Source organism: Nuphar pumila, chromosome 17 (genome assembly GCF_984573655.1).
Source record: "Nuphar pumila chromosome 17, dmNupPumi1.hap1.1, whole genome shotgun sequence".
Lineage (NCBI taxonomy): Eukaryota > Viridiplantae > Streptophyta > Magnoliopsida > Nymphaeales > Nymphaeaceae > Nuphar > Nuphar pumila.
The window spans coordinates 10,591,738-10,735,916 of record NC_143265.1 but is presented as its reverse complement, the minus strand read 5'-3'; the positions used below and the strand labels follow the sequence as shown (position 1 = coordinate 10,735,916).

The window sequence follows — 144,179 nt, the reverse complement described above, 5'->3', positions numbered from 1 at the left end:
GGAGGCGGGGACGAAGGTTAAAATCCATCCCCGTCCAAGGGGTGGAGGCGGGGATGGACGTGCACTTTTTACTGCCCTGCCCCGTCCCCGCCACGATCCCCGCCCCGACCACTTTTCCCTGCAATATCCCTGCCCCGCCTCATCCCCGTTTGAACCGGGGATGGAGGACATGAAACGGGGATGAAGGCGGGGATGGAGGATAAAATTCATTCCCCATCAGGGATGGAGGCGGGGTTGGAGGATAAAATCTTGAGGCGGGGTGGGGGTGGAGACCTTGTCCCCGGCCCCGCTGCCATCCTAGGAACAACCTAGATGTTTTGTGGACATCAACCTACGTTACAATGGAGGCTCTGCTTGTTTGGCAGGAGCACTTAGTGTAAGTCACCTTGTGTTGGGACGTTGCAAGTTCGAATCCCAATGGTATAGTTGTATAACTGAAAAGAGTCTGCCTAACCTCAGCTTTTTCTGTCGAAAAAAAAATATTATGAGTCGTTTGAATTTACCACAACTCCGTTATAAATGTAAAATCTTCGAGGGTCTTATTTTTGTCGCAACATTTTTCAACGTAATTTAGATATACCGATATTTTCGACATCTACTCATTTTTTAAAATTTATTCATGCGATTTTTCTTTGCCAACAAAATCCTGATAATGAAATTTGAGACCATGGTATCAACGGGGTGAATTCATACAAGTGTTAGACCCGTTTAGCCCACTTTTCTACAAATGGGTCTGACATAATTGCAAGATCCAAAATCCAGGTTGGACCTGGTTCCAGCTAGTAGGATATCGAGACCGAACCATTTCGGACCAGACCCAGGATCTATTGTGCAACCTTGACCCTGGGTTAGTTTGATTGCATGGCTGGAATGGACTACGGATCTCAACAGATATCGGATTAGTAGGATATGTGGCTGAATCTGAACCTGATTAGTCTGATTCGAATTTTGATCACGGTTGACGCACTTAAGGCTGGGTGGTCGTGTCCTCGAGCCAGAGTGCTCATTAAGTGGCCTGGTTCTCTGTGAGAAAATAAAAAGAGTCTGATTCCAAACCAATGGATTGTCCGACTCAATTATTTGATTCAGATTCAGTATTGCCTTTTCCCCATCAGACTACAAATCTGAATCCGAATCTGATTATGCCAGAACCGGTAAGGTCTGATTAGGTAATATCTAGATCGGATCTGAGTCCAAATTATTTACATCCCTGCAGTGTAGGGCTTTACGGAGATGGATCTGGGTTTCAAGGATATCATATCTGATCCATGACCAGGTATAAAAGGTACATGCATAGCAATAACAGTGGACCGGTAGGGACGGGGGACAATGTTTCCACCCTCACCCGGTCTCAAAATTCGGTCCCTCCATCCTCGCACGGATTTTGATTTTTAACCTCCATCCCCATTTCATGTCCATCATCCCCAATCCAAACAGGAGGAGGCAGGGCGGGCCTCATTTTTCCTCGGTCCACTACCATCTTTAAACACGGAGGCGAAGGTTTACTAACCAATAGGGGTGAGCAAAAAAACCATGATCCAACCAACACGGACCGGACCGTACCCAACCGGCTAATTTTGGATTGTAACCGGTGGGTATGGTTCGGTTCTTGGTTCTAATTTTTCAAAACCAGCAGGTACCAGTTCGGTTTCCGGTAACCACCCAACCGTCCTATATATAATATCAACTTATATTTTTTAAAATGAAATCATTTGCCTGAAGGCCCATCTCTTCGGTCCAAAAGAAAAGCAGCCCAAACCAAAATGAAAAAACCCTACCCTCAACTCCTCAACCTTCGCTGCAGCCTCCTTCTCTCAGTCCTCCTCTAGCCTTGAGTCTCAGCTAATTCTTCCCGGACTTCGTTTATATGTCATGGTTTATATGTCAAACAGGCTCAAGGCCTTTGTGTACCTATGGCCTGATCTTTGTGAAGTTTTAAGATATTATGGTTTATATGTTATGATTTTAAGACGTTCCATTTCAAGATATTTCGGGATGTTATGGTTATAGTCTCATTTACAAAAAAGGTAAAACATAACTTCTTTGCAGAAAATTGAGTAAGCATTGAGATTGTAACCGAGATCCAATTGGAACCAAACTGGACCGGTGGTTCGATTCTTGGTTGGATCCATGAAACAAGCGGGTGGTTCACGGTTCACAATTTGTAAAACCGGCCCCTAGCGGATGGTTTTCGGTTCTAGGATAGGAACCATCCATCCTGGAACCGATCACCCCTACTAATGGAGATAAAAAAAAAGGAGAGGGGCGGGCCGGGAGAAAGGGTAAGCCCATCCCTGCAAGGGTTTTGACCTCCATGTCTGTTTGATATCCTTCATAGCTGGTCCAAACAGGATGAGGCAGGGCCCAGCCCCGTTTTCCTCCGATCCAATGCCATCTCTATACATGCGGTGGGCCTGGGTCAGTTCGGGTCGGGTCGCTTTGCGGCAACTGAAGCGCTAACAGGCCTAAGACGGATCCGTCCGTACAGTGGGTCCCAGCTCAAACGCTTCTCTAATAACCACCGCAACGGAGAGAGACGGACAAGATCGTCATAAATTCAAAATCTAAGGACAGGAAGGACCTCTGAAGGTTTAACCGCAGCGAATTAACTGTGGTTTAGAATTTAACCCAGCACTCGGTGAACCAACACCCCGCGAGTTGCGCCTTCCGGATAGAGTTAAAAATCCACACAAGATAAAAAAAGGTGAAAAGAGATCGGAGAGAACTGAAAAGTTGCAGAAAAGAGGGAAAAAGAATAGCAGAGGAAGAAAGAAAGAGAAGAGAGAAAGAGACGACGAGAAAAACGGAAAGACAAAAGAGAGGGAAAAAAAAAAGAGGGAGAAAGATTTGGAAACGGTGAAGAAAGAGTCTCAGAGAGAGAGAGAGAGAGAGATGTTGGCGTGGTGAAGTCAAACCTCAAAAAGGCGGAAAGGCTGGTCCGGTCAAAGCCTCGGGCTCGCCATAAATCTCTTCTTCGAATAAGAGAGGAGAGGTGGGAATTTTCTCTGCCTTGATCGTTCCCTTTCTCTTCGTTTTCGAATGATTCCGATTCTGGTTAGCTGTTTTCTTCTTTTTTCACTTCTTCCAAGATAAGATTCCCGCGGGAAACGGATCTATAGAATCGAAGATTACCTGAGAAGGAACGGGAAGTTTTTCTCCTCTTCGCTTCAAACGAGGGAAATTCGTGAAGAATCTTTTTGGAAAAACTTGGTGGCTTTTTTTCTGTTTTTCCGGTGTTGCATGCGGAAAATCAGGTTAGCGTTTGGTTAACTTTGGAGGAAAGTGGATGGAAAATCGAAAATCAGAAAAAGAAAAGCTCATTTTTTTTGTTCTTGGCTTTGTCTTTGTTTAAAGACTCGTAATTTTACGGGTTTTATGAGAATTTTCAGCTGTTTTCCCTTCTTTTTTTAAAGACGTGCTCCGAAGATAAAACACCGTAATAGATCAAAGAAAAAAGTGATTTAAAATCTTATTTCCTTAATTTTCTTTATCTGAATCTCTGCGATCCCGTCTTGTAATTTCTAAAGCTTAAAAAAAATCATCGTCGTTTTCTCTTTCCTTCCGAAGTTTCGTTCGGATCCACTATTTGTTGAATAACTTCATTGTTTTCTTTGCTTAATTTTCTGTCTTTTTTTTAATGGATAAGAGGTCATTTTTTCTTCGGCGCCTTGTTTTATATTTTTTGTCAAATATTTAAATTTACAAATTTTCTTCCTTTTCTGCACTCAGATCTGTAACTTCTTGGTTTTTACTGAAAATTCTTTTGAGACTTTTTTCCTTTTTGCTTTTCACATGTTTTTGGCTTCGAGATTTTTTTTTTCCTCTCTTATTATCTTGACAGCATTTGATAGTTTTTAATGAATTACCATTTTTTTACATGTTGGATATGGTGTTTTTTTTTTAAAGGTTGGATTTTTTCTGCTTATTAGTTTCTCTTGTCTGTTTGATGCACTCGTATTTTATTCCGTGCCTTTTCAAAAGCTTTCGGCCATCCGCTTTGGATTTTCTTTTCCTCCCTTCCTGGTTGATTTTTCTGAGTGTTTCCTTCCTGGCATTCTTTTGCCTTTCATACCACAACCTAGTTTAATGTAACCTTCGCCATCATCCCTTTCCTATCCTTTGGATTTCCCTTCAGACATTTACAACTTGTTTGAATCAAATGGAATCGGATAAATTCTTGAACTTTATCTGTTGCCTGATTAGTGACTTCTGAGTGTGCTAATTTCTAATTGCTTTCCAAGTTCTATTTTACCAAAACTATGTATCTACTCTTCGAGATCTCTTTTTCTGCCTTTTTTTTAAATTCCGTTTTTTCTTATTAATTTGCGTTTTTGCAGACAATGAATATTTAGTTTTGTTGGTTTTTATGATCCTGGTTTCAAATTTTATTAAGAATTCAAATTGGTTCCTCTCCTCGTGTTGATTAAATGATTAGTAAAATGAGTTTAAGGTTGGTAAGTTCAATGAAGGTCATACATTGGAAGTCTCGAGCAGGTATGTCTGACTAATCCTTTTCTTGTGTCAGAGGGAAGGTGAAGATTGAGATCGGAGGACACGAATCTGGATGTCTGCTTTGTGAACGTCATCTCGATTTTTGATAAGAAGAGTTGGAGCTCGATTTGAAAGGGTTTCAGAGGTGGGCTGTTTTACTTGGTCGTTAGGAAAAACGTCTGCAAATAAATCGGAGGCTTTTGATGCACTAAAGTGGGCTAAAGATAGAAGATACTGAGCAAAGACTTTTCTTTGTTTTTTCTTTTGGGGTCTTGAGTCAGTTTTTGAGGTCTTAATCGTGGCAAGGTGTGTAAGGAACTTATGAGGTAGCTTTTATGTTATTCTTGAAGAATCTGGCTATCCTTTTTGGAGAAAGAAGGCTCTCTTTGTTACTTTATGTTGCAGCTTCTTTACCAAATAAAAGGAAAACTTAAGAAATTAAGGGCTGAATCTCTTTGAGCAAATATAATAGAGTTGAGCAAAAGATCGTAGTGAAGGAAGAAGTTGGGGTTATTGTAACTTGGTTCCAACGGATTCATCTTCTGCAAACAGGGGTTTTAACTGTATTGTTGGTCTGGATTGCATACTTGATATCATCAGGGCCCTAAGGATGGGGTCCTGTTTGTCAACAGATGGGAGCAGTCCTTGCTCCCCATATTCTTCCACTTCATCGAGTTCAAGTTATAAAAGGAAGAAGAAAAATGGGACAAGAGGCGCTGACTTTGATTCCAAGAGGGAGGAGCAGCTGCGGAAGATACCAGGGCGGATGTGTCTGAATGGAGCAAGCAAGGTTGCTTGTTTGTTCACTCAGCAAGGCAAGAAGGGGATGAATCAGGATGCGATGATTGTTTGGGAGGTTAGTTTCTTTTGCACCATTTGCAGAATTTGATTTCTTTCTTTTTGGTTTGAACGGACACTCAGCTTGGTATTTCATCCACTAATAAATGGATCTAGGAAAACCTGTATGCACATCAGTTTTCCTAGTCTTTTGAAATAGAATGGCTTTGCTGGATGTAATTACTCACCTACAGCTTTATTTGGTAAAATTTAGATTTTCTGGATTACAAGTACTACTGATTGTTTGCATGTAGGTGAGGTGGCAAATTTGTGTAGTTTCACTCGAGAGTTGATTCCGAACATATCTTATAGCTGATGATTCTCTTGGTGATCCTTTTGTGGTCCTCCTAGTCATTATCCTATTGTGATAATTATTAGCACCCATTTTTGTTTTGCAACAAGAGGACTAGAGATGATCTGGTCTAGTAGGTTTCCACATGGTTCTAGAAACAGGTACTCACTGAATTTGTGTTAGTATAAGCGAGACATAGAAAAGATGTTGCTGTCATCTGGTTGGTTGGTAGATCAACTGATAGAATTGCCTAATAGTTTAGTTATCCCCAGGTTGTGCATGCATTTTTTGAAAAAAGAATGAAAATATGTTCTGGACTTCTAGTTTGCTAGGTAGATCAATAGGTACATTTTCTGTTATTCAGAAAATTGAATCATATCTGTCATTCTAAGTAATTAGCATGCTATGTCACACAGACTCTTCTAACAGGGCACCACACCTGCACCCATGTGGGTGCGACACTTGGACATGGCTTCCTTTGTGTCAGGTGAAGTCAACCACACTGAGGTCCATTTTTGTCCAAAAGTAGATAAGTAGATTCGGTTAACCCTAACCAAGTCCAATTATATCTATTTTATGTATATAAATACATAAATGCACACACATACAGGTAGTGTTAACTTAAAACTGTTCAAAATTATATATATACCCTCCCCGCATCCAAGATTTTTTAAAGTGCCGAATCACCCGCACCTATGTGACATAGTTAGCCTGTGACATTCCAGTATAATGTCTTCTTGCCGTGATGTTTTGAATGTTTGAGCAGTGAATAACTTGTGAAATGGATTAACCAACATCATACTGCACTGTTATTGTTGACAACTTTGTTAGATTTGTACCATTGCTTTCTCTTAAATGGTTCTCTAGATTGATTTTCTTTTATATTTTTCTCACTGTTTACTGCTTTGAGTTCTTCATGTAATAAAGGCTTTATTTGTTTCATGAAAATGCACATAATTGGTTGATTTTGGATGTCCTAATCTGATGATTATGAATTACTCTCACTAAATAATTCAGACGATAAAATATTGAATCTTGGTTTGTCTGAGTGAGAATCAGGAGTAAAATTACTGATTGACGAAATCCTCACAAGTAATGTGGAATCTGCTCTCTGAGCTCAGAAACTACAATTATTATCTTCTTATTATTGCCAAACTATAAAGTTGTAACATACAGTTCCCAGTCCAATAACATCTTAGGTCGTTATGGCTCCAGTTTTTGGTTTATATGTAATACAAGCTTATTTACCTTACTATCATCCAATTTACATCTTTACTTGCAGTACGAGTTTTATGTTTTTCTCTTTTGGGTGCAGTATAAGGGTGCTGGTCTTATTTCGTCATTTTACATCCAAAATCTAGTGACCATTTGATTTCCTGTTACAAATATTCATATATTATTTTGCATCTTGTTCTGAGAGTGTGGTTGTCTTTCAGAATTTTGGTTCAAGAACAGATACTGTCTTCTGTGGAGTTTTTGACGGTCATGGTCCTTTTGGTGATGTGGTTGCCAAAAGAGTGAGAGATTCCCTTCCACTTAAGCTGAGTGCACATTGGGAGGTTAATATTGGCAATGATGATAGCTTGCGCGACAACATCAGTGTAGCAGGTAGCTTGACTTCTGAGGAGGCCTCACCCATGTGTATGGATGATGAACCGAAGTCACCCATGGAGCTTGATGAGAAGGATAAACTTCCAGAGTTCTTTTCAACGCTTCGGGAGTCATTTCTCAAAGCCTTCAAGGTGATGGATAAGGAGTTGAAACTGCACCCAAATATTGACTGTTTCTGCAGTGGAACAACAGCGGTCACTTTGGTCAAGCAGGTACTTTTTATATGATAGAATTAGTCTGGATTGCCATATAGACGCAAAGCCCAATCCTGGTTTGCTTGGACCAAGATTTTGATACATTTAAGACGAGCGATGATCTGCTCATCGAATTATGAACTTGTTACTCGAAAGGGCCTAAACACCTCGTTGCTTCTTGTCAGCTCTTTTGAGTAGCATAAAGTTAGAACCCAGTTTATAACCACTTTCCTAACATGTTGGCTCAATCTCCGAGTCATGAGTCATGCAATATGCAATGACTTAAAAAGGCTATCTTGAGTATTTACATTCTGATATTGAGCAAGTTTTTTTAAATCTTGGTCGGGATTCTTTCTGTTGTCGCCTTTGATCCTCTGCATGTGTGTGTACTGGCTCTTTTTGAGATAAATTATTGTGCAAGTTTGCTGATTTGATTTTCTATAGGGGCAAGATCTTGTAATTGGCAACATTGGTGATTCTAGGGCCATCTTGGGCACAAGGGACCAAGATGACAAACTGATTGCTGTTCAGTTGACGGTGGACCTCAAACCCAATCTTCCAAGTGGCTCTCTCTCTCTCTCTCTCTCTCTCTCTCTCTCTCTCTCTCTCTCTCTCTCTCTCTCTCTCTCTATGCCGCACAAGGTTTCTATAAAATTGACTGTACCATTTTGCAGGAGAAGCAGAGAGGATCCACCGATGCAGAGGGCGGGTCTTCGCCCTGCATGATGAGCCAGAAGTAGCACGTGTGTGGCTTCCCCACTATGATTCCCCTGGTTTAGCGATGGCAAGAGCGTTTGGTGACTTCTGTTTAAAGGATTTTGGACTGATCTCAGTCCCTGAAGTGTCCTACCGCCGCCTCACTGAACAAGATGAGTTTATTGTGCTAGCTACGGATGGGGTGCGTTTTGTATGCTTTGACAAGAAAAATTAAAAGCATGCACTTAAGAAATTTTCTAATCTTTTAGTGCATTTTGAATTGGCCAACTAACAGAAAAATCATGTTCCATGGCTGCATCAGTATCGTTAGGCAAGTGAACATGGAAAATTTTGCCTTTTCCATGTGCTTTGAAATTGTTATGGCTTTTATATCTGTGCATGAAACTCACCTCTAAACATGCTCAACTTTGAAGTTCTTGTTGTTGTCCTGGTGCTAGAAGTGTTCTATTTTCCTTATAATTTCTGACATCTCAGGTGTGGGATGTCCTCTCCAACAAAGAAGTAGTGGACATAGTGGCTTCGGCACCGGCTCGCTCATCAGCTTCAAGATCCCTGGTTGAGTCAGCAGTCAGAGCGTGGAGGCTTAAATATCCAACATCCAAGATAGATGATTGTGCTGTTATCTGTCTGTTCCTAAACACAAACTCAAAAGTTGAAGATGACACAAAACCAAAAGAACCTTCGTCGGAATCAGCAGAGATGGCCTCAAATATAGGCAAGACTGATGAGGGTGATCTGCCATCAAGCCCAGTGTTTGGAAGATCTGGCACTGTTTGCACCGGCTGCGAGAATGCGCTAGAATCTGGCAAACCTGGTTCCCCGGCTCACCGGGGTAAGGGAAATAAGGTGTCTCAGGCACACAAGAACCAGGGGAATCTTGCTAGAAGTCTGTCACGGAAAGGCGGTAATCGCAAGGAGGTTCCAGCGTCAAGTGATGAGTGGTCTGCATTGGAGGGCGTCACCCGGGTGAACACTCTCTTGACACTCCCTAGATTTGTTCCGGGAGAAGACAAAGGACGAGCTAGCTGATCATTGAAGTTGACTGTGATCGGAAACGGTAAGTTTTGGCCAGAGAAATTAAATTCTATTCGTAATTCTTTCTTTTGTTCTTCTTTTTCTTTGTTTATATATAGATCGGTACCCGCTTTACAGGTCTGTATTAGTTCTTTGAGGTTTGTGATGCGACCCTCCTTGCACTGTTTTATTTTGGTGGGGAGAAGGCGGGGTGTCTCAATTGAAAAATGGATGTAAAGAAAAGACCTAATAATTGTTTTTAGATCATATATGTTTATTTTTTCTTTGAAAATGAATCCAGGTTGCTATTTATATGTCAATGGTTGTATAGTGTAAGGGTTGGTAGGTTGTGTTGGTGACTAGCAAAGACTTTTGAGTGGACCCATCTTTCTCTCATTTAAATTTTATTTCTTTTTATTTTTTTAAGTTTGTGATTTTTCTCACAGTCAAGCTGGGTGTAGCCACACAACGGATCCTAGGTTAAAGATAGCGCAGCTATGCTAATCCAGCAATTGTATTTGACCATTACATGGGAAGCTTCACCTCGGTTTTGGGCAACTGGCCCCTGTTTATTGACTCTAAAAATAGTATCCAATTTGGTGGCTTATATCTTTCCAGTTGTATTGCCTACCAAGATTGCCCATGTGAACCAACACCTTAAAAAAGTTTAAGGCAGTAGGCCAGCTTCTGATTTGATGCCAATGCAATGTGACAAAAATTTACTCGTTGTCCACAAGCGCTCCGCTCATCTGGTAGGGGTGACTTGTGAATGTCACCAAGTTGACTAAAGACGTCACAAGTTTGAAATCCACAGGTGGCACCCCTTGCTGGGTGTACTCACCGGTGGGCAGGAGGAATCTCAAGGGTTTTAGCAACCGTAGGCCAGTCAATGTTCAGTCGGTGATTGGATTATCTATACAAAAGTTGGTGAACCTTAAAGGTTTTGATATTGATAAGGACTTTTCATGGGTGCTTCTGCATTATTTAATTTTTAGCTTTTGGATTGATGCTAGAGTCGGCCACCTTTCCACTCGGTGTGAAATTTGATAGTTTGTTTTTTTTTTAGGACGAGAAACCCTTGCTGAAGCGAGCCCCACGACCACCTCTGAAAGTGCACCAATGAGGTTTGATACGGTGCCTTCATCTCAGCACCTTCACAACCACCCCCACTAGCCACGTGGGTGGGAAGCATGATAGTTGATTCCACCCGATGCAGACAAAAACATGGATATCCATGTTTTGTTTTTCGATGTAAAACCTGACAAAGTTCATGAATTTGGCTGCTTTGCTCAGCGGACTAGTTTTTTCGATATTGCCTACTTTGGGAAGAACGGGATTTCATGAGCTTGGTCATCTTTGGATTTTCCAGGTTGGGAGATGGGCCCCACTTTTCCCAAGTCCATTATCAACCAGATTTTTGAGCTATTGAGAATGTGTGAACAGAATAGTTTGGAGATGTTCCTTTCTTATAAAGGTTCGGTGGGCCAGTTGAGTAATTCGACTGAGCGGCATGTCTTCTTCAGCCCTTAGAATCTAGGGACCATTTTTCGTGTGAAGATCCTTCTGGATGACACGTGGCAACACATTAGCCGTTGGTCCATGGGGACTACTGAGCTTTATTTTGTCCTGTGGATGTCACCTTATGAGATATTTTTCTTTCGCAAAATAATTGTATTGTCTTTGTAAAATGGTAAGATTTTGAAAATGCCTTACAATTTATGAAAATCTTTTTCATGCCTAAAATTTGGATTCCTGACTTTTTAGGACATTTTATTCCATCCACAAGTGAACCTACTGATGGGCCGCAACATCTCAATAAAAAAGAGATTTGTAATAATATTTTGTGGACATGATAAAATTCACATAAAGTATTTGCAAACATCACTAACTTGAAATCCAACAGTCTATTTACATTAGAAATGTGTTGATCTTTTGAATTTAGCATGCCCAATGTGAGCCTTTTAGAATTTAAAAGTTTGAGCTCGGTAGGATCGCTTCATACATTTGTAGCAGTCTTGACATTTGCGTAGACGTTATGTGAAGTTTCTTTAACTAAAAACTTTGTTAAAGTTAGGATGTATGTTCATAAATATATTATCAACGTTCGCAAATGTTTGTTGCGAATATCCCTTACTCCGTATGTTTTCTTATTCTCACTCATCAAATTCACATCACAAATTTGCAAACATCAAGATTTTTTGCGCATATATTATATGAACCTCCTTTAACTAAAAATTTTCTTAAAGAAAAGACGTACATCTGCAAATGTATGTCTGGCCTTCACAAATGTTTGTTGTGAATGCCCTTACCTTCACATATTTTTTTATTGCACGTTCTCATCTTACATTTGCGAACGTCACGACTTTCGTGCAGATACCATGCAAACTTTCTTTAACTAAAAACTCTCTTAACGTCAAGACGTATGTCCAACCTTTGCAAATGCTTGTTGCAAATGTCCTTACATTCACATGTTTTTTAATTTGAGCTCAGCAAGTTTGCAATCACATATTTGCGGACGTCACGACCTTCACAAAGATACCATGCAAACTTTCTTTGACTAAAAACCTGCATAAAATCTGAATATACATTTGCAAATGTATGTCTAACCTTCATAAATATATGTTGTGAATGTCCTTTGCATGCTTTTTTATTCAAGCTTTGCACGTTCGTGTCATATATTTATGGATGTTGTGACCTTCACGCATAAATATATGATGCAAAGTTGCCGAGCTTGAATCAGAAAACATGTGAAGGTACGAATATTCACAACATATGTCTATAAATGTCAAAATATATTTGTGAACATACGTCCAAACTTTATATGAGTTTTTAGTTAAGAGATTTGCATGGTATTTGTATTGTGATATGAACTTGTCGAGCTTGAATTAAAAAATATGTGAAGGTAAAGACATTCACAACAAACATTTAGGAAAGTCAGACATACATGTGCTAACATATATCTTTACTTTAATCATTTTTTTAGTTAAAAAGAGGTTTGCATGGTATATGCACGAAGGTCATGACGTTCACAAATATGTGACGTGAATTTGCAATTAGAAAACATGTGAAGGTAAGGACATTCACAACATAGATTTGCAAAGGTCGGACATACATTTGCGAATGTACATTCTAACTTTAAGCAAGCTTTTAGTTAAAGGATGTTCGCAAGGTATTTGTGCAAAGGTCGTGACATTCACAAATTTTTGACGAAAACCTATCGAGCTCGGATTAAAAAATATGCAAAGCTAAGGACATTCACAATAGACATTTACGAAGGTTGATCACACATTTGCAGACGTACGTCCTAACTTTAAGCAAGTTTTTAGTTAAAGGAGATTTGCATGACGTCTGCGAAAATATTAGGACTACAGCATATGTATGGAGCGAACCTATCGAGCTAAAACTTTTAAATTCTAGAAAGTTAATCTCAGAAGATTTGTGCATTTCAGATGTGAATCTCCTATATTGGGATTTAAGTTAGTCATGTTTGCAAATACTTTAAGTGAATTTCACCAAGTTCGTAAAATATTTTATATGAATCTTTTTATTGAGATGTTGCAACCTTCGAATGACGTGCGTATCTATCGCATAAACATCAGCAAGTTTGCTTGTGCAAAGGGTAAAAATATCTTTAAAAAGTCAAGAATTAGAATTTTGGGCATGGAGAAGATTTCGACAAATTATGAGGCATTTTTGAAATTGCACCATTTCACAAGAACAATACGATCATCTTCTGTTTTTCTTTTTAGAAATATTTTCTCATACATTTTTATTGTAGAGGGTTGTCAATGGGTCGGGTTTGTATCAAGTACCCTACCCAAACTGAACCTAAATTTTTGGGCTTAGGCATAAAAAGTGTTGACCCAAGCAATATGGATTATAATTTTTACTGGGTATCTGACATCACTCGAGTGTTTTTATATGTATTTTTAGTAAAAGTAAACTTCTGAAATTATATGTATAAGGGCTTAGGATTTCATTTTCGTGAACCTCAAAAACTCGAACCCAAACCTAAATCCGATAATTTTTTATTTGGGTGGGTTTGGGTATACTCCGCTTTGTGGGGTACCCAACCCATTGACAGTCATAGGCCATGGAGCTCTCTCTCCTCTCCCCCGTTAGGATGATACACTCCATGTAATTTAGGTGGCAACAATTAGTTGGCAAATCCACGTTGGCATCACTTATCCAGTGGGGACACGTGTCTAATTAAAAAAAACTGCCCTTCTTTTGGAAGTTTGATGAAATGTCCTATGATTTTTTTCTCCTCCTTTCTCGGGCCTTTATTTTTGTGGGTTGGATGGAAGGCTCATTTAAGGGAGCTACGAACATTTTTTTTTTAAATAACAAGACTAAAAAAAAGTGGCACATATTTTTTTTAAAGGAAAATCTTATTCACTCATCCAAGCTCTCTTGTGATTTTTTTTTTTTGTTATGAATGGGTACCATGACAGCCCACAAGGGTTTCACTAATATGATCTTGAACGGTATACAACAATATTCAATGTTCAACAACAACAACAACAACAACAACAACAACTACGCCTTCATCCCAAAACAATTGGGGTCGGCGATATGAACCAACAAAGAAAATCATTCTGGGTCTTCCACATGCAACCTTCTCCTCCATTCATTTTTATCCAATGCCATGTCCTCGGTGAGGTTCAACGCATTCATATCCTTTCCTATCACCTCCATCCATGTCTTCCTAGGCCTACCCCGACCTCTTTTAACTAATATATTTTTCCATTTCTCCATCTTTTTAACTGAAGCATCATTAGACCTTCGTCGAATATGTCCAAACCACAGTAAACGATTCTCTTTCATCTTATTTTCAATGAGTGCAACGCCTACCTTCTTATGTATCTCCTCGAATCTTATCTTTTATTGTATTTTCACACATCCATCTCAGCATAAGCATTTATTGAATGTTCAAGATGCTGAAAAATTATGGCTAACAATTCATGAAGATGAGGGTGGTTTAAAAATGACCTAAAGCAGTATGATATCTCATTACTCACCATGAATATAAACTGTTATACACTATTTATGCTTTAACGATATTTATTCTGTTCACTAAAAAATGACCCCAAAGCATAACAAAGAAAATAGTAAAAACATAAGACCTTTTTTTTTTCTGAAAGGCAAGCTGGGCTACCAGTTATACAACTGTATCATTGGGTTTCGAACCTGCAATGTCCCAACACAAGGTGACCCGTTGGTAGTAAAAACATAAGACATGATGCAAATGCTACTCTTTACTTTTCTATGTAAATCGAGTGTATCACCATAAATTATTATGCATGCACATGAGAGCGCACATACGCCTACCAACGCACACATAAAACAAGCTGAACCGAGCAACCCTTGTTTAATAGCATACCTCATATAGCCTAACCAACTCTGGGGCGGGGGACAAGGTCTTCACCCCCGCCCCACCTCAAGATTAGAACCTCCATCCCCGGCGGGGATGGATTTTAACCTCCACCCCCGCCTTCATCCCCGTTTCATGTCCTCCATCCCCGGTTCAAACGGGGATGAGGTGGGGAAAAGGGTAAGTCCATCCCCGCCTCCATCCCCGAACCGGGATGGATTTTAGCCTTCGTCCCCGCCTCCATCCCCGTTTCATACCCTTCATCCCCAGTCCAAACGGGGCGAGGTGGGGCAGGGGCCCGCTTTCCCCAGGTCCACTGCCATCCCTATGTGGGGCTCAACAGAAGATGGAGATCAGATCAGCGACACACTAAAAATATGCAATGTGATTGCACCCGATCTATCTGTCGTCGAATAATTGAGGATCTCATTATCTATAATACTTTGTCGTCAGGTTCCAAGAAAGATTGAGTTATGCTTTCCTGACATGCCAACCACATTCATCCAATAATTAGCGCCCTGGCAAGCTTGATCACTCGACTAATGGTACTAAGGGGGAGGGTCCAGAGTCCGGAGGCCCAGGACATCTCGAGATCGAACCACCAGAGAGTGAGCCCTGACTTTACCAGGAGTGCGATTGTGAGGCCCATTTCACACACTCGGGGTTTACCATTGGGCCCCAATGTGGGTCCATTTTTGGTGGGGCCCAGTATAGAAAAGGTCATGGTAAATGTCAATTTCGTCTGTACTATGGAAAGGATCATTAAGTTGTACATACCTAACTTTGCTAATAACTCATCAAACAGTGACCAGCTTGGAACGCCAGATGCTCCCTTTGTCTTGGCCATGAATAAAGCTGCATCTGTTGGGCCATGTGATGCTTTTTGGTACATTTCAATACAAGTTTTTGTAAAAATTGGCAGTTGGGGTTAATAATGCATGACTTGAGTTAATGAATTAGTGCTGCCACATTGTTCGCAGTGGAAGGATAAGAAAAGCTACAGAAACTCTTGTTTCTCAATCAAATTACTTCTGACTGATCTAGACATTGTCATTAACATTGGTTTGGAACTTACATCAGAAAGGCTATCTTTTTTTCTTTTAAAGGCAAGCTGGGGTTAGGCAGACCCTAAAAGTTATACAACAATACCATTGGGATTTAAACTTGCAACGTCTCAACACAAGGTGACGCGCACTAGCTGCACCTGTAGGGGAGCCCCCATTGGTCAGAAAGGCTCTCTGTTGCTATGTATGTGTTGGTGGAGTTGGCAGTGATTAGGGATGGCAGCGAATCAGGTTGGTGGGAACTAAGATCCATCCCAACCGGAACCCGCCTCATTTGGGATAAGGATAGAGGACATGAAATGTGAAATAGGCTAAGGATGGAAGTGAAAATAAAAAAAAAACTCATGCCGTAACGAAGGCGGGAGTGGACCTACTCTTTTCCCCCACCTGACCCTGACCGCCATTATTAAAATTGCTAAAATACATTTAATATTTTATAAAATAACATTTAGGTTCCCTTATATATATTCATTTTCTAACCTTAAGTTCTTAACCGAGTCACCGTGACCATATCCCTCTTTAACGACTCCTTTCTCTCATCTCTCCTTCCTCTAAAGAGTCTAACCCAGTCGCAGCAGTGGCAAAAGTCAATGAGAAGCGGGGGCACAAGGCGGCAAGATCACTTAGCCCTGATGACAACGAGAACCTTGGTCGAGTTGTAATGCCTCAATTTTTTAAACCAAAAATTTAGAAAAAAAAAATTAAACCTCTTTACATGATTTTCAAGAAACACAATGAAAACTCTTTTTAAATACGGTTCAAGGCTTTGGTGAGCTATAGATACAACACACTGGTGTGAGTTTTGGAAAACGATTTTTAAAACAAAATTTTATGTAAAAGCAATGTGAAAGCTAGACATCAACTAAATAAAAATCGGCTTGCACGAGTGATGGAGTCTGAGTCGATCTCAGGAAACGAGAAAATACTTTGTATCAAGCAAACAGTTAACTACTCTTTATTGCCAAAAATAAAAAAAATTAATTGAATAAATAACTAAGAGAGTGTGACCCTCTGCGGAGGGCTGAAACAAATAAAATAATAGTGCCTCATTACAAACCCAAATTAATTGAAATAAAATAAAACATAATCTAAAAAGAAGAGAAAAGTCTTTAATGCTTCGAGTCTCTGATCCCCTTGTTGTTTTGCTTTCCTTTTGTTCTCCCCTCAAGTGATAAGGGTTATATACTAAAATGATTCGCCTTCGGACGGGCTCTAAGAGGCATGAAGGGTCTTTTGAGGGAACCTTTTAGGAACCTCATAAGGCTTTTCGGAGGTAGATTTGAGGGTTCACCGCAAGTCTAAACGCTCCTTTGCAAGAATCAAAAGACAAAACACGAAAATGAAAAAGAAAACTACATAAAAATTGAAGGTCAGTAAGAACAAAAATCACAAAAGCATGAAGTAAACTAACATAAAATAACAAGCCACTACAAGACAAAATAGTAAAACTAACTATCTAACTAACAAGAACTAAGTTATGAGACAAATTAACTAGAAGACAAATTAGCATAACTACTTAACTAAATAACTAAAAAGCAAGAAAACTAAAACTAAAAGAAACTAATAAATTAAGTGTTGTACTGATTTTCAAAAGTAACAAATAAAAATTTAGCCTAAACTATTCAATGACTAAATGAAATAGAAAAGCAAAAATCGACTATCTATCCAATAAATAACTATGCACGATAAATAATAAACAAAATCCAAATTAAATAAAGTGAGTTGCAACTGATATAAACTAACTAACGTTAATTAAGATTATGCTAAGCAAACTAAAACAAACTAATGATTAATTAACTACACTAACTAGATTAACGACTTAAGTTGATCGAAACTCCTTAATGCAAGAATCGACTACTATTTATCAACTAAATTAAATTAACTAATTAACTTCTAACTATTCTAATAACATAAAGCTGAACATATACTAATCTAATTTCTGAAAGAAAAACCAGATTCAACGTTAAACTAAGATTACTAATTAAAAGAAAGAATTAACATTACTACTACCTAAACCGGCTAAAGCGATTTCTACCTAAAACAATAACTAATCCACTAAATTATAATCTAAATACCAAAATTAAAATTCTGAAATAAATTTAATTAACTAACAAAACACTAAATAATTTTAAATTACTCGACTGAATATTAAAATAACAAAACAAAAAAAACTAATTACTTAATTATACTACCTATCGATTTCTACTACAATGAAATAATTGATTAAAATTAATTAACCTAAACTAACTAATCTAACATGCTGAAAATAATGAAAGACGTGATTAAGTAAATAAATAAACTAAAACCATGCAGAAATGATTAAATCTAAATATCGAAAATCACAAACTAAAAAACAAAACCCTAATCAGCTACTAAAGAAAACCAAATTAATTGACTTAATAAAAACCGAGTATTAAGAAAATTGTTCTAAACTAAATCTTACCTAGATCTAAACATAAACTGAAGTAAAACTCATGAAAAACATAAAACTACTCTATGTTGGGTCAACCGATTTGAATAAAATAATCTTATTATACTTGCAAACCAAGAAAAATAGCTAAACTAGATTAAGCTATATATTTTTTCTCTTTTTATATTTTCAGATGTTGAATCTAAACTAATCTAATCTAAATATGATAAATACGCAATGACATGATTTATGATATGCAAAAACTAAAACTACGGTGAAACAAGGAAGAAGAAGCAAATTGTGCGGTCCGCTTTCGACGGATGGGTTGAGAAGAAGAAGATGGTTTTTCCTTGAGCTGCACGTACCTTTATTGACTAAGACAAGAAAAACCGGTAACAAAAAAATATTAGAAGCAAGATAAAACAAATGGAGAAAGGAAGAGATCGAGGGAGAACCGGTTGGGAACGAAGAGGAGGAAAAGAAGAGAAGAGGGAGAAGAGGCCTGCATTTTTTTAGAAAAAAAAAATGTGTGTGCATGCTGAAAAAGGACTATTTATATTAAAAAAATTAGGTTTACATGATTTCTATGGAAGTCTGGATAGTTTTCAAAAAATCCAAAAGAGGTCTCCTCTAGAAAATGTGTTTTTCAAAAAGTAAAACTTCTAAACTAACTAAAATTAATTAATTAATTCCTAATCTAATTAAACTACAAATTAGAAAAATCTTAAACAAAATAAAACACTTAAAACATAGGGTTAGCTCTAGAATGTGTGATTTTCTCAACCTTTCTATTTCAATACGATTTCTCAAAACTAACGATAAAAAGGGTTTTTAATATGATTTTTATATGGATCATGCATGAAATAGTATGAATAAAATATAAAAATATATACATGATCAAATTCTCTCATGTTTATCATTTGCTAGTCCTCGAGCAAACTGAAGTAAGAAGCAAAAATAATAAACTAACTAAAACAAAACCTAACTTACTTTCGTAGGAATCATGGTTGCATTTAGCATATGCAACAAACCCTTTAAACTCCTGAGTTACCCCAATGGACGAGTAAGGTCTCGTGAGGGTTTGCAGTGATGCTATCCACAAACATCTCTTTCATGAATGCATAAAAATTCAACTTCAAAAAGTATTAGGCAATTGAGAAGTTTGTTTTCACAAATATTTCATGCCATTACATTATCAAAACGTTATTAGAGTCTTTTACATGCCACTACAGAATAAAATATTTTTTTTTACCTTTCTAAGAAAAACCATAATCATTTATGTTTTATTCTTAGAAAATCAAATATATACATGTCATTATTTACTTACCCTCACTCATATGTTTTATGTACAGGTTTTTCCAATACTTATTCCTAAGCAGTGAACTTTTTTTCTTTTTCTTTTTCTTTTTCTTTTTCTTTTTCTTTTTCTTTTTCTTTTTTCATATTTTCAATTTTTCCACACTTTTTTTGCTTTTTGTTGAACACTATATCAAATTTTCAGTTTTCGTGACTCGTGTAACGAGCTTTGGGTTAGTGACTCTTAGGCCAGACGACCTTAGGGCATCAAATACAAAGTATCCCTCAGACTTAATTGCTTGAGTTACTAGACCTTTCATTTTGATAGTTTACGTATAGCTTGCTTCTTGTCATATGCAATGTCAACATCTATTAGGCTCTCTATGAAGTCCATGTAACGGGATTTCAGGCCGGTGGCTCCCAAACCATATGGCTTTAGGGCACCAGGTGTAAACACCCCTCAAGCTCTACTTGCTCAAACAAAATAGGCCACAGATATTAACTTGGACACAGAAATGACTTCCTTCGTTATCCTTTTCGACATGGAACTCAAACACTTTAACTTGTGTCTGAGTCCAGCTACTAGAGAATACGAAGACATCAAACAACTAAACGTAAACTCTTTTTTACTTTTTGAGCTCTTATTTTTAATGTTGTTCATTTGCTTAGTTTTTCAAAAATAAAATTATGCATATTCATACTCATGATTCAAAATAAACTCAAACATGCATATATCACCATTTCTTTGAAATCCACATAAATAACCATATTTTTCTAGATCAGTGTCGAAAAAAAAAATTAAGGCTTAAAAATTCTCTAAAAACAGTAGATTATGTAAAGCATTCATATAAGATCAAACTCATTACTTAAAAGTCCAATTTTTATGAGTTGTCATAAATGTGCAAGTATAAAGACAGAAAAAGATTGGGTGTACAAACTATACCCTCCTTCATGCTTGAATGACACTATCCTCAGTGGTACTCCCCCATGCTTGCATGAAACTATATGAATGCACATGAGAAACATAAGAAATAGGAGGAAAGTGGTAGAAGTCACTTGATCCGCACTGTGGAACCTTACCTGATATGGCATGTGAATGGCTCTACATAGGTTCCACCGGTCAATCTGTTATGCAACTCATAAAAATATATCAAAAATACAATGCATACATGATCTAACCTCTAAAGTCATAACAAAAAGCAAACAAGTTCTAAGAAAGCAACAAAATAACCAAAAATCTAATCCTAAAAAGTATAACATACAAAGATGTGTGTTGCCTCACTCATCAATGAGGTCAATGTCCTCGATGTCCTGACTAACCACAACATCAGAACGAAAGAGGTTCAGTCATTGCCCATTGACCTTGAAGGTCCCATTCATACGAGGATCAAAAATAACAATTGCTCCATGTGTAAACACCTCTTGTACTATGAACGGGCCATCCCATCTAGACCTCATCTTCCTTGGAAAAAGATGGAGACGTGAATTATAAAGTCAGACCTTCTAACCAAACTTGAACTGCTTCTCAAAATATGTTGATCATGAAAATGCTTGGTTCGAGCCTTGTAGATCTTGGCACTCTCGTATGCCTCATTTTGCAACTCCTCTAGCTCACTCATCTGCAATTTGCGCTCAGCGCCAGCTTGGGCCATATCAAAATTAAACTTTCTAATCGTCCAAAAGGCCCTATGCTCTAACTCAACAAGGGGATGACATGGCTTCCCAAAAATCAGTCTGTAAGGGGACATGTCAATCGAAGTCTTGAAAGCAGTTCTATATGCCCAGAGGGCATCATCAAGGTGCTGGGACCAGTCCTTATGGTCTAGCCGGACTGTCTTCTCAAGAATCCGCTTGATCTCCTTGTTGAAGACCTTGACCTGGTCACTCGTCTGTGGATGGTATGGTGTAGCAATCCGGTGATGTACTGAATACTTCCTGAGTAAGGAAGCAACATGCACATTTTGGAAGTACTTACCCTTATCACTAATAATCGCTCTCGGGACACCGAACCAATTAAAGATATTGTGCTTGATAAATCAAAGTACCTCTTTATGATCATTGGTTTGGGTGGCCATGCCCTCGACCCACTTAGACACATAATCGACCGCCACTAAAATGTAAACAAAACTGAACGACGGCGAGAAGGGGCCCATAAATTCGATACCCCACATATCAAAAATCTCAACGACAAGAATAGAAAGAAGGGGCATCATATCGCGCTTGGGAATGCTTCCTGTCTGCTGACAACGTAAGCACCTCTGACAAAAATCATGAGCATCTCTATGAAGTGTCGGCCACCAAAATCTAGATTTGAGGACATTTGCAGCGATCTTCCAACTAGAAAAGTGCCTGCCACAGGCCAGGGAATGACAAAACTCTAGAATGGAATTGAACTCCTCCTCAGAGATGCACCTCTGAATCATCTGATCCGGGCATAATCGAAACAACTCAGGATTCTCCCAAAAATAATGTTTTACCTGCGACAAGAAGGGATCTCTCTCATTCATATTTCAATGCACAGAGCACTCTCCGATCACCAAGAAGTTGATGATATACTCGAACCAGGGCAGATGCTTGACATGAAGAAGTTGCTCATCTGGGAAAGAATCATCAATATGTCCCTGATCAGTGGATGCCTCCATGATCAGTTTAGACAGATGATCTGCTACAAGGTTCTCACATCCACTCTTATCTTGAATCTCGAGATCAAATTCTTGTAGTAGCAGAATCCATCGAATGAGACACAGTTTGGCATCATTTTTACTTATCAGTGTAGGGTGGCATGATCAGAGTAAACAATCACCTTAAATCCCAATAAATATGAATGAAACTTCTCAAAGGCAAGAACTACAACTATAAGTTCCTTCGCAGTGGTCGTATAATTCATTTGAACATCGACGAGGGTCCTACTAGCGTAATAAATGACGTGAGACTTTTGTTCTATTTTCTAGCCCAGAATGGCTCTTACCGCATAATCTGAAGCAACACATATAATTTTGAAAGGTACTGACTAATCAGAAGATCTAAGAATAGGTGCAGTGCTTAGGGTCTCCTTTAGAGACAAAAATGCCTTCAGACAGGCATCATAAAAAATGAACAACTGGTCTTTCGATAGCAGGTTGCATAACGGTCTAGAAATCCTACTAAAATCCTTGATGGATCATTGATAGAAACCCGCATGCCCTAAGAATGAACGAATCTGTCATACAGAGGTCGGTGGAGATAATCTGGCAATCGACTCTACTTTGGCCTTATCGACCTCAGTCCCTTTCTCGAACATAATATATTCAAGAATAATCTCCTGTTATACCATAAAATGACTCTTCTTCCAGCTAAGCACGAGATTTGTCTCCATACAATGCTTCAACACTCTCGATAATTTTTGGAGACAATCATCAAATGAAGAGCCATAAACTGAAAAGTCATCCATAAAAATCTTAAGAACGTCATCTACCATATGAGAAAAGATCGCCATTATGCATCGTTAAAATGTTGTCGGGGCACTACAGAGCCCAAACGATATTTTCCTAAATGCAAAAGTGTCATATGGGTTGGTGAACGTCGTCTTCTCCTACTCTCCGGGGTGAACGGTCACCTGATTGTATCCTGACTAACCATCTAGGAAGCAGAAATAATATTGGCCTGCAAGTCTCTCCAAAATCTGGTTGATGAACAACAATGAAAAATTATCTTTCCGCATTGCACTATTCAACTTTCTATAATCAATGCATACTCGTCACCCCGTGGTAGTCCTCATGGGAACACTATCTCCATTCTCATTCAACGCAACGATAAGCCCCAACTTCTTGGGGATAACCTGGGTGAGGCTCATCCACTGACTATCGAAGATGGGATAAATGATCTCTATGTTCAATCATTTGATTACCTCCTTCACCACCTCCTTCATGTGAAGATTCAACATTCTTTTTATCTCTCTAGAGGATTTGGCACCCTCATCCATGATAATCTGATGCATGCAAAAGGAGGGTCTATCCCCTTCAGATCCGCTACCGACCATCCAATCGCCTCCTTATACTCATGCAAGATTTGCAGAAGCTGACACTCCTGAGTGTCAGTCAGGTCTGCAAAAATAATGATGGAAAGAGTCTGATCCTTGCTTAAAAAGACATACTTAAGTGACGCTGGTAAGGGCTTTAACTAAAGTTTGGGCGGACTCTCAATGGAAGGTCGGATAGGCTTCTCTGCCAACTCAGGAAGTGGTTCAAAGTACCAGGCGCAATTCAGCTCACCTGACCAACTATCAATCAATCCAAGTCAATCTCCCTCGAGTGATTCATTCTCCTTCTCCTGAGGTGGATCACTCAATGTCCAAATATGCTCCACTTCTACGAGGTCCTGAATGTGATCGACCTCAAAAGTAGTCTCATCACCTGCAGAGCCCATCGCGATGTGAAAAATATTTAGCCTCATCTTTCTGTTGCCAAATAAAATATTCATTGCGCCAATACAATAATTGATGCATGCATTAGCGGTGACCAGGAAGGAGTTAACTACTTGTATCTTTACTTTTAGTTGCTAATCTGTGTTTGCATCACTACTAATAGTTCTCTGCATCGGGTGTCTTATTGTTTTGCTTGCATTTGCCATCATTTTCTTGTTAAGTTTATTTTCAATCTCAGAAATTTTATTTTTTGTATTTAGATTAGAATTTAGTTGTTAATTTATTAATTATCATTTTTAGATACATTAATACTTGTGAGACTAGTTAAAAAAAACCGCAATACATTAATACTTATGTTGAAGATTTAGTTTAATACAATATGCTGATTTTTTTATTTCTTTAAAAATCTGACTAAACATGACAAGTTTTGAATGTGGTATACATTTTTTGCATTTGTTTTCATGTAATGTGGTCAGCAGAATGCTTGATGTTAATATATATTTTGTTATATGTATTTTTGCAGTTGAACAATGAGAAAAGATGTAGGATGAGATCATGGAGTTAAAGTTTCAAATCTCACTAAAGATCTCAAACTCGTAGGACATATAATTTGCAATTACTGTCATAAAGTGACTACAGGAGGCATCTATAGGCTAAAACGTCACTTAGCTGCCACAAAACATGGTGTAAGCATGTGCGAAGCGGTTTCACCTGATGTGAAAAGATTTTTTCAGAATCATCTAAAGGATCAGAAGCAAAAGAAAGAAGAGTTAGAACAAAACAAGTTGGATATCGAAAAAAGTGTTTATTTTGGATCATCAACAGGCGATAATGTGAATAAAGAAACTAGTGGATCATGTAGTGATGCAAAAACAAGTACAGATGGTCCTATAGACTTTTTTGTGAACAAAGAAGCACGACAAACCACAATAAACACTGCTTTCAAAAAGGATAAAAGAAAAAATGTATGTCGTGCCATTGGTAGATTTTTGTATGCAAATGCCTTATCATTTAATCTTTGCAACAGTCCATATTTTGATGCAATGGTAGAAGCTATTGCAAATTATGGGTGAGGGTTCAAACCGCCTTCTTATCACGAGATCAGAACGTAGATTTTGAAAGACAAAGTAGATTGTACTCATGAAATTTTAAAAGAGTTCAAAAAAGAATGGCCAAACGTTGGTTGTAGCATTATGGCAGATGGTTGGACAGATGGAAAATGAAGAAATTTAATTAATTTTCTTGTGAATAGCTCATCTGGGACAGTATTTTTGAAGTTCGTTGACATCAGTGACATGAAAAAAACTGGTACAAATTTGTGTAAGTTGTATGAAGAAGTTGTTAAAAAAGTTGATGAAAGTAATGTGGTGCAATTCATTACAGATAATGCACCAAATTATGTTGCAGTTGGGAATATGTTAACAGCAGGAAAAATATATTTTTTGACACCATGTGCAGCGTACTGCTTGGATCTTATGTTAAAAGATATTGAAAAGATATCAATTTTTAAAGATACAGTGGAAAAGGCAAAAAAAATTACAAGATACATTTATAGCCATGCATGGGTATTAAATTTAATGAGAAAATTCACAAAGAAGAAAGAACTTTTGCGTCCAGCCGTCACTCGTTTTGCCATAACATATCTTATACTGCATAGTATTGGATGTTATAAGAAAGAGTTAAAGTCGATGTTCTTATCTTCAAATTTTAGATCATTTAATTACTATAAGAAATCTGATGCTAAGAACATTTCTTATATTGTTCTTAATGATCATAAGTTTTGGGCTGTCATATCATATGCAATTAAAGCTACACTACATCTCGTGAAAGTGTTGCGACTAGTTGATACAGATGAACCTGCTATGGGATTTTTGTATGAGGCAATGGATAGAGCGAAGGAGAAAATTGCTTCAAACCTTGACAATGTCGAAAGAAAATATAAACCTATTTGGGATATCATTGATAGACGATGGGACTTGCAACTTCATAAGCCTTTGCATGCAGTTGCCTATTATTTAAATTCACATTTTCATTATGTTGACAACTTCAACCCTGATGGAGAAGTTATGAGTGGCTTTTATGATTGTGTTGAAAAATTAGTTTCTGATGTAAATATTCGATTGAAAATTACAACACAAATCGATGCATTTAAAAAGGCAAAGGGGTTGTTTGGCAGAAAGGCAGTTGTTACAACAAGAAAATTAAAAAGACCTGGTAAGTTTGCAATTATGTTGTTATTTGTCAATATTTTTTTATGTTTTTGTTAATTATGACATTCTTAATATTTTTATCATTTTTTATTATTTTATTTGAATACAGCTGATTGGTGGAGTTCATTTGGGCACGAAAATTCTAAGTTGATGAATTTTTTAATTTGAATTCTAAGTTTGACATGCAGTGCGTCGGGTTGTGAGAGAAATTGGAGTACTTTCTCATTGGTTTGTGACTTTGTATGTTATTTTTGAAATATATTTTTATAAGTTTAATTATCTTATAATTGATTATCAATGATTTGAAATTATAGGTGCATACAAAATGAATGAATAGACTTGAACAAGAGAAGATGAATGCATTGGTTTTTGTAATGTACAATATGAAATTAAGAGAGAGAAATATGAGGAGGAGGGCTACCAAAGACCCTATATGTCTAGATCATATAGACTCAGACGATGAGTGGATTGTGGAGAAGGAAGATCCAGTGTTGCCAAGTGATCCCAATTGGTTGGAGGATTCATGGTTGGATCCAAACTTCGACATAAATGCCATTGAGCATGTGCCTATTGAAAAAGTCATTTCACCTCATGTTTCACAAAGTGGTTCTAGGCAAGACATGTCTTCAAGAGATCGAGGTAAAGTTATATTCCTTTTACCTAGCTATGAATATAAATGTATTTTTTTAATTACATAACATAAATATTTAATACATGATTTTTTATTGAAGAAAAAAGAAAAGCAAAAGAAGTAACTGAGGACGTAGATGAAGAAAGTGTAGATGATGAAGAGTCAGAGAATGAAGATGAAGGAGAACATATTTATATGGATTCTTCAGATGATGATATTGAAGACTTAGATATTGATGATGACGAGACACAACAAGAGTCTAGGCCCTAATTCATATCATAGAGGTATTGGCCATTTATATATTTTTTGGGTCTTTCAGTTATAAATGTGAATGTTAACACTCTCATTTTGAAGAGTTCTGAACAAATACATTAACATTTGGTTGTTAATGTTAACATGCATTTTCTAATTATGACCTGATGTTGTTAGTGCTAATATGCATTTTGTTGTTAATATTTGTTTTTTATTGAATGAATGCTCATATTTAATTTCTTAGATACTTACATAGATCAAGTCGTTGCATTAATGTTACTTTTACATGTTAATCTCATATTTTTCTGTATTTATTTGAGATTTTTTATTTCGTGTTGGTTGGTGCTTCATCAATAAAGCATTTCTTATTTATTTATAATTTTAGATAATTTTTATAGTTTTTTTTAAGTTTAAAAAAAAATTGAGGCTTACGCCTCGCCTCAGATTTTGGTGGAGCGCCTCGCTACGCCTCAACGCTTTTAACAACATTGGATGTGACTAATATCATATTCGACTAATCGGATGTTGGCTAAACGGATTCAAATCATGATGGTTAAAAGGTCATTTCATATCCACTTTTCTACATGTAAATGATTCCATCAATTTTGGATAATTGTCGGATTCAGTAGAAAAAAATCAAAACCATATCCTCATTTGATTATTATCGGATATGGTTTTGGCTTACCACATGCAACTAAATGGAATCAAATTTGGTCAGATATTGGATAAAATTCATTTCACTGACATCCCTAGTTAGATTGGAAAAGCTAACATTAAATGCTTAAAATCAAACTATCTTGAAAAGCCGACCTGTTTACATCCCTAACATGAGATTCTCAAATCATATTCAGATATGATGCACTACTATGAGATTACAATTGGATCCAGACTTGGAACCGGTCCCACTCTTTGAAATTTTTATACTGATTTTTTCTAATATATATATATATATATTTGCAGCATGTCAGACCTGACCGACTGAACCCAATGTCTTCTTTTATATTATCTAACAAAAATATATATTCTAAAATTCCATCTAAGTTATGTAGATCGAGTTTGGGGTCCTATTTTCTAAATTCCATCTATATTTTGTTTTCTTGAAATAATTTTCCCAAACTTTCCTTTCTAATTTTTCTAAAATTTCTAGAATTTTTTTATTGTTCAATACTTTAAATCTTTTTTAAATAAACCAATTCAAAATTATTCGGTTCAGACCGGTTTGGGCTTTTTTGTAGAAGAAACTGATTCTGACAACATTAGCTTCATCTAGGGTTTGTTCCTGCTAGGTGGTGCACGTGGTTGAACCTTAGTAGGTTCAGGGGAACGAATGAAAGATAAACATAAAAAGAGAAACAACTACACATGATCCTCAGACTAACAAAATCTTGGTTCTCCAAGAATTTCACCGTTTCCAAAGCTGCCTTCTTTTTTTTATAGTCAATCTGGGGTTAGGCAGACCCCTACCTGTTCATTGATCCAAAACTAGATGTGATTTGTACATAAAATCATTGTAGATCAGACTGAATCACTGATTCAAAAATCTGTTTACCAAGGGTACATTTGATACACGGGACACACTCGGGCACAAAGATTGTTTGGGGAGGAAGTTTTGCCTTTGCCAATGGTTCATAACCAGAACCAAGCCAACGTAGTTGTGATGGCAAAGATCACCTGGCTGACTTCAGATTTCACTTGGCTGGGGACCTGAGGATTGAAAGTAACCATGTGGAGTTGGAAAAATTGATGGCTGTGTGCGTGTTTGATGTTATTTGTAAGCACATTTAATCTTCTTCTACCTCTCTTTTTATCTGATTGTGCTCTGTGACATTTGGTCACTGTGTAATCTATTCAAATCGTGTTGTTCAACACTTAAACGAATGAATTTTTCTTCAAAACAAGAAAAACTCACAAACAAAGTTGTCTATTACATAGGGTCAAGTAAATCACAATCAACCAAATACAGAATTATATTATGTGGGGCTCCGACATAAGTTTAGGTAATCCTCTGTTTGGGTGCAGCAACGAGGATTCATGGAATTCCCATTGGTCTCTGCCCTTTTGGTGTCCTGGTTCTGAGATAGGGAGGGCGATCAGAGGGGCAACAACATAAAATCTGGATTTCAACTCCATCCCTGTGATGTGAGATCAGCTTCCAGGGTGACAACCCTTCTTATCGCCCCTCTGATATCCCTCCCAACACCGACTCCCAAACAGAGGCTACAAGCTCTTAGTCCATGATCTCGAGTTGGTGACGGTCTTTCCCAAGTCGCAGGCAGAACCAGCCTCTGATCATGTAGCTCAAATGACAATTTAAAACTACATACATTCATGTTCTGCAAAGATTACTCGAGAAACTCTTGATGGTGCAGCAAACCTTGCACCAAATTACACCAGTCTCAATAAATTCAAATGCAAAACATCTATGTTGAACATCATTGGTGCACCACAAAAAAACCCAACCATGGGAAATATTAGCAAAAATAAACAAAACATATTATATGAAACAACAAAAAGAGAAAAACAAGAATATGTTTCTTACTTTCACCACTCAGTGCATTTTGATTTTTCATTTTCATTCTATTAGCCGATACCTACTTTATTAGAAGAAGCTGTGCATGTCATCATTCTTCGAATGGTAAACCTCTGGTTCCTGGCATGCACAATAAGGAGTTGCAAAGCAGGTTGTCATAGATATCCAACTCCCTTCTTTAGCTCTGAACTGCCAATCTCTGAAGATGCTCAAAGAATACTTGCAAGCTCACGTCGTCTGTAAAGATAAAATCAGAACCAGGAGCAACTTCATGGGCAGAGTTGTATGTTGCCGAAGGGTTCAGTTTAGCCAGTAGGAAACGTGCCTGTAAGAAGGAAAGCCCCCATCAATGCTATTCAAGCCTATAACATTAATTAACAGGGTAAATTGGGGAAAGAGAACAGACCTGTGAACCATGCTGATCACAAATAACCAGCCTTGGAACTGGAAACCGATCCTTGGTGATCAAATGAGCATCATCTTGTGGAGCCTGCAACAGCTGCGCAAATGCCTGCAGAAAATATGATTTACTGTTTAGTGAGAAGCTTAGCATCACCTTCAACCTGTGAACTGGAGTTCCACGTCAAACTGGTTACCACGTAAAAAAAGAGCACGTCCTAGATTATAGTAAAGAAAAAAGTTCTACAAACAAGGAGCATATATGATGGGCATGCATCAAAATGCAAGGACAGGGGAACACCTTGCTAGGGTAACAGTTATATGCAAGTACATGTTGATAATGCATTCTAATAGAGCGTGGTAAATGGGTCACAAAACAACATCAACTCATCCCATGTTGCATCAACTTGCCCATTATATTCAAGTCAGAGAAGGGCCAAGCAGGTCGGGGCCAGATCCTGAAATGACTGATCCTTCCACATCAGTTACACGATCAAAAGAACAGCCATAGAAATAACTCGCTCAATGCTTTCAAAGTAATTACAAGATGCATTACAAATTTATCCAAATTGTTCACAGTATGGAACAATAATACATAGAAGCATTCACTACTGTAGGAGCCATCAGGAAATCTCCAAAACTAGACAAGGGATTCTACTTAAAAAGGAGATGTAGTTCACAACGGAAAGAGGAAAATGGATAGCGAGAGTTGGATTCTGAAAGACAGATTCGGCCACTAGTTTAACTGACTTACTGAACTCAAAAAAGGAAGGTTTCTTCTCTGGCCCAACACAATAAGATTCAACATATGAGATTAAGGGAGCGGGAGCAGATGTGTGCTGCAGACACGCATGAAACAAAGTTGCTGCTTCTGCAGGCTGCACCATGCTACACACATACACTGGATTCACTTTCCACGCAGAAAGCAGTCACCCTTAGTCACTCAATAGACACTGCAGAATCACATGGCTAAACTTAAAAAAGAGGGGTAAGAGGGGTGGTATGGGGAAAGTTCACACCAAATTCTTCCACAAGACATCAAAAAGACTAGAGATCAATTTCACCTCCCAAAGACAAGGGATTCTACTTCAAAAGGAGATGCAGTTCACAAGGAATACAACACTAAGACTCAAGATACGAGGTTGAGGGAGCAGATGTGGGATACAGACATGCATGAAAGAAAGTGGCTACCTCTGCACGCTGCATCATACTATACACATACATTGGATTCACTTTACATGTGGAAAGTAATCACCCTTAGGGGCGCGTTTGTGTAACACAGGAGAGCACTCCACGCCGCAATCCGCACAGAGTGTCCTTCCGTGGTAAAGAAATCTGACCGCCACCCCACCACGGGAATGGTTTCCGTGGAAATAGAGGGGTGACCATTGATTTGGGGGTCACTTTTCTGCGAGGGAACACTTGGCAGCATTTGTGTAGCCACGGTGGGGCCTGCGGAAATGCTTTGTGCTTTGTGTGTTTCCACGGAAACCCCAGAGTTTCCGTGGCATGCAAATGGGCCCTTAGTCACTCAATAGACACTGCAGAATCATATGGGTAAACTTACAAAAGAGGGGGGGTGGATGGGGAAAGTTCACATCAAATTCTTCAGCAAGCAATCAAAAAGACATGAGATCAATTTCACCTCCCATAGTGAAAGAGAAGTGCCTAAATATCACAACACTGTTAATGCTGAAAGTTAGAAGGAATTGAAAGAAGCTTTAAAAATAACCTGATGCTCAGGCTGATTATGATAACCCATGTTTCGCCACTGAGCAATCGTCATTCCATGGAAGACAACTATGCTGAAATATGCATCTAGAAGAAGTATGCAGTCTGCTGCAATAGAAGCTACATCCAGTAATGCTGGTGCAGGTGGTGAGTTAAAGGAATATGCAATTAAAGAAGGTTGGATCATAACCACAGAGTTGGTAACATTTTCTCGATTTAGTAGCATACGGAAGTATGCAGTCTCATCTGGACTATTATTAAAAACCTGCAAATGTATGCATAGGTTAGATAAACAGTGTGCATGGTGAAATAAACACGATATATAAGCTGTAAATGATACAAAAAGTCACCTGAACAAATTGAGATCGCCTGAGATTAAACATGAATTGTGGAAGTATAGAGAAGCGTGGATTTAAATTGAATGAAGCAGGATCATCTTTCCGATAATCACCAAATCTAGAACATAAGCGAATAAGGGAACGATCCAACCACCTGGTTGCGTCAAACTCTTCCTGATCATAAAAGGATAATTAATAGAGAGAGAGAGAGGCAAATGACATAACATCCAACAACTTCACAGAAAATGACCAAGAAAATTTTCCAACTCACGCCAATAAACATAATTAAAACATGATACAGATAATAGGGTTTTTATCAACATAATACACACGAAAAATGTCAGTATCAATACAAAATACTAAATTAAGGTGCACAACTAGAAATCAAAATTCATTTGTACCATTATATGAATCATCTAACCAACCATCATTGTGCAAAGTACAACAATCTTCTAATCGAGCATCATTGACACTTGCTCTGAAGGTACTCTAATTGCAAAATACAAATTGCTCTAACCACTTCTTTCAATATCTTTAGTACTCTGAATCTAGTTCATGGAAAGATGCAGTTTTTATACACCCTTGGCAAATCCTGCTTGCATGATATGAAAACTCTATTGTTCACATTTTTAAGAAGAGAAGAGAACAATCTTGCCTCTATTGACTATTCCATTTGTAGAACCACTTCTGAATGTTCCCGAGAAGCTTTCATAGTTCTCTTCCCTCAATTCTCAAGAAGTTGCCAAATCCCACTGCATGTATCTCTTACTGTCTCAGTGTAAGTGTATGTGCACAGGACATGACGAGAGTCCATGAACGACAGCTAGGCCTCCTATCAGATGACACAAATATCATCTAAAGGTGGTTTTCATTTATAAGCATGGACATTGGATTTTATGACTGAACTGTTCTGGCCCCAGTCAACATCTTGTCTTCATGTACTTTGACAAGAGGAAGGTGGCTACTTTGGCCATTCCTTGCTCAGCTCCGATAACACTTCCAGGAAGAGTCGAGATAAGTGCACTGGATCCTTTCAGGTACCAGACTCGAGTAACTCCATTCAAAAGTAACTCAAATTTCATTCTTTCTGGGTATATATATATATATATATATATATATATATATAATCAGCAATTTTCTCTCTTTTCTCGCTGTGATAGAGCTGACAGCCTAGAAGGCCAATCGAGCCTAAGCATGTGTCAGCCTCCTTCGTGTCGGTAGTCATTGAACACTATATGCAGTTGGCCCATTATTGCTGCAGTCAAGGTCACCTTTCCTCCCACAGCCTAATCAGGAACATATAGCCCGTTTTAAAGTTGGTACTGCCCCCCCATAAGAAATTCAAAGGGCTGAAGATCATCCAAGAAATCAGTTTCCCAAAGCTTCACATTGTGAAGCCATCTGTTCAATGTCCAGATTTTCATTGCCTTTTTGCAAATTGCAATAGTTTTTTCCCTTGAACATTATTTGCAATTTCAACACATGAGACCTACATGATACTGATATCAAGATGCTGCTTTGCTGCTTGCTTTGCAGCAGGCAGAGTCACTAATATATATAACAAATTAACAAGCAACATCTCAACAACACAAATCCCTCCTACTGAAACACTGAGGACTTCCGCCATCCTCATCCATGCTCAACATGAATTGAATCAAATCGACTTTCCACAGACTGACAAATGAAGGAAAGAATTTGCTACCACACCATCAATAAAAACAGCACATCAAAATCCAATTAACGATGTACACTTAATTGGCTCCCCATGCATCATTGCATTGACAGAGTCTATGGAGAAAATTAAGAAATGCTTGCTGGCAAAACACAATTTTCATGTGTTATTTATGACAAACCTTCAATTTACTGAGTACAATGGAACAATTGGAATTACATACATATATTACGTAGTCTCATCATAGGCCAATCATGACAGTTTGATATGTTATGTGCATGACTGCATAGATGAACAGGTCAAGGATTATGAACTTTTCTACAAAGAGAGTGCACACGACTTGCTAAAGCATGAGGCAACATCGTTAGAGAAACTTTAGGACAAGTACACATGGAGAAAGAATATGGCCAATACGGACACTGTACCAAGTTAACACTGCATCTGACATATGAACAGCTCATGGAACCGGCAAACTTGTCGCTTGGCTCTACCTGGAAACTTCCATGACTCATGACTCTGACAAGCCAACTTATCAACTTACAACTCATGTAATGTCATCTGTCCACATAGAGTTTAAATGAACAAAAGAAAAAAAAACTAAGATGAGCTTTTCTGGTGCGAGTGTATAGAGAAGAGGAATTTCACATCATGTTGATATCTATGTCACATGGGTGCGGGTGCGGATGCGGGTACGACACGGGTGCGGCGCAATTTCAAAAATTTTGGACACGGGGACTCGGCTATATATATATATATATATATATATATATATATATATATATATATATATATATATATATATATATATATATATATATATATATATATATAACAATAATAAAACTCGGTCAAAGTTGTGCCCATTAGGGGACACGGCTATATATATAACAATAATAAGACTCGGCTATATATATATATATATATTAAAAAATATAAAAAAATGATTTCCTTTTAGTTTTTTTGCCCTAAAATGGACAAAAATAGACTCGGTCAAAGTTGACCGAGTCCAAAATGTGGGCAGACTAGGCCCCGGTGCGTTGACCGAGTCCGACACTTGCTTGACCGTGTCGAGGCGTGTCGACGCGGGTGCGTCGACCCCCTAGCCGAGTTCGTGTGACATAGGTTGATATGTTATGTGTGATAGAGATGAAGAATCAACAACGCATCTCTTTCAGCCATCGTCTCAATAAAGCCTGGGCATATCGAGACTTTGGCAGATGATGGATATCTTCCGTTAGAGACATTCTTTAGCACCATGGATTAAAAAGAATAGAAAAAACTGGTGCATGATATGGTGTTACTGGCCATTTCTAGATTGCAGGCACATGTAGAAAAAACGTAATAACAGGTTATTCAGAAGCCAACAAGAACACCTGATGGTTATACATGGTCATCTTAAGTCCCAAACAGCACTTGCAAGAAAAAAATGGAAAGGAATGGAGTTACAATGGATTGGGAAGGAAAGGATTGGAATCTCACCCAACTCTAATCCTTGATCGATACAAAATTTCCTCAACTTTTTTCACTCTTTTTGTTTCCTTTATTTTGTTTATTTTTTTGGACAGGGAACATCTTGTCACTGTCATGTACTTCTTATTCTTTTGAAATCAAAGTTTATTTTTCCCTTCAAAAAAAAGTATATTGACTGTCTGTGTGAAGGCATGGCTCTACTTGGGCCACCAAATTGCACATTAAGCATGTTTGGAGTCTGAAAGGCCATGACAACCAATTTAATATGATTCCAAAAACTAGACAGCGTTATAGCTAATCAGTGAATCTAATACAAAGTCCACACAGGCAGGACAGAGTCTGTGAATGCAAAAGTACCACCCTTTCATAGCTAGTCAGGACATAAACTTAGAATCAACAGCCTGCCATAGCACGACTACATTCATATGCACTAAGTCTGCTCTAAATATAATTTCTTGAAACTTATATTTATAGAAATAAGTAGCGCAATACTTTCTCTCTTGCCAAGTCAAATTGTTCAGGTCTCAACCATAGTCACCTATATCATTCAAGGTAATTGCTCGGCGAGGGTTTTTCTCAGAGATATTTTCAAAATGTGGTTTTTATCTGGAAAGTCTCATGTGCTTTAAATTTTGAAAAAATATAAATAATAATAAGAAATATAGGAAAATAATAGGTTTTCTATTATTTTTCTTACAAAAAAATATAAAGAAACAATTTTTAAAAGTTTTAAAATACAAAAGAAACCAAAAAAATAGAAAAAACGAACTTAATATATAATAAGAATTTAAAAACAAAAATATCATGATAATATCACAATTTTTTCATTTTAGCGATATTTTGAAAAAATAGTGATATTTTGCCGATATTATCAGCCAAGCTGAAAACGATGATAATATCGTGATATTTTCAAAATAAAATATTGGTGACTATGGTTTCAACTAACCATGTTCAGAAGGGTTGAGACTAATTACACATTCAGCTTGGTCAATCCTTATATTAAATTTATGAAGATAAATTGAGACAAGGACATTAATCCATGTCTGATAAGAATAGTCCCTTTTGGCCAGGGCCACTTCTGGTCCTGAACTTTAATGTTCAATCCTTCTAAAAAGGTCCATTGCAACTCATCATCTTCAGCCTACAAGATCATGAATTTAACTCCTCTCCAAGTAACAGGAACTTAACATGGGTGTGATATAGAGAAGCAGCTTTTAGTTTTACCAGACACAGACACTTGGGCATATAAAATGATTTCCTGTAGTTGACTTAAGTGTTGGCCAAGCCAAGATTCAACATGGCTTGACTTAGACAAATCTATGATCAAAGCCATTTATATTTTCAGGTACACAACATTTTGGTGATGTTTCTTACCACTGCGAACATTGGCTTGGCTCTGATCCAGTTGTATTGAATCAAACTGGGTTCCATGTGGTTGGGTCTTACTTCCAGATTGAGATGACATGGCCTGCAAATGGGGAACGGCCCCAAACTGGACCACTAGTGGTTAATTCTTGATTATTTGGTCGAGACTGTAATGAAACAAGAGCCTTCAATCAAGAACAAAAGTGTCGACCAAAGATCCAAGTGGACAAGCCCAACAAGTGTCCACTAAGGGCACACCAATAAAGCCCACAAAAAGGCATACACAAGAAGGCTCAAAAATATAAAATAAATATTTTATTCAATCTACAAAAATGCAAGAAGCATTATTACAATGTGAAGGGGATCACCCCTATTTATATACAAGAGGGGACTCAGATAGAGTCGTTGGAGCTAGTCCAGACTCCAACCGCTCTATTTGTAGCCGTTGGACTAGCTCCAATGGCTATCAAACTAGTCAACAATGTCTTGACTAGTTTGAATCTAGTTCAAAAAGAACTAAACAAAAAGAAAAATAAAAAGAATAAGAAAAATATATATAAATGCATATATACTATATATATACACATATGTATATATGTATATAATACATGTATACATACATTGGTATGTACACACACACACACACACACACACACACATATATATATATATATACACACACACACCATATGTATAGGTATATATGTACACTTTTAAGTTTTAACAGAGACCACAAGGCCAGGCCATGGTTTTAAGTTGCAAGTGAGCTTTACTTATTGATCATGTGTAACAAGTGTAATGAAAAGAAGCGGAAGCACCAATAGAGCAAAAGCACTCTTTAAGAGTGACACCAAGAGCCAAGAACACAAACACTAAAGGTGTACACACAAAAGTAGAAAATGACTTTAAGTCATAAGTTGAATATTATTGAAGAAAGAAAGAGCAGGGTGAAAAACTCATGCTTACAAGAGGAGAAACCTCCTCTATTTATAGAGGAAGGAGTGATAAGGAAGGGACCACAAGGGGCTCCCATGTAGTCGTTGGGAGCCCCAACGGTCATAAATCTGACCGTTGGGGCCCCAACGACTACATGTGTGGGGCCCTTGTGGTCTTACAAAAAAGAGAAAATAAAAAAGGAAAAAAGAAAAAAGGAGAAAAGAAAAAATATAAAAAGAAAAAGGTTACATGTGGTTTTACAGAAATACCCCTATCAGGTATTTCAAGAAAAGGAAAAATGTATATATATAAGTATATGTATGTTAAAATATATGTAATACATATTTATATATATATATATTTAACAGTCACTACCCGATAAGGGGTAGTTTTGTAATCTCGCCCAATAGGGGCATTTTAGACTTTTTCCTTTTCTTCATTTTCCCTTTTTCCTTTTTCTATTTTTTCCTTATTTCTTTTTTTCTTTTTTGTTTCTTTTTGTGCATTTAATGCACAGCCATTGGGGGCCCCAACAAAGAGTCGTTGGGCCCCCAACGGTCACACTCTCTCTTGATTTTCTCTAACTCTCCCTCACTCCTCTCTTGCCTATAAATAAGTGGGGTCTCCCCCTTTGTAATGTGTGGCTTCTTCAAGCCCTTTAGTGCATTTATAAGATTTTATGCTTTCTAGCCATTATTGGCTTTTGTGTATGTCCTCTTTTGGACTTGTTCTTTGATTTCTATGTGTGAATGTCTATTGTAGGACATACATTTCTTTTCTGCATATTTCATTACATGGTATCAGAGCCAGGTTGTGCTCTTGATTCATATAGCTAGTTGTCTTGTTTTCTCTCTCTCTTTGTTTGTCCTCCATTCTTGATTATATAATGGAAGGAGAACAAAAGATTGATCTCTCCTTCAAGCTTAATGGTACTAACTACATGATGTGGGCCGCCGCCATGGAGAACAACCTCAAAGGTAAAAAGCTTTGGGGATATGTTATGGGCACCATTAGGGAACCTCAACTTCAACTTACGAAAATTGATGGTGATCAAGAAAAAACTCTAGAAGGAAATGCTCGCATGAAGGCTATTGAAGATCACCAATCCAAGGTAGAAGATTGGGAAAGTAAGCATGCAAAAATTCTTGCATGGTTCATGAACAACGTGGACCTAAAGATTTGCGCCAACATTGCTAAATTCCGCCTAGCAAATGAAGCATGGTTCTTTATGAAAGGTATGTATACCCAAAAAGACCTTGCTCGTCAATTTTTTATCCAAGAAAAAATTCGTACTATTAAGCAAGGTGAAATGAGTGTAAGAGATTACTATAGCACTCTTGGACCTTTATGGGATGAGCTATCCCTTCTTGAACCCAAATGGGTATCAAGTGAAGATGTGGAAATGAGAAGAGAACAAATGGAGAAAGAACACTTTTTCCAATTTTTACATGGGTTTAGGCCCGAATATGAACAAGTTAGGTCCTCCCTTCTTCATAGATCAAAACCGCTTCCATTGGAAGATGTCATAGCCGAAATATGCCAAGAAGAAACGCTTCTTGGCATGATTAAAGGAGGAGATGAAGTTCTTGCCGTGTCTAAACCCGGCAATCATATGAAAGCTTATAAGCCTCCACACTTTGGGAGGCAAAATAACTATAATGGCAATTATAGGAAAGCCATTTGCCATCATTGTCAAGAACCGGGTCATATAAGACCTAATTGTCCAAAGATAAATGAACCTCCAAAAGGTAAAGTTGCTATTATTGAAGAAGTCCCACAAAATAAGGAGGAGCCAATGAAAGGGAAAGAGTCATTTTCCCTTGCTCAACTATCTGAAGCACTTTAAATTCTACTCAAATTGCCATCAACTTCGGGAGCCGCCATTGCCTCTTCTTCTCCTCCAGGTACGCCTTCTTGGATTCTTGATTCTGGAGCATCTTTTCATATGACCCCTATTGAAAATGGACTATCCAATGTATGTAGCAACTCCAAAAATTCTTTTGTTTCCACCGCCGATGGTACCTCTTTACAAGTTAAAAGTTTTGGAACCTTAGATTTTTTAAAAGATTTTTTTGTACCAAATGTAAGAGTAGTACCTCAACTTAATTTAAATCTTTTATCTGTCTCTCAAATATGTGATCATGGATGTGAAATCTCCTTCTCAACCAAGGATTGCTCTATACAGGATCTCCAGTCCGGGAAGCGGATTGGGCAAGGCCATAGGAGGGGAGATCTCTACTACATGAACAATTTAAAACTTCCCACTAAATCATTTTGTAATCATGTCCAAGATAAAAATATAGAAACTTGGCATCAAAGACTTGGACATCCCAGCTTCTCAAAAATGTACTTTCCTTTTGGAAAGAAATTTTGTAATGAGAAACATTTTGTTTGCAAGAGTTGTATTTTTGAAAAAATGAAATCCACCCCCTTTCCAAAGAGAACATTTGTGTCCAAAAGACCCTTTGAATTAGTTCATTCGGATGTTTGGGGTCCTTTTCCGGTCATATTAAAAGGAGGATACTCATATTATGTTACTTTCATTGATGATTTCACTCGATATGTGTGGATCTATTTTCTCAATCTAAAATCCAAAGTTTTTAATTTCTTTAAAAAATTTCATATGATTGTCAATAATCAATTTTCAACTAATATCTCTATTCTTCGATCCGATTCCGGTGGAGAATATATGTCAAATGAATTTCAAGAATATTTGGAAACCAATGGAATTTGTCATCAAAGGTCATGTCCTAGAACTCCCCAACAAAACGGTCTAGCCGAGAGAAAGCATAGACACATCTTGGAAACCACTAGGACTCTTCTCATCTCCAAAGAAATTCCAAAATGTTATTGGGCCGAAGCCGCCTTAACCTCCACTTATTTGATAAATAGAATGATATATTCATCCCTACAAAGTATATCTCCATATGAAAAACTTTTTGAAAGAACACTCGACTTTAATAGATTAAGAATTTTTGGGTGTAAGTGTTTTGTCCTTGCACATAAAAGAGATAAGTTATCTCCCAAAGCTATCGAATGTGTGTTCTTAGGATACGGAGAAAATCAAAAAGGTTTTAGGTGCTTTGATCCCAAAAGTAACAAACTATATGTATCCAAAGATGTTACCTTTTTAGAAAATGAGAACGGCTTTGAGAAAAATAAAGATATTGATGAAAGCGAATATGCTTTCTTATTTGATCTTCTTTCTCAAGAAGATGTGACTCCTCACGTAGAGGATGTTCCTAATGATTTAGAAAATACTCCTCTTAGTAATGTTGAAAATGGAATTAATGAATTTGAAAATAGGTCAATTCAAACCTATACAAGGCGTGGCCAAGAAACTCCCATAAGCGCTTTAGAAAAATATTTTCAAAGTTCCAACATAGAAGAAACCTCTTTAAGGAGATCTAGTCGAATCTCCAATCCTCCTAATAGGTTTGTTTCCTATGAGTCCCTAACACCTAAATATAGGGCATGCCTAATTGCATTACACTTTTATCATGAACCATCACACTATAATGAAGCCAAAAACATTCCTCAATGGGTTGAAGCCATGAAACTAGAACTTGGTGCCCTTGAAAAGGCTAAAACTTGGGAAATAACTTCATTACCCACGGGAAAGAAGTCTATTGGATGTAGATGGGTCTTCAAAATTAAAACTAAAAGTGATGGGTCATTAGAACGTTATAAAGCTAGGTTGGTAGCCAAAGGATATGCTCAAGAGTACGGAATAGACTATGAAGAAATCTTCGCTCCCGTAGTTAGAATGACTAGTGTTAGGACTCTTATTGCGGTTGCATCCGTTAAAAAATGGCCTATCTATCAATTGAATGTTAAGAACGCATTTCTTAATGGTGAACTAAGTGAAGAGGTCTACATGGATCCTCCACCAGGAGTATCTATTGGTGAAAACAAAATTCTTAAACTAAAAAAGGCACTTTATGGGTTAAAACAAGCTCCAAAGGCTTGGCATGATAGATTTAGCAATGTAATGACTAGCCTAAATTTTCGTTCATGTTATACTGACACTGCGTTATTTGTGAAAAGTGCAGGGTCCTCTGTAGTTATTCTACTACTATATGTTGATGATATGATCATCACTGGAAGTGATGAGCAAGGAATCCATGATATTAAGAAAATTTTAAAAGAACATTTTGACATGTTTGACCTTGGTTTCTTAAGATATTTTTTAGGTATTGAAATTGCATATTCACCCCGAGGGTATATTCTATCACAAATGAAACTTGTTGCTGACATTTGTTCCAAGTCTGGAATTTCGGATGATAAGAAGACAGAAACCCATGAGGTTATCAATGCAAAGCTAAGGCTGGAAGATGGGACACTTCTTGAGAATCCTACTCCCTACCGTCAAATCGTTGGGTCTTTGACATACTTATCCATCACTCGGCCAGACATAGCTCATGCAGTTCACTCCGTCAGTCAGTTTCAACATGCACCTACAACTGTGCACATGAGTGCAGTCTTAAGGATTGTCAGATACATTAAAAACACCATAACTAAGGGAGTTTTTCTTTCCTCCTCATCATCCCTTGATTTAATTGCTTATACAGATGCTGATTGGGGAGGAAATCCCAATGATAGAGTCTCAACCACTGGTTTTTGTGTTTTCTTAGGTGACTATGATTTCTTGGAGATGCAAGAAGCAGCATAAAGTATCATTGTCCTCAACTGAAGCGGAATATCGAGCAATGGCCACTACAACCATGGAGCTTGTGTGGCTTAGAAGTCTCCTCTGTGATATAGGCATCGTCATCTCAATTCCTTCGAAGATGTGTTGCGATAACAAGAGTGCTATCTATATTGCAAGCAACCACACCTTCTATGAGCGTACTAAACACATTGAGATGGATTGCCACTATGTTCGAGATGAATACCTAAAAGGAACCATAGCACTGCCCTACGTCACATCCGAGTACCAGTTGGCGGACTTCTTCACCAAAGCTTTTGCTGCTCATTGTTTCATGTTTCTTCTCAACAAGCTTTCCGTTGTATCCCCGTAAAGCTTGAGGGAGGGTGTTAAAATATATGTAATACATATATTTATATATATATAAATATATTTAACAGTCACTACCCGATAAGGGGTAGTTTTGTAATCTCGCCCAATAGGGGCATTTTAGACTTTTTCCTTTTCTTCATTTTCCCTTTTTCCTTTTTCTATTTTTTCCTTATTTCTTTTTTGTTTCTTTTTGTGCATTTAATGCACAGCCATTGGGGGGCCCAACAAAGAGTCGTTGGGAGCCCAACGACTCCTTGTTGGGACTCCCAATGGTCCCTCTCTCTTGCTTTTCTCTAACTCTCCCTCACTCCTCTCTTGCCTATAAATAAGTGGGGTCTCCCCCTTTGTAATGTGTGGCTTCTTCAAGCCCTTTAGTGCATTTATAAGATTTTATGCTTTCTAGCCATTATTGGCTTTTGTGTATGTCATCTTTTGGACTTGTTCTTTGATTTCTATGTGTGAATGTCCATTGTAGGACATACATTTCTTTTCCGCATATTTCATTACAATGTATATATATATATATATATATATATATATATATATATATATATATATATATATATATACATATTTTAACACGCCCCCTCAAACTTTACGGGGAGAAGACCGAAAGTTTGCCAAGAAGAAACATAAATCGTGGAGTTGGGAGCGCTTTGGTGAAGAAGTCAGCCAGTTTATATTCTGAAGTGACGTATGGTAATGTGATAGTTCCTCTGAGGAATTCATCTCGAACGTAGTGGCAATCCATCTCGATATGCTTGGTCCGTTCGTGAAACGTATGATTGCTTGCAATGTAGATCGCACTTTTGTTATCACAGCAGAGCTTGGTGGGTGAGGAAATGAGGACACCCATGTCACCAAGGAGTCCTCTGAGCCACATGATTCTCATTGTTGTCATTGACATAACCCGATATTCAGCTTCAGTGGATGATAGTGAGACCTTTTGCTGCTTCTTACATCTCCACGAGATGAGAGATTCACCTAAAAAAATGCAAAGACCAGTAGTTGAGATACGATCATTGGGATTTTCTCCCCAGTCAGCATCAGTAAAAGCAGTTAATTCAAGAGATGAGGAAGAGGATAAGAAGAGTCCCTTGGAGATGGTATTTTTGATGTATCGCACAATTCTCATTACAGCCGCCATATGAACTGTAATAGGTGCGTGCTGAAACTGGCTTGCAGCATGAACTGCATGAGCTATGTCTGGACGGGTGATGGATAAGTGAGAGATCCAATTAATTGACGATAGGGAGTTGGATCCTCAAGAAGAACGCCATCCTCAAGTCTCAGTTTTGCATTGATAACTTCGGGAGTCTAAACTTTCTTTTCATCAGATATTCCAGATTTGGTACAAATGTCTACTGTCAATTTCATCTGAGATAAAATGTATCCTCGCGGGGAGTATGCCACTTCAATTCCTAAGAAATATCTCAAGAATCCAAGGTCAGACATATCAAAAGTTTCTTTTAACATAGACTTCATATCATTTACCCCCTTTTTGTCATCCCCAGTGATGATCATATCATCAACATATAATAGAAGAATAACGATGAGATTACATGTTTTCTTAACAAAAAGAGCAGTGTCAGTATAGCAAGAAGTAAATCCTAAATTGATTAATACACTACTAAACTTATCATACCAAGCTTTAGGAGCTTGCTTAAGTCCATATAAGGCCTTTTTTAATTTCAAAATTTTACCATTTAAATTCATACCCGGAGGTGGTTCCATGTAAACTTCTTCATTTAAATTTCCATTTAAAAAGGCATTTTTGACATCTAATTGAAAAATTGGCCATTTTTTAGCAGAGGCCATTGCAATAAGGGCTCGAACACTAGTCATTCGAGCAACAGGAGCAAAGGTTTCATCATAATCTATCTCATACTCTTAGGCATATCCCTTGGCCACTAACCTAGCCTTATATCTTTCCAATGAACCATCACACTTAGTTTTTACTTTAAAAACCCATCTACATCCAATGGGTTTCTTGCCATTGGAAGGATCAATGATTTCTCAAGTTTGTGCCTTTTTAAGAGCATTAAGTTCTAGTTCCATAGCTTCATTCCAATGAGCATATTGTTTAGCATCATTGTAATGAGATGGTTCATGAAAGGAGTGAAGAGCAAGTAGACATGCTCGAAAGTTTGGAGAAAAAGAATCATAAGAAACAAATCTATTTGGTACTTTGGAAATACGATTTGATCTTCTTTGAGAGGTTTCTTCGATCGACTCACTTTGAGAGAATTTTTCAAGGGCACAAGGTGGATTTCTTTCATTCCTTCTAGAGTAGACTTGTATTTGTCTTGACATGTTTTCTTCTAAATTTTGATCATCATTTGGATATTCCAAATGATCTTCAATGAGAGGTTCACTAGGATCAATATGATCATCTATGATGTCTTCTTGAGGCAACAAGTCAAATAAAAAGGAATAATCAATGTTTTCATTCGGTTGGTGCGAAAAACCATTTTCTTCTTCTAGGAATGTGACATCCTTTGAGATATAAAGTTTGTTTTTTAGTATGTCAAGACATCGATAACCTTTTTGTTTTTCGCCATATCCTAAGAAAATGCATTCAATAGCCCTAGGAGAAAGTTTATCATTTTTGTGAGTTAGAACAAAGCATTTACATCCAAAAATTCTTAGTCTTTTATAATCGGGAGACATATTGTAAAGTTTTTCAAATGGAGAAAGATTTTTCAAAGAAGATGAAGAGGTTCTATTGATAAGGTATGTTGAGGTTAGAACCGCTTCGGCCCAAAAGGATTTTAGAATATTTTTTGAAATTAATAATGTTCTTGTGGTTTTTATTATGTGTCTATGCTTTCTTTCGGCAAGACCATTTTGTTGCGGAGTGTTGGGACAAGAACGTTGATGACAAATTCCATTTTCTTTTAAATAGCTTTGAAAATCATTGGACATGTATTCGCCTCCCGAATCGGACCTAAGAATAGATAAGTTTCCCAAGAATTGATTTTTAACCATCGCATGGAATTCTTTAAAGAAGGAGAAAACTTCATATTTGCGACTTAGGAAGTAAATCCATGTAAATCGAGTGAAGTCATCAATAAAGACCACATAGTACGAAAATCCCCCTTTAGACAAAATAGGGGAAGGTCCCCATACATCTGAATGAACAAGTTCAAAGGGCCGAGTGGTGAAGTAACTTCTTTGAGGAAATGGAGTAGCTTTAGATTTCGCAAAAATGCAATATTTACAAGTCATGTGATTGTTTTTACAAGTATTGTTCAAAAAAGGAAAAAAGAGACATTTTTACAAAATTTGGATGACCAAGTCTCTTATGCCAAATTCCAATACTTTTGTCTTTTACAAGATTGCAAGATGACTTAGATGGAAGAGTCAAAAAATCCATAAAATAGAGATCACCCCTTCTATGGCCTTGACCAATCAGCTTCCCTGACTGGAGATCCTGCACGGTGCAATCTTTAGGTGAGAAAGAGACTTGGCATCCATGATCGGTGATTTGGGAAATGGAAAAAAGATTTAGATTAATTTTTGGAATGATTCTTACTTTAGGAACGAAAAAGTTTTGAGAATTTTTAAAATCAAGTGTTCCAATACTTTCAATTTTCAAAGATGTTCCATCGGCCGTTGAGACATAAGAGGATATGGGTTCGGAAAAAACATTTGAAAGAGAGTTTTTATGAGATGTCATATGAAAAGAAGCATCGGAGTCTAGTATCCACATACCTGAAGGTGATGAAGAATAGGCGATGGCGGCTTCGGATGTTGAAGAAGACGTCTTGAGAAGATGTTGGAGAACTTCGGAGATATGATTAAGAGTTTCTTTGATATCTCCCTCTTTGGCACTTTCTTCTTCCTTCTTTGGAGAATTTTCTCCAACCGCGGCTACTTTTCCCTTAAGTTTGGGACAAACCGGTCTAATGTGTCCCGGTTCATTACAATAATGACATATCACTCCCTTTCTAGGCCCATTATTTTTGTTAAAGTGAGGAGGTCTATATGCTTTTACATTTGATCCGGGCCTAGTAACGGCCAAAACTTCATCACTCTTAACGCTTAGGCCAAGTCGAGTTTCTTCTTGGCATATTTCGGCAAGGGCGTCTTCAATGGGTAAGGCTTTGCTTCTATGGAGAAGGGATGCCCTAACTTGTTCAAATTTCGGTCGAAGACCATGAAGAAATTGAAAAAAGTGCTCTTTTTCAATTTGTTTCCTTCTTAACTCAATATCTTCCAGGGCCACCCATTTAGGCTCAAGAAGAGCAAGTTCATCCCAAAGAGGGGTTAGAGAGCTAAAGTAGTCCCGAACACTCATATCCATTTGTTTGGTGGAACGGATTTTTTCTTGACAAAAAAATTGTCGAGTAAGATCCTTTTGGGTATACATACCCTTAAGGGAAAACCATGCCTCATTGGCCCTTCTAAATTTGGCAATATTAGCACAACTTTTAAGGTCAACATTGTTCATAAACCATGCCAAAATTTTAGCATGGTTACTTTCCCAATCCTCAACTTTGGATTGATGGTCATTGATAGCTTTGATGCGCTCATCGCCATCTAAAGCTTTTTCAACCTCATTTCGATTTTAGTGAGAACAAGAGAGGGTTCGGGAGTAGTTCCCATAACAAAACCCCAAAGTTTCTTACCTCTTAGATGATTTTCCATAGCGAAGGCCCACATAAGATAGTTGGACCCATTGAGCTTAAAAGAAAGCTCAACTTTAGAATCACGTTCCATTGGTACCAAATATTCTTCCTTTCTTCAAAAGCTTGAGAGGCACACGTCCCAAGATAACAAAGAGAAGCTCAATCACCAACCGAGCTCTGATACCATGTAATGAAAAGAAGCGGAAGCACCAATAGAGCAAAAGCACTCTTTAAGAGTGACACCAAGAGCCAAAAACACAAACACTAAAGGTGTACACACAAAACTCACAAAAGTAGAAAATGACTTAAAGTCATAAGTTGAATATTATTGAAGAAAGAAAGAGAAGGGTGAAAAACCCATGCTAACAAGAGGAGAAACCTCCTCTATTTATAGAGGAGGGAGTGATAAGGAAGGGACCACAAGGAGCTCCCATGGAGTCGTTGGGAGCCCCAACGGTCATAAATCTGACCGTTGGGGCCCCAACGACTACATGTGTGGGGCCCTTGTGGTCTTACAAAAAAGAGAAAATAAAAAAGGAAAAAAGAAAAAAGGAGAAAAGAAAAAATATAAAAAGAAAAAGGTTACATGCGGTTTTACAGAAATACCCCTATCGGGTATTTCAAGAAAAGGAAAAATGTATATATATACATATATGTATGTATATATATATATATACACACACACGTATGTATATATATATAAGTATATGTATATATATATATATATATATACATATTTTAACAACAAGTTCATTAAGGATTTGCTATACCCAATTAGGTTATATAATACAGCATGACTTAGCAAGTCATAGCCGTTGACCAGCTCCTCCATTGAACCATGCATATTTGGCCAGAATGAGAAACTACAAAAAGAAACCTAATAGATATTATTGAACACTACATTTCATGTCAATCATCTTAAGAAAATCTCTCACTTTATTTATGACAATTTCTTCACTGACAAGTACAAATCACCAGGTCAGTGTAACAACATCAATCCCAGCACTCGAATGACTTCCAAAGAGAAGATCATATAAGCTATATATTACAGTTGCAAACAGTTTTCCTTTTCCCCAGAACATCATATAAGATTGGTGGAAGGATAAACTTGTGGTTTTTCAAGGGGAAGCTAACACTCTAGAAACTAAATTATGCAAAAAGGTAATTATTCTTTTAATAAACCATCATTTATGTAAAGTTATTTGAGAATGAATATGTTGTCAAACCACAGATTGGAAGGTCAAATAAGGAATATAAAGGTAAAGGAGGATTATTAAAAAGAGAAAACTGTCTTCATTGATCAACAAAACCCTAACATTTCACGGGTAACCGATATGCATAATAAAATGTCCTATCTAAATAAAAAACCTTCAAAAAGAATTAGATCAATTTACTGGAAAATTTTATCCATATATTTCATTAGCATATTCTTAGCATCTAAAATTCTCCTATAAAACTCCACAATCTGTCACTATCCAAATGAACAATCTTCAAACCATGAGTAGATGCTTCCAATGTATATCTATGATAAATGCATGTAACTTCCAGACATTGCAGCTGCTTGAAAAAACTTGAAAACATTAAAGTGCATTCAGAATATTTATGCTAGTGGATTGAACCTAAATCCATATCGGCCAAGGTTGAGCTACCTTACCATCCAACCATCATGTTTGAACTTTGAACCCACCAGGCAAGTTAAAGAGAATGAAGCCAAGAATCACAAGAAGCTTGCAAAATTAACAGTGAGATTTTTCATAATGGTAAAAGGTGGCTGGTATTTCTAGTTTACCTCCACTTCCATTTTCAATGATGCTAATCTTGCCATAACAACAGCAGCAGTCTCCTGGTCAAATCCTTCAACCAATTCCTGCATATTTACTATCACTTCAAGTAAGAGATTCAACAAAAGCAACCCAAACTTGCTATAAAGCAGTAGCCTGTATCGGTAATTTCTCGGCGAGGGTATTTCTCGGACAGATTTTCAAAAGTTGATAAATCTCGGGAATATCTCAGGAATATCTCGGGAGTTTAAAAAATTGAAAAAAATATAAATAACAAAAAAGCTAAGAAAATAATAAGTTTTGCATTATTTTTCTTCCAAAAATATAAAGAAACATGTTTTAAAGATTACTAAAGGTTTGCAAAAAAAAGAGTTTTTCTCATAAGAAAAATAATAAGCATAAAAATAAGAGTTTTCCCCAAAAATATCGTGATAATATAGCGATATTTTGAAAATATCGCAATATATTCCCGATATTATCAGCTACCTTGAAATAGCCGTTAATATCACGATATTTTCAATATATCGGCGATATCGGTGACAGTGCTATAAAGCTGAAACAGACCAACAAAAATGAAGAAAAATAGAAATTGTTCTGAGCTTATAATGTATCTTAATATTTATAATTTGTTTAAAAACCTTTATATAGAAAATGCATATCCAATTTCCAAAATTCTTAAATGAGTTAATGAACCTTGATGGCAGTAAATACACGAATTACACGAAAGCAACTCGTACAATGAACCAGACAACAAATTCTGTTTACAAGAAGGGAAAAACCTGAAGCAATAGCTAAACATATTGTCTGTATAATGGCTTTCTAGATGTTTGTCATAGTTCATAACCCATAGCAAGCCAGGTCACATCATCCAGAAAAAACTTTTGTCAAATAAAGCAACTGCAGAAATTTTTTCCACCTTGAATTGATTACAGATGGAGGGCTTCATCATTGAATCTCAGGATAACAGAGGAATTACAAAAAGGAATTGCAGTTTTTAGTTTGTTTCTTTCTTGTTCATGGTTCCCTATTTTTCACTTTGTGGTACACAGTCAATAGTGGTATCCATGGTTCTTGTTTGTCTCTATCATTTTCCTTAACAAAATCCTATTTTTGTTCTGACTTATTAATGTCCAAATTTTAGGATTTAACGTGCCAAATCATGGAATCTCCGTATGAAACTATATGCAACAACAAATTTGAAAAAAAAAAGATTGAATGCATTCTATTTGTGCACACATAGGTTGAAGCGTGAAAAACAATGAAGGTCAAAATAGGAAGCACAAATAGGTTCATCACATCCTATAAAGGTGAAAGATTTTATAGTTCAAACAAGGTGCAATTATAGCATCATTTTGGATACATTACAGAAAACAAAACCTTCAAAAAAGAATGAAACAACAATGACAAGCACATTGCCTTAACTTGTGAGGCATGATCAGAATATATTAAAACAAGTTCATTCATTCGAAACTAAAGCATACAAATTATAAGCATGTAAAGCTTTTCAAGCCATTGAAGAACGTTTACCAAGAATGCAGACAACTTCAAAAACAAAGCATCTGATTTGCTATATGCACAAGCTCATGTCATAAAGCATCAAGTCAAGCACATATAATCAAGAACTCTCATGACTAACCTCTGTACTAGTAGAACCATCCACCCATTTTCTTGTGATAGTTGTTACACGAAGTCTCATTTGTCCTTCAGGATTCTGGTAACTGAAATAAAACAACATAGAATTTAAACCAGGTATAACACTAACAAAGCAAATGCATACAGACTAAGAAAACAAAATATAAGCAGGGTAGAAGTATTATACGTCGTCAGAAACTGAATATACAGCTGCTGGTTTGTAACCGGTGCTGCAGCATTTGACTTCTCACTTGGTGAAACATCAAAGAAAACTGTCAGACAAGTTCTTTTATCAAGTCCACACATCTTCCATGATGTTGTATTTCCTTGCCCAATGACAACATCAGCACATAACGGCCCTTTCTGCAAAATTTGCAGTTAATAATAAAGGTCCTATGAGAAGCATTTCAATCAATGAACATCTATAGTAAATAAACATATCTATGACATCAAGGACCATCATCAACTTAAATATATGTGAGAATTTGATAATAACACCTTTTCCAAGGACGTGCAAGGCCCTATAATTCCCTGAATTTTAATATCCTTTGAGCAATGTATATCAAGAGTCCCACTGCATCAAAAAGAAGAGCCACGCAGAGATGAGGAGCACAAAATTTACATAAAGAATAAATGTCCAAAATCATAATATAAATATTAAGCAATCTAATGCTTAACTTGCACTCCAAAAGATAAAATGGAGCTAAATGTGACAAATAGTATAAACTAGGTGCCACAATAAACGCTATGGAGCCCATGGTATGTGGAGCAATAAATTTTAAATACATCCGACAGACTGAACTTATAAACAGCAACAGAGATGTCCGAGAACAGAAACAATTAAATGAAAGCAGTATCAGAAAGGCACTCAACCAGCACAGATAATGAGCCATGAGATAAAACATACAGGAGGTATTCCATTAAGCATATGAGAAACAAACCAAAAGGAAGTATTATCACCCAAAGAAGGATGAGATATCAAAAAAAAAAGGTTAGTAACATTATGATGTCATGATCATCATCATCAAGCATTATCCCATCTACATAGGGTCTGCTTTTCTGTTTCACCATTCATTCCTTCTAGACTCCATAAATAAAAAAAATCTCCACAATCTCTCATATCTATACTCAGTCTTTCCTCCAAGTTTTAATCAGTTTTCTGTTTCTCTAAGCCTCTGTTTGGGAGCCATAGTTGGGAGCAGTGATGAGGGATTCACCAAATACCAAGTGTCTCCATTAATTGGAGTCACCGTTCTGGGAGGGGAGCCGGAAATGGGAGCGGTGTTGGGAGGGGAGATGGTGTTATAAATGGGTCGATTTCAAAAACATTCTCATGAGGATGTTGTTGCCAAATCCACCAATTTCATCACCGCTGTCATCACTGCTCCCAACACAACAGCTCCCAAACATGGCATAACTTGCATCACACCAACAGCTTAATTAGTTTTCCTCCAAAACCATCTTTGACTATTTTTCCTTTTACCTTTACTGGTGCAACTCCTACAGATCCTTTAGCATATCCAGCTCATGTGCATCTCAGCCACATGCACTCTCTTTCCGTCCTTGGTCACCAAATGTTGAGCATCACATAACAGTGTCAGTCAAAATACAGCCTTGAAGAAAAACCTTTTTTATATCAAAGAACCAACAGTGTGTTTATATTTCATCCATCAGCAACAATCTTACTAGCTCACTATCTTGTCTCCACCTCATCTTTGGATTATACATTCTGGTTTCTGTTTTCTCTTTGTTTTACAAATTTAATTATGTCTTTTAATTTATGCAATTTCAGTGATGACACAAGATCAGAGAGCGAGTTCACAGACAATATTGTACACATATAAGCAAGGCTGTAAAACGCGTACAGTAACCCGTACTGAAAATGTTAGAAATAAGTACACTATTATAACATATCATAAAAAAACATAAAAATTTTCATAAAGGATTCAAAAAATAAAAAAGAAATCCAAAAATTCATAATGTAAGAATCAATGCTACTGATTACAGAACAAAACCAAAACATGACATAACAAGTAATAATCAACCAAATAAAATATCGACCACCCAAAAATCCAGTTAATATTCTATTAATGGCATTCGTGCATCATGACTAATAAGAGAAATGCATCAGTCACAAGATTCACAAAACAACATAAGTTACATAATCATATAAGAAAATTAAAGTGTTTAAGACTTAAAGATTTAAGGGTCTACAACCAAATTTTTCCAAATTCAATAAAAAAATATCAATCATCATTTCATTTTTCTTCTTCATCACCCTCCTACTCCTCGTCATCAACAATATATTGATTATTTTCATTGTTTTTACCTCAATACCTCAAAAAATTGATGAAATTTGTGCAGATCACCCTTCCTTCACCTCAATGGCTAGAAATCTACCTTTCATTGACACCAAAAGACTTCAGAATGAAGAAGCCTAGAAGGCTCCAAAATCCCAACCCTAAGAAACTAGATTTCATACCCAAGAGAGGAAATGGATTGTGTTTTGGGGGTAAAAAATGAACCTCATGACTGAAGAAGGTCAGCCAAAACTTGGCCCTCTTTAAAAAGTTGTAAAATAAGATACTATACCTGTATTATAAGATAGATCCTGTATCAGGATGCATTGTAAGATATGTAACTGAAGCATATACACAAGATACAAGACCTAAACATCTCTGAAACTAGTTTCATGGGTGTATCACATCTGTTTTCTCAAAAAAAGTGGTCCATCATAACATATCATATAATACTTAACACTTATACAACATAGTATATAAGTCTATGGCCATCAATTTTTACATACAGTCAATGCATACATAAAAGAAAACCTCATATGTACATAAAAGAAAACCTTTTCTGGGAAGAAAGCTTGCATTTTCCCTTCTCCTTCTGCTTAATTCCTTAGAGCACTTCAGGATGCCTGACCCCTTATGGTTTTGACCAATTTCAGATAGCCCATAAAGTTGTTTAACTTTGATTCCCTATGGTTTATCTATTAAAACTTTTTACTTGTCGTTCTTTTAACAAGAAAATCATTAGAATACCATTGAGTGATAAAAAGTTCTATGTGGCCAAAATAATCATTTCAAACATCATTTACCTATTTCCTTTCCCATCATTAGATTGAAGCTAACTCAAATGAATAAATGTACCCCTTTTTCTCCCTTTTTCCTAATTGGCTATGAGCCACAATCTCCATAATGTTGAAAGCATGAGAATTGCCATAAATTTCATTATATCTAGTTACAATAGAACTTAACCTGCTCTCTTAAAAGCCATTAAATCTTTCAAGAATTCTCACTATATCTGTTCAAGAAACTGCCACTGTCACTTAATCGTTACATTGAAGGTAACTCGAACAAGAAAAACTGAAAAAGGTAAGTAGAATAGTCTCTCCCATAGTTACCAAAAGCTTCTTGCTACATGGGGAAGCTCACTTCGGAAGCGGGAAATTCCCCACTTCCTAGAAAGGAGGGGAAGCTTTGGGAAACCCACTTCCAGAATATGGGAAACTCGACTCCTTTAATGGGAAGCCCACTTCCTCCTCGTTTCTGAAATTGATTCTCTTTAGCTTCCATAACGTTTTCCTCCTGCTTTTTGTCACTTTCCATTTCCACTTGTTTTCCCCTAACTTTCTAGGTTTTTCATATTAAAAATAATATTTCTTATAACAAGTTTACATATTGGTTTTATATGATTTTATACTTGTGTTCATGTCATTTTGTATTTTCGTTTTTGGCCGCGGTTCATACTACTTTTTATGTGTTCTATTTTTATTTTCATGCACTTGAATAATCGCTTCACAACCATATCTCACTTCCCACTTCATACTACTTTTTTAGCACTCGCTTCACGCATTGCTTCTCGCATCCATTTCTTTTCCTGGTAACCGACTCCCCTACTTCCATATTCTCTTGTAAGTTTAAAATATTAAGAATTTCAACATACATTAAGCAAAATAGAGGAAATTGCATATGAAATGAAGGCTTTTATAGATAATGTTAGACAAACAATTTTACAGAAAGACTCACTTAAAGGAAAGCCCAAGAGATTGTTCACCATCCTCAAGTATACGCTTGAAAGAATCTTTAAATACAGGATGGCCAAAACTTTCAGCAAGAACAACAAGACCACCAGTTCTTTCAACAGCCACTTTCATTTCTGCAACCCCAACCTGGAAAAGGAAAGAGAAAGAATCTCATTCTAAACAATCAGCCTCACAAATTTCATATGGCACCTAAAATGTTTAGATCGATCACAGAGCATTCAGCATAATGAGAAGACAAAAGAAATAATGTAATCTGAGTGAAGATAATGTTGACACTGAATGGAATAAAAGATTAACAAAACAATATTTGTGCACACGTGTGCATCTGCATATATGCATATTTATTTAAAGCCCAAAGAAATCCATGCCAAAACATTTTGCTGATTTAGTAAATATATGTTAAACTGTATAAGGATCACTTAAGTTTCTCACCATTCCAAACCACATATAGGATGTAAACGCCAGTGTAAAAGAAACCAAAGGTTACATTTAGTCAGAACAGGAAAACCAATTCCCAAGTTTCCCGCAAGACTAGTACACCCGAGTACCCCTTTTGAAATCATTAAGATGATGCGATGCATAAATTCATACAACAGTACCTTTTGTTTCTTCAAGGCGGATTGTTAAACAAGGGATTGAACATACATTCACATATAGCATGTATTATACAAATATGTGCATGCATATGCTTGTGTATGCCCTAAGATAAATGGATGGCTGCATATACCAATGCATTATATTATAAACTAATACCAAGGTTATGGACCATCAAAAACCACTTTCCTGAAGAAATAGAACAAAGTGGCAACTCAAACCTGATCAAGTGCAGAAGCAAAAATATCTAACACATGCCCCTGGCTAACCAACTGCTTAGCAAGGTTATCATAAAACTTGACAGCTTTGTGGAAATGCGGCACTGCATCCTTATCTAGGTCTTTATGGGAACGCGCTGGCTCTGATAGATCTTTAGACACTATCTGTAAACATTATCATGATAAGCGTCAATATGCTCATTAGTATAACTTTAATAGTTATCAGAGACAGTGTAAATTGCAATCAACAAATCATGAGAGAGAGAAAGAGAGTGCAAAGATATTTCATTCAGTTTTTCCAAGTTTAAGGAAGGGCCAAAAAACCTAGTCCAAGCAAGGTGCCGAGACAAGCAAAACTAACTGTTGACCAATAAATCAAATAACACAATCACAATTCATTTCAGGATTTTTAGACTTTAAAAAAAAATAGATGCTAAACTTATTAATTTCATTGAAAAAGCTGATGCATTTTCATGGTACTGCTGAAATCCTATAAGTAAATATCAGTACAAGTAGTGAAATTTTGTCTAATTGAAATGCATCCAAGGCTTTGCTCCTGGCAATAACCTAAGTTGTGAGCTTTGTCTCCTCCTCTGAAAAGAGATTTGCTTTCAAGACCTCCAAGGTAATTGTCAACAATCGATGCCAAAAGAGGAATACTTACCACAAGGCTTTTCTATTTTAAAAAGAATGGTGGCTGAATATTTTGCAAGATTAACTCTTAAACATTCTCTAATCCACCAAAACAGATCTTTCCATTACAGCTACATAGCAATCAACTGAATTTGAAATTCACCACAACAAAAAAGTACATATTGGTTAATAAAGGAATCAAGCTCATGAAAATAGATAGATTCCACTAGTTCTAGTGTCACCATGAACTAGGATTAGGACTTTTCTTTGAGATCGGCAGGGAAGATGTAATGACACATACAAGAACTCTGTATGAAGACATATCCTACTCACTGAATCTCTTTGATGTTCTTTTGCCAACAGAAATTTGCATTGGATAATCTTACGCAACTCAAAGTTGAAAGAAATACATTCTGCTGAATCCATCCTCACATGAGGGCATCTACAGTTTACACTTTAAGATAGAAGAACCCCCTTATCAATCTCATTCACAAGAACCCATGGAGTTTTGAGTTTCCACCAAGAACATAAGGACTGCTAAACAAACCAAGCTGCATGCGGCTTGGCTCACATGAAATCATTTGGGCATGCCAAATAGACTCGGAAAGCAAAGCATTAACAAAGGGCATTCAGCTTGGTAGGATCATCAAGGTAAGTATGTATATTACCTGTGTAGCATTTATGTCAATATTAACATGCTACATCAAATGTTAGTATTCTTGTATCTAACAGGTAGTGAGTTTGATTCTCACTGTCAAAACATTTTATATATATATATATATATATATATATATATATATATATATATATATATATATATATATATATATATATATAAAGTTCTTGATCTTGCTCATGGAAGCCTTTCATAAGGGTAACAAGAAAACCGTGGATAAGCATTGAAGCCAAGAGAAATTAACTGCCTTGAGGTCTCCTTGGCTGAAGAAGATGATGAAATGAAGAATACCCAGAACCGACTTATGTCTAAATTTGAAAAGGCGTTACATACTTCGCCTAACTCAACTCCCAATGCCTTGGATTTAGTAGCTTGAAGTATTGCACTATAAGTATAGCTTGATATAAGCGCAGCGCCCATGAGTTCTCCAAAGAATGCTTCATAAGACAATTCAGATCCTAATATTTTTGCAATTATTTCATAAGCAGGAAAGACAGTACATGGTGATGGAGAACTCCATATCATACTTCCAATAAGATTCCATATTACATAATTCAAACTGTAAGCCAGAATGAATACCACCAACAACAGCATTACAAATAAAAGTATACAATAATGGAAATAAGAAGAATACCACTAAGACTATCAAAATAATAGCAAGTGCAAATCATTATATAATCTTACAGTTCCAGGCCCTTCCGTGCACGGACCACCGACCAACGAGATTATTCGAGCGCCAGTTCCCTGCACGCATCCACCAAGCAGACCCGCCGCAACGCTGACCGCCACGCCTGTGCAACGCAACGCTCTGTCGCCTGGTTGCACCGGCCATTGATCTCTCTGTAACTCGTCCAAAAGCTACACCAAAACCAACAAAAAAACCACGCAATCAAATGACAATCGACTACACCACCAAAGATCATTCCATGCCCAACCCATAATTCTCAACAATTCGAACAGTAGTTTCGCAATTCGATCTACCAAAAGTCATAGAACCACCCAATTCTGCAACCAAAAAAGTGTTAATACCAAAAGAAATAAGGGCAAAAGACTCACCGAATTCAGCGTGTACTCGCAATCCGCGGCTGAGAGGAGGAATCTCCCGACGATCCCGGCGGCTGGATTCATCCCATTGGCAACAGCCGGCCTGCCAGCGGCGGTGACCTTCTGGAATCCGGCCGCCCTCTGCCCGGACAGCCCCAGCTGATCCAAGATCTGCTCCTTGGAGATCTCCTTCGTCCCCCTGAAAACATACGTCTTGAACAGATCCGGGAACCCCAGCTCGTGGACGTGCACCTGAGTACCGAACGTGATCAGCCCCACGAGGGCATTCTCCGGGATCAGGCCGAGCGCCTGCCGGAGCGCCGACTTGACGAATCCGAGCTCCTCCTCGATGACACAGGTGTCGAGGACGAAGAGGAAGACGGGGGGAGGGGAGGGGACAGCGTCACCGCCGCCAGCGGAGAGGGCGTACTCGATGGTGGTGTACTGGGGGAAGAGCTCGGCGGGGACGTTGGTCTCGCTGATCATGGAGTAGTGATGGGGGAAGGCGTTGCGCTGCAGGCAGAAAGGGCAGACCCAGAATTTGGCGGCGAAGTCAACGGGGGAGTGGGGGTTGAGGATGCAGGCGCAGGACTTGCAGCGGAGAGGGTGGTAGGGGAGGACGGGAACGCCCGGGGAGGGGCGGATCGGGGAGTAGACGCAGGAGATGGGGACGACGCACTTGCTCGCCTCCACCTTCGTTCGCGGCCACGCGTTCCATGTCATCCGAACGCCGTCGGGGCCGTCTGCATCCACCATCTCCGCCATTTTTTTTCCTTCCGATTCCTCCCCAATTGGCCGTCGGATCGATCGATCAATCAGTCGGTGGGGAAGACGAGGATGACGATGGGGACAGAGGGAAGAGGGAGGGAGGGAGGGAGGGAGGGTCTCTCTCTCTCTCTCTCTCTCTCTCTGGCTCTCTCTCCCTCCCTCGTTTGATTTTGTTTTTCTGTATAGATTGAGGTTGGAATGGGAAATACTGGGGAAAAGGGAAATAAATTGGTAACTTTCAATGGTTTTTACAGGAAGGTGCTTTAGTAGCATTTTTTTTTTTGGAATAGAGAGGGTCGCTGATACAACGGATATCCGACCCGACCGAATCCGACTTCGGATGCAGATTTGCATGGAGCCCAAACCGCATTCAAATGGCAGTTACCTGTTTTTGCATCCAAATCTGAATCCCAATCTGAATCTGATTAGGCTAGATTCGATAAAGTCGGATTCAGTAATGCTTAGATCCAGACCCAAGGTTTACCCATTTACATTCCGATGATTCAGTTCCTATATGGCTCTCCTATCTGTCTTTTTTAGGCCATTTATGGTTACGAATGGGTCGGGTCTTACTCGAAAAGAATAAATATTGATCCTATAGTATTAAGGTGATTCTTGGTGATTCCTGTGAAAATTGTTTGCTCCACCTTGTGAAGGTTGTGGTATCTTTCTCTTTCACTTTTTGGTTAGCTATTAGGGTTGCGGTATCTTTTTTATTTTCTCGTTTACCGTTTAGGGTTTATGGTCTTTAGAGATTTTTGCATTACTTATTTTTGTCTATTGCTTGTCAATATTTATCTTTGTTTGATTGAGGTTACGGTTGACTACGCAAAAACATTCAATTATTTAAATGTGGTTGGGGTTGATTGTGCACAAGCATTGAATATGGGTTAGTTGTAGGGGTATTATGGTTTATTTCCTGTTGTTGGTTTCAGAATTGTTAACTAAGCGATATATTGTATGGTTGGTGTAGGTAGTTATGGTTGGTGTAAGTAGTTATGATGGTTTCTGAATTGGTATTTGTACGTTACTATAGCACTGAACAATCCTTTTGAAGATCTATGATGATTTATAAAAACAACAACTATAAAGAATTTATAGCATTAATGCCTCATAAACATGGATATATGAAAGAGTTAATGGTCTTCCGGTATAAGTGCATTCCAAAATTAGATGGTGATGTACAGTCAATATTATATAAGGGCAACATTTACTTAGTTACTAGTAAAGCTACACAAATTAATAATCTTTGAGAAGTTAAACAAAAAGTTGGATGATGCATAGTTAGACATCAAGTGACAGAAGTGATGTAAAAGAATAGAATAATGAAAATTTTGTAGATAATGTGCATCTATCTCAATCACCAATTATTGAGTTCACTCTTTTGGTGAACATCGCACTGTTCTTAACAGTTAATGATGAGAGGATCGTTGCAAATGATGTGGAACCACTTGGATAAACCAGTGTCGGTGATCTTCATTGCAGGATGTTGTATGACACTCAGTTATCCAATGCAAATGACAAATCTAGGTAAAGGTTGGTGATCTTTTGAATTTATTCTTGAACTGCAAGTGTTATTTTTTTTTTTATCTTGAAAGTTGGGAATGCAAGAATGTTGTATTTTTTGAAGCAATGAGAGTTATAGATACAATGAGTTTTGATTTACTTTGTGCAATAGATCAGTTATTTTGCGCTAAAAGCGATGACAGGTACAGTGCAAAATCAGATGATAGCAATTATTTTGAGTATACATGTCGGCTAAATCAAACTCAGAAACGATAGAGAATGACCAAATTAGTAATGATTTAAAATAGGTACTCGTGGGTGATAACAATGCACTAATGACATTTGGAAAGTCAAACCCTTGGTTCTCAATTAACAGATTCTTATTCAATAAAGAGCAATTGAAATTAATTAATGCAGAGGCTTCTCAGTTGTATGATGAGTTGCACAATGAAAAGCTTAACAAATGCAAACGGATTCAGTAAATATCATCGGAGTCTAACGATCGTGAAATTGCTTGCGGAAAAAAGTTTACTAATCTTGAGAAATGTCATGAGTTTTTAAGAGATTGTGTGGTTAGAAATAACTTTAAAATAAAATTTATAAAGAGTTGCAATAACAGAGTCATTCTCGTATGTATGAGAAAGAACCCACAAACTATAACAGATTGCTCTGAAAGATCCACTCCACAAATATGCACAAAGCAACATTTTCTAATGTGAATAGGTATCAAAGCGAACATACATGTTTGTTCACTTGGTATATGAATATTACAAGTATGATTGTGAAATATATGTCCTTTTATATATGCAATACCTGGGATTAGGCTTACTAGAAAATGAGGGTTGAACTTACAATAATGAAAGTTGATGAAAGTCTAAGTCGAAGGATGTACTTGTGCTTGTGGATGAAAGCTTATGAAGACAAACATTGTGCTTGCGGCAATGAAAGCTGATGAAGAGTTTTATCATGTATATGCATTTTTTTATGAATGAATTATGTATATAATAGGAAATGAAGATGTTTGATTTTTGTTTTTTGAAGAAAATGAATTGTGTATATAACAAGGAATAAAGTTGATTGATTCTTGTTTTTTTAGTACAGTGAATTATTTATAATAGGTGATTGATTTTTTTTATATGTTGTGTATGTAATAGGTGATTGATCTGTTTAAGAGAATCAATTGTGTATAATGTGTATATAACAAGGAATGAACATGTGTTTCACAAGGTACATGCGAATTTTGCAACTGATGATTTTTCTCATCAGGAAGGAATTTCATAAGGTACATGCAAATTTCAGTTTATTCTTTTTAAATTAGGAAGAAATTTTGCAAGGTGCGTGAGAATTTTTGTTCATACTTTTTAAATCAAAAAGAAATTTTATAAAGTGGGTGTAAATTTTTATTCATTTTTTTAAATCAGAAAAGAAAGTATGCAAGGTATGTGCAAAATTTTCAAGTTCGATATTGAAAAAAATTTTATTAGCATCACATTGGTATTGCGAAATTTATTTTTCTTACAAAATTTCTTATTCGCCTCCACCATTTGCAGGAGATTCGCAAAAAAACTTATTGGACGGTGGCCAAAATTCGGGGTTTATGAAAATAGGAAATCCATATGCAAAAGTGGGTTGAGAAACGAAGTATCATTTTTTCACAAAATGAAATCGCTCATACATTACATTCATTTCATTCACTCACAAAATAAAGATTCTTATACATTGCATTCATTCTATTCTTTCATAAAGCGAAGTCGCTCATACGTTGCATTCATCTCATTCTTTTACAAAATGATACATTGCATTCATTCTATTATTTCATAAAAAGAAGTCGCTTATACATTGCATTCATTCTATTATTTCACTAAATGAAGTCACTCATACATTGCATTTATTTTATTTTTTCACAAAAATGTTGTTTATCATTGCCTCTTTGAATGGGAGAAAACTGATTATGTGCAGAGATACATCTACCTCTTGGGCCTAAAGAATGTTGTATATCACCACATCTTTGATTGAGAGAAAATACCACACTCTTTTGTTCTCTTGATTTTTCCTACCTCACCCATGCCATGCGATCGAACGTTGAATGTGAGATACATCGACTTTGTGTTGATGGAAAGAAAACACATCTATCAAGTTATCAGAGTTTGTTAAAGTGGAGCCCCCTATCAATTCTACACCATCACCATTGTTCATGATGAGAACTAGTTTTCAGATTATAACTTTCAGACTTTGGGTTTCTTATTTTACTCATATCATAAGATGCGTTTGCCGAGAAAACTCACAGTTTGTTAAAGTGAAGGCCACAAGAATGTTGTATATCTCACTCATACCACATGATTGAACGCTGACGGTGAGATAAGTCAACTATGTATTGATGGGGAGATACATCATCATCGTTCCCATTCTCTATGATAAAAATGGGTTATAAATTTCATTTCTTATCTCACCCATACTATAATATGTTCTTACTGAAAAAACTTATTGTCGATGAAGCACCACCGATCTTCTCATCATTAATGCTTGGCTCTAGAAAAATGACTATAATTTCTCACTAATTGGAGACTACAAAAAAACTTAGTTTTTTTAAAACCCTAGCTTTGCTTTTATAATATGCTCATACAGAATTTTGAAAGAAAAAAGATTTTCACAATACTTCATGCAATACTCCTCCATAATTTCATAATTATCGAATTTTTGCAAGTGATCGAGTGAAAAATTGCATCCTCAAATGTGATTTTATTGATGAGTTCTGTGGTTGTATTTTTTTAGCATCATGATGTGTAAAAATCAGAAATTCACACCAACAAGAGATAAAAGCATTAAAAAAAAAGTTAGGAAACTGCGATATTTTTTATTCAGCGAATTTGATTAATTGTGGAGCAATTTTTAAAATGCATCATTTTTCCCATATAATAATGTCCTTTTTTTATATTTAAAAGAGTAACCTGAGTCTGACACGATGTCATATTTAAATAAAAAAACTTTTAAGTGTAAAATGTTCTAGGATAGGGTTTTGCACAATTAATTTGATCTGGACTCTGGTGTTTACCTTCCAAATCCGAATTCAATTATAGTTCTACTTGCTCCAAGTTGAAGCAAACCTAAACTCGAAAGCAGTGTTGTCACCTTCATCCAAATTTTGATCTGAATGGGTTACTGTATGCAAAGAACTGGTGGGGCAAAAGAAATTATAGTTTTGCTTTTCATTCTTTTTTATAAAACTCTCTCTCTCTTTCTCCAATAAAAATGTTTTAAGTCATTTTTAAACTACCATTATCTGCCCCAATGGGGGTTGGCTTAATGGGGTTGGGCCTTGGCTGCTAGACGGGCAGTCAAGGTTCGATTCCCATGGGTGTCGTCCCTCTGCTCAAGCCAACACGTAGCATAGGCCCCGAGGACAAGAGTCATAACCTCGGAGTTTTACGCTGCTGGCAACCGTAGGTATGGCAGGCTGAGCCATCACAACCAGGTTTTTTTTTTGTGGTGGGTGCAGTTTCTTGGGGTTATAAATCCAAAAGAAAAATTATCTTTACGAAATATAGACCATTGTTTTTTCACTTTATTAATGATTGAGTCTCAAGATATTGATATATTGAGGATGATTAAACTTGTTAACATTGTAAATAAACATGCCAAACATATCTGTACAATTAGCGCTCTGGTACCATTGTATACTACACACAGATGTGATCTATATGTGCCCATTTAGCATAACTGATTCCAAAATCAAATGCTCCAAGGACTGATTCCTATAAAAACAATATATAGATCACATATGTACGGTAAAATTTTGAACACCCCCAAAATCTAATAGTATTTTCACATGTGTGTGTGATCTAATAGATTTGGGGGGTGGGGGGTTCAAAATTTTGACTGTACAATCGTGATCTATATATTGTTTTTATAGGAATCAGTTCTTGGAGCATTTGATTTTGATACATGGATAAGTTTTTATAAGTTACAAAAATCAATGGCCTACAATTTTTATAAATTTTTGAAACTCCAAACACCTTTTTTTATTCAAAATGCATGATCAAAGTAGATGTCTAGTGAATCAATCGTGTTGAAGGTATTTATGGGATTGGAATTGCAAAAAGACACTAAATCCAATAACATGTTTCATTTAACATCATTCCCATTTGGCACGTGTGCACACACACACACACACATATATATATATATATATATATATATATATATAGAGAGAGAGAGAGAGAGAGAGAGTAACCTGTAGCTGCTTTATCCATAGCAGCCTAAACAAAAATGCACAAGTGCGCTGACTGTCCATCGCACGCATGATGGGCGGTCAGTGTGCAAAACTAAAAACATGCACAAAAACTGTGAAAAAAAAAGTTTTTAGTGATGCTTCTAAAAGTCCCGGCGGAATTGAGACCTTTAGCGGTGCTTTAAAATGCCGCTAAAAAGGTTTTAGTTAATACCAGGAACATTCTCACCGGCGTATTAACAACTCTTTGAAGTATCGCTAAAGGTCCCAGCAGAACTAGGACCTTTAGCAGCGCTTCAAAAGCGCCCCTGTTTATCTGTTTTTAGAGTTTTACAAGTATTTACGTTTTTTGTGTGCTGACCGTTCATCACGCGTGCACGATGCGTGTGAGCGCTTGCGCTTTGTTTAAGCTGCTATGGATCAAGCAGCTACCGGTTTCTCTCTATATATCAAGTTCAGTATTAAAGGTGTCTATGTTATGCCACAAGTTGAAGGCCAATGACAAGCTATCCTTGATCGGGCAAGGGAGAATGCATGTGGAGTTTTATAAGGTGGACACCGAAATAGGGTTACTATCAACATAACACCTGTCAACATGTAACAAGATGTCCGAACCATAACATTAGTCACTCATTATAAAAAAAAATGGAGAGAGAGAGGGGTCATGAACGGCCATAGCTCATGGTGGTATACTTTTGGTTTGCATAGAACTAATATTCAAATGCAAAAACTAGTGTCTCGATCATGTTGAGCATGTTCTATTAGTATTTTAATTTATTAAAATCAACTACAATATGATGTTTTGGGGACATTTTTAAACCATCCTCATCTTTATGATCTGTGAACAGCCGAGTTATGAAATCTTCAAAATTAAAACTTATGGCATATTCAAGATAATTACATCTGGTAATGCAGTAAATAGATCGTGTTAATCACACTTATATCATTAGATTAAACATATATTCCAATAAAGATGTGCACCACCGTATGGGACCGGCAGCTCATGATAAAATCTTGCTATATTACTCACACATAGGGATGTCAACGGTCAGATTTTATCCAATATCTGACTAAATCTGGCTTCATTTAGTTGGATTTGGTAAGTCAATACCATATCCGATTATAATCAGGTTTGGATATGGTTTTGATTTTTTTGCTACAAAATTCAATATTTCAATTTGATGGATATTTGAACCTGATAACATGTGAAAATGGATTCAGTACCAGCTTTTCTCCATCTGAATCCAAATCCATTTGGTCAATATTTGATTAGGCCCAAATTCAAATAATTCACATTGCTACTCACCCTAAGAAACCAACATGTGTTCTCTCTGTTATGTTTTATTAATTACATAAAAACTTGAAAAAAAAAGGTCATAGCTGACTTACCTAAATATCCAACAATAAAATTTTAGTTCTGCATACAATTTATAGAATGAAATCGCCTCTACGAATTTTACCCTCTGGAATAAGTTTTTGTTATATCGAGTAGTGATAAAGGTGATACACTGCATAAACCAAACCAGGCTCGCTTGTGGTACAGACATAAAACATGACACTTTAGAGAATTAAAAGAAAACTGGGGAGAATTTGGAAAAGATGCCATTGCATCTCATGACATTTTTGTGATATTATAACAATTTTATCGTGATTTTTTATACCTTTTAATTTGACAAAATTCTACTAACTTTTTTAATTATGAATATGTAAAGCTTTTCAAAGCTCAATTGTGGCAAAAATTCCCCTTGATAGGGAAACCCAGATCATGAAATCGGCGACTATATTATATCTTTACATGTGACAACAGAAACTTATTTTGAAAATCAAAGGTGCAACTACTACGCATGTTTCCAACGCTACCTTCCTTTGTCCATGAGGCCAAATGGATTGATTTTCAGATTCACTCTATCGAATTACTGACAAAGAAACTGGACACTGAACTGCATAACTATTTCTGGGGATCAAACCTGTTTGGATGTGGAACTGTCAAGCTTGAAATAATCAGGTTTGTATTGGAAAAAAAGGGAGAGCTCTTACCACATCCTGACCCGCTGGAATTCTAGTTCTGATTGGATCTTAATTTACTTATAATTGGATCTTATCCAGATCTGGATTTAGCCAGGTTTCAAAGGTCAGTTTCTACTAAACCTGACATGTAAATCACATTTGGAAGGTTCACATGTTTAAAAAAAAAAGAAAGAAAAAAGAAAATTAGTTTTTCACCAAGGGGTTCCTTACCCAGGAGTGACAGCAAACATCACCCTTCCAGCATGAAGAACGCCTTTGCACGTAATCAACCGATAATGTATAACAGTAAGAATAATAAATGATTTTTGCATTGGCATGCTGTTGTACATCCTTTGGTGCTTCATAGTTGTACAAAACCTACCCCTGAAAATTATAGCTAAAGAATCACCCCTTAGGGTCCCTAGTCTTTCGTTTAAAGTCTTGTGAAGTAATGAGCTTTGCTGAATTCATTTCTTCTAACAAATTTTCTGCCATCTGCAAATTTCCAGACTTCTTTAGAACACTTATCAATGATTGATACAGGTAAACAGAAAGCCGGATTCCCCTGTGTTTCATCTCATCAAAAAGCTCCAGTGCCTTCTCCACCTGTCCGAGCCGACCAAAACCATCAATAAGTGCCGTAAACGTAAGCAGATCAGGCTCAATTCCATTGCTGATCATTTCCTTGATGAGAATCTGGCATGAATCTAATCTTCCCTTTTTACGGAAGCTATTGATCAAGGTATTGTATGTAATGATATCAGGAAGAAGGCCAGCTTCCTTCATGGAAGCAAACTCACATTGCATTTTCTGCAACTGACCAGATCTTCCCAATATTGCTAGGATAGTATTATATGTAATTTTGTCAGGCTGGCATTTTGAATCTGGATTCTTCATGTCCTCGAATATCAGCAGCGCTTTCTCGGCCTGTCCTGTTTCAGCAAAACCAAGTATGGTTCTGTTCATAACAGTGGCACCTCCAGGGAATGTTAGTTCAGCAAGATCTCTACCAAATCTGCGAATTGCCACTGCATCTGTCACCTTTAGGAAAGATTTTGCAAGGGCAGAATATGATGTTGAATCAGGATAATGGGAACTTAATAGATCTCTAAAGATGAGGGGTGAAAGAATGAAATCGTTTGTACGTGCAGCTACCAATAACAGGAGATTATATGCATTCAAGCTTATGTCAATTTGTTTCTGATGGAGGTTTCTGCAAAACTTAAAAGCATCTGACAACCTGCCTGACTTGCAGAGCTCCTCAATATAAACCATAAACCCTCTCTGAGTAGAAACTGTGTTACCTTCGTTTATTGAAGGTATTTGTTTAAAGTCATTGTCTTGCAAGTCTTGTTCACGGGTAGAAGCACTTGGTGACACTGATCCATGTTCAGAATCAGACACTGACTTGTATAAAACAGCTGTTAAAAAGAAAACTTGTCGAACCTCAAACTTCATGCACGGGATAGAGTTCTGCAAAATAGTTAAAAACAAATCTTTAACTTTCAAATATTAACATTTTACACCAGATATCAAACAATTGGACCAAAGAAAGGGACAAGTTAGGCTCACGTGAAGCATAGAATTGTAGAGGGGATATGAGTCATTCATAATTTCAGAATTGTAGTTCCACAACAGTGAAATTCACCGAAGCCAGGTTGCAGTTCGCCTAGAGTAAAAAAACCATATTTCCTTCTACTATGTTACTAGTACCATTAATTTATAATTACAATCAAGTGATCAAATATATTATGAGTTTTATAGCATTGCCAACATACACTTCAACTGCATCACAAATGCCATCCGATAATATTGTTTCAAGACAAATGCATAGGCATAACCAAGTCTAAAACTCATTTGTGAAAATAAGTGAAGTCATTCGAACTTAGATGATCAGAAAAACAAAATTATCTGAAAATGATTAAAGGATGCACATAAAATTAACTAAAAATAATGACAGTTTCAAACACCTCAAAGGAATATACGGCATAGATGGTTGACTATGGTCTACTGGGTAAAGAAAACAAACTGATAGAAAGATCGAAAAATTCAAGCTCTGGAGTGCTTGTGGTTGAACTAAATCATCAAGCTTCAGGTGCTCAAGTATCACAAATAGGGAGAAAGAAAGAGCACAACTTTTAAGCTTTTCATCTTAGTCAACAATGAAACAAGAAATAGAGATTACTGTCAAGTTCTCTGCCGTGTCTGAGAGAAATGTTGTCGCCTAAACACTGAGCTGGGAATAAAGTTGGCAGCCCCAACACCACATTTCTGTTGAAACATATATGTAATTTAGCTTTTACTTAGTCTTTATTCTTTTGTATATAGTCTCATAGGTAAGAGGTAAACTTGTAAAATGGCTCTTTATGTTACTTTTCTTTTGTAACCCTTTAGAGAGGTCAACCCATATAAGAGGGTACACTCTCATTCACGAAATAGAATGAAGTTTTCTACTTCTTGTTAGCGCCTTCCGCTTTTATTGTATGCTTCTCTTCTTTCTCTCTTAAGGCTTCAATATGGTATCAGAGCCATATTGGAATCAAAGTGGTGCAGTGAGAGGGTGAATTTGGGGTAGGAGGCTTCATCCTTAGTGGAGTTTCAATCTGCCTCGTTTTGTGTGCCCTACAAAAGGACGTCTGTAAGATTTACAGGACTCCATTGGTTTGATGTAGGAATTTGCTAGATGTTGATTTTAGAAGTCATATAAGCCAACAATCACAGCAATCGGATCAGCAATGAACAGTGTCCAAAATCTGCCTACCCAAAGTCAACTGAAGGTATTTGAGCCCTCTATTTTGATGCACTCTGGTCGTTTTTGGCCCTGAAGGTTGTGCATACCAATTTTAAGTGATATTTTGGTGTTTTCGTTGATTTTCATTTGTTTTGTAGAAGACTCAACATGCATCAGTCTTTTGGGTGGTATTTCTATGGAGAGACACTCTAAGGGCTTGTGGGTTGAATATTTATGGTGTGAAGAGATTGTTAGCTTGTGTGCAATTTTTGTTTGACTGGTTCTCTTGCTCTTATTGATCGTGTTAAGCATTGTTGCTGGTTTTGGGTGTTAGGTGGAATGTTTTTGCCTATTTTACAGCATAATGGGTGCCTATTGAGTGCTTGATGGAATCAATGCAGTTCCTAGAGATGAGTATCGGCAGTCTGTTAAATGATGAAGTGTTGATGTGAAATGTGGTATATGTATTCTGGTAGCTTAAGTGGGATTGCTTTGTGTAGAACGGTTTCTGCTTGAATTGTATCTTGGTTGCTGCGTCATATTGTGGTTTACTTACAACGTTCTCATTTGTCTTCGGTTACCAAGGTTATAGCAGAGTTGATTGTGAAAGAGACCAAGATGAAGTCTCTTGGAACTTACTCGTATGGAGACCATGTCATGGCAATTCTTAGACACTTGGGTGGAAGAGGTGATTTACACTTTGGAGGGAGAGGTGATCTCAGCTCTATTCAATATCACTATTGCAAGAATTTTGGTCATATGAAAAATTATGGACCAATACTCAAGAAAAAGAAAGGTGGCATGTTTGCAGCATCCTCGGATAGTGAAGGTATACCGTATACAAGCTAAAGAGGATTATTCTTACATTAGTACTCAGTCTGTGGGGCTATCAGCCCCAAAAGGATCAAAATTATTAGGTGGTGGTCAACTCCAACTATTAGAAAATATGCAACAGATCCAACAACTACAACTTCTAGCTCAGTCAGTTGTAGCTCCTTCCTCTGCAACTCCTAGTTTTTCTTTTGGTACTGCTTTCTCAAGTATATCAGGTTGTTCCTTTGGTTGGTTAATAGACTCGGGAGCTTCATGTCATATGACCTCTCATGAGTCTATCTTAACCAACTCTCAGCCTTATAGTGGTGTTTTTTGCATTGCAAATGGTTATTCTATGTTTATATCTAAATCTAAAGTAGGTTATATTACTTTTGAGTCTTATCCTGGTAGTAAAATTAATTTGTCTCAAGTTTATCATGTCCTATCTCTTACTATGAATCTTGTTTCTGTTGGTCAAATTATCAAACTTAATTGTAATGTTACCTTTTCTTCTTCTGGCTATGTGGTGCAAGATCAGATATCAAGGAAGAAGATTGGGATTGGCCATAGAAGAGAAGACTTGTACTACTTGGACTAGATTGATATGGGTGAGTAGAAGCAACATGAGATTACATTCAGAGCTTCCGTCATAGATGAATTTGTTTTGTGGCACTAGAGATCGGGCCATATTTTCATCTCTACGTTGCAAAAGTTAGTGTCTTTAGGGACTTTTGGTGAGTCGAAGTTAGTTGTGTCAAATCATGTCAAAGACTGTGAGAGTTGTAGGTTGACAAAGGGTGATGTCTTGCCATTGAGATCTAGTGATAGATAATTAGAAAATCTTTTTGATTTAGTGCATTCTGATGTATGGGGGTCTTCTTTTATTTTGTCTAAAGAAGAATCATCATATTTTGTCTAAAGGATCATCATATTTTGTCACCTTCATAGATGATTGCACAAGATTTACCAGGTTATATTTTATGAAAAATATAAGTGAACTCCTTAAAATCTTTAAAGACTTTTGTGTTATGATTGACCCTTCGTACTGACTTTGGAGGTGAATATATCAATAGTGTATTTGAAAAGTTTTTACAGGAGAAAGGTATAGTTCATCAAAGGTCTTGTCCCTATAATCCTAAACAAAATGGAGTTGTTGAGAGAAAGAATAGGCATATCTTGAAAACGACAAGAGTACTTTTATTTGGAGGCAAAGTGCCCAAAGTGTTATGGGCAAATGCAATTCAGCTAAGTATCTACTAGAGAAATTGTATGCTCTCAAGTCTCAAGTGTACTTAAGGGTATATCTCCATTTCAGAAGTTGTATAAACAAGCACCAAATTATGATATGATGAGAGTATTTGGTTGTATATGTTTTGTTTTGTTACCTGATAGATATAGAGACAAGTTGTCTCCTAAAACGGTCAATGTTGTTTCCTTTGTTTTGCAAATAGACGGAAAGGCTACAAATGCTATGAACTTGTTGGAAAGCAGGTATGGATATCTCAACATGTTGTCTTCCATGAAGATGTGTTATATTTCAGCCAACATGTAGAAGATACAAGAAATGAGTTTGACTTGTCATTTTTTATTCTATTTGATGAAAAGGGAAATGTGAATGAGAGAGCAGAGATTAAAGGGGAGTAAATTCAGTCTCAAGGTTTGGGCAGTCCTATTCAAGAAGACAAAAAAATCTGATTGAGATGCCATTTTTAGATCAAGTGGAAGAGCAATCGCAGAGAAGAGAAGACGTCAATTTTGATCATATTCCCTGGTCAGCTGAATCTGATCACCAAAGGTTAGAGTTTCTGTTTGAATCGTCATCTTATTTTCCTAATCCTTCTCAAGTGCGTAGAAGTGTTAGTTTCAGTCCCTCCTCATTTTGTATCCTATGAGTCTTTCTCTCCTCAACATTGTGCATGTTTTGCACTAATTCATTTTTATGTTGAGCCTAATTCTTATGCAAAGGCAACGAGCAAAGAGGAGTGGCAAAGAGCTATGGTTGATGAGATGGATGCACTTGAGAGAATGCAAGCATGGAAATTGGTAAAACCTCCACCAAGAAAAAATGTTATTGAAAGCAAGTGGGCATATAAAATAAAGACTAAGGCAAATGGATCAATTGAGAGATATAAGGCAAGATTAGTAGCTAAGGGTTATAATCAGTGGTTTGGAATTGATTTTGCTGAAACCTTTGTTCACGTTGCACACATGGCAACTATTCGTACTTTACTTGTTGTGGCTGCAATTCAACAGTGGAATAATATGTGGCAATTAGATGTCAAGAATGCTTTCTTGAATGGGGACCTGGAAGAAGTATATATGAAACTACCTCAAGGATACTCAGATCCAGAGGGTAGGGTTTGTAGACTTCGCAGAGTATTATATGGATTAAAACAAGCTCCTCGAGCATGGTTTAAGAAATTTAGCTCAGCGGTAAAATCACTTGGTTTTGAGCAGAGTCATCATGACCTTGCTTTATTTGTGTCGTCTTCTGTGTTTAGAAAATGTGTACTACTTCTTTATGTAGATGATATGATACTCTCGAGAGATGATATGAAAAAAGTGAAGGACACCAAAAAGAAGTTGGCTAACATGTTTGAGATGAAAGACTTGAGGCGATTGAAGTATTTTCTTGGGTTGGAGATAGCATCCTCTCAAAAGGGCCTATATCTGTCATAGCATAAGTATGTCAGAGACTTGGTGGTGAAGGCAAGATTGGTTGATGACTCAAAAAGAGTCACCTCTCCTATGAAAGCAAAATTGAAGATGTGAGTCAGTGATGGTGTTGAGCTATAAGATCCCGTCATTTATAGGCAATTAGTTGGCAGCCTTATATATTTGACTATATCCAGATAAGACATTAACTATGCAATTCATGTGGTCAGTCAATTTATGAGTACTCTCAAGATAGTTCATTTAGCTGTTGCACTCAGGATTATCACGTATGTAAGAGACACAATGCACTAAGGCATGTTCTTTTCATATTCTTCTGACACAGAGCTATGAGATTTTTGTGATGCCAACTTTAGAGGTTCTACCCGAGATAAGCTCTCCACTACTGGTTTTTGTGTTTTTTGAGAAGTTCCTTAATCTCAACAGAGGGTTGTTTTATCCACTGCAGAAGCAGAATACAAAGCAATGACTCAAGTCATAGCTGAGATAGTCTCTATACGATGGCTATTGAGTGAGTTAGGAATTGCCAATGCAAACAAAACTCAGTTGTATTGTGATAACATGAGTGATATCCATAATGCAAGGAATCTAGAATTTCATGAGCAAACCAAACACATTGAAATAGATTGTCACTATATAAGACGGGCTTGGCTTATCAAGATGGAATCATTTCTTTGAATAATGTGAGCTCGAAGAGTCAGATTGCATATGTGTTTACGAAAAGTCTTGCTCCTGCGCATTTCAATACTTTCCTTTCCAAACTTGGAATGATTCTCTAACATCACTCCAAATTTGAAGGGAAGTGTTGAAACATACATGTAATTTAGCTTTACTTAGTATTTATTCTTTTGTATATAGTCTCATAGGTAAGGGGTAAACCTATAAAATGGCTCTTTATATTACTTTTCTTTTGTAACCCTTTAGAGAGGTCGACCCATATAAGAGGGTACACTCATTCACGAAATAGAATGAAGTTTTCTACTTGTTGTTAGCTCCTTCCCCTTTTATTGTATGCTTCCCTTCTTGCTCTCTTAAGGCTTCAATAATTTCAACACCAATTGCAAGAGGATATTTTCGGCAACTCCATCCTTAACACCACATTTTGGCAAAACCATATTCTGGCAACACATGGAAATGGTGTTTGCATCTCAATGCAAGGGTCCCAAAAACAGAGCCTAAATGTTCATGGAGAAAGAGGAGGCAAAAACGTAATCTTGATTATTATGTAAACCTTAGTCATCATCAATAACACATAGATTAATATGCTTACAAGGGGCCATAATTGGCCACATCTCATAATTTTCATAGACATCATAAAAAACAAACAGATTAACATGCTTACAAGGGCCATAATTAGCCACATCTCATCATTTTCACTGAGGTCACATGAGAGACTAGTGTAAGAAATGAAAAATGAAGGAAGAGAAGATAACCAGCCCAAGAGTTGAGAGTGCGAACAACTTCTTGAAAGAATATCTTCCCCAAATAACATTCTTAAAGCATGTGCGTCCCTTATATATATCGAACCCTGCAGAGGAACATAAGAAGGTAAAATTAGTATCAAATAGTTTCAAAGGTGAGGATGGCAGTGTATTATTATTTGGCAAAAGAACTTACAAAAAAGCATAGCTGAGTAGAAACCACACCTAATTTTCCATCACCATTGATGAAGACCTGTCTCACGAAAAAACCTGAAATCATAATAAATGCCAGAACCAAGAAATTGCATTATAACAATAAAAAAACTAGGAATTTCTCCCGGCATAGAAACTTGACCTAAGAAAATTTAGGGTTCCAAGAACCAGAAAAGGAAGACGTCTGATCTATTACACCATGAGACAAGGGTTTTAGAAAGAAAGAGAACTAGGGTTTCGGGGATAACAATTTCGGGAACGAGAAAAATCGAGAACGACCACGATAACGAAATCAGTTGGGCTTTGCCTGCGCAGGTTCGAATCCTGCTGTCGACGACTTTTAGCTTTGTTGTTTGCCTTTCTTCTCAAGAGAACGACCACGATAGAATGAGAAATGAAACGAAGAAATAGGGTTTTTTCCTCCAACGAGAAGAAGAAAGAAGAAGGGAATCGTACCTTGCTTGTTCTGGTTCTTAGCCTTGACGCTGTCGATGGTGTCGCTGCTCTAAACCTCGAGGGTTTTATCGTCTTCCCCGTTAGGGTTTTTCATGAAGAACAGGATCTCTTATTTCTTTTAGGAGCAGCTATTATCATTTTAATGGACTGTTTTGGCGGTCCCCAAATATCATCGTTTATTTTTTGTTCCTTCAGTAGTAGAGTAGAGCAGCACATATATATGATACGATGAAAGGCGTGTTTAGGTTTGTAACAGGGCTGGCGCTGGGGCTCATTTTCAATCAAATTTAAAAAGTAAAATGGAAAAAACAATCGAACCCAACCCAATTTGATTCAGATCTGGTTCCAAATTCAGGTCTTACTAAAATTAAACACACGTGCATTTAACGGGTTTTGGTATAAGTTGGATCAGATATAAATTGGTCGGGACTTCAATGGTACCTTTTTAACTAATTGGGTGTAAAACTTGGACCCAATTTCATTACAGCCCGGTTATGACAGAAATTATGGACTGGTATGGGTGGCAATGTTTTCAGATATAAATTGATGTTTCACAGTCTCGTACAATAATCACATCCGTGTAGGTTAATAGGTTTGGGCATAAACCGTTGGGGGGGGGGGGCTTTCATCGTTGATCGGGACATTGGCGGACATAAGCCTTAGGATGGTAAAACCCTTATTATATACACCAACTACATGGGAAAGCACGGAGCTGAGCTGACAACCCTGATGTAATCCTTTTACACATGATTCAACAAACATCATATCACGGTGGTGATAAAGTAGTGTTATGCTAACACAAGTTGGCCTTGGTATTTTTTTCACCAACAACCTCATTCATGACTCCTCCCTAGGTAAGTAGGGTACTTTTTAAAATCAGTGTCACATTCTGTGGCAAGGAACACCCATCTGGAGTTGGTTCCATCAACTTCAACTTGGTGACCTCCACAAGTCACTCCCACCAGATAAGCAGAGCCCTTGTGGGCCTTTTGGATTATCATATTGTCAATCACTAGCAGCATTTTACTTTTTTTTTTTGCATTATATGGTTGCAAATTCAACTAATTTTTTATTGACGGATTTTGTATCGGTAACTTTTCCGTTAAGCCGGAGGTAACTGTAAGCCGGTTTGTACCGGTAAGATGTCCTAGCATGCATTCATTCATTGTTGGATTGAAACTAACGGCACGTTTGCTTGACCCTTTGTAAGATTCTCATGAAGATCATTTTCTAATGACTCTTTTGAGGATGATTTATCAAACGAGACCAGTTTATCATGAAAATTTTCCTTACCAACAAAATCCCAATATTGAGTCTTGTGTCGTTCTTGACAGGTAATATATAATATGACACACTCACACGAGGCATCCAACATGCACATCTTGACAGGCAAAGCAAAGCATTGTTTCTTGTAAACGTATCGGTACATATCAGCCGGATTACTAAAATTCAGGAAGCCTTCATAATGATCCTTTTAAAACTTTGTTCACACTTAGAATTCACTAACATACTTCATTGTGTAAGAAATACAGTGCCATTTCAAATAATTTTCACAAAACATTACTTCATTATAAGCAATGCAAATTTACCTGTAGTGGTTAGATCAAAGTGTGCAACCAACAGCCCTTCAGTTCCTCAGGTTCAAATCAGGCTTTGGGAACCCACCAGAGTCCACAGTGGCAATAGAGAAGAACTGCCCAATGTCCTGTTAGAGATATTCACCTAAAGTACAGGAGCTTCTCACAGAATTTGGCCGATCCTAGAGTCTTCTGAGTCATTGGTTTTTTCATGACTTATTGTAAATGGATTGCCTTTAGCACCTCTGCAGAAGGTATCCTTCGACTACTCTCACCAAAGGTTCCAAATTTCACCCAAGATGTGGTATTTTCAGTGCGAAGATGATTTCTCCCATCCAAACTAATTTCCTTTCGAGATCGGCGAGAGTCCAATGTGTATGTGTAGACATGATCCATCATATCATCATGACATTTCACCTGTTTTTTATTTCTTAAACATGTATCCCCTAGAATTCATGGATTAGCTAAAGCAACTGGCGGTTCTGCACATGAAGTTTGTGGATTTTTTTTCTTTTTTCTCAGGTAAAAGACTGGCCATGGAGACAGCAACTTTTTATTGAGCGACAAAAGAACAAAATGAATCAACATTGTCAATTGACAAAATTTAATGAATCAAATGAAGAAGTGTGATAATTAGGAGGAGTATCAAAGAGAATCCAAATAAATCAAGTTTACAGGCTAAAGAAATGTTATGGGCACCGACAGAATAAACAGCTCCGCTATTAGAGTCCTTCACTTTGATGCTTGTTGAGCCTGAAAAGGAAATTTTGTTTAAAGATATATATGAAACAATTAAAGTGAAAAAGGAAGGTTAGTAGCATAACTTAGATTGGAACCAAACATAGTCACAAATATAGCCGAGATTTTGAAATTTCTTGCTAAAAATACAACCAACGTATTTTTCCCGTTTTATGCATGATATTTTAAAAATGTTGCTTAAATTCAATTTCTCGCATTTAAAATGTATTTTTTGAATAAAACACGATAATAACGCTATGCACTTTTGCAGCAAATGGGTAAGCTTTTGAACCCCCAACTGCTTAGCCTAGCATGGCGCAAATAGGAGTACATGAGGATGTTTTATAGGCAGGGAGGAGGGCCCTCCTCTTGTTGCATCTTCGATATGGGACTAAAGTCCGGCCATTGAAAGTTGTATCATCTACACCTGTGGTACCCGGACACTCCATTTTGCCCTCCGTACCCGTGTCAACAGGCGTCGACACCCAGACATGCCATTTTAGTATTTTACCCTTTGTACATACAAGTTTTATTTAATTTATAATTTATAATTATATTTTCAGTATATAATATATATTTTAGATATAGCATATATATTTAGATTATATTCAGTTTATTTTGAATTTATTTTATACTTATGTGATATTTAATATATATATATATAGCCGTGTCCCCGTATCCACATTTTTTGAAATTGACGTGTCGTACCCTCCGTACCCGTACCTGCACCCGTACCCAGGTGACATAGATCTACACTCTCATAACTGTCCTAAATAAAACCCTAAAAGTATGACATTCACATCTTTGGAGAATTTTACCAAAAGATCCTCATGTCTCACAACTTTTGACTGATGGTGAGTATACGATGGGTTTATGGTGCATTAAATGACTAAACTGCCCTCAGTTTAATAGCAATGTCATTCATGTCCTTTATCCTTCATCGAATCTACTTGCAATCCCTCTTTATATGATGAAACTGTCCCTTATTTTGATTGAATAATGTGTTTTTCAGCTTATGCATCTTTTGATTTATTTATTTTTATAAATTTATTATTTACTGAGATTTTTCCGAAAAAACAATTTTTTAAAAATCTCCCCAGATTTTCCCTTCCCGAGAAATATCCAAGAACGATATTTGTGACTATGGAACCAAATGAAGTAATCAAAACCAAGAACAAGCCCCTGATATAGATATACAATCAATGACTTCTATAAGAGGATATGCATTCCTACATATCCTACTGAAAAATTCGACATTTCTAATGAGCTGCTTGGAGCATCACCTCATATCTATGTTACTTGGACACCGACATGAGTGTCAGTGTCAGACATGGGTAAGAAGTGTCGAGCATGGTGTCAAGAAAAACTAGACCTGAGAGGCCTCGACCCTTGGACACACACACACATATTATTTTTAGCCTAAGTTTTATATTTTTTGGTTTCTTTTTTTTATTTTAAAAGCTTTTCAAAGTTATTTCCTTCTATTTTTCCAAGAATACCTATTATTTTATTATATTTTTTATATTTTTTAAAACTCCCGAGATTTTTCAACTTTTGAAAATCTCTTAAAATATGAAATGTACACACATTTTCATTGAATTTTTATCATTGATGATTTATATGAAATATGAAGATGTCTTAAATAACTCCTCTCCAAGACACCTAAAAGTTTCCTAAACTAGATACTTTATATCCAAGACATTTAAAAGTGTCCTAAATTGACATGAAGTGTCCAAGACACTGGTTGCTATATGTTCACCACACCTAAAAGTGTCCTAAATTGGGCACATACTTCATGTCCTGAATTGGTTTGTATCCAAGTGACAGACACTTTGCGCCCAAGAGTGACACTTCATGCCCAAGTATTGGACACAACACTTGTCCACTCTTTTTGGACACTTGCACATCAAAAGGTCGAATGTCCATGGCATGTCCAGCCGTGTCCAACACCTTGAGCGTCTATAAGTGTCTATGTAACATCCCTTGCACAAACCGATGCTCAGCATAGGCCTGGGGACAAGGGTCCTAGCGTTGGAGTTTTACAACTCAGGGATGATGACTGTAAGTATGGCAAGCTGAGCCAACACGATCAGGTCTTCAATCCCAGACAGTTTCTTCGGGTAATAAACGAAACCGAAAGTATCTATGTAACAGCCCCAATACAAAACCAATGGCTCCCGTTCTCCAATAACCCCATCCCTCTCTCCCCGTAACAAATAATCATCTATATTTCAATAAGATGACCAACCAAAGAATAAAATCTGAAAATGCCAGTGATGCTGATATATACAGGGAAAATTACTCACAATTATAATCAGTCCATCCGATGGCTTGGTTCTCAAGATCGTAAAACACCAATTTATTGGACAAAACCAAATCTGCATGAACAATGTAAAAGAAGTAAAATATTCTGAGATGATACAAAAAGCAACCCATCGTTATAGAAAGTTATGGCCCAGCATGAGTCCATCCTAGTCCAGTCATGCCTCGCTTGGGCTCTTCTAAACTAGATGAGGCCAGGTTATTATAAACTGTATTATGAGGGGAAAAGATACTTGTAAAAGCTTATGTCATAAATATACTTTCCATGATTTTTTTTACCAATTCTTAAGTTTCATGATAACACAGTTATATCACTCGTAGATACATGCAATTATACAAGTATAGGACAATGTAACACGTGTTAAGAAAATCCATGCAGACATAAAAATGGAGCACTACACATCTCTACATGCATATGCACAGGTTGACAAACACAATAATTCAATATACACAAGTTAACATGTCAAAATAAGATCGGATTTATGCAATATTAGGTTTACCAACCATCAAACAGAGTTTCATGTCTATCACAACAAGCCTCTGACAATACTGCTGCTAAGCAGGACCAGAAAGGATTGAAATAGCACTAGATGTTGATCTGCTTATTTATTTTGTTTCCTTCTTCTCAGCAGATCATGCCTTGCAAGGAAGTCAATAAACCATTCTATAAAATGACAAGGAAACAAGTACTACCTCTCTCTCTCGCATACAGAGATCAAGTATAGAGACTATAGTATGGTGATCCAAGCTTTAACATTTTTCTTTTAGGATATGCAATTTTTTTATTTAATGCTTCACCTAGTTATCAATCATACTGCACACACATATTTTACTTAATTGCTTCCTATGAATGAATATCCTCACCCTTTTCTCCCGCTATGTTAAAAATCTTCACAGACCACTATCATCTTATTGTGCACATCTGGCTAATCACCTATGGTGCTAAGTAGAGAAAGACTACTTTCTTTTAACAACAGTGGAATGATGACACCAACCTAATAGGTTCGCCACTTTGAGTCTGTTTTGGATCCAATTAAGTCTCAACCCATTTAGGATGATTTCTTCTGTATATTATTTGGTAAATAGTTCGGATGGTATAAACACAAACACTTTCATAGATCAAGTCCCACATCTCAAACGAATTAGTTTAGTTATTGATGCAATCTCTAAAAATATCTCATGTGTACTTGTTTTGAACTAATTTAAATCAATCATAGGTTCAATTTAAGGTTTTCAATTAGGTTAAACAAATCACAAACTCTTGAAACCCGTAATGATCATGGCTAGTTTTATACAAGATTAATTAGGAATTTTGAACCACTAAGGACCAAAAGTTTACATAATAGGTTATGAGCTTATGTAAATCTTGGGTCATTGAGTTCCTGAAGGCCTTAAGGCCAACATTTGATAATTTTAGGATTGCTATCTTCAAATAACCTACTTTCCTACTCTAGCCTAGGTTTTGGCTAAATTTCTTACTGAAGAGACTAAGATCAAATTTCTTGGAGCTACAGAGAACACTGGGAAATGTAGCAGGCAAGCATTCACTTGGACTAAGTGGATCACAACAGCAGCAGACAGCTATGTGACATGGACACGCCCAAAAGGATATGGGACACCATTTTTCTGTAGTTCCATCATGTACAAGGGGACAAGATAGGACGTAAGTTGAAATGTCTCTGTGACAGGCAGGGGGTTTCTCATATGATGATATGGCTGAAGTGAGGTGCAAATACTGAAAGGAATTGAGGCACAAGAAATTCATTTGTCCCCACTTAAGGATAAAAAAGTTTGGGACCTCAACAGTGATGACATCCACTGACAGCAATACCGAGAGAGTTGCACCTCCAAATCGCACAGCATCCACATTAAGTACAGCTTAATCGTCCTACACTACAACAGATACTTAGATACAAGAACGAATACAACAGCTTTTTTGCTAGCTTGTTGCTTCCTCATAATATCTTTTTTCTCTCAATGTTGCAATGCAAGTAATCCCACCTTTTTGTTTAAGTTGGTTGATAAATTGAGGAGCATCCTATCACACGACTACTGATGAAGCTAGCTTAATCAACTGCAAACCTTGTCATGACTCTCGTACTACTAATAGTGCCATTATGTTAGTGTCAAAAGTTGGATCTCTAGCCATGCATGCTAGCCCTAATAATCGATTAGATATTTATGAAGTGTGTCATGTTCCATTTCTTACCATGAACCTAATTTCAATTGTCAAAGTAACTCACCATGATGGTTGTTTTGTACAGCATCGACAGTCAAAAAAGAAGACTAGGACTAAGCATAGGAGAAGACATCTATACTACCTTGACTCATTGGTGTCAGGGCCTGATTCCCTAGGTGGATCGGCCCTGCAGATCAGGACACAGAGCGAGGCTGGGCGCGGGGTAGAGCGTGCAGTAGGAAGGTGCAGCAGGTTGGCGACAGAAGCGTGCACCAACGAGTAGCAAGGGGGAAGGGTGCAGGGCCATGACTCAGGGCTGGGACACGGTCACGGAAAGGTGGCTAGGCACGCAACAGGCAGGCTGGCTGGCTGGGCACCGAAGCAGCAGTGTCGGCTCGAAGGAGGATGCTCGGGGGTGCTGTGTCCCAGGGCAGGGGACACGGTGACGTGTGGGGGCAGAAGGCGTTGCAGCAGGGGCGTGTCCAAGCGTGGACACGGTGATGAAAGCAGGGAAGGCAAGGTCGATTCCCAGGCAGGGATTCAGCCAATGGCGAAAATCGGTTGAGAGAGAGAGAGGAACAAACTTCTGGAAATACCTAAAAAAATCATTGAAAATACTAAAGTAAAGATGCCTATTTATAGAATAGCAAAAGCAAAGTCCTATGCTAAATGGGATTCTATGCCAAATGGAATTCCTAGGGGAAGTCCCAATCCTGGAGGAATCCCAAGTGGGCCAGAGTTTTAATTCTGGAAGGATCCCAGGCTGGGCGTAATTTCTAGGAGGGGTCCTGGAGAAACTAGGCGGCATTGTGGAATGGATCATGAGGTAGATCCGTGGCAAGGGTGGATCGTGGTGAGGGTTCGTAACAATCCACCCCTCTCAAATGCACCTTGTCCTCAAGGCGGGCAGTCCGAGTACTGGGCCGCCAGCTAGTCTTCATCTTCCCAAGTCGCTTTCCACTTCGCCTCTGGTCCACTGTACTAACACCTCTGTGACCAAGTGATCGTTCTTCCTTCGCCTCCTCTTCCCCAGCAATCGGTCCGGTTGAGGCAAAGTATCAAGTATCCCCGAGATCGGCCAAGACAAGGCGCCCGTCGAGCGACTCACCCTTATACGAGTTAAGGTGAAATGTGGAACACAAAGTGGACTTGAGCTCCTACAAGAAAGTCCAAACAATAAGCCAATGTCTTGATCTTCTCCACGATAGGGAATGGTTCATAGAAGCGGGTTGTAAAGATAATTTTTTTCAAATATATATATATATATATATATATATATATATATATATATATATATATATATATATATATATATTGTTTTGGATTTGACCGGATCCACCCTCACATAGGGTTTTCTTTAAAAGAAAATACAAAGACCCCCGACTTTTTCCCCTCCCCGACATCCCTCGCCGGCGCACGACCTTGACCCTTGCTCACTTGAGTCACGTCGGCGCACGACCCCCCCCCCCCCACACACACACACACACACACCGGGAGCCCTCTCTTTTTTCCCCTGCGCTCACCTCGTTTCTTCCCCCTCTCGCTCGCTGGAGATGCCGCCTCCCAGGTACATCTCCCTTCGCCCTCTTTCTCTTCCTCTCTCTCCCTGTTTCTTCTGTTACAACAGATGAGGGGCGCATCGCTCTCTCTCTCTCTGATTAAGCCTAGCATAGGAGGGGCATCGCCCCTCCCTGCTTCCTCTTTTCCTCTTTTTCAGCAAAGGAGGGGTGTCGCCCCTCCCTGCTCTCTTTCTCTCTCCCTCTGTGGTGGTCACCGAAAACCACCTACGGTGGTTTCCCCCACCCCTCCTCTCTAATTAACGTCGGCGGGAGGGCGCCAACCCTCCTGCCCCCTCTCTCTTCTCTCTGAATCCCATGCAGGAGGGTGATGCCCCTCCTTCCCTCTCTTAGCAGGCAGGGGCGCCATGTAATAACCCAAAATTTTGAGTAATTTTATGCATTTTGGGTCCAAGATCCATTACCGGATCCAAAAGAATATATAATAAAAGATTTGGGTAATTGGGGTTTGGACCCACATTGGAGCCACCCAGATCCAATTTATGGATCCATTACCCGGATCCATGTGGACCCATGTGGATCTGACAGTTCACTGTCAACCCGGATCCATGTTAGGATGGATCCAACACTATAAAGCCGACCCAGATCCACGTTAGAGTGGATCCGGCATTACGGGTCACGGTCCGGACCCAGACCCGGGCTTTGTTTTATAAAACACACGAAAACAAGAATCGTGCCTAGGGCACAATTCTTGCAAGATCGAAAGGGAACGGTGAGGGTTACTGCAAGATTCTTGCTGGGGTTCGGTTCGATAAATGGGAGGAGAGGACCTCGCCTAACCCACCTCTCTCGCCTCCCTCTCGGCTCTTCCCTCCCACCTCGTTGGAGCCCCTTCTCCTTGCCGTCGGCGATCTTGCGCTTGCCTGCGGAAGCACCGGCGCCGGAGGAAGCCGACCACCTGCAACTGTTGTTGTCGACACCTCCAACGATTTTTCATCCGGAAAGAGGTAGGATTCCTATAACTTTCCTTGTGGGTATTGATTGAGTCCAAGTGTGGTTGGGTTAGTCACGAAGGGGGGAAAACCCTGATCGGTGCAGGCAGCGAGTATCCGCCTAGATTCTTGGCTGTCGGAAAACCCAAGTTCGTGAGTTGGGGTTTCTGGTAGCTATGACATCCGAGCAAAGGGATACACTGAGGGAGTTCAAGGTTGATCGGTCTTGAGTCGAACATGCGGTGTAGGATTCTGATAGCTTTTCTTGTTGGGTATCGCATGAATCCGGGTGGGATTTGGGGATTTTAACATTTAAAAGAATGTAGATTTTCCTGTTTTCCCCTTTTCTTCTAGCTATTCCATGGGTCGAGTATGGAGCTTGGGGTTTTCCCGATGGGGTTCTTGGCTGCTGGAAAAACCAAAGATGGAAAAATGTTGGGTTTTCTGATGGTTACGAACCAGATTCGGGGGTTTTCTGTCTGACTCTAACCCTGTGATTCCCAAATCCCAACAGTTTGGGGGTTTCTTGCCAAACCCTAACTCGAGGGAAAAAATATATATATAGGCTCTAAGTATTCTTGTCATAATATTTCTACCCAAGCTACACATTTCTTGAGATGCATGTTCTTTGTTTTCTGCTATGAAGCATTCTATGTAGTAATGTGATGTATGGTGTTTTTTTTTAGGGAAGTATGGGACTCCTTTAGATCTGATGAATACTTTATTCTTTTAGAAATTTTGTTTTGTGTTTTCTTAGATTTTTTTTCTTCATATTGAAATGAATTCCATGATATGTTCAATTTCACCTTGTTATCTGATTAGTTTTCTTTTGGGGAAAATATAATGAACTCACATATTGGAATGCTCATGTCCCGACATGTTTGGGGTATGCTTCCATGGTTACATTACCATGTGTCTCTGAATGGATTGTTTGGGAACTCCTGCCTAATAGGTAATGCGAATGTATTACCCGATACAAGTGTTTTGGGCTTTGGTTATCCATGCTTGTGTAAGGCTGTCACTAATTAAGGTACATCTGTTTTGACAGCCCAAGGTGGTTGTTACACTCTGACCACACATCCTTATATTCGTTCTTTTTGGACAGCTGAATGTGTTTGTTTGAATTTTTGATAAACCGAGTTGGTTAATATATTGCGTTGTATATGATTGTGGCTGATTGATGGTTTACAGTTGTGTTAAGTCTAGGTTTAATTCAGGAAAATTAGATTAAATCATTGAGTTGGAAATGAAACTGCAGTAACTATTGTTTTATCAAGTGTTATGAATCTGGGTTCTGCAGCATTGCTTATTCGCATGCATGCTATTGGAAACATTTTATTCCATCTATGTATAACATGATGTATTGAGTTGTTTATAGTTTACCCGGGCTTTAAAATCTTAAACTTGACTTTCTTAAACAGGAAAACTTCTCAATGTTCTTAAATAGGAAAGATTATTTCTAAAGCTCACATGTAATGCAAGCTGATCTTATACATAGAGTATCACATACATAATGCCCAAACATAAAAACAATGTAAACATATGGACAGTTAAATACGTGAATAATATGTTATTTTATGGATGGTATCAAATCCGAATTCCTATTATTTTGTTGACGATGATTAAATTTGATTATATGATATCTTGTGTTCTGTCATCAAACTGATTTGTTTTAGGTTGATTAATATCCAAGATAACTATATGTCATCTTATTGACTATATCAAATCTGTTTCAATGTTGAATTAATAACGGATATTAAATTTGAATACATATCTTTTCGTTACCTATTATCATGCTTGATTTCAAGTTATTCTATTACCTATTGTTAGACTTGAGTTCTAAGTTAATTTATTTTCCATCATCAGTATTGACTTCAAGTAGTTATGTTGACTGTGACTGGTTTAGATGAAATGCCACGTGCTTAAACTGCTTTTTGTCAGAAAATGTATTGTTTGAACTGTTGGAATGTTGTATGTTAGTTGTGTTGAGGAATGGGGTTGTTATATTGGTTTCACACATACGATGGAGTATATAGTGATATATGGATATGTGTTTTGCCTAAGAGGGCAATATATGAATGGGTTACCCGATGTGGGTACTTGAGTTATTGGCATGCGTGCTATGTTAATAAGAGTGATGAAAACCTAATTGTAATTATGGTGTGCTTGACTGGTTTAAAAGCACTGGAGCACTCTGAGTGGGATTAAGAAATCAATGTGGAAAAAGTATATGGATGGTTTATACACCTTGGTAAAATGACTAAGGTTGGGATCTACTACTATGGCAGTAGAAGGAAGTTGGGAAATGTCCTGAACTTCGAGAAAATGATTAACTAATGAAACTAGTTTTTTAGGCTTACCTTGGAGAGGGTAGGTGGTACAAAACTTCGAGGATTTGTGTTGTGTTTCAAGCGTGAAGCGGCTCGTTGGCCACCGTCCTCGGAGTTAGGGACCAGGACTACCTATGTGTCCTAGGTGGTAGTTCCATGTCTTCTGCATAAGTTAGGGATGCATCCTGTTTTGAGTTGAGCCCTTGGGAGATTCTCTCGGCTATTGGTCGTTCCTTTGGGGATTCAGTCTCCGTTAGAATGTTAGGGTTAATAAAATACTTGGAATAAAATACCCCTGAATGTTCTCTTCTGAGATGGTCACTTGTGCCCGTGTGTACCCACGGGGTAAGATAATTTAAACACAATTTAGAGCAGTTAGGTGTCACAGTGAGTGGAAATACTGAAGAGATATGTTTATGTTCTTTAAACGTGCTTTATATTCTGAGCTTGTGATGATATAAAATTATAGAATATGTAGATACAAGGTAGTTGAACAACTATCTGAGAGTTGTACATTTTAATGCTATGATTGTTGCAATATACATCTCACTTACTGATTAATGTTACACTCTGTTATTATTATGACTGTTGCATGTCATACCTTTCTTGCTTATTAATGTTGCACACTATGCTTTACATGCTCAGTTATGGTTGTTGGATAACTATTTACATGCTCATGTATATGAATGTTGGTTTCTGTGGCATAAACTGCTTAATTGTTTAGACATATGTTGAGAATAACCTTTGACACCCACATCGCATGCTAGATTCATGATATACCTGCATTGAAAGTTACAGTTTTCCTACTTATACGTGGTAGTCTAATTCCTATAACTTTTATCATTTTCAGGTAAACGAGTAGACTTATGAGCGGTTGCGGGATGAGGCATTGGATCGAGATTGTTGATTTACTGTTCCAGTGATTCCTTGAGTTTATGATAATTTAAATGTTCATATCATAATGAAATAAAATACATGTGTTGAGTTTTCTCTCAAATGTAATGTTCCGAAATGTTTAACCCTATATTGGTTATTCTTTCTGTTGTTATAAAAAAAATCCACATAAATCTGGGTTAAAATTTCGGGGCGTTGCACGCCGCCCCTCCTGCCTTCTCCTCTCCCATTCCTTTGTTAAACCGAGGCAGGCAGGAGGGACGACCCTCCTACTCTCTCTCTCTCTCTCTCTCTCTCTCTCTCTCTCTCTCTCTCTCTCTCTCTCTCTCTCTCTCTCTCTCTCTCTCTCTCTCTCGTTCCCTGCTAAGGTATGACAGGAGGGTGCCGACCCTCCAGCCTCTTTTTTTTTCCTCAACTGAGTTGAGATTCAACAGACCCAGCCCTTGTCGCATCGCGGGGCACTGTCAGTTGGTCCTGTCACCCTTGTTGTCACAGCATGAGGGCCAGGCCAGGCTGGACTCGGCCTGACCACCGAGCCCACCCCCTTCCATTTGTCGCATCGCCCACCGAGCTAAGCTCGGCTAGAACCGAGCTCAACTCGGTCTCTGCTTTCAGACCCAGCCAAATCAGTCGAGCTTTTCTACCCGCCTCTTGTACCGAGCCATGCTCAGTCTGGTCGGCTCGAACTGGGTTTAGGTTTGACCCCTGCGACACAAGCATTGCTTACTTGTTAAATTAAAATGGTTTCATCGTTTCTTTCACAGCACGATAAAATACCTTTTAGTGCACCACATCGGCGCAATGAACGCGACACGTGCACCAAGGCATAAGCCTTTGAAGACCTACTGTCAAAATTGTCGGCAAGTTCAACTATCTCCGAGGTAGGGGAAAGTTGCATACAAGGACAAATGGCAGAACACTTCTAACATATATATATATATATATATATGCTTTTAACTCAAGGACACAGTTTTGCGTATCCTTGTCCATTTAAATTTATATCATTTACTTTGCCATCGCGCTATTATGTGCACAGGCTACTGCTTACACAATTTATTTAGCCGATGTATAGTTCCGTACATCGTGCACTGCTTATGCAATTTACTTAGCCGATGTACGGTTTCGTACATCGTGTACTACTTACACAATTTATTTAGTTGATGTACGGTTGCATACATTGTGTATCGCTTATGCAGTTTATTTAGCTCGATGTGTGGTTTCACACATCGAGTCATACTTTGATCACCTTGCTGAAATAAGTGAGGGGGTATTCCTGTTGTATAAGAACAACCCCTACACTGAGCCCGGATGCAATGGTGTCAACCATAAAAGTCTTTGTGAAATCTGATAGAGCCAACACGAGTGCGTGAGTCATGGCCTCATTCAGAGACTTGAAGGCCGCAATAGCCTCCTAGCTCCAGCGAAAGGTGCCCTTCTTTAGAAGGGTCATCAGGGAGTGGGTTATCTGAGCATACCCTCGAACAAACTTCCTGTAGTACCTAGTAAGGCCGAGAAATCCCCACAATCCCTTGAACAACTGGGGTACCAGCCAACTCTGCATCGCCTCGACCTTCTCCAGATCCATTTCAACACCATGACCCGAAACAACACGTCTCAAGTAATGGACACAGGTCTGACCAAAGTTGCACTTGGTCCACTTAGCATATAATTGATGCTTAGTGAGGGTCTCTAGGGTAATCCGCAAGTAGCGCATATGGTCTTTCCAAGAAGGGTTGTAGATAAAGATGTTGTTAAAGAAAACCAGTATAATTCGTCGTAGATAGTGACAAAATACATCATTCATCAGGCCTTAAAAAGTCGTTGGTGCGTTGGTGAGATCGAAAGGCATCATCAAGAACTCGTAGTATCCGTCGTGAGCTTAAAACACGGTCTTATACACATCGTCTGAGGCCATGCGGATTTGGTCGTAGCATAATCAGAGGTCCAACTTCGAGAAGTAATGTGCCCCGTGCAACTTGTCCAGCAACTCATCGATTACCGAAATCAGGTATTTGTCCTTAATTATGATCTGATTAAGGGCTTGGTAATCTTATACAGAACCGCCAAGATCTGTTCTGAGTCTTCACCAGCAGAATCATAGAAAAATACAGACTCTTGTTGGCCCGAATAATCTCGTCAGAAAGCATCTCCCTAACCAACCGCTCAATCTCCCTCTTTTGAGCATGCACATATCTGAAAGGACATATATTTGCGGGTTTGACCCACAAATCGATGAGGATCACGTGGTCGTACGACCGAGAAGGAGAGAGGCCTATGGGATCATCGAACACCATGCCCAACTCCTGCAAAAAGGCCTCCAATTTGGCAGGGGTGTCTGTAAGGGTCGTGGGTGCCCCGTATGTCATCACCATCAGGAAGATCTACGATACTCCCTCTTGAACCACCTTGGTGAACTGTTTAGACTCAACCAGAGTAGAATGTGCCCTAGGAGGAGCTCAGATCAACACCTGATTACTGCTATACTCAAACTCCATCGTTATGTCCTTGAAATTCCATCGAACAAAACCCAAGGACTGGAGTCACTGCATCCCGAGTACCATGTCTGCACTCTTGATCGGCAGTACATACATGTCCGTAGTCAGGATAGTGCCCTGGATCTCCAGACGAACTCCAGGACAGAGGGTGGTGCACCTAAGTTTGCTGTCATTTTCTACCACCACCTCGAAGGGGTGCTAAGGGGTAGTCGTGCACTTGGCCCTCTTAGTCGTTTGTGCACACACTAAGTTTTGCGTTGAACCAGTGTCAATCAACACAAAAATCAATAATTGACTTATTCATCCAAGTACCCTCATCGTCTGAGGTACCTCCACACCGACTAATGCGTGGTACGAAATCTCTGGAACCTCCTCTAGAGTGTCCTTTGTCGAATCTGTCGTTTCGACATCACTGAATTCATTCTCAGCAATGTTATCGCCTAGATATATATTCTAAACCTTCCACTTGTGGCCTAGTTCCCGAACAACATTGCAGTTATAGCAAAGGCCTTTCTTTCGGCACTCAACCATATGTTTGCGGGTGAGCTGCTTAATCTGAAGCTTGGGGCACGCTTCTAGTGATTGTGCCAACGGTGTAGGGAAATCTGTGGCCCTTTTGGAGGATCTGGGAGGTGCGGTCTCCTGTGCAGACTAGGACATGATCCTACCAGAGGACGAATTTCCCTGGGTTGTGAATCTCTGAGTGGGCGTTTCCCTAGGTTGAGGACAATGCGAGTTTCTCCTCGACCACACGTGCCAATTCAAAACCATGAATCAGGGTAACAGGTCTTGCGGCCTAGACCTTGATTTGTAAGTCTGGCTTGCGGCCTGCGATAAAGATCCTAATCAGCGACTCTTGATACCATCCGGTGATGAGGTTTCCCAACCTCTCGAATTTTGCCTCATAATTGATAACACTACCGTGCTAACGAATCTTGGATAATGCAACATGATGGTTGGTGTAGGCAAATGGACCAAACCGGTTAATGAGGACCCTTGAGAAAGCCTCCCAAGAGGGCGTGCCCAGCTGGATCTCAAACCAATAAAACCTTCAGATGGCATCCTCTTCCAAGTAAATAGAGGCAAAGGATACCCAGTCTTCGTCCGATGTTTGAGCAATTCGAAAGTATTGCTCAGCCCAAAACACCCAACTCATTGGGTCATAGCCGGCGAACTTGGGAAACTCTAGTTGTGGCTAGCGGGTTTGGTAGGGGCCATTGGTAGACCCCGATATTTGGTCGCTCCTACTTGTTTCCCCAGTACGGTCTTGACGACCGACCAATCAATTGGCCATGCATGGTATCCATGGTCGTGAGTAGATGTTGGTAACGCTCATCCAACTTGTCGTTGAGCGCTTCCACATGCGTACTCAGAGTACCCATGTTTAATTGGACCCAAAGAGTCTCTCATCTAACCCTACTGACCTTGTCTCAAAATCCACACAAAGTTTGTTGACCGATTCTTGTGCCTGAGCCATTTCACGGGTTTCTAGAATCACGAAAACAAGGCTTGGGCCCTTATTGACTAGGCTTGCTAAACGAAAAAGAGTTCGGTAACGATACCGAAAGAACCATGTGCGCAATGGCCGAGCTAGTTGTGATGCACCAATAACGGTGTGAGGCTCCTGTACACAAGACAAACACGCCTTGGGACAACGTCAAACACCTGGGTTGGTCAGACCCTCCCAAAAGTGCCTAGGTTGTGACAAAATATGTATCTAGCTCAATGCGAGTTAGGATGAATCATCCACACAACTATAAAGTTGTTGGGACTTTCGTTCAGCTTTTTGGAAACTCGAGAAAACACAACGGGGCATGAGAAACGAAGGTGAATCCTCCATATTCTGGTTAGATTAGTGTTGGGGTCCGATCCAACTCTCTGTATGACAAAAATCTAATGCAACCAAGTAAATATAGAACTCGGAAATCAGCTCGTGCATTGATAAAATACTTGAACGAAACCGAGAAGGGTGTGGGCCCTTGCAGAGTCAATCAGACGGGGCGCTGGTCGACTTTGCTTTCTAGGGCAGTGATGCTTTGATACCAAATGTCAGAGCCTGATTCCCTAGATGGATTGGCCCTACAGATCTAGACGCAAAGCGAGGCTAGGCACGAAGTATAGCATGCGCTAGAGGGGGCGTGCGACAAGAAGGTGCAACAAGTTGGCGATAGGGGTGTGCAGTGTGCACCAACGAGCAACAAGGGGGGAGGGTGCACGGCCGTGTCTCAAGGCTGGGACACGGTCACGGCAAGGGGGCTAGGCGCACAGCAGGCAGACGAGCTGGCTAGGCAGCGAAGCAGCAGCATCGGCTCGAAGGAGGACGCTCAGGGGGTGTTGTGTCCCAGGGTAGGGGACACAGTGATGTGGGGGGGCAGAAGGCATTGCAGCAGAGGCATGGGGTGATGCCAGCAGGGAAGGCAAGGTCGGTTCCCAGGCAGGGATTCAGTCAATGGCAAAAATCAGCTGGGAGAGAGAGAGAGAGAGAAGAAGAAACTTTTGAAAATACCTCAAAATTCATTGAAAAATACCAAAGTAAAGAGTCTAAAGACACCTATTTATAGAGTAGCAAAAGCAAATTCCTATGTTAAATAGGGTTCTATGCTAAATGAAATTCATAGGGGAAGACCCAATCCTGGAAGAATCCCAGGTGGGCTAGAGTTTCAATCCAGGAAGGATCCCAGGCTGGGAGTGATTTCCAAGAGGTGTCATGGAGCAGCTGGGTGGCAATGTGGAACGGATCCTGGGGTAGGTCCATGGCAGGGGAGGATCCTGGTGAGGGTTTGTAACATTTCTAATTTCTTTTGTGCTAAGTTCACCGAGCTAAGTCTTTTTAGGATTAGATGGGATAGAAATGAAGAGTTAAAGAATGAAGTTGCCATGATTATATTTGAAAGGACCTTTTAGACTTGAATTGATCCAGAAATCTAAAGTTTTGATAGAGATAAAGGCCTTTCAACATTATATCCAAGAGTTGTGATCTAAAGTTCAAGATGTCAAAATACAGAGAAGGTTACGGAAATATAAAAATGTAAAACAACTTGGACACTGGTAGCAACAAATAAACATTTGATGAGTGATAAACTCTTATAACCTCTCTAAAAAGTTGTATAAGCATAAGAACATTGCAGTGCCTATCCTTTACACATTTGCATATTGTTTTTTCTATAAACCAAGCCTCACAATCTATTTGTGCACAACAAAACACACTCTCTAGTATATAAAGAGGACGCTTAAACCCCTCATCTTTCGCCCCCACCCTCCCCACCCCCAAAAAAAAAAGGTTGTGGCTTATGAAAATGCAGATTGGGCTGGTGAGCTAGCCACATGAAGATCTATAGAAAGATACCACATATACTTACGCCCTCATCTGGCTTCCTGAGATAACAATTAGTGCACAATTGCGAGACTAAGTACCAATGCAAAGTATAGATTTATGGTTTCCACCACTATAGAGATTTGTTTGCTGAGACACTTACAACCTTGGGACAACTTTTCATTCCATTGACAACTAAAGTGCCATTGTAGTTTCAATCAATCTGGTCAACACCCCAAAACAGAACAAGTAGAATTAAATAAACACATTGTCTGCAAAAATGGTCCAAAGTCAAGAGTTGGAGACCAAATTTATATCCGGTGAACAATAACATCAAGTTGCAAACTTATTTATTAAGACACTTCCCCCATGATGTCATTGGGAAATGAAGACCAAGATGCGCATGCCTATTAACCATGCACAGATTGAGGGCTGCTGTTAGACATATACATTTGTAATTATATGCACACAACAGAAGTTTATTGTAATCTTGTAGAATAATTGGACTTGTATCGATATTTTCTAAACAAGCATACTCCTAGAATTCTACTGGAACTATAGTAGCTGAGCTCCAAGGTTTCAAGATTCCTTGCACTCTCCCTAAGGCTGCTGCCTCTCTCTCTCTCAATATATATATATATATATATATATATTCCTCCTCCCTCTCTTATATCTTCCCTCTCATGTCCATTATGTGTTGACATCCAAAGCTCTCTAAAGAAGGGAAGAAGGGAGCTAAATCTCAAACTCCGGGATATTTGATCCACCACTAGTGATCTTCAAAAATAACAGAAAGGCACAAAATAAGGAAAGGCGAACAGGAACTAACATACTAACCAGCACAAAATAAGACATACCAAAAAATAATAATACCCTAGACAAACCTGATTCAAAAAAAGTAAAGAAAAAAAGGAAAAAGGTGGTTTCATCATCAAATATGAGCATCAAATGTGACTAGGACGTGAAGAGTGCAAGTTTAACACCCATAACATATAAAATGATAAAAGGACCAAGAATCATATAGTGGAAGGCAACAAATTTGAAGCATAAAAGCGTAACTCAAAACTATGAATTGTCTCCCTTTCCATCAAGAAGAGGTCTTATCAAATCATACCTCCCAACACACTCCAACGTTTGGCCTCTGTACTCTGAGCCCCACTGTTTTGAAAACCAATACACCATTCTAAATCCTGCACATTAAACAACCAGGAGAAAAATCAGCTGGAATAGAAAGAATAGTGTATAGCAACAGCAAATAACATCAAATCAAACCTTCAGCAGGTTTTTGTCATACAACTGCAACTACAGCATGGATAATCATCAGCACTGGTTTTATAGCAGACAAATGGATGCTAGATGGATTTATTTGTTATATAAGTTGAATATAATAACAAAGTTTTTACTGGAAAAAATATCAGAATTTGAAACACAATTTCATATAATCATATCTACTAAACCATCATGGCAAAAACTCCACTAGGCATAAAAATGTGACCATGCTTGCTTTTGTATATTAACCATTCAGGTTTATATATATGAATGATTGGTTCCTCCTACCCGGGTAGGAGGGAATGGATTGTTTTGATTTCTCAATGTTTTATTTTTTCGTTCTTTTTTTCTAATCTGATCTTACGGATGTGATCTACATAGTATGTTTAATAAGAATCAACTTTCAGATCATCCGGGTAGGACATGTGAGCATGTTTTTATAAGGTTTCAAAAATCAATGACCCAAAATTTTCAAAAAAATTCACAGCTCATAAAATCATATTTTGTATGAACATGAACCAGCAGTTGATTCCTAGCAAATAAAATATGCTGAACACATCTGTGAGGTCTGATTTGCAACTGTCCATACTGAACAGACAGTAGGAGGAACCAATTATAAATATATATATATATAGAGAGAGAGAGAGAGAGGTAGGTGTGCCCTGCAAAGAAACAAGAATCTTTCAAACACAAAATATGTCCTTCAAGGATCCAAGAGAAGAAGAAGAACAAGTATCCACAAAAAGGTACACTACCAAAACCCACACAAGGGGTATTCACAAGAACACTTAATAAATAAATATTTTATTCACCCACTAAAATGCAAGAAACATACATTTGAAGAGGGGGTGACCCCTATTATACATGAGATGAGAAGGAAAAGGAGACTCAAATAGCCATTGGACTAGCTCCAACGGCTCCAAGACTAGTCAACTTTTAGTTGACTAGTCAGCCTATTTAGTTCAAACTGAACTAGATACAAAAAATAAGAAATGGAGAAATATATATATTATATATTATATATATACACATTTTAACACCCCCTTTCAAACTTACGATACAATAACCGAAAGTTTGTCTAAAAGAAAGTGATATCTGGAAGCAGCAAGAGGTTAGTTGCTAAAGGATATACTTAAGAATACGGTATCGACTATGATAAGACATTTACTCCTAGTATGACTACTATTAGAATTCTCATAACCATAGTCTCTGTTAGGAAGTGGTCAATCTATCAAATGGATGTCAAAAATGCATTTTTAAATAGTCATTTAAAAGAAGAAGTATATATGAATCTACCCCTGGATATAATGTTCCTAAGGGAAAAGTTTTAAGCCTCAGAAAAGCTTTGTATGGCTTTAAACAAGCTCCAAGAGCTTGGTATGATCGTTTTAGTTCTGTTATGCTTAAACTTGGATATACTTCCTGTTATACTAACACTACTTTGTTTGTTAAGAATTTTGTTGCATGTATTGTTATTTTGCTACTTTATGTTGATGATATGATTATTACTAGAACAGATAAACAAGAAGTAGATCAAGTTAAATTTATTCTTAAGAAAAGTTTTAAAATGACTGACCTTGGTTTTCTCATATTCTTTTTAGGGATTGAGGTTGCATATTCTCCTAAAGGGTATCTATTGTCTCAATCCAAATTTGTAACAGAAATTATTGACAAATATGGAATTATTGATGACAAAAGAGTAGACACTCTTGAAGTGATAAATGCAAAGATGAAAATTGATGATGGAGAACCTCTGGAAGATCCTACTATATATCAACAGATGATTGAAGCATTGACGTACTTGACTATTACCAAACTAGACATAGCGCGTGCAGTTCACACAGGCAGTCAATTTAAGCACTTTTCTACCTCTGTGCACATGAGTGTTGTGATGTGTATTATTATATATTTAAAAAATTGTGCTTATAAAGGATTATTTTTATCTTCGTCTTCTCTACTTAATTTAATAGCTTATTTTGACTCTGATTGGGGAGGAGACCCAAATGACAGATGCTCAACTACTGGGTTTTGGGTTTTTGTAGGAGATTCTCTTGTGTCATGGAAATGCAAAAAGCAACAAAAAGTATCTCTATCCTCCACAAAAGCTGAATATAGAGTCATGACAACCACGACAACTGAAATTGTATGGTTGAGGTGTCTTCTTAGGGATATGAGAGTAACTGTGACAGAGTCATCAAGCCTATGTTGTGATAACAAAAGTGTTATCTACATTGCTGGAAATCATACTTTTCATGAGCGCACTAAACACATTGAGATGGACTGTCATTATGTTCGTAAAAAAAAAATTGAAGAAGACTATTTCACTATCGTATGTGACTTCAGAGTATCAACTTGCAGACTTCTTTACAAAAGCCTTGTCTTGCCTTGCCAAAGATTTCATTTCCTGTTGGACAAACTTTCGGTGATCTCACCGTAAGTTTGAGGGGGAGTGTTAAATGTAAACATATATGTATATATATGTTTACATATACATTTATGTATATTCATAGTTTAGGGGTATTTTGGTCTTTTTTTTGTACAGCAAGAATAAGTATTTTATATTTTTATTTTTCTGTTTTTATTTTAATTTTTTTATATAATAATTCTCAGGCTTCATGAGCTTTTTGGGAATTAATAGAGTCATTGGACCCTACCCAACGGCTAGAATTCTAGTCGTTAGGTAGGTCCCAATGGCTCTTTAGGAGCCCTCTTGTATATAATGGGGTCAGCCCCCACTCATTTGTATTGCTTCTTCAAGGGATTATTCTCCAATAATATTTATTATTTTTATGTGTGATTCTCAGCCCTTAGTGGCTTATTCTTGTGTTTTCATGTGTTGACCTATAAGTGGTCATATTCTCTAAGTGTTCTCTTTTCCATAAGCGGCACACCAAAGCATATATTGCAGTTCATGATAGACACAACACGACACGGATTCGGACATGGGACATGCTACAATTTGCATAGGGCACAATCAATATTATGTCTGATACGGTCAACATGTATGTCACAGTGTCTGACATGGATGACATGGTGTTAGACACAATCGACATAGTGTCTGACATACTTGGCACAATGTTTGACACGCTTGACATTGTGATGGACATGCTTAACACGGTGACCGACACACCTGACATGGTGCCTTGACATGCCAAACATGATGTCTGATGTAAAAATAGGTTATATATATAGTCATATATAATCTTTTTTTTGTATTTGCATCTAAGGGGTATTTTGGTCTTTTTCATCATTATAATAGGCATTGCTCATTAGGAACAATTTCTATGTATTTTTTATTGTAAATGCTTTGTACTTTATCAAAAAATGATAAATTAACTCCAAAGGCAATTGAATGTGTCTTTATTGGGTATGGAGAAACGCAAAAAGGTTATTGATGCTTTGATTCTAAGAACAACAAACTTTATTTGTTCAAAGATGTGACTTTCTTAGAAAAAGAAAATGGTTTTAATAAAGAAAGTAACAAAGAAGTAGACTATGATTTCTTGTTTGATCTCTTGCCAAGGCAAGAAATTGATTCCCAAGAATCAAATGATTGTGAATTAGATCATGTTAATGATATTTCTTTGAAAAATGACATTCTTGATAAAAATCATGATAGCGATGGTTTAGAATTATTCCACAATAATGATATTTTAGTTGAGAACTCCTCTCAAAATGTTCAAGTTTATACCCGGCGAAATCAAGGAAACCAAACAAGTGCTTATGAAAAACATTCTCAAATAGATGGAACACCTAGTCAAGATGTATATTTAGAAAATACCACTTAGGAATTCAAATAGAGCTATGTCACCTGGGTACGAGTGCGCGTCCGGGTATGGAGGGTACGACACAACAATTCCAAAAAATGTGGATATGAGGGACAGCTAAATATATACTGAAAAATATATATTATATATCTAAAATATATATTATATATTGAAAATATAATATATAATATAATATAATATAGGATAATATAGGACACAGGAAATGATGTGTCCAAGTACCAGTACCCACGTCAACACGTGTCGACACGGGTACGGCACCCTAAGTGTCGTGTCGCGGTAACATAGAGATAGAGCCTCCATTCTACCAAATAGATTTATGTCTTACGAATCTTTCTCACCAAACTATAGGACATGTCAAATAACTATTTATTTTTATCATGAACTCTATCATTATAATGAAGCCAAAGATTGTCCTCATTGGGTTGAAGCTATGAACATAGAGCTAGAAGCCCTTCGTAAGGCCCATACTTGGGAAATAGTGAATTTACCTTTAGGAAAGAAGTCTATAGGATGCATACGGGTATTGAAGGTTAAAAATAAAAGTGATGGAACCCTAGAGAGATACAAAACTAATCTAGTTGTCAAAGGTTACTCACAAGAATACGGAATCGGTTATGAAGAAACCTTCGCCCCTTAGCTAGGATGACTAGTGTTAGAACGCTAATAGTTGTTGCATCCACTAAAAAATTACCTATTTACCAACTTGATATGAAAAATGTTTTTCTCAATGGAGATCTTAGTGAAGAAGTATACATGGATCCTCCACTGGGATTTAATATTGAAAGAGGAAGAACTTTAAAAATAAGAAAGGCTTTATATGGTTTTAAACAAGTCCCTAAGGCTTGGTATGACATATTTAGTGTTGTCATGATAAGTTTGGGCTTTTGATCTTGTTATACTGACACTGCTCTCTTTGTTAAGAATACAAGTGCAAATATTGTGATATTGTCGTTGTATGTTGATGATATGATAATCATAGAAAGTGATAAAAAGAGAGTTAGTGAAATTAAAATTGTTTTAAAAGAAAATTTTGATATGTCTGATATGGATTTCTTGAGATATTTTTTAGGTATTGAGGTTATCTATTCTCACATAGGATATATCCTATCACAGATGAAGTTGGCAACTAACATTTGTGCTAAGTTGGGTATTCCCAACGACAAGAAGGTGGAGACTCCAAAATTGTTAATGCAAAATTAAGACTTAAAGATGAGACACTACTTGAAGACCCTACACCATATAGACAGTTGATTGAATCCCTCACTTACCTATCCATTACCAGACCCGACATAGTTCATATGATTCATGGAGTCAGTCAATTCATGCATGCTCCAACCACAGTACACATGAGTGTTGTATTAAGGATTGTCAGATATATAAAAAACACCATAACTAGGGGGTTTTTTTATCCTCATCTTCATCCTTAGATTTACTTGCTTATACTGATGCAGATTGGAGAAGAAATTATAATGACAGAATCTTAACTACGGGTTTTTGTGTCTTTTTAAGAGATTTGTTGATTGCTTGGAGATGCAAGAAACAACAGAAGGTTTTGTTATCATTTATTGAAGCTGAGTATAAGGTTATAGTCACAATAACTATGGAGCTCATATGGTTAAGAAATCTTCTCGGAGATATGGGGGTTGCCATCTCCAAACCTTTGAAAATATGTTGCGATAATAAAAGTGCAATTTACATTGTCAATAACCACACCTTCCATGAGTGCACCAAACACATTGAGATGGATTGTCATTATGTCCGTGATGAATTTTTTAGAGGAACTATTCAGTTGTCGTATGTCACATCTGAATATTAAAAAACCCTACCATACCCTTTGTACTTCCACAACAAGACTAGCCGCTATCGTATTCTATTTATAAAACATTATCATCACATCACCTCGCATTATAGCCTTGTCAAAGAAAAGATTTCAAGAAACAATCAAAAATAGGAACTGCCAATGTTTTCCAATATAAAGCACAAAATTGTCTTCGTGATCACATATTAAATAGATCGCCTTTCAATGATTTAACCCAACTTTTATTGTCTCCACGTTTGACACCACCTATCTTCTAGACACAACTAGTCATTTCATACTTGCACTTTCTATTCATGCTATCGGATTTCTATAAATTGATAATACAGATCTATATTATTTTTCTTCATTACTTCTTCAATGGAGCTTGGAGTACATATTAATTTAGATTTTAGAGGAACAGCCAATGCTTGGTATTCAACTTAGACATAGTGAACAGCTTTATGTACAGGAAAACATAACAGAATGACTAGAGATTGGCTGAGGCTGTGAAATGTAGAAGAGAGTTCATTCCTAAGCACAAGGACATGATGTCTCTTCATCCATATTATTGATTATCACATAATGCATTATCCACAAATAGTAGCAATGAGTAAATGAAAAATGAGAGATAACAATACTTACACCTAATTGATAAAGATACTCATGTGGATAAACCTTCAGGTGGACAAAATTTTCAAAATAAAAAGTAACATATGGAAAGGCATCATCCACACTGCCAATAAAAGAAACACACGTTAGAACATTAATTTATGTCCAAGCTACATCAATTTTCAATCAAAAAGGAACATCCAAAGTTTCACCCATAGAAGAAACAAAATCAAAATTACATAAGCATTCAGAAACAATTGAAGAAAAAACAAACAAAAAAAAAAGACGCCGCAATACAGTATGCTCAAATTATTTGTTGCAGCATGAGTATAGTAAAAGGTTCCACCACATAAAAACACCAAAAACATAGAAATAAATGGAAAACCAGGATGCTGGTAAATTTTTCTGCCTCTTTTTTGTATTTTAAGTTGCACAAGGGCCCTGGTATGATTTTTCCCACAGGTATATCTTTATGATTCTGGGCCTCTAACTAATGAGATAAATATTCAACTTTGCACAGTATGCAAGAAAAGTTCATAACAATATATCAACAATGCAGAGATTCATAAAGCCCAAAAAAGCAAATGCATGACACCTTAACACTGTCACCACAGAGAGAAGAAACCATGTTAAAAGTCCATCCACAGTGGCAGCCTTTAAAGAGTTCAATCATGAGGACATTCTCGGGAAATAAAAAGTCTGAAACAGTGAGATATCATGAGAGGGAGTGAAACGGTGTGTCAAGCTGTCAAGACATTATTTGTGAGACAAAGTGTGTCAACATATTATTATCATACAGCTTAAACTGTCAAATTGGATGGGTACTAAATCTAACACTGTTATATTATACCATATAGAGACAAGTGTGTAATGAGATCAAGAAGCCTCCACACACCTCAAGCAAGAGTCACAATCACATACACAAGTAGTTCCAAGAACAAGGGCCACTTATGGGCCAATAAAGAACACACAAGAGCTAAAAATGGTAAAATGTGCACAAAATGCATACATTACAAGGGGCTCAAAGCCCATATTTATACACAAGAAGGGAGTGAGGAGGCCCAACAGCTAGATTTCTAACCGTTGGGGAGCTCCCAACGGTTATATTGTCAAGGACAATAATGCCCTTGACAATATAACCAATGCCCAACATGGCCAAAATTAAAAATAAATTAAAAACAGTTCAGCCCCTAATGGGTTGTCCCTATTACAAGTGTCAAAAGACTAAAATACCCCTAATGATAAAACATATTACATTCACAATATATATATATATATACATACATATGTATTGGACATATATATATATATATATATCATAGTCACAAATATCGGTATCAGCTATATCTCGGCGAGGCTATTTCTAGTGATATTATTGATTTAGTGATAAATCTCGGGAAAATATTGGGAAAATCTCGACACTTAAAAAATAAAAAAATAAGAAAATTTCATGTTTAGACAAAAAAGTACATAAATAATAAAATAAATAAGTAAAATATGTAAAAGAAAGAAGAAAAACACATTTAAAATGTGAAAAATAAATAAAAAAGTAAAACATTGATAATAGTGTGATAATATCGCAATAATATCATGATATATATAATTTTTTTATATTTTAAAAATATCACGACATTTTTATCTTTAATATCATTTTTCCATCATAACGTGATAATAGCGCGATATTTTCACAATATCATCGATATTTGTGACTATGATATATATACATATACAAGATATATATACATATATGTATATGAACATATATATATATATATATATTATATATAAGTAACACTTATGTTCTAACACCTCCCCCCTCAAACTCACGCAATCAGAACCTAGAATTTGCCAAGGAGAAAGTGGAATCTGGGAGAAGGCAATGCCTTAGTGAAGAAATTTGTTAGTTGATATTCGGATGGTACTTATGGTAAAGTAGTAGTCTTCTTCAAGAATTCTTCACTGACATAATGACAATCCATTTTAATATGTTGTGTTTGCTCATTGAATGTATAATTGCTTGCAATATAGACGACACTCTTGTTATCACAACATAATCTTGAAGGTTAAATTATGTAAAGTAAACTCCCAAGTCTTCTAGTGGTCATGGCACGATATTCGACTTTTGTAGAGGACAAGGATACCTTTTGTTGCTTTTTGCATCTCCAAGATATCAAAGAATCGACGATCATTCACATATCCTCCCCAATCAGAGTCAGAATATGCAATGACATCTAATAGGGATACAACAACAACAACTACGCCTTCATCCCAAAACAATTGGGGTCGGCGATATGAACCAAAAAAGAAAATCATTCTGGGTCTTCCACATGAATCCTTCTCCTCCAATCATTTCTATCCAATGTCATGTCCTCGGTGAGGTTCAAAGCATTCATATCCTTTCCTATCATCTTCATCCAAGTCTTCCTAGGGCTACCCTGACCTCTTTTAACTAATATATTTTATCATTTCTCCATCCTTCTAACTGGAGCATCATTAGGCCTTCGCCGAATATGTCCAAACCACCGTAAAGGATTCTCTCTCATCTTATTTTCAATGGGTGCAACGCCTACCTTCTTACGTATCTCCTCGTTCTAAATCTTATCTTTTATTGTATTTCCACACATCCATCTGAGCATACGCATCTCAACTACACTCATTTTTTGAATATGATGTCTCTTGGCAGCCCAACATTCAGTACCATATAATAGAGATGAAGATGATAAAAATAAATCATGAATAATGTATTTTTAACTAGGGATGACAATGGACAGGGGTGGGGGCGGGGGATAGGGTCTTCACCCCCACCCCGTCTCAAGATTAGAACCTCCATCCCCGCACGGGGATGGATTTTAACCTCCACCCCCGCCTTCATCCCTGTTTCATGTCCTCCATCCCCGGTTCAAACAGGGATGAGGCAGGGCGGGGGGCCGTTTCCCCGTAGTCTATTGTCATCCTTTAGAAGGGCTGGGGATGGGATGGGGCGGGGCTAGGCAGGGATCGTGGTGGGGACGAAGCGGGGCGAGGAAAAGTGTAAGTCCATCCCCACCTCTATCCCCGAACGGGGATGGATTTTAACCTTCGTCTCTGCCTCCATCCCCGTTTCATACCCTTCATCCCCGGTCCAAACGGGGTGGGGCCCCGCTTTCCCCCAATCCACTGTCATCCCTATTTTTAACATATCTAACTATTCTCATTACAATACTCATATGTGTTGTAATGGAAGAATGCTAGAATTGACTAACAATATGAATAGCATGAGAAATATCAAGACGAGTAATAGAAAGGTAAGTTAGGACGCCAATCATTTGGAGATATGGAGTTAGATGTTTCAGAGGCTCCCAAAGCTTGGTACGATAGATTTTAAGGTTGTTTGTATCATGTTATATCATGCGATACAGTACGATACTTATCATTACTTTTAGGGTTTACGATATGTGATACGAGTGTGTATCGTACCTGCATCAGGTGTATTATACGATACACTCCTGCATCGTGTTGTATCGTACAATACAGGGCGTATCATACAATACAAGGCAAATCGTACGATACGCCTTCGATACACTTTAAAAAGGTCAAAAATTTATTTTATTTTTTTTTAGTTTTAAATATCTTTTGAGAACCAACTTCTCTATTTGTCTAAAGGCCATTAGAAGTGCATTTCCACTGTTTTTTCACCCAAAGAAATGGGTTAAGATAAAAAAATGCATTTCTATCATTTTTCACTCAAGAAAATGGGTTAAGGTAAAAAATCTTTATTATGAGTAAAATGACAACGCTATTCTACAAAAAAAAAATTGCCTCGGGGGGCGCTGCCCCATAAAACCCCACCAACTTATCGTGAAGTTGGATCCGCAAAAATTAAATATTTATATTAAAGTAGAAATCAAGCTCCACACTCCAACAAAGATGGTGTTAGATGATCTGGCATGGCAACGGGGCACCAAAGCAATGAGTGGAAACCGATTAAAAATCGAGTGCAACTATTGTCATAATATTTTAGTTTATGTAGTATGAAAGTATGAGTCTTGCAACATGTTCTTAATTGTAAAATATTTAATATTTTGCATTGTTCTTGTGAGATAGTTGATGTTTGATGATGTCTTATGCAGCTCATAGAGACATAAATGCTTCATATGTGATTTTATGGTTGTATTTTGTATAAATCATCATTATTTCAGGTGCTATGATTTTTTTTGAATTTTTACTAATTTTTTCTGATTTTTCTGATTTTTTAAAAAAATTTATTAAAAAATTATGATATGTTTACGATAAGATATGATGTTACTATTGGCTAGACCGATACAGGTAGTGATACGCTACTTACAACCTTGATAGATTTAGCATTATTATGCCTAAAATTGGCTTTAGATCCCGTGTAACAGATACTGCTTTATTTGTTAAGAATTCAAATGCAGATATTGCCATTCTACTTCAGTTTGCTTTTGATATTGTTCTCAGGTCTAGAATATCAGATGATATGAAGGTTGACACTCTTGAAGTAACGAATGTCAAGATGAAAAGTGATGATGGAGAGCCTCTAAATGATCCAACTCCCTATAGACAACTTATCAGAACTCTTTCCTACTTGATTATTACTAGACCTGATATAGCACACGCTAAGTCATAGGGACTCTTCAACTAGGTGTTGCACCCGCACCCGCACCCGATGCGGTCAACCTGACCCTAGTTGCAATCAATGCACCCAGGATCATTTATGTCCAACTTTTGGACTTTATATATATATATATATATATATATATATATATATTTATTTATTTATTTATTTATTTATTTATTTATTTATATTTTTGCCGCACCCCCGCACCCAAGTTTTTTGAAAGTGACGCACCCCCACCCGCACCCATGTGACATAGAGCACACGTTGTACACAGCTAGTAAGTTTCAACACGCTCCCACATCTCACATGGGAGTTGTATATTATTAAATATCTTAAAAATTATATTTCTAGAGGCTTGTTTATGTCCTCTTTTGCATTAGATTTACTTGCATATATGTTTTCTTAGGTGAATCATTCATCTCATGGAGGTGCAAAAAGCAATAGAAGGTCTCACTTTTTTCAACTGAAGTGAAGTACCGGGTCATGGCTACCACTACAATGGATGTGGTGTGGCTGAGAAGATTGTTGGCTGATATGGGAATCAAGATTCTAGGAGCTTCAAAGATGTGTTGTGACAACAAAAGTGTTATCTACATTGCCAGGAATAATATTTTTCATGAAAGGATGAAGCACATTGAGGTAGACTGTCATTATGTTTGAAAGAAATATCTTCAAAGAACTATTGATCTGTCTTATGTCACATCAGAATACCAGTTGGTGGACTTTTTTACCAAATCTCTCTTTGCACTTAGGTTTCACTTCCTTTTATGCAAACTTTCAGTTATCCTACCATAAGTTTGAGGGTAAGTGTTAAATTGTGTGTGTGTGTGTGTATATATATATATTTCCTTTTCTTTTGCAATATATTATATATATTGAGCTTCTCTTCCACTTAGTAATGCTCTCTCTCTCTCTCTCTCTCTCTCTCTCTCTCTCTCTCTCTCTCTCTCTCTCTCTCTCTCTCTCTCTCTCTTGTGTATAAATAGGGGCATTCTCCCCTTTCGTAAGACATGTTTTTTGGCATATTCTATTCATTGAATAAAATATATTTTCTATATTGTGTGCCTTGTTGTGTATCCCTTTTGTGGGATTTGTGAGTGTGGTCTTTAGAACACTTATGTGGTTCCTTTTGTGGGATTTGTGAGTGTGTTCCTTGGACAACACTTTTGTTATTCACTCAAGTTGAATATTCGTGGACACTTGATTCGTAATTGAAGACTCTTTGATTCTTTACAATGAGATCAAGAAGCCTCCACACACCTCAAGCAAGAGGCACAATCACAGACACAAGTAGTTCCAAGAACAAGGGTCACTTATGGGCAAATAAAGAACACACAAGAGCTAAAAAATATAACCTTTATTGTTGGTAAAATGCACACATTACAAGGGGCTCAAAGCCCATATTTATACAAAAGAAGGTAGTGAAGAGCTCCCAAAATAGAGATGTTGGGAGCTCCTGACAGCTAGATTTCTAGCCGTTGGGGAGCCCCCAACAGTTATATTGTCAAGGACAATAATGCCCTTGACAATATAACCAATGCCAAACATGGCCAAAAATAAAGGAAAAATAAAAATAAATAAATAACAGTTCAGCCCATAATGAATTGTTCCTAATTACAAGTGTCAAAAGACTAAAATACCCTTGAAGGGTAAAACATATTACATTCACAATATATATATAACACTTATATTCTAACAAAGTGCAGTATCACAGACGTGCATATGGAAGGCAAAACAATTCTATATTAATTGATTTAAGTTCTTGTCTTCTTGATAGTGATGACCTCCAACATCATTATGCAACCAAAATAGTTAGGTGCTGCCTATGTGCCTTGGTGATACCAAAGTGTTATAACGAAACCAAAATAATGGTCAATTATTAATAAAAGAATAACATATTAGAAATTGTGTTTATATATATATATATATATATATATATATATATATATATAAAGACAATGTTTTATTACTAATTGGCCCCCAAGGAGTCCAACCAATGCCCACCCTTTGGTTGGCTAGACACTAGATGGTGCTTGATTCACCTAGGTCACCTAATTCTCCTTCACATTAAAAAAAATAAAAAAAAGGTCACCAAGCAACATAGAAATAGAATCAAGAAACCAGCAGTTCTTTAAAAAATATTTTACCTTCCAGTGAAATGAAAGCAACTTGCACCCTGATCTGTAAAATACTGTACGTGTGGCCCATGGGACATAATCTATGAAATAACATAGAAGTAAGCAATTTTATCCAAAACAACAGCTAGATGAACAGTCTCATCAAGTTCTCACCGCGTTCATTAAAGGATTAAAAATTTCCTCTGCAATATAAGCCAAGGTTGTCCCACTGTCTATGATTGTCTCCAGTCTATCTTGAGCGGTAGAATCAAATATATTTGAAGGAAGTCGCAGCATGATCCCACCAACATCAACTGCTTTCATGTATACATTGTAATGAGACCTATGAGAAAAATTAATCAGTAATGATCTATGTCACAAATATCTCCGATGTTTTGAAAATATCACAATTTTGGCATGATGCTTTTAGACACCTATACAATGCCAGAAATAATGTGATATTTTTGAAATAGCACTTATTTTGAAAATATCATGAAATTAATCTGATATTTATTTGAACAAACTAGTTTTTTATCTTCTACATTTTATTATATAATTTAAATTATTGATTTTAAATTTTTATTTTACAATTTTAAATTTATTACATATTTATTCAATTTGATTACTCGTGTTTATTTCAAAGCATTACTCTTTTTAGGATCTAGATCAATCATTCTTCTCATGTAACCATCCATTGGTATTATCCATATGAAAGCCAGTTTTTCTTATGGGTGATTTAACCAAATATATGAGAATCACTATTGAGAGATAATGTCAGTTGGATCTGGATATTGGATCCAGATCCAGATCTGATGTGAAGAGAAGGCAATCAGATGTTATGTGCTACTTTCCTGTTTATGTTACTTTCCTCTTTTATATCATTTCCTATATTCTTTTCTTATTAATTCCTTTTATTTTGTTTCCTTATTGTATATGGAAAGGGACTGTTGTGTAAAGAAAGGACTGTATATTGTGTTTTATAAATAGAACATCACCTCACATGATTTCCCTATTGGGAATCGGTTCAACAGTAACCCCTCTTCTTCTTTTCTCTTCCTACTTCTTGAGATACTTTTGGACATCTAGAGATATCATATTTATTATGGTATCAAAGCTGGAGATCAATTTGATCTATTGAGGTATGTTATAAGAGATCTTACATTTTATACCTTGCTTCTCCAAGTTTTTCCCTCTTCTTTCTCCTTCTTTCTTGTCTCTTCTATTGACCTGTTGTTTTTTGTTCCCAATCTTCTTTGTGCTGCTGTCATTTGATTGAGCCTATATTTTTCATATTGTTGTTTCTTGATTGACGTCAAAATTGTTTTCTCCCTTTCTTTCCAATTTGACGTCACACCAGTTATTCTTTCTTGCCCTGCATGTTCAGTTTTACAAATCTGAAAATCTGATTCACGATTTAGATATGATATTCTTGTTTCTTGATTGATGTCAATACAGTTTTTTTTATTTCTTTCTTCCTTTTTGACATCACATCCTTGGTATTCTCTTATTCTTGCCCTACTGTTTCAGTTTTTCAGATCTGAAATCTGATTTAAAAAGAAAAAGAATTGTTCTCTATTCAGATTTACAGATCTGAAATCAGATTACAAAAAATCTGTTTTGCTTCTTCTTAACCATCATGTCATCTTCTTGGATTTGATATATATAGATAGATAGATAGATAGATAGATATAGATATAGATATATAATGGGAAGGATAGCTTTATATCAGAAACTGTGAGTTTTTTATCAGTGTAACTTCCTCTGACTGCTAGGTTTACCGACTGGAAAAAAAAGGTAAGTCTAACTTTGTTCTTGACGTGATTGGTTAAGCATTATCTTCTTTTCATATCTTTTATTCTAGTTTGGTTTCCCATGGAATCAAATCCTCAATCATCTTTGTCATCTATCTTCCTACCCAAATTAGTTTCTGAAAAATTAAACAATTCTAATTTCTTATTTTGAAAGAGGCAAATAACATCTTTCATTAGGAGTCAAAATCTCTATAGAGTCTAGACACCTTGATGGCTTCATCGTCCCTCCCCCAGATGTCATCAAGGAGGACAAGGATGAGAATGGGGTTGTTATTTCATTTGTTCATGTCATGAATCCAAAAAAAAAAATCTTGGGTGAAAAGAGAACAGGCTTTAGTAGCATATATTATTTTCACTTTGTTGCAGGAGGTACTTACTCGAGTACCTGATGATTGCATGAAACTATAGCTTTGGACTAGGTTAGTTCAGACGTATTCTCAGATATATCTGAGTCTAGGGTTATGTTTACGAAGAAGGAATTTCAAAATTTAAAGAAAAGTTTCATGAGCATAATGGAATACCTTAATAAGATGAAAAATGTCATTGATCAGCTTGCCATGGTTGGTTATGAAGTTTCAAATAAAGATATGGTTCAGCAAGCTCTCAGTAGTCTTAGCCCTAACTACCATGTTCTTTCCACCACTTTGCAGTATTTAAATATGCTCCCTACATTTGATAATCTAAAGGCCAAACGGTTGCATTATGAGATGACTCTCAGTGTTGATGCAAATACCTCTCATGAATCCCAAGAAGTTCTGATTACTAATGTGTCACGAGGTCGTGAAAGAAGATATTTTAGAGGAGGCAGGGGACGAGGTTGTGGAGGCAATCAGGAAGGCTAAGGAATACTTCTCACACCCAATATTCCCCCTAGCATTGTTGCACAAGGATGACGTCCTATCCCTACCTGTTTCATATGCAAAAAACATGGGCATGTGAAAGCAAATTGATGGTTCAAAGATGATACTAAGTACAATCAGGTAACAATGCAGTATAAAAACCAAGGCAAAGGTCAATTTGGAGGTCAAACAAATTGTTAAAGTAATGGTGAAAGTCAGTTGTTTATAGATAAGCAACTATTACTTGCAGCTCTTGCAGGACTTAACTTTAAGCAAAATGAGCAAGGAGGGTGGTATCTCGATTTTGGTGCTGCTAATCACATCACAGGTGATGAGGGTAAGTTCTCAACTTTGATTTCTTATCATGGCAAAAATAGTATCGTTACCAGAGATGAGACTCGTCATCCTATCACGCGTACTGAAAATGTGTCCATTCCCTTGTCTAAATCTAGTTCCTTGAATCTTTCTAATGTTTTCTTTGTCCCTAACATCAAGAAAAATCTTATTTTTGTTTCAAAACTTATTGATAATACCAATTCATATGTTTTATTTACTCCATCCTCTGTTTGTGTCAAGGATCTTCGCACGAAGAAGATATTCGTTGAGGGCAAAAGATTGCAAAATATGCATGTCTTCAAAGATCCTGTGTCTAAGTCTGTTGGTTCTATTTTGAAGCCTAGCATAAATTCATCGAGTCTATCTATTTTATTCAACTCTTCTAGTTTAAATAAAGTCAATCTTTGACATAGTCGTCTTGGTCATTGTAGTTGGGGTTTTATTGAAAGATTGGTTTAGAGTAATGTCATTCTTGAGTCTAGTCTAGATTGTGAGTCTACAAAAGTCATATGTTCAAGTTGTCAAGTTTATAAGAGTCATGTACTTAAATTTAATTTTTTGAATGAAAGAGCTTCAAAACCTTTTGAAATTATGCATTCTAATGTATGGGGACTAGTGAAGGTGAGTACTCTTCAAAGGAATTCATTACTTATCTTGAAAATAATAGAATCACCAGAAGAGTATGTTTCCCATACACGCCTCAACAAAATGGGTTTGTTGAGAGGAAGCACTGCATATTGTTGAAAGTATCAGCCATGTTAATGTTAGTAAGACTCCTTTATATCTTTGAACAGAGGCATTTCACTCAGTTGTTCACATTATAAATATGCTATCCATGAAGATTTTGAATTATAAGTCTCTTTATTATGTTTTGTTTGGGAGGCACCCTAATTATGATTCCTTATGGGCCTATGGATGTGTTTGCTATGTTCAAATAGATAAGTTTCTGAGGAATAAATTTGAACCTAGACCTCATGTTTGTAAATTTGTTGGTTATGATGACAATTATAAAGGTTTCAGGTGCTATGTAGTAAAAAATAAATGTCTACGAATTTCCAGAAATGTGGTATTTTACGAGAGTTCTTTTGAGTATGATCTTGGTGAAGAACGAGTTCTAAAGGGAAAAGGGAGCATTGTGGAGTATTATCAACCATGGTTAAGTGAGGAGTTATTTTCAACATTCATTGATGATGTCTCACCACATGAAGGAGCCTCGGGCAGTCTTGGACAGCAAGAGGAAATCTCTACTATTGAAGAAAGTGCAGCCACGGATGGGAGATATAAAGGTTATATGAAAACTAGAAGAGGCAAAGAGACAGCCAATAAAGATGTGGGACAACAACCCCAAAACGAGAACAATGATGAAAATGCAGCCAGCCAACATGATGAAATTGTGACACGGTCGAAATTCAGAAGATCAAATAGGGTTAAGCACCCTATTGAGAGATGGTTGAGTTATGAAAATTTCAGCACAGATCATCAAATTTTCCTCATGCAAGAAGAACCAATTTCTTATTTTCAAGCTATTAGAAATAAGAAATGGATTAAAGCCAAGAACGAGGAGATTAGAGCATTGCATAAGTGTCAAACATGGAAATTAGTTAAAAGGCCTCCAGATAAAAAATGTGACTACATCAAAATGGGTTTATAATATTAAGTATAAACCTGATGATACCATTGAAAGGTATAAGACTCGATTAGTTGCAAAAGGGTTCACTCAAGAGTATGGTATGGATTATGAGGAGACTTTCAGTCCTATGGTTAAAATGGGGACAATAAGAATAATTTTATCTATGGTTGGGCCTTAAATAAGCTTGATAACAAGAATGCATTTCTACACGTAGGGATGGCAGTAGAGCGAAGCGGGTGTGGGGGACAAGGTCTCCACCCCTGCCCCGTCTCAAAATTTTGCCCTCCATCCTCGCACGGGTTTTCATTTTAACCTCCATCCCCAGTCCATTTCATGTTTCATGTCCACCATCCCCGGTCTAAACGGGGCCCCGTTTCCCCAGTCCTTCCATCGTTACCACCTTTTGTTGTTAGAGGAAGGAGAGGAGAGAAATGGGAGCTTGCGCGGCTCGTTAGAGGAATGAGAGAAAGGAGAGAGGAGACATTCGAGAAAGGGTTTTATGTTAGGGTTAAGAATATATATAGGATTTTATAAGATGTATAAGAGTATAATAGTAATTTCCTTAACGGGGATCGGGGACGGGGCAGGGTAGGGACAAGAGTAAGTCCATCCCCGCATGGGGTTTTGATTTTAACTTTCATTCTCGGTCTATTCTCCGTTTCATGTCCTCCATCCTCGGTCCAAACAGGGCAAGGCGGGGCGGGGCCCCATTGTTAGAATTCATAGAATCTGATATTCAATCACACGAAGAGAGAGAAAATATGTTGTTGTAGAGAGCCATGATTCCTCACACAAGAATCGGCGCATCAGACTTCACATTATATATTTGCTTAATACAAGGATTAGGGTACCAAAATACCCTTTTACAACATATCTAAATTACAATTTAGCCATTAATGAATATGTGGCATTCCTATGAATAATGAACATGGATTGGATCTGGATCCCAGATCGAGACCCAAAATATGAAAGACTTATTTTCAACTATTTTTCCTCAATCCATTGCCATCCCTACCTACACAAAAACTTGAAAGAAAAAGTTTACATGGAACAACCACGGTGATACAATGAAAATGATCCAGCTGAATATGTGTAAACTTAAGAGGACAATATATGGGTTAAAGCAGGCTTCCCATTCGTGGTTTAAAAGTTTCTCCCTGAAAATACATAAGCATGGCTTCTCTTGATCATTCATTGTTTATTCACAAAGGTAAAGGATACATGATTGTTTTACTTATACATGTGGATGACATCATTATTACAAGAAACTCAAAGAAGCATATTCAGGAAATAAAGGAAGTGTTGAACAAACGTTTTAAGATGAAGGATCTTGGTCAGTTAAAATACTTCTTGGGAATTGAAGTTGATAAAAATAAATATGGGTTAATCTTAACTCAGTATAAGTATATTGTGGATCTCTTACGTAAGAAAGGTATGTGTGATTGCAAACCTTTACTAACCTATGTTCTAATACATCAGCAGTTGAGTGTTAATGATAGGCAATTGTATGGTGATCCAACTGAATATAGAAGTATTGTAGGAATGTTATAATATCTTACTTTCACAAGGCCAGATGTTGTGAATGCAGTAAACCAAGTGTCTCAATTCATGCATCAACTAAGAACTACCCATATGGAAGTAGTGAAGCAGATTTTGCGGTATCTAAAGCGTACCCTGGTGATGGGTTATTTTATAAGAGAATAAATCATAAAGAATATCTATTTGTAGTTATGGCCTATTCAAATGGGATTGGGTAGGTGATCCAGACGAAAGAAGGTTAATTTCAAGTTATTGTGTATTTGTTAGAGGTAATCTTGTTTCATGGTCAAGCCGAAAACTAAGGGTTGTAGCTCGATCCAACTCTGAAGCCGAATACAAGGCTATGGCAGCAGCAGCTTCAGAGTTGACGTGGATACAAGATTTGTTGCATGAGTTGGATGAGACTGTCCCTATATCAGTTTTATTTTGTGACAATCAGATTGCCATAAGAATTTCATTGAACCCCGTGTATCATGGAAAAAACAAGCATATAGAGATTGATTAGCACTTCACCAGAAATAAAATTGAAGATGGGGAACTTGAAGCAAGATTTAATGGTTCAAAAACCAAATAGTTGATCTTTTTACAAAGGGCTTGACAAAGCAAAGATTTTGGTATTTAAATTCCAAGTCCATGGTGATTACAATGTACAGCTTGAGGGAGGCTATTAAGAGATAACATCATTGGATATGGATATTGGACCAGATCTAATGTGAAGAGAAGGCAAACAGACTTTATGTGTTACTTTCTTGTTTTATATTCTCTCCTATATTATTTTCTTATTAATTCCTTTTATTTAGTTTCCTTATTGTATATGAAAAGTGACTGTTGTGTAAAGAAAGGATTGTATATTGTGTTTTATAAATAGAACATCACCTCACACAATTTTCCTATTGGGAATTGGTTCAGCAGCAACCCCTCTTCTTCTTTTCTCTTCCTACTTCTTCTTGAGATAGTTCTGGACATCTAGAGATATCATATTTATTAATCACAAAACACATTTTTTATTGATACACTTTCTCGTTGTAACAGTCTTAAGGTCATCTCATGTTCTTATGCTTTATTACTATTTTATGCTTGATTACTATCAGAAGTACTAATAGTATTACTATTAGCATCCTCATCAGTGGCAAAAACAGTACAAATTATCACATGATATTTCTTGAATGAATTTATGATCATTTGTAGAAAAAAACAACATTAAAAAAATGCAAATCAATATCCAATGAGAGAACAATCCAATATAAACATCATATTTTAGATGAATGCCACTAATGAGGGAAAAGTTTCAATATAAACATCATGGATTAGATGAATATCACTTATACCCAAAATAACAATTTACTATTTTCAATGCTTCTCAAATCTCAATACATTAGCAACAAGTAACATACTGGTTGGGTACCAAAGGGGTTGTCTTTACACGGGGTTCCACCACATTTCCAATAGTGAATATTCCACCACCATTAATCCCATCCAAACAGTGGGCAAACATCTTCTTGACTTTTCCCGCAGAAGCTAATTGAGAAATCACAGAAGTATCTGATTGACCAAAACCAATGATCCCATCTACTGCCTGCCTACTTGAATCAAGCTGCCCAGTTTGATCAACAGCACACCTGTATAAATACCACAAAAATCTCTTACTGATTCAAGAGTTTATGAAAAAAAGAACTAGTAGGATCAAGTAAATGAAAGGAAATATAGGATGGTCAGCCCATATGAATAACTTTCAAACTCAGTTAACATATCATCCAATAAACTGTTATGTTTGAAAGAAAGAGCCACAAAGGAAAACCCTGAGATGATCAGGCATTGTTGTTTAATGGTTGCTTAGGACTCTTGTCAACCATAACATATATATTATCCATGAGGGCTTCGTTCACCAAGTGTTAGGACGTTACAACTTTGATACCCTTGGGTATATGAGTTGTATAACTGGTAGGGGGTCTGCCTAACCCCAGCTTGTGTATCCCCCAAAAGAAAAAACATAACATATGTATTTAAAAATATTGTTCACTAGATAACTAAGCTAGGATGTACCGATCAATCTAGTGACTGCATTACTTGGATTGGTAAGATCATGATTCCTTGGCCTTCTAAGGGAGTGTGTGATTGTCCCACAGATCCAAGGATCTCTTGTGTCAAGGGGGATCTAGCTTGGGCCCATGACAGATGTGATAGTCAAGTAAAAGCTGGATCTCAAATCCTTGGATCTGAGATCCCTAAGATGCTTGAAATCCATAGTTTTTTAGTCCAAAGGGGGAAGGGGGAGGTGTGTCTCAAGCCAGAAAACCAAGGATTTGAGATCCTTGGATCTTAGGCCCAATGTGATTCTGATGTACCCATGAATTGAAGGTTTCGCGAGTTTGCTGTTCTGTGTTTTTTTTCTCTATATGATATTTATTTGTTCTCAATGAAAATTTAAGACTCAAAAACCTGCGTGCATATGGTTTTAGGTGTTCTGAATATGTAGGAGCTGGTCAAATCAATATGATCCTTGTTTTTTTTATTGCTTAAGTGTCTATGTGATAAATGTACATGCTTCTAGGTGCCAAGAAGATGCTTCTCACAGGGAAAACTTATGTAGCATCTTTAACAAGCATGTTTATTTTTTCCTCCTTTTTGTGATGGTTCCTATATGCTTGTCCTTCCAAATGCTTCCTTGAGATTGTGATGCATTCAGCATTTCTTCTTTGGAACTGTCTGGTTTTCTTCTTATCTTCTAACATTAAGTTCCCATCTTGGCAACTGTATTTGAAGTTGGCTCATATTGTTGTTTGATGCTGCACTCTCCTCACTTGCCAACCATAGATGAACTGTAACTGTTGGTTATAATGGGCTGGGTGAGTTGTTGTTTTTTATTACTTTACTGTTGGAAGAAATAGGTAATGATCCATCGTGTTTTCTGTATACACCAATTTAACACAAGATCAGATAAAGTATCAAGATTATAACTTAGAAGAACAAATAAAATATCAACAGACTTATTTTCATTATATGACCTAGCAGGGGATTCAAAGAAACCATGTTCCTAGTACACATAAGTATTTTTACATTGCTAGCTCATATTTAATTGATGAATTCTATAAGAAAACTTACCCAAACACCACACTTGCATTGACAGGGCTTGTTTGGAAATTGCCAGTTACTTGATTGTACTGTATGAAATCCTCTATAAAGTAGCCCGTACTTGTGCTACCATCCCCATATCGCAAATAATATTCGCAGGGGTGAGTAGGAGTACAGCCCGAAACTTGGCCCCTATAAAGCAGTGAACAAAAATCATCCTTACACGAAACCAAAGACCCAGTGCTGGAACCGCTTGGATCATAAAGAGTCAACTCCAACTGTACCAAAAGCATGCTCTAGTGAACTTCGGAACCCAACAGTCAATGAGCAACCATAAACTAAACTGAAACCCTAACAACATCACACGCACAAAAGTTTCAACATGGGCAGACAAATTTGGGTTACAGTCAACACAACGTATGTCATTCTGCAAATACTGTTCTATAATTCACCACAAGACTAGCATCCTTTATTTATCTAAACAAATAAAAGCAATGTATTTGCCAAACATGACCAGAACAACACTATAAACATGAAACAGAAAGGAAGCAGCACATCAGCATGCAAACTCATAACGTAAGATAGACCACGACAAACATTCCGAGGTTATCATGACTCGAAGCTCGGTTGCAACAACAAATATTTTGAGGATGGGTGTTGAAAGTGCAGAATAATGTAACGTGAATAAAAAATCCAGGAACAAACAACTGAAAAGAATTGTTTCCAATTATTTGAAAGCAAAAGCAGACATTCCGAAGGCAGAAATTGAAATAAAATACCCCAAGACCACTCTTCTTCGGACAATCCCGACACTGAATGCAATTCACCCAAAGCTGATCGCTTCCTGTATCAACTTGCACATAGTGATGCGTCGGCGGATTGCCAAGCCAGATTTGAGTATAATACAGCCTAGCACCAAGAAAGAACGATCAGACAAAACCAAAATCCAACGAATCAAACCCACCATTTAAAGAAACTGCAAAGAAACCGACACTAAACCGACTTCAAATAATCTCAAAAACCCTAATCTACAACAAAATTCTCCTACCTAGCTCAAACGCAGAATTCAGAGATACGGTGAAAAAACAAGCGACGAACCATTCCACGAGAACAAAACTCAAGAATGCAAAAAAAGAAAAATAAACTGCAAACTACAATTCGTAGTCGAATGAAGCAGAAGGACGGAAAAGATCCGAGAAGAAGAAAGGCGAAACCACACTCACCCGGTCTGAGTAGCAAGGCCAATGCCGCCCAAGGGAATATCGGCGTCCCCGAGCATCCGGCCGTGCCTGTGGCCATCGTGCGCCTTCAACTGACCAATTTGGCTTCTGAGTCCGGCGAATTTGCTCCTGACTGGGAGAACTCCATTGGCGGAACCCAAAGGAAAGCAACTAAGAAAAAAAGAGAGTCCGAAGGCGACGAAGAACAGAATCTTCTTGAAATCCATGGAAGCAAGAACCCAGCACGAGGAAGAAGAAGAAGAAGATGATGATGATGAAGTAAGAGCTACGGTTAGGGTTGGGAGGGGAATGCGGGGAGAGGGAGGGGAGAATGTGGGCAGGGAGAGACCGCGTGGGACGCAGCCTCTCAGAGAAAGAGAGGATGCGTCTTGCAGTTTTCTAATTTATAAAGAGGGCAGAAAAAAGGCGCGTTGGGAATGGCTGAGAGCTTTTCCTTTGGCTTGTCCCTTTTCGAGTAACGGAAAAACCGCTAATGACTAAAAAATAGACAAGACAAGCCGGGTCTCCGGTCTCAACGGAACATGACACCGAAATTATTTATTTGCCCTTCATATTCTTTATTTATTTTCAACGGCATCAGTGGTCCATGACTATATGTTTGAAGTTTTAATTTGTCAGGTTTTGGTTCCGGGCAATGTTGTCAGTAAACAAATCGGACCTGTATGGTTTGGCCAACGATGTGAATAGGCCGATACCGATTCTCAAGTAAATCAGTCTGAATCGGCCAAAAAACAATTAAAAAACATTGTGTCAATCAGAATTTGACACGTGTTAAAAATATTAAAATAATATTAAATATTTAATTTTAACCTGTTTTTACATTTATTAAAAAATAGTTCATTCAGGTAAATATCTGGTGATACAATACATATCGACTACAGGCTGATACGCACCGATACGGATATTGATAACACTGGTTTGGGATCAATACCTAGTTTTCAATTCAGAAAATGATAGTATTGTACTACAAAAATGATGTGTTTTTGGAAAAAAACTACAAGTTTTTAAAATTTGATGTCAAAAACTGCAAATGTCTGACATTAAAATAACTATTTTAACCTTTGCATATTGAATTTCCAAAAAATATATGAATTCCCTCTCAAATATGTGCCCAAGTACTGTATCAAAGATTTGTGACCAACTTTATCACTGACTTTTTACCCCAAAAACAAAGGATTTCAAAAAACATAAAAAAAAAAACTAGACATAAATACCCATAGTATAATTGCACCAATCTCAATTATACTATGCTATTTTTTTACTACTTTCATCAGAAAACTAGAAAAATAATAAAAAAGACAAAGATAGATCGGGTTATTAGCTTTTCAATGCCACTAAGATCATCTTGATCTCATGAGCCAACGGTTGGGGAGAAACACCCTTTGAAAAATAGACTGCAATGTTATTCCAGTATGTAGAGCATAATCGAAACTTAGAGGGTTTTTTTGTTCTTACTTAAAATATTAAAGTTGTAGGCCTATATCTTAGGTTTTCAACGTTTTCGATATTAGATCTAAGGGATACAAATCTAAAAACAAAGACTGTTTTGCATAAAATATACAAATACGTGAGTTTTTTCATAAATATATGTGATTTTTCTTCTAAATATGTGACTTTTTCCCTATATTTTTTCTCCCAAATATGAATTTTTTCTCTAAAATATGTGAATCCTCCTAAATATGTTAATTTCTTCTTAAACATGTGAATTTCCTACAAAATATGTGAAGGAAATTCACATATATTTATGAAGAAATTCACATGTTTAGGAGGAAATTCACATATTCATATATTTTCTCATAAATGTTATACTTTCTCCTAAATATGTAATTTTTCTCTTAAATATATATGAATTTTCTCCTAAATATGTATTTTTTCTTATAAATATATGAATTTAAGAAAAAATCACATATATTTAAAATAAAAATTACATGTTTAAGAGAAAATTCACATATATTTATGAGAAAAATCACATATTGGCATATTTTCTGTAGAACAATCATCATTCTTAAATCTGTATTGTTATAAAATTGAGACAAAGGTTTGTAACTTTTCTATTTTGTAACCAAAAACTCCTATAGGGTTCCAATTTTTTAGTTTCAAAACTAGAATAGAAACATGTTCTGTAGATTGAAACAACTAATAGTCTTTCATAGGGCATTTCGACCCAACAACTCGTTAGATCAAGATGATCTTAGTGGCTTTGAAAATCTAACTCCCTGTTCTGCCTCTGTCTTTTTTATTATTTTTTCGGATTTCTAATGTAGGTGACCAAAAACTATTATAGAATAATTATGATGGGAGTAATCACACATGTTCATCTCTTGTTTTAAGAATGTTGTCGGAGATGTATCTCAGTGCTCATTGATCATTTTTCAACAAATCTAGTGTTGTTGAAAAGGTATTTATGTCTAGTTTTTTATTTTTCTGTATTCCTTTAAAATCCTTTGTTTTGGGGGTCAAAAATCAGTGACAAAGTTTGTCGCAGATCTTAGATGCAATACTTGGGCACATATTTGAAAGCAAATTTGCATATTTGGAGAAAATTCACTATGTGAAGGTTTAAATAATTATTTTAATGTTGGATATTTGTGGTTTTGAACATTTGGCAGATTTTTGAAATTTACAAGATTTTTCGAAAAATACATCATTTTTTGCCATACCGGACAATCATTTTCCATTTTTAATTCAATAGAAGCCTTTTATTGTTGGATTTGGATTTGTTAATGCTTTTGCCTGATCCAACCCAACCCATAATTCTTAGAGCCTCCTAAGACCATGACTAAGGTTCGAAAATGAGATGTCGCTCATGGCTCGGCTTGTATTGAGATAATAAATAGGTTGTTTAAACTCATGAAATAAACTCTGCAAACTAAACATGAATATTAGGTGTTTTTTTCCACTTGACTTGTATAATAAATATATTTTTATATGTTTAAAGTATAAGCTCGTTAACTATTATAAATATATTTTAACATGTTTTATATCACAGTGTGTAGTGTAGTATAGTAAAAATGGTTGAAATGTTTGGCATGCAAACAATAAAGTTTAAATCCTATTGTTTATAACTTGGTTTGAATTTAGCTTGGTAAGTTTGGAGACTAAATCTTATCATTTCGAGTTTCGGAAAATAACTTTTTATATAAATGTGTCAACTCAAGCTTGCCTTTTTTAGCTATAGTTTGTCTTGGGGTATTTGCAAAAACAACCCAAGTTTCAAGCTTGATTCATACGGCTTGTTTACTACATCCACCTCCCAATAGAATATCTTACTCATTTTGTATCTAAGAGTAGGTTTGGTTGTGTTTTTTTTAAATAAAAATACTATTCAAAATAGATTCACTTTCAAAATCTCATGAGACCTCATGAGAAAGTGAATCTCATACAAATGATATTCACTTTCTAAATCTCACTTTTGAGGTTGTGTACCAACTCATTTTTTACGAGCTTGCTTTTGGGGTTTTGTGCCAAACAAGTTTTATGTTTGGTTGCTTTTAGAGTCTCTTCAAATGATATTCACTTTCTAATGTTTATTAGGAAGTGAATCTCGTGTTAACGAATCAAGCATACTAGTGTACATCGAGAGGATTCAATTTACGAGAAGACTACTTTATGAATTATCTAGTAAAGACATAAAACTTAGAGAAAATGTTGAAAACTTAATTGAAAATATAACTCCCAATTCTATTATGTGAGTTGTCATAGAGCTTTCTTCCTTTCATAGATAAGGTCTCCCAAATTCTAATCCAAGTAAACCACTTAATTTGATAGAGTCCTAAAAAGATAAAACTTATCCTAATTAAGATATGGATCAAACATACAAATTCAATATCTACTACGAAATAACCTAAATAAGAAAATAAATCAACTAAAATAATATGGATCTCAAATTATCCAACTAGAGATGTGGACTCCGCTATGCATGATCTTGCATCATTCTCCCTAGGTTGGAGAAGACTTGTCCTCAAGTCTTGATCACGTTTATGCATCCTCTAATCTTGTTTCACCTTATGGGTTATGAGTCCACAATAAAAAATTGAGCATTGATGCAGGTCCACAAACCGAGTAGCCTGAACTATTTTGGTATACATCTAGAAGCCCAAAATGTTATTTTTGAACCAGCTATTGTCCTCGACTGCATATTTTTGAAGATTTCGATCAAATTTATCGAATAGATCTAGGGCTGGTTTGATACAATCTGAAGTAGTTCATGAGGGAATAACCAAGATCATCCCATAGTCCATATAATGTCAATGATGCACTCTAAATGGGTTCGGGTTCTGGGGCAGGTTTGATTTAGGTGAGGTGGGTGCATATGAAGTTTGAGTCTCGATGAGAGGTATTGAATGGACTGACTGGTTCTTTTGGAATTAAATAGGTTGGTTCAGGATGATGCGGGCTTGGTGAAGATTTGGTTGAATCATGACGAGATTAGGAAAGCAATGTTTCGTCGGATCGAATTAAAATGAGTTAGATACTATATCAGTACTTGATGAGGATAGGCTTGGTTTAACTCTAATCCATGTCCAAAATATGCATGGGTCTGGTCTTGACCCAATCCAATTTGGAACTAGAGATTCGTTCAGGTTCGATTTGGTCTAATTTGGGTTTGGATACGAGTGTTTCAACCAAAGTCAATGGATTGAGCCCAATCTAGAGGTGGGACACATTGGATCAGACACACAATATCTGGAACTGAGGCATTAGGGGTCAGAATTGGTGGAAACCAGACCAAATCCAAACCCAAATTGCCCAGAACCAAGTTTTGCAATGAGAATCGGGTTTGACACTGATTTCTAAGATAAACCAGTTATGAGAACCAGTTTGTCTGGTTCCTGAGTCATGGGGAGTTCTACCCATTTCAGAAAATCATGAAAATGTTTCTTGAAATGAGTAAAAAAGGCAATGACTTTCGTCCACCATCATCGGCAAAGGTTGCCCCCGTTGGCCAACCCCATCCAGCAGACGCTTGGCGGCCAGTGGTTGGTTGAGGATGCCTGCCTGCCCCCCCCCCCCCCCCACACACACACACACACAGTGGGCTCTACCACCTAGCCAACAACGAGTGGGGTGGTGAACCGAGGTCCACTATCAGTCACTGCCACCAACTGGTATCGTTCGACACGAGCTCGTCAAACTACAATCCACTGGTGGGTTGGCTGTGCTCCGTCAAAAATGAGGAGGAAGAGACAAATATGGTGGGAGGGAGCTAGGTGAGGCAGATGGATCAGGGAGAGTTGCTGCAAGCAGGAAGAGGTCCTAGTGGTCGATCAGTCAGATCCAATTGGTGGGTGATCACTGGATGAGTTTGTGCTGACAGTCAGCCCCTGGTCCACCAAAAAAAAGAAAGGAAGAAGAAGGGGGAGGGAGGTCCATGACCTTCCCCTTTCCCTCTCCCTCCATCGGTGGCATAGGGCACAGGCGAACAATCGACAAGAGCACTACAACCTCTAACTCAATGCTTCACTCGGCTGCCTCTCTAGACATTGCCTATGACCATCGGATCATTGTTTTGTTGCCTCAAATTGATGATTTATTGCTTTTTAACCCTCATCCAACCTATTCAATGACTAAACGATCAATGAGAAGTCATCGTTCATTCAGGAAACCATCACCTCCAAAGACATCAAGCATTCTTTTGATTGTTTTTTGCCTTCACTTTTTGACATTGTAAACATGATTAGGACTTCGGCTCTGATACCAAATGATGTAAATCGAGATGACCCGATTTACGAAAAAACTACTCACTCTAGAAATTATCTAGAAAGATAGAAAACTAAAAAAAATGCCGAGAAATAATAAGAAATTGCAATAACTTAATAAAAATAGGAAATATCTGAAAAAAATATCTCTCAATTATGAACTATGAACTGTCATAGGGCTCTAATCCTTTTATAAATGAGGTCTCATAAATTCTAATCCAAGTAAACTACCTAAATTGATAAATTCCTAAAAAGATAAAACTTATCTTAACTAAGTTATGGATCAAGCATACATATCTAATATCCATTACAAAATGACCTAAATAAGAAAATACCCAAACTAAAACAATATGGAACTCAAATGATTCAACGAAGGATGTAGACACGGCTACGCATCGCTATGCTCTTGCGTCACATACCCCAAGTCTCACTAGGTGCATTTGATTGAACACCTCAAACTTATTTCTTGCAAGCAAAACACTTCAACCATCTCCATTCTATAATATAAAGCTTATATAAAATATGTTTATTTTTAATAAATGAGCCTATACAAGCTAAGCCGAGCAGAACATTGGTTGTTCATGCTTGATCTTGTCGAGCCTATTTCACGAGTTGAACATGAGTGGCTTATCCCATTTCCCAATCCTACCTAAGAGTCATGAGTTGGCACGCATTGGGCCAACATTTAGGTGCAATCAGTTGGGAGTGAATCGGGGTCTGAAACGCCCTTATGGAATCAAACCCGAACCCAATTAAGATCAAGTGGAAACCATTCGCTAAGAATTCAACTTCAAGGTTGGCACCATCCGTGGGAAATCAATTGCAAAACACAACATTCCAGAACTAACATTGGTGCAGGTCTTCAACTTTTGGGAGATTACCCTCGAGGCATTATTTAATGTTATATGAGGTATGCTTGCCAATTGAGATGCTTGAGCTCTCAGTTCTCTAATTTCATATAGAAAACTATTTTGCGAGTTTATCCTTTGCCCCGAGGGGGTAAGCGTAGTGGGGTGTAGGGTTGCACACCGAACCGAGCTTGCTCGGTTAAAGCTTGGCCCGAGCTCGTCCGCTACATAAATGAGCAGAGCTTGAATCGGTGCATGAAGCTTGGACGAGCTATCGAGCCGAGCTTGAATGACTTGATAAGGCTCAGTTCATTTTAAACCCCATATATATAATATCCTTGGGAAAAAAACCATATATGCAATGTTATTGTATTGAGTAGGGCATAAGTCATTATTAAGAATGTATTGGGTGGTAGGTCTCTTGGTTAATGTTAAGGAGGTCAGAGATCAAATCCCACCTTTGCAAATTTTTTTTCCAATAAATCTTGTTTAAGCTCGAAACCAAGTCGAGTTAGGACAATGCCTTACATGCTTGGACAAAGTGATTTTGAACCGGGCCGAATTTGAACAGCCCAGGCTTAGCTTGAACTCGGCTCGTGTGCATCTCTAGTGGGACGGGGCCTTGGTTGATAGACGAGCAGTCAAGGTTCAATTCCTATGAGCATGGCCCTTTTTCGCAAGCCAACACTTAACATAAACCTCGGGTTTGGGGTCCTAGCCTCAGAGTTTTACGCTGACGGCACTTAGGTATAGCAGGCTAAGCCAGCACGACCAGGTCTTCGTGTGCCTGGTGCGTCAGATTATAAATCCAAAATAAAAGTTTATCCTTTGACTTTTGGTTCAAGTTTTTTTAATCTTTGTTGTTTGAGTAATGAAACAAAAAAAACTACCACATATCGAATATCGTGTCAAGTCCAAAGTCAATGCTACGAGCTACCTTGAGTACATGGAGCAATTCCAAAACAATTCCCCATCATGAAAAAATACCAAACTTGATCTACGTCACAGTGACACGAGTCAGACAATGCCACACTGACATTAATTTAGTATTTTTAAATATTATTTTATTTCTTTTAATCATATCTCATCAAGAATAAATTTTTATACGTTAAAATATCAAAAAACAGCTTTTTATTGATTAATATATTAAAAAAAATCGTGTCACCGACTCGCCATATCTTATTTTTGAAAAAATTTCCGAACATGCATGCCGGGCTCGAGTTTATTTGTTCTGAGGATGAGCTTATTGTTTACAAAATCTTCTTGTTCCCCTTCTGTTAGTCCAATAATATATCCCAGACTTTATGCAGCAAGGCACTGTTGCCTGATTTTTAGGTTCTATGTGCAAACATATTTCTCCCCAATCTGACGTGGATTTGGGTATACAGCATCTAGATCCGACAATATGGATCAGATCTGGTTCAAACTGATGGGGAATCTAAGCCGTTTAGCATTTTTAATACTCAACCCCAAAACCTGCTTCATATCAGTTCCTGTTTGTTAGGGTCTAATTTTAAATGTGATGTGAAAAATAGCTCTCACTAAAACTCGATCCATTAAATATGTCAAGATCATACCAAAGACGAGTCCAAACCCAACCTGTATTGGGTAGATGTTGCAGCTTTTGGTCATGATCTAGGAATGGGTCTAATGAGACCTGCCTGATCCAACCTAGATACACCCTTTATAAGTAATGGAGTTGAAAATAAGTTGGATATGGGTCACATCACGACAGTTCCCAATACTGGTTTTGACTTTTGAATGGTGGATTAGGTTTCAGATCTGAATCCAACTTGAATTGTACAAAAAATGCTTAGGATTCAGGTAAAAAATGGGATCTTATATTACTGGATCCAAGAAAACGGATAAACAAACTGAATTTTAAGGGAAAAAACAAACTACTTGAGTTTGAACCCATTATAATCCAGAACCGTCCATGCATGCTTATATGATCCTAACCAAGAACTAAATAGACACTGATTTTGTATATTCCAGATCTGAATCTGGATCAGATAATGTGAGCTAAATCCAGTTTGAACCAGGGTTAAAACTCCAACCCGTTTTCATCCCTAATAAATAGGACAACATTGGTAATTGTGAATTTGTGATGCATGAAAGCTAGGGATGGCAGTGGGGGAAAGCGAGGCCCGCCCTGCCTCGCCCCGTTTAGACCGGGGATGGAGGGTATGAAACGGGGATGGATGCTAAGGTTAAAATCCATCCCGGTTCGGGGATGGACTTACACTTTTTCTCGCCCTGCCTCATCCCCATTTGAACCGGGGATGGACTTACACTTTTTCCCACCCTGCCTCATCCCCATTTGAACCGGGGATGGAAGACATGAAATGGGGATGAAGGCGGGGGTGGAGGTTAAAATCCATCCCCTTGCGGGGATGGAGGTTCTAATCTTGAGACGGGGCTGGGGTGGAGACCCTGCCCCCCCCCCGGTCTATTGCCATCCCTAATGAAAGTAAGAAAGAATTTTGGGTTTAAGGACAAAAAGCTAATTTAATAAGTGAGAAGATAAGGACAATGAGTTGCCACTTTTTAAGGGTCAAAATGAGAATTTCAATCCACAAGTTAATGTTGACTCATTGTTAAGCCACTGGTGGTTGACAATTGAGTGTTGCTTAGCTGTGTATACATTGGTGGTGAATCACGAATATGAGAACTAAGATTTTTATGTATTTTTTGTTTTTTTCTCGTGAATCTAACTGTAAGTAGGTGATGGCAGTAGACCGGAGGCTGGGGGCAAGGTCTTCACCTCTGCCTTATCTCAAAATTTCGCCTTCCATCCCCCGGTCTAAGCAGGGTGAGGCGGAGACCGGTTTCTCCCCGATCCATCGCCATCCTTGAAGGTATTTTAGTTATTTTACTAACGGGGATCGAGGATGGCGCATGGAGGGGGGGTGGGGAAAAGCCTAAGTCCATCTCCGCCTCCATCCCCACACCAGTTTTGATTTCAACTTTCATCCTCTTTCATCCCCGTTTCATGTCCTCCATCTCCGGTCCAAATGGGGTGAGGTGGGGGGGGGCCTCGTTTTCCTTCGTTTTATAAGAACCCACTCTTAAATCATCCTATTTTGGTAAATAAATGAGATTTTTTAAAAGCTTTAAAATCAATGAAATATAATCTTCATAAATATTCAAACATTCAAAAATCACATTTTTCATGAAAAATACAAGATCCAGTGGTTGATTAGTAGCAAATTCACCATCCCAAGTACGTCCACATGGTTGGATTTGCAAATAAAGTGTTGGAAATGTCTATATTTCTAATTATCATATTCTAGTTCTCATATTTCAGTTTTTACATTCTAGTTACTCCTCTGGCAGTTATATCAAATAAGGGAACACTTTGATGCTTATTTGAAAATTACCCTAAATTTTAACATAAAAAACGATGTTTCAAGTTTTAATACCAAGGGTGTGTTTGATACCTGGGACGCACCCGTGTGGGGACACATCGGTCCCTACCTGGGTGATGTCTTGCATTTGACAAGTAGCCTGTGCGGTGTTCAGACAGCACAAAGAGCGTCCCGTGCGGCAACCCTGGAGGTGTGACTGGCAAGTCCAGGACAAAAGCCACGTGGGATGATAATGGTAAGAATACCCTGCCATGGTTAAGGACCGCTGAATGCATGGCAAGTACTGAACTTTCCACAAACGGTAACAGTTGAGACATGTCGACAGAACAAAAACTAACTTCCCGCATAAAGGTAATAACCAATCAGAAAAGAGTGGGCTAACATTAATTCAATTTATGCATATATTCAAATTAAAATTTATATTTGTACACTTTATTTTCATAATTGCATCAATTACCAAAAAATTAATTGTCGGTCAAAAGCTTTACAAAATGAAATACTAAATCATTTTTTCCTTAATTGCATTGTTTGTATATTTGTTAGAAATCACTAAAATGAACATATAATGTAATACTTAAATCAACCACCACTTCTCCAACATTTTTCATATTAAATAAAACCCTCTTCATATCCACTTATAGTTTAACTTTCATGTAAATTTATAAAAATCTTAAAGACCATTTATATGACTGTCAAAACTTGTTTTTCAAAATTTCTTTATTCTAATCATGTGTTTGGTTATAAAAAATAGTTAAAAACTTATCATGAAAAATGAGTTGTCAACCACAAAACCAAGTGCCCCAAGGGGGGTCGGCGTAGTGGGGTGGGGCCTTGGCTGCTAAACGAGCAGTCAAGGTTCAATTTTCATGGGTGTTGCCCCTCTGCATAAGCCAACACGCAACATAGGCCCTGGGGCAGGGGTCCTAGCCTCGAAGTTTTACGATACCGGCATAATGACTATAGATATGACAGGGTGAGGTAGCACGACCAGGTCTTCATGCAGGTAGTAGACACTTGAATGCGTAAGTGCATAATTTCTACGGAGTGAAGTACACGCTATTACGCTCAGGGAGATCCACACTCTCAACTCTCTTACAATTGAATACCTTAGTTCTTGTAAGCGTATGTTTTCGTACTATTGTTCTGCATTTATAACTTTATACAGAGTTTAAGTTTAGTACACATTCTTGGGAGAAATCCCTTCAGCCCCAAAAGATACATTTTTTTGCATTTCAAGCATAGTGACTGTTGGAATAGCCTCTCAATAGTCACCTTATGATCATATAACCTTACATCTCCCACTTGGCCATAAGGGATATCTTGTGTTTTTATGATTGTTCTTAATTAGAACCCTACATACAAACTTTTTTTAGTGATATTTATTCACTCACCACTTAGACATATATGAGTAGCATCTGACTCATATTTCTAGAGAAAACATCATCAATGACTGCCTTGGTCAGCAAATCTGCTACCATGTCACTTGAAGGAATATAGTTCACTGCTATTTTATTTTTTATAAGCATATAATGAATATATTGATATTTAACTTCAATATGCTTACTTTTAGAGCTATCAACTTTTGTTTGTATTAGTCTTATATCAACTTTATTGTCCCAATAAAGTTAAACTGAATCTTTTAGAATATTCAATTTTAACTCATTTAGGAAGCGATTTATCCATACACCAAATGCAGCTGCCATGTTACAGGTAATATACTCAACTTCTTGGGTATGTTATGTCACACGCCCTTGTTTATTGCATGACAATGCAATTGCCTCACCTCCTAACATAAATACATAACTAGAGGTAGACTTTGCTTCATCTCTATCACCAGCAAAGTCAGCATCGGAATAACGTATGAGCTTTAGTTCATAAATGAGTTAAAATTGGTTTCTTAGTTCCCCTTAGATATCAAAAAATTATTTTCACTGCTTCCTAGTGAGAAAGCTCAGGATTACTTTGATATCTACTCACTAGACTTACAACAAAACTTAAATCAGGTCTAGTGTAAAGCATTGCATACATCAGGTTTTTAATTGCATGAGCATAGGGAACATTCAACTTTTCTTGTCTATCTCTTGGACAGTCATTCATACTAAGTTTTGGACCTTTTACTACAAGAGTACCCTTTGCCTTAGTAATTTCTATTCTAATTTTTTTTAGAATGTGGTCAAAATATTTTTTTTTACTTAGACATAGCAATCTTGATTTTTTATTTTTCTATATCTTAATCCCAAGGATATATGAAGTTTTACCCATATCCTTAATTTCAAATCAAGAACTTAACCATAATTTAGTCATAATTATCATGTCTATGTCATTTACTGTTGATCATGCATATATTTTGCATTTTATTCATACTATTCTATGCATGATCCATCAAAAAATTATATTAAAACTCATTCTTATTAGTGTTTTTGATAAACTGCTTTAAATTAAAAAATTAATGTAAAATCACATATTTCAAGCTCTTTCCTGCATTTTTCAATGTTTTGTTTAGTTTAGAACTTTTTAATTATTAGCCTAATTAGTTTAGAAGTGTTAAACTAGTGTTTTAATTGGTTTAGAAGTGTCTTTTATGAAAACGCATTTGTTTAGAAGGCAACTTTTCAACTTTTTCAAAAACGAATTAGACCTTTTCTGAAAAAAAATGTGTAACCTAATTTTTGTAATATAAAAACTCATATTCCAACCATAGAGGGGTGCTTTTCTTTTTGGATTTCATGCAACTCTATCTTCGTCCCTCTCTTATCTTATTTTGTTTCACTCTTGGTTGGTTCCTCCCTCAGCTATTCTCTCCCTTCTTGTTTTATTTTGCTTCTAATCATTGCTTTTGTCAGCTTCTTATTGTTCCCATCGTCGAAGCTACGTGCAGCCCGGAGGAAGACCACATTCTTCTTCTCAACCCCTCCATCGAAAATGGATTGTGAGGTACGTTTGTTCTCTCCCGTCTCTTCATAATTTATTATTTAGATTAGTTTTATTTTTCTTTTATTTCATAGCATGCATACATCATATTGCATCATGGCATATAACATAGGTGAATCTTCGTTCACATGTTGCATTTAGTTTCAATTACTTATTTTTACCCATTTCAAAAGAAATATATATATATATATATATATATATATATATATATATATATAATAGCTGAATTTAGTTTAGTTGATTTTCTTGATTTTAGTGTAGATTAATAGTATTTTATTCAAATCAATAGATTTAGCATAGATTTTATGATATTTTAGTGATTTTTAATTCAGTTCATGTTAGATTTAGTTTAGATTAAGTTTTTAATTTTTTGGGTATTAATTAGATTTAATTTATTTATATTTCTAAAATAGCCGTTTTAGGGTTTTTATAATCTTTTTGAGTCTTTTTAATTTTCAAAATTAGATTTGAGTATTTTCTGATTATTTCCAGTATTAGGTTCGTTTATTCAATGTTTAATTTATGTTCTTGATTTTTATTAATTGCTTTAGTTGGTTTTATTTAATTATTACATTAAACTAGATGAATCGATAGAGAATAATTAGTTATTTTATTTTTTTTAATTCAGCCAAATAACTTAGATTTAATTTTTATTTCCTTTTATCAGTTAGATAGTTAATCTTTTAATTCTAATTTTTTTTAATCCATTAATTAGATTAGAATTAGTTATTTAAAAATAGCAATTGTCATTTTTAAATAGATTTAGGTTATCAGTCGATTAAATAGCTATAGTTTTTTTATAATTTTTAATTCATGTTAGATTCTAATCTCACATCAATTAGATTAGTGTTAGTGTTAGTGTTAGTTTAGTGAGATTAAACTAGAGTAGTTGAATAAAAATTATATTAGAATAAAAATTATAGTACCTGGATTTTCTTTATCAATTATTGTTTTCTATTAGCATATTTTGGAATTTTTACGTTTAATTATGAATTATTGTAGCTCATTAATAGTTTATTTCCGTCAGTCAAAGTTAGTTGTGTATAATTCACGTTAGTTTAGTTTATTTGATTCATGCTATTCGTTTAGTTTAGATTTTGATTTTGTTTATCTTGTATAGTTAGTAAATGAATAACAACCAAGTTGTTCTTTTATTATCGTTTTCTTTAATTCACATAGTCAATATCTAATTCCCTTTTAAATTAATCATAACTTTAATACCTTAGCTAATTAGTCTATTAGATGCACGTGGGTTTTATTCAGTTCTTAGTTCAAAATGATACTTAGTTTAGATTAGAATTGTAACAGTCAGATTCTTGTTTATTCTTTTCAATCATAGTTAATTAGTTTAGATAACTTTAGTTAGTTCTTTATTTTAGTGTTCCGGATTTTGTTAATTAATTAGTTAGACACCGTACAACAAGTTGTCAACTAGTTATTTTAGTTAATATGTTACTTTTAATTGATTCTTGATATTCGGGTAGTCTATTTTCTTGTTTTATTAGTTAGATTGTTAGTAGTTTGTTACAATAGTTAGTTTCTTTATTTTTATTTAGTTAGTTAGTTTGCTATTTTGTCATTTGGTTTGTTACATGTTAGTTTATTCTTTACATGGCAGTTATTTTGTTAGATTAGTTATTGATTTTTCTTATTTGAAGTATTAGATTTTGGTATTGTTTCTTTGCGTTATTCTGCTCATTTTGTGTTTTTGTTTTGCAGGGAAACAGTTGGATATATGATAAGCCCTCAAATGACACCTAAAGCACCCTCTAAGGTCCCTAAAAGACCTTTTAAAGGTCCCTTCGAGCCCTCAAAAGAGCCCTTTTAGCCCCTCAGAGGGTCCCTTAATATAGCCCTTATCACGTGAGAGAATAGTATATGAGCCTACAGATCCAGGTTATTGTTATACACTTATAGCTCTAGGTTCATTTGAAGCAGTAGCAAATTAAGGGACTAGAAGCTCAAGCACTGAAAGCCCTATTTTTTTTTTCTTTTAGATCAGGGTTGTTTATTTTATTAATTTGAATTTGTAAAAGGCCTGTAACTAATTATTGTTTGTTTAAGCCCTCAGTAGAGGGTCGTACTCTTAGTTGATTAGTTAATTAATTATTTTTATTTTCAAGGCAATAAAGAGTAGATTTCTGTGGAATATAAAGTTTTCTCTTATTTTCTGAGTTTGACCCATATCTAACCCTAGTGTGAGCTGGTTTTTATTATTTGGTGTTTGGTTTGCATAAACCATCTTTATCAAAAATAACTTTTAAAAATCTATTTTATAAAACTTACACCACCTGCAATTAATATATCATTAACATAGAGGGATAACACAGTAAACTTACTCTCACTATTCTTGGCATATACACAGTGGTCTAAACTATTTGCCTTATAACCCAATTTAATTATAGCATTATGAAAAGTAAAATACCACTGTGTTGGTGACTGCTTAAGAATTTATTCAACTTGTATACTTTATTCTCTTGACCTCCAATTTCAAAGCATTTTGGTTGTTGTATGAAAATAATTTCATTTAGTTCACTGTTTAAGAAGGTCGTTTTCACATCCATTTGATATAGGTGAAGATCAAAATAAGCTACCAATGCCAAAATGATATGAATAGATGTCAATTTTGCTACAAACGAGTAAGTCTCTTCATAATCAATCCCTTCTCATTGTAAATAACCTTTTGCTACTAATCTTGCTTTGAATTTATCAATAGATCCTTCTAACTTGAGTTTTTTTCTTTAGAACCCACCTATTTTCAGTTGCCCTATATTCATTAGGCAATGTGGCAAGTTCCCAAACTCCATTCTTTTTTTTGAGTCCAACTCATTTTTCATTGCTTCTTTCCATAATTCATGTTCTTTTGAAGCAATTGTATTTTTAAAACTCAAGTTATCAAGAGTTTCATCTAGATTCATGAAATAGCATAATTTCTCACTCAAGAATGTATAAAATCATTTAGATAAGATGGAGGAGTTCTTGTTCTTTTCTGCCCAATTATTGATTATGAAGTTTGTTCATTATTCATAACTGGATCATTATGCTCTAACCCTTGAGTAGATACCCTAAAATCATTTATGATGTCTATACGAACACCATCATCTTCAGGATCAAAATTACTTTCTTTGGTTTTCAGGGACTCTACTTCCCTACCTTTTATAAATCCCTTTTTAGGATTATATAGACGATATCCCTTTGATTCTTTTGGGTATCCCATGAAGATGCATTTGATAGTATTGCTATCTAAACTTGCCTCTCATCTTACTAGGAATTAACACAAGAACATGTGACTCCTACTTTCGCAAATGACTCAAATTTGGCTTCCTACCAGTCCATAATTCATGGGGTGTAAGCTCTACAACCTTAGAAGAAACTTTATTTAGGATATATATGGCAGTGCAAATTGCTTCTCCCTAGAATTTTTTGAGAAGACTTGCATGTGCCAACATGGATCTTGTCATATCCATTAGAGTTCTATTTCTTTTTTCTGCTACAACATGTTGTTGAGGTGTATAAGGCATAGTTGTATGATGAGATATGTTATTATTAATGCAAAAAGACTTAAACTCTTTAGAGTTATATTCACCCCCTCTATGAGATCTAATAACTTGGAATTTTCTTCTTAGTAATTCTTCAATTTTATGTTTATATGCCTTAAACTTTTCTAAAACTTTAGACTTCTTGGAGATTAGGTATATATATCCATACCTTAAGCAGTCATGTATAAATATGATTTTCCTTCATGTATTTCTACTATTAAGGGTCCACAAATATCTGTGTGCACCAAAACTAGTAAGTCACATGACCTACTTCCCTTAGGAAAAAATTTTTTAATCATTTTTTCTGATATGCATGGTTCACATCTTTTAAATTTTACATTTTAAGAGAATATAATAATCTTATGCTAATTATTATTTTAATTTTATTAATATTTACATGTCCTAACCATAAATGCCATAGATATACATCGACATTAAATACATAATCAATATAACAAAAAATATTCATTGCATTACTTATAGAAGGAGTTACATTTAAAAGAAAGAGACCATGGTCAATATCATAGTGACCTCTGAGCTTCTTTTTTTTTTATCTTTCCTAATAGTGACCTTGTCACTCTGGAAACAGATTTCAAAGCTCTTTTTAACAAAATCTTCTACTGCTAAAAGATTTTTTTTCATGGAAGGTACATAAAGTACATTTGTCAATAGAAGACTGGTCCCTTCTATTTGAAACATGTAGGTCCCTATTTTGACCACATCACTATAGCTGTTGTTTTCCATAATACATTGTGATCTCCAGGCTTTAGCTCCTTCAACTCTACGAGTCCTTCTTTTGACTTAGACACATGTCGCATCACCCTTAAATCAATCCACCAACCTGAGAGATCACTATTTGTGATCAATGATTCAGATACAGTGTTTCTCGTTCTTCATTTACTTGCTTTCTTTGATTCTTTTTTTTTTTGTTCTATTTAGGCAATTATTCTTGAATTGCCTAATCTTTCTGCAAGAAAAATGCGCTCCCTTGATTGCAGTCTTGGAGTTCTTGGTTTGCACTGAACGCTTCTTGTTGAATTTATTCTTCTTAATTTTCTTGAAGAATATGTCGTTAGGCTTGAACCTATAAGAGGTTGCTAGGAAGGATTATTGGGTATTCATGATTTCTTCATTTCTTTCTTTTGACATGTGCTCTTGCTCAAGAGCTAATTGTAGAGGGAGCTCAGTTAGAGATAAACTTCTCTGGTTTAACCTCATGGCAATTGACACCATCTTCCAAGTTGGAGGAAGGCTGTTCAGTATGCTAGAGAGTTGCATCTGCTCAGAAATGTCATTTTTAGCTATGGTTAAATCCTTAGCCATTACTAATAATTGATTCACATGATAGACTACATTGTCTGACTCTTTCATCATGCATGAGTTGTATTGCTCCAGAAGAAGTTAAATGTGGGTTTCTGAAGCTATATCATACTTCTTTCTAACTTCTTCCATCATTTTCTTTGCGGTGTCAAAGTCTTCAAATACCCGGATGAATTCAACTTGCATATATGTTATAAGAGTTTCTCAAACAAGTTGATCATCTTCGATAAACTTACTATGAGTTTTTTTCTCTTTTTCACAAGATTTATCAGTTAATGAAGATTTTACATTATTCAATACATATAGAGTCTTGTCATGTGTTATTAGATATTCCATCTTCCGTCTCTATATTCCAAAATTTGTCCCATTGAGTTTTTCAATTTTAGACAATTCAGCCATAACTATTCAATTTGCTATTTTTCTACATATAAACAAATATAAGAATTAATAAAACTTATTTCAACTAATATTTGTAAATATAACTAGTTTTGATCTTTCTAAACAAGTTTAGCATGTAATAAGATACTTAAATATGCATGAATATGCAACAAAAAAATCTAAATTCTAAATTCTAAATACTTTTAACAAAAATGAGTATTAGGTAGTTTCTAGAAACTCATGAAACTTTTCTGTGATTTCAGAAAATAAAAGAAGAGTTTTTATGTAAGCAAAAGCACATAAACCTCTTTCTACAACTTTTTGAGTTAAAAAAAAGTTTTGACCCTCTTTCAATAATATAAAAAAAGATTAGATGCTTTGTTTCGCAAAAAATCAATAAAGCAGAATACTTTCTGAAATTTTTGAGTTTATCAGAAAAGATTAACCACCTTTATGAAATTTCCAAAAAAGCAGAAGCCTTTCTAACCAAAAACAAAAATAGAAACCTCAAAAAGAAAATTTTTAGAGTTAAATAGAAAGTCTTTGACCCTCTTTTTGTAATTGTAAAATCCAGAAATTTTGAAAATTTTCTAGATAAATAAAAGTAGAATTTTTTGCAAAAGAAATATGATGATATCAAGTCTTTGGAATGAATGGATGAATCAATACTGGATCCAGGCTGGATCACGTGGATTCGGTAAGTAGATTCAAATTCGGCAATTGGATTTGAATTTTTAGGGAGATCCGAGTCCCAACCCGATTGCAATTGGATCCTGATGGATCCAAATATCTTGTGGTCCCTATTCGAGAACCAAAGAACAGTTGACAAAATTTTATAAGTGTGTAAGAAATGTCGGGAGCATCCACCTGAAAAAGGCAAAGTCGTATAGGGAAAAACGCTAAACAAGAGTTTATCTAAATTAATTTAGACAAAACTTGCAACGAAATGGCATGTGGCGTAGTGGAGAGGCTTGTTACCTTTTGGGGACTTGACAAATGTTTGAATCCCACCATGCTCACATACACGTTTTTGAGAAAGATGTGCTCTCTTTTTGAAAAAAATGCATAGAAGCTTAGACGCGTATAAATGAATTAAAAGAAACACTCTTTGCAATGAAACAAAACATAGTGCAGTGGAGATGTTCGTTGCCTCTTTGGGGATAGACCCTCGTTTGAAACCCCCATTGCACATGGATTTTTATATCTTGTGTTGTGATACCTTTTTACCAAAACAAAATGTTAAAACCAAACCCATACGTTTTATCTACTCCAAAAGCAAATGGTAAAATGTGAAGTTACCACTTGCTTTTGCTAAAAGTTTTAAAATAGCAAAAATCTCTCCCATCCTCCACAAATTTAGGAGGAGCTTGCACCACAAATATAGGAAGGGCACAACAAAAAGAAAGAAAACAATTTGAAAGAAAAAAATATGTGTGAAGGAGGAAGGGCAAAAATGACATTTTGGGTTAAAGGTTATCAAGATGAAGAAAATGTGGGTTGAGGTTAGACGGTTTCAAGATTTCAAACAATTTTGAAAACACCTAAGAAAAAAAGATAAAAGAAAACCTCTCCATAGCAAAAATCATGGTACACGGTTTTGTTATTCCCTTTCTCTCTCTCTTCTCTAAACCCTCTCATAAACACTCCAGAACCTCTATTAGTTTTTTCCACCATTAGGAGAAGCTCCATCGGGAAACGAAGGAACGTCGAGATGATCAAGACCGGTTTTTGTCAAGGCACGGTTCATCGAATAAATTAAGGGGTACTATATCTTTATGGGTGTGTTTGATGCCCTGTAGCACAAGTATATTGCATCTTGTCGATGATATGTATGAAAACATACATTTTCAGCATATGAAGCCATGCTAACCATTTTGATAAAGGTCACGTATATATTAGGGGTCCTTGACCATTTCACGCAGAGAATGAACCAGCCTATAGGTTGGATGCATCCCTTATACGTGCATCAAACCTCCTTGACTTGGTGAGGTGGATGACACTATGGGTGCGAATCCAAAACTATAATATTTTTTTTTCATATGCTTTAATTTAAGAATAATAGACAATAGATTTCTATTCGGGAATTCGAATGGTTAATCTAACGATGACCATTTATTTTATGGAGTTGTGGTTGATTTAGTTTTTCTATAGGTGCATCCATTTTTTTTTACTTAAGAACCTAAGTAGGCTCGGTACATGGTTATTATTACATGATGTTAAAATAAAGTATATGTTGTTATATGGTTCAGTTTTTAAAGGCACCAAAAGAATATACAAGATTTTTTATGATTCAACAAAAATCTACTAACATCATATTTTAATGTTAGTGTCCTTAATGAAATGTGAACGTTTGATTCTAGGTTTGAACATATGGATGAATGATTGCTATTGCTTAAGCACATTAGATATGAGTTCAATCCCTTAGCATCGATGTTAATTCAGATGAGATTCAAAGTTTGAGTACTTTATCAATGTATGGGTTAATTTGCATTCTTTGGGGAAGTATTGGGTTCAATAAATTGGTCACATATTTTTATTCAACCAAATGGTTATTGAATTTTGATGCAAGTAATTCATGTTGGATTCAAATCTAAGAATGATATTAATCAATTGTGCGCACACGCCTGTACTTTCAAAAGAAGATAAAATTGTGTGGTGTGTGGGTATGTAGTGAATGGACTAGGGTTAGAACGGCCTCAACCCGTTTCCTCGAACTGACCTAGGACAGACTGGTCGGATCGGAATGGACCAGGTTGGTCTGACCCAACTTGACAAGCGATGGGCACGGTCACTGACCCGGGCGCAGCAGGGCACACGACACCCGACAAATCTTGGTTGCTACTCACGATAGCATGCCACACATGGTAGCCGGTTCTGCTCAACCTCTAGCCAGTAGATTTTTGTGAATGAAGTTGTGATGTAGACCATAGAATATGGCTAAGAGAAAGCCTACCGCAACCATGCATGCCTTTAGAATTAGGTAGTGCATGCGACTAGGTGTTTAAAACAAGATGGATGCAATTGGTGATGGGTGCGCAGTAGGACAGGTAGTCGTCTGTCATTGCCCCATCAATATATATATATATATATATGAGTATGGCAGCAAGGTTCTTTTAAAAATAAGTATGCTCAAGCTATGTTGGTACCCTCCTTCGGGGTGGTCGTACCAGTTGGAAACCTAGTAAAATGTTATAAGATCGGTCATTCTATTGTCTGGCTATCATGTATGAGGATGAGCATACAGTCCCGCAAAATCCCTTGTGCTGCCTGCTATCATTGCAAAATTTTACTTTTGCAAATCAAACTAACCTTTGAAAAAGATTTTGAAAATAACTCGCCTCCGTTTTAAAATGCAAGAAAATTTCGTAGGATGGGACTCGCCTGCCGGTACGAGGTTCAATCGTTACTGGCACCTTTACCAGGGGTAACTAAACCAAGGATCAATCTGGTGCTTTGCTTTGCTCAATTTGTCTAAATCGTATTCTATTTTCTAAATGCACAAAGAATCAGACATGTGTTATGAATTTTTGAAAATGCAAGTTTGAATGTATGATGTTTGCCTTAAAGATTTGAAATACTTAGAAAATCTTTGAAAAAGATAACACTTTGAAAACCATGAGCCTTGTTGAGAGAACATTTCTGAAGAAATCTTGAAGTTTTGAAGAAATCGATTTATGATAAAACTCAAAATGACTCAAAGAAAGTTGATTTCTATGAATTTAAACTATGAAATTGAGAATATAACTTGGAAAAACGTGAATTGAGCTTGGAAAATACTTGGGAGATCTTTGAAAAACCAAAGGTTTTTGAGGAAATCGATTTTGAGAAAGATCAGGGCAAATTTGAGGAAAATCGATTTTTTTTTAAATGAAGTTCATAAATCCAAAAAAAAGAAGGGGCGTGTGGCCCTGTGAAACACTTTCATGATGCAATCTAAACCTAAATGATGTATGAATATGATTTTGAGAAAAGATTTTTGGAGATTTTTGAGAAAATTGTTTGAAAATGAATTGTTGTGCCTTATAGAATTTCCATGAATCAAATTCTCTATATATCCCTGACTATGGCCACATATATGGATTGAATATAACCCACTTGATTCTAAAAGGATAAAAACATTTATAAAAGATTGAAATATGCTATGGTTTTTGAAAATAGCCCAAGTGTGTAGGCTGATTGTGGCTTAAAAGAAGATGGTAAATTTGGATTTCGTTCATATTCTGACTATGGCCATAAATACAAACTCGATCGAGTTTACCAACTCCCTAGAAGCTAGTGCATGTGCCATTCGTGTAGATCATGGTGAGTTTGAATATGCATGAATCATCATTCATCACACATTAACATTATTATAAAATTAAACTATATGCACATGCAAACCCTAATCTAAGCAGGAATTTAAATTCTTATTCCAAATTTATTTGCAATTTACACCACTAATTGAATTTAAATAAAGAAATATAAAGAAGATACAACCTTGAATGTCCCTACAAAACTAGAAAACTTGTTAGTGAAGATATGTTGGCTTTTCTAGATTTATCCAATAATATCTGAATTTTTTTGAATTTATCTAGATATAAGTTTTTTTTTCATGTTTTCTTGAGATAAACATAATAAAATATGATGTCAAATTGAATAAATAATAAAAATAACAACTTTGAAATTCAAAATTTAGGGAAAATTGATAAAAAATACCCCTGAAAACAAGACTATGGCCTTGAAATCAGGGTTTTCCAGAAAATATTTTGGTAAAACTTTAGATTTAGGGTTTAAAAGACTCAAATCAGAGTCAAATAGAATATGCGGTGTCCTAACATGATTCTAAACATGAACAAACCCTAAAAACATGAACTTATATAACGAAAACTAAAAATAACACTAAAAGCATGATTTTGCCAATGTTTCGGGTTCCTACGGGCACCCTGTTTCGCAATATAATTGATTCCAGCATCAAATAAACTCTAAAATTAATAAAAACTGACACATGCACTTCTGATAACCCTAAAATTAAATTAGAATCTTAAAAATCTATTTTTGACATTATTCCAATACGAAAATTGTACAAAAACCCTAAAATATACTATTTTTATCCGCAAGCACGTACCTGTCATAGTGTTAGACCCAAATCAGGGGTCAAATCACCATGGAAATTTATAAAAATTTATAGAGGAATAATAGACAAAAATTTTACAGATAAGAAAAATCATCTCCGGTTAGGGAGATATCATTCTGGCAATCCGTGTTTGAATTTAACGAATATAAAATATACTAAAACAGGTGCTTCCGGTTTTGAGTACAAAAAAAATAGTAAACTTCATTCAAAATTTCTGAAATTTTAGAAGTGAATAGCAGAAATACAGAGAAAGAGTTCCCTTTTTACATATTGTCAATCAAATCTTCGGTTAGGGAGATACGATTGACACAAGTTGAATTAAGGTTTTAATGAAGCCTAACGAGTTCTGAGAAGTAGGTTTTACTTTCTGACAGAGGAAAAATAGCATACAGAAACAGAAAAATATAATAAAATTATAGAAAATAATAGACACTAATACTAAGCTACTACAGTTTACGGATTGCAAATCAGACCTCGAATGACAGAAATATCGCATCTGCAAGTTATACCTGAATATCAATAGTGATTTTAAGAAACAGAAATCACGGTTCGACTTTGTATTTTTCTGACAGGGTTTCCGAACCCAAAACCTTCTTATATTAATGAAGATTGAATATCATAAGGCATGATCTGTGTAAAGTAAATTGTTACACATATTATTGCTTGTTTAAGCATGATCATGAATTGCATGTGGTTGTAACATTTATTTATGCATGTGAGTATATGACATGGTAATAATGTTGTGTGATATGAGCATGTGTGTAGCTTGGTGTGAGCCTGGGTTTGGTAGAACCTATAGGTAGCTATGATATACCAGAGACAGAAAAGATATCCATGAACATAAACACATAATTTCCTCGTGGAGGCTGGGCTCAAAGTGTGAACTGTGGGATCTAGATGGATCAAAACAAACTTCTTTATGGAATCTCCACTGGGGAGATTGAGCTTGTGAGCTCGGGTGCGTGTGCTATGAGCACATGTAATTTAATTTAAAAGCCTAATAATTAAATAACACTCATGACCCAATCAGAACAAGTTTTTTGCACTGAGGTCTACTTTAAAGAGTGTGTGGGTACACTTGACCGGTTGACCATTTTTTTGTTTTAGAGAGCAACGACGTCTCCTGGTCCCCTGTCTCCAGTTGTAGGGGGACAGACTACCATGTGTCTTAGGTGGTATGCCCAAAATCTCTATAAGTAGGAATTAATTTTGCAAAGGATCACTGGGAGTTTCTTTCAGTTACAGACCGCTCTAGTGGAACTTCAGTGTGAGGTTGCAGATTCCTCAGTTCAATGAGGTTAATAAAATACATGTATAATATACCCCTCATTGGATTAGTCGAATCAAAGTTAGCAACCCGAGAGTTTACCTTCAGGCAACAAGAAAAGTGAAACATAAGAAATCAAATTGGAATTATTGTAATATTTTAGTTTGTGCATAAATTGTTATTTCATTGGCATGATGCATTATAGTATGTTTATCCTGTAAAATGAATGCACCCATGATTAGTTATGTAGATATAAATTATGCTTAATTCTGATATTGTGATGTTGCATGATTTAGATGTCATCTGAAAATATGCCAATGTTTATTTTTGTGATTGGAGTATTTGTGTTCACATGTTTTGGTGATTTCTTACTGAGGATGTGGACTTATGCTTCTACTTATTATATTTTAGGTAATGAGTAGGCTGGAGGGTGGTGACAGTAGGCTCGGGGTGGTGCCAAGAGGGTCACATTTCCTTACGGCTTTGAGATGACTTAATATTTTATTATTTATTTATTTGGTTCTATAAACTCTGATAATGATTGATACAAGTATTTGATTTGTTTTAAATGCAAATTATGGTTTGATTGTGTTATTCTATTCTTACTTATGTGTGTGTTGTATCTATAACCCACCCAAGGCTTGAACCATATTCAAAAAGAGTTTTCGCGTCTTTCTTGAAAATCGTGTAAAGGGGTTTTAAAAAAAATCTTACATTTTTTTTTCAAAAACTGGGCCACTATATCATGTATTTTGTAAATGCTCATGCATGTGCATAATTTATAGTATGAATGAAAATCTTATCACGAGTGGATGCACATTAAATTGACCTGCTATTTTATCGTTAGCATGATTTTATGTTATTGTCTGCTAAGATGTGTGTTACTTGTCTGCTAAAATTTTGGGGCGTTACAACCCTTTTCGACATTCACATAGTTGTGATGCCTGAACCACTTACTATACCCTCTTCGACCATCTCTATCAACACTTAGGTTGGTGCACCGTCACCAATAATCAATCTTATGTTCTTTCAACCCTTGCTAAATTTGCACTAAGCCAAGCACAACATCAAATAACATACATTACTTTTTCTCGGTGGTCCTTTCTAGGAACGATGCTTCGACCTACCAACGGATCGAATAAATAAGCATAAAAAAGCAAAAGGAGAAAAAACAATCACACAAAAAACAAAAAGTTTACATGGTTTGACAAAAATTACCTACATCCATGATCACACTGTGTCGTCTTTCTTGATTGAGATATAATACAAGAGCTGGATTATCTCCTTTAAACATAAAGAATGAATAAGTTTTATAAATAATCTACTAGTGTTAGTCTACCTAGTGTGGCTGAAAATAACAATGAATTTAGAGTAAAATAACAAAAATACCACTCCTCTGACACATCTATGGCACAAAAGTTAAGAGTTTGGATGTTGGAGATGATATGATGATCATACTAAGTTTCATACAACGGTGGTACAATGCATGATGCTTAACAACCTGGAGAGTTTGGAGATCAGAGAGAATTTGCTGCATCTATTGGCCATTCACTGAGGCTCGATGTATTGCCTAACATTTTTGATAATTTTATAAATTAAATTTAACTTAATTTATTAGCAAATTTAAATTCATTAAATAATCAATCAATGGTGTTTAATAAAGTAATATATCACTTTGGATTCTATATTGAATCATGACTTTCAATTGAATTCAGAATCCATGTAGAGACTTATAATCTATAAAAAGTAAGAATCTAATTTTTAGAGATTAATTAAAAAATAATTAAAACTATTATTTTGCTAAATTAAGAGATTTTCTAGAAAAGGTTTAGATGAAGTTAAACCTAAGGAAATTTCAAGGGTGGGACATCCCTTAGAGAGGAGATTGGAGTTAGTGAGAACTCAAGTGAGAGATAAGAGATAAGAGAGAGAGATGGTTTTGGGAGGAATCTCCACCAAGGAGGACTCCAACCCAAGAGCCCTCTCTTCTACCCTCCTTTATAAAAGGAGATGAGGGTAGAAGAACCTATCCTTGACCTGGAGAGAGAAAGAAAAAGTCAAAAAGAAGAGAGAGAAGGAGAGGAAGAAAAAGAGGCTAAGAGAACCTGGTAATAAGCTTAAATATTTGAGGTCAAACATGTCCACCATGACTAGGGGTGGGGAACGGGCGATGGGCCAAGCCGACCTGGCCCACCATTAGTCGAGTTTGGGCTTGGGTCCAGATGGTTATTTTTGTAAGCGTTACTTTAAAACGTTATTTTATCGTTGAAAGCGTTTTAGAAAATCACCAATCAAGTAATAATAAATCTAACTTTCCACGGATGTGGCAAGTACGGGTCGAATCCATAGGGAACGTGATG

The 144,179-nt window shown here is 36.9% G+C and overlaps 4 protein-coding genes across 12 annotated transcripts; 1 reads left to right on the top strand and 3 right to left on the bottom strand.

Annotated features, from left to right (window-relative positions):
- The first annotated feature begins 2,710 nt into the window (after window positions 1–2,710).
- On the top strand, window positions 2,711–10,464 carry LOC149811614 (putative protein phosphatase 2C 33). 7 transcript variants are annotated; one of them, XM_089993515.1, is made up of 8 exons: window positions 2,711–2,992; window positions 3,090–3,254; window positions 4,526–5,347; window positions 7,057–7,443; window positions 7,870–7,987; window positions 8,100–8,323; window positions 8,617–9,199; window positions 10,223–10,464. In XM_089993515.1, exons 3-7 carry the CDS (start codon window positions 5,102–5,104, stop codon window positions 9,169–9,171), a joined length of 1,530 nt encoding a protein of 509 aa, XP_089849641.1. In that variant the 5' UTR covers window positions 2,711–2,992; window positions 3,090–3,254; window positions 4,526–5,101; the 3' UTR covers window positions 9,172–9,199; window positions 10,223–10,464. The 7 variants fall into 7 exon arrangements, with proteins under 7 accessions (XP_089849641.1, XP_089849643.1, XP_089849639.1 ...); XM_089993517.1 differs by lacking the exon at window positions 10,223–10,464 and adding an exon at window positions 9,295–9,476 and having other exon boundaries at window positions 2,712–2,992; XM_089993513.1 differs by lacking the exon at window positions 10,223–10,464 and having other exon boundaries at window positions 2,712–2,992; window positions 8,617–9,476.
- An 18,688-nt stretch (window positions 10,465–29,152) lies between these two features.
- Window positions 29,153–58,478, bottom strand: LOC149811613 (protein transport protein SEC23 E-like). Its single transcript, XM_089993510.1, has 12 exons — window positions 57,529–58,478; window positions 57,157–57,330; window positions 55,167–55,328; window positions 54,335–54,477; window positions 50,799–50,874; window positions 50,488–50,663; window positions 50,305–50,386; window positions 48,677–48,754; window positions 31,806–31,967; window positions 31,457–31,720; window positions 29,732–29,836; window positions 29,153–29,650 (listed from the first exon to the last, which is right to left on the bottom strand). The coding sequence occupies exons 1-12, from the start codon at window positions 58,279–58,281 to the stop codon at window positions 29,504–29,506; spliced, it is 2,322 nt and encodes a 773-aa protein (XP_089849636.1). The 5' UTR covers window positions 58,282–58,478; the 3' UTR covers window positions 29,153–29,503.
- A 7,822-nt stretch (window positions 58,479–66,300) lies between these two features.
- LOC149811612 (Tetratricopeptide repeat (TPR)-like superfamily protein) lies at window positions 66,301–76,305 on the bottom strand. Of its 3 annotated transcripts, none has more exons than XM_089993689.1 (4): window positions 75,922–76,305; window positions 73,860–73,916; window positions 73,676–73,770; window positions 66,301–67,498 (listed from the first exon to the last, which is right to left on the bottom strand). In XM_089993689.1, exons 2-4 carry the CDS (start codon window positions 73,867–73,869, stop codon window positions 66,431–66,433), a joined length of 1,173 nt encoding a protein of 390 aa, XP_089849815.1. In that variant the 5' UTR covers window positions 73,870–73,916; window positions 75,922–76,305; the 3' UTR covers window positions 66,301–66,430. The 3 variants fall into 3 exon arrangements, with proteins under 3 accessions (XP_089849815.1, XP_089849814.1, XP_089849816.1); XM_089993688.1 differs by lacking the exon at window positions 75,922–76,305 and adding an exon at window positions 74,333–74,439 and having other exon boundaries at window positions 73,860–73,933; XM_089993690.1 differs by lacking the exon at window positions 75,922–76,305 and adding an exon at window positions 74,333–74,437 and having other exon boundaries at window positions 73,889–73,933.
- Window positions 76,306–76,446: 141 nt separating this feature from the next.
- On the bottom strand, window positions 76,447–117,617 carry LOC149811611 (aspartic proteinase 36-like). Its single transcript, XM_089993687.1, has 10 exons — window positions 117,339–117,617; window positions 116,895–117,024; window positions 116,146–116,393; window positions 114,438–114,662; window positions 107,063–107,231; window positions 106,919–106,989; window positions 100,187–100,277; window positions 93,804–93,879; window positions 78,954–79,025; window positions 76,447–76,662 (listed from the first exon to the last, which is right to left on the bottom strand). The coding sequence occupies exons 1-10, from the start codon at window positions 117,560–117,562 to the stop codon at window positions 76,514–76,516; spliced, it is 1,455 nt and encodes a 484-aa protein (XP_089849813.1). The 5' UTR covers window positions 117,563–117,617; the 3' UTR covers window positions 76,447–76,513.
- Window positions 117,618–144,179: the final 26,562 nt, after the last annotated feature.

Excerpts from the sequence above, each read along its gene's own strand:
- LOC149811614 (XM_089993515.1), top strand. The coding sequence starts at position 5,102 with ATGGGGTCCTGTTTGTCAACAGATGGGAGCAGTCCTTGCTCCCCATAT. Across the intron at positions 5,348-7,056 it reads ATGCGATGATTGTTTGGGAG|AATTTTGGTTCAAGAACAGA; the intron begins GTTAGTTTCTTT and ends GTTGTCTTTCAG. Across the intron at positions 7,988-8,099 it reads CCTCAAACCCAATCTTCCAA|GAGAAGCAGAGAGGATCCAC; the intron begins GTGGCTCTCTCT and ends ACCATTTTGCAG.
- LOC149811613 (XM_089993510.1), bottom strand. The coding sequence starts at position 58,281 with ATGGCGGAGATGGTGGATGCAGACGGCCCCGACGGCGTTCGGATGACA. Across the intron at positions 50,875-54,334 it reads TCTCTTGGGCTTTCCTTTAA|TGGGACTCTTGATATACATT; the intron begins GTGAGTCTTTCT and ends TTTTTGATGCAG. Across the intron at positions 50,664-50,798 it reads CTTGCACGTCCTTGGAAAAG|AAAGGGCCGTTATGTGCTGA; the intron begins GTGTTATTATCA and ends CAAATTTTGCAG.
- LOC149811612 (XM_089993689.1), bottom strand. Across the intron at positions 67,499-73,675 it reads CACTCTCAACTCTTGGGCTG|AACTCTATCCCGTGCATGAA; the intron begins GTTATCTTCTCT and ends ACTATTTTGCAG.
- LOC149811611 (XM_089993687.1), bottom strand. The coding sequence starts at position 117,562 with ATGGATTTCAAGAAGATTCTGTTCTTCGTCGCCTTCGGACTCTCTTTT. Across the intron at positions 117,025-117,338 it reads GGCCTTGCTACTCAGACCGG|GCTGTATTATACTCAAATCT; the intron begins GTGAGTGTGGTT and ends TCTTGGTGCTAG. Across the intron at positions 76,663-78,953 it reads CGGATGGACTGATTATAATT|GCTCAACAAGCATCAAAGTG; the intron begins GTGAGTAATTTT and ends TTTCCTTTTCAG.